Source organism: Melopsittacus undulatus, chromosome 2 (genome assembly GCF_012275295.1).
Source record: "Melopsittacus undulatus isolate bMelUnd1 chromosome 2, bMelUnd1.mat.Z, whole genome shotgun sequence".
Classification (NCBI taxonomy): domain Eukaryota; kingdom Metazoa; phylum Chordata; class Aves; order Psittaciformes; family Psittaculidae; genus Melopsittacus; species Melopsittacus undulatus.
This window is the reverse complement of record NC_047528.1, coordinates 16,627,437-16,771,615: the sequence shown is the minus strand read 5'-3', so window position 1 is coordinate 16,771,615 and position 144,179 is coordinate 16,627,437. Positions and strand designations below refer to the sequence as shown.

At 43.1% G+C, this 144,179-nt stretch overlaps 1 protein-coding gene across 1 annotated transcript; it reads left to right on the top strand.

Moving 5' to 3' along the window:
* Nucleotides 1-63,544: 63,544 nt before the first annotated feature.
* On the top strand, nucleotides 63,545-127,417 carry ARHGAP20 (Rho GTPase activating protein 20). The gene is given in 16 exon segments (XM_005149743.3): nucleotides 63,545-63,673; nucleotides 73,974-74,059; nucleotides 93,307-93,477; nucleotides 100,433-100,582; nucleotides 102,542-102,583; nucleotides 103,546-103,630; nucleotides 106,449-106,526; nucleotides 110,397-110,463; nucleotides 112,406-112,588; nucleotides 117,030-117,208; nucleotides 120,133-120,294; nucleotides 121,687-121,796; nucleotides 123,052-123,241; nucleotides 123,732-123,843; nucleotides 125,386-126,398; nucleotides 126,400-127,417. Coding segments are annotated over 16 exon segments (2,805 nt in total). The 5' UTR covers nucleotides 63,545-63,571; the 3' UTR covers nucleotides 126,475-127,417.
* Nucleotides 127,418-144,179: the final 16,762 nt, after the last annotated feature.

Here is a 144,179-nt window from a genome sequence, read left to right as displayed (position 1 = left end):
AGGGGCTGTGTCTGTGCTGGCACATGGGACATGCCCAGTGCTGGTGCTGAGGCAAGCACTGAAGCAACAGGATGCTTGAACTGAAATGAATTATTGGGAATGCCTCCCGACCTGTGTTCAGTGACTGGTTGGGATGGGCTCCAAAACAATGCTGGAACTACCAGTGTTACCAACTTAGCAAGGCACACAGCCTAAGGATGCTCCCTAGCACTCAGGTACAAACCAGGCTGTCTAACTAAGTGAAAGAGATGGCTGTGCAATGTTCTTCCTGAGAAATGGGACACCTGACCCCTCTGAATTTGTGTAGACGTCTGTGGGCTCTGTGTCTCTCAGAGCCCATCAGCTGCAGGTTTCCTAGTCTTGGCCATCCTAAAACCAAAGGTGTCTACAATGGAAGTAGGAACTGGCAAAAGAAGAGAGAACATTTTCCATCCGCAGCTCATTTCTACCTACAGACCTTGTTCTGCATAAGAAAGCGGTACTGGGATAGTGAAAGGAATCCTTTTCTTTGGAGAGTGTATGGATAGATAGATTAATGAATGGATAGAGAGCAGAAAGAAGACCAAGTGAGACAGAATACAGAATATTTAAAGGCTGTAAATACAAACATAAAATAATAGTAAAGATAAGGAAAAAAATGTCTTTCTAAGATCATCTTTTAATTTAGCCACTACCATGCATACAGCAACACCTGACTGTAGGGACCCTCACTCTAGTCTCAGCAGCCCTGGCCTGGCTCCTCTGAGGTCCCACAGAAAAATGCCCACTTCCAGAAGTTGCATTCAGAGCAAGCACTGCATAAGTGAGCACAGCAGAGAGAAACTGCTTTGTAGGAGCCTCTCCAACCAGGTTTTCTCTTCCCTTGTCAGGAGCATATTTGGTCTCGGTGCCTGTGTAAACCATGGCCTGCAAGCACCCAGCAGATGATCCTTTGGAGCAGTGTAATGCTCTTGGGCTATGTAAGCTGGTTGAAGCTTGTCATACACAGCCAGGAGTTTCCTCCCACTGCTCTGCAGCAGCCATTAGCACACCTGGTTTGCCCAGGCTGGCTTACAGATGGTATCTTCCTACCTGATAACCCTCTTCCAACCACAGACCCCAGGTACCTTCCAGCTATTGAACCAGTAAACCAGTATTAAATAGAGGCAAAAGTCCTTAAAGTCATGGGAGCCATTTTACATGCAACAGCAGTTATTTTAAACCTAAAATTTATCTTCCCTATGTTTATATACTCATAAATTTTGTTCTTTATAGATGCAGACACAGACAAGTACTGGTTTTATATAGGCTTCTTTAACACATACATAAAAAGAACTAAAATTAGGGGCATACTTTCACCCGCACATGTTTTGTAGGAAAGACTAACATAAAATGAAGTGAGTACTTTGCAAGGAGTACTGCACAGGTCAAACATAATGTGTTGTTACAAACTGATCTTGGCTAGACTACAGTTTTTTACATTTCAAACCTCAATGAACAAGAATTGCAAAGACAGCTGGAGAAATGTTAGCCTCTAATTTTCCCTTAAAGTCTCCCTGTTAGGAACTCAAAGTTCACATTTTTGCCCATGGACAGGGTGATGTATGTGGGAATTCATATGGCATGTGCTCTAGTTCATTAAAAGAGTAATAAAACCTAAATCTTTTTGCAGTCATAAAAAGCTGCTTCTCACTTGAATCACCACTATAGAAGGCTGTGAATGCTTTCAGCTGAATTATACTTGAAATATAAAATGTTATTAAATCTAATTAATTTTCAATCATGTTTGACATGTACACTAATATATCAGTCATGAATTTTATACCTATATTTATTTTACCTCTCTTCTCTTCTTATTTCTATTATTACTTATTAAAATCCACAAAATCTAACAAAGTAGAAACAAATGTTTTGATTTCTTGTGACATTTCATACTTACCTGCAGTTCTCCCACAGCAGGAGGAATATACACTCCTTGTCTTCTTTGTCTTGTGGTTTTCAGCTTTGAATTACCAGGTTGGGTTTACTTGTGGTTGCAAGGAACTGTGTCCCACCCTTCTCTCTGTATTAGCAGTTATGCAAGTAAATTAGTTGGTGGTACTAAGACTATTCCAACAAGTAAGTACTAGCCAGCACAACTTCTACATGATAATCAATGGAAAAATATCCTGTGCTCAGGAACTAGATTAAGCTGAACTCTCCACATGTAAGAAATTTTTCACTATCTGATAAAATCAATTCATGCCCTTATTTTCTAAATTTGAGTATTGGAATTACTGCTTCTGTGAAACTACTCCAAACTAATAAAATACATTTTAAAACACTTTTACTTGATAATTTAAACCTGAAGTGATTTATCCTTAGCTTCAAACTCTGCATACATTTCTTACTAGAAATCTTACCAGATAAATCTCTTTGAGTGTTTTTCTTTATTACTAACTTACAAATTTCAGAAACATATACAGTATCTAAATGTTAATATGACCCTAACAGTAGTCTCCCACCTAACATTAGAATAGTTATTTCAGTGGAGAAAAAAATATACAGAAACATAGGAAAGAGGAAAGAACCAATATAGAAAAGAACCTGCCAGTGCTTCATCAGATGGTCTGAAATGGGAGCACCTGAACCTGCCCAGCCCTTTGCAACAGGCTGTGTCCAGATCGCCACATGTCTGGACTGGGGAGATCTTGTGAGCAGGCACAACACTTCATAGCCTGGCTTTGAGGACCAGACAGTTTTACCTGTAACTGGCATTTTACTGAGAGACTGGGCAGAGTTTGCCACACTTCTGAGCTCTTCTACTGCCTGCCTCGGTGGCACTTGAAGGGACTTGCATGGTCTAGATCACAAGCGAGAAATGGTGAAGCTGAGTATCAGCTGGAAAAGTGGAGGGGAAGGGAAGCAACAGCAGCAAGGAGGATGGCCTGGCTGCGGTTCACAATCTGGGGAGAAGGTGGGAATGGTGGTAGCAGTAAAGACAAACTAAGATAACACTAAGGACACCTGGCTTTGGGCAGTGTTGCTTTGAGGCAGGACTTTTCCCTGGGACAGTGAGATTTTCCCTGGGACAGTGAGCTTTTCCCTGGGGGAGCAAGGATACAGCTCCTTCCTTGACAGAACTTTTGGCCAGAGAACACCTCCATATGATAGAGAAGGTGGCAGCTTCCATGCTGGCACTGGAGCTGGATGTGGTGGTGGGCAGGCAGGTGCCACTCCTGTGCCAGGCATACATTGCACAGCAGGAACACCTCAGGACAGAAATACGTCCAGATGGCTACAGGTCAAGATCAGAGCATCTGCTTGTTTATCTCAGACCCTGGATGGTTTTGCTCCTTCTTCTGGCATACATGACCAAATCCGCATCTTCCAGTGCATGAAAGCATGCTGCACTACCACTTTGTATATTGCTCTACAGAAATGTCAGGACAGGCATTGCTGATTGTATGTTAAGGGCAAAGCTTTTGTGCCTAAGTGTTGTGTAGTGAGGTGCTGTGATTGGAAAAGACTGGGGTGTGATTAAAAAGGCATTGGCTGAATCCTGCTAATATTCAAAGGATCATTCACAAGGCAGGCTGGCAAAATCCCATGAAGAGCTTATTGTCTAATAAAAAAGGCAATTACTCTACATCTGTCTATATGCACAAGGCACAGCAAGAAGACCCAAGATGCATTTTGTCCTACAAAAGATTAATATCTTACATTTTGTCTTTTGTACTTGTAGATGTTGCTCTTGTCTCTGTCTGGGTCTTGAAATGGGCTTAGCTGATGCTTTAAGGATCAGGCAGGTCCTCTTTCACCACAGGACTGCATCGCTGTTTTCACGCCTCTGCATTCTCTAATGAATTTCTTTGTTTTTATGAACACATTTCCAAGTGTCATCATGCTGGGTCTTAGCATGTGTCTGGGCATGCAGTGTAATAGCCACAGTGAAGCTGAACAAGCAGCTTGGCAGTGACACAGGATCTGTAGGTTTGTGTGCAACAAGCATCCCTGAAAGAATGCGAATGAACCTCATACTGGGTGAGTGGGAAAGTATTCAACTGCTGGGAAACTAGCTGAATGTAACAAATGAAAATCGCTCCTTCATTTGGATAGCACAGGCTGCCAGCTTTTCTCAGTATCTGCCTGACAATCAAGTCCTGCACCCAACATCTCACATTTCATGTGTTTTCCAGTTCTTGACTTTCACCCCAGCCTTTGGCTGTGCTTCTTGGAGCCATCACTGGTTTCTCTGGCTTCTGCCTGAGACTCGAGAGGTGGATGCTGTTTCCAAACCTACTGCCACAGAGAGCTAATGAAAGCTGAGGCTTTCTCACACAAGCATCCCTAATAGCTTCCTTTTCTCATAGCTGCTATAGTAGGAGGTAAGGGTCTTGTATCAACTGCAGCCTTCTCTGAAGTTGTCTGAGGTGTTTCAGCCCCCCTGAACTGTACTCAAGTACCTTGCATTTAAGAAGTTCAGGCAGAACAATGCTTTTAGAAATGTATGTCAGAGGCATAAATTAATGATTTTTCTTACATCTTTTCAATGCATTTTCCTTCAGTGTAGTGCTTCATCAATCTTTTCATACAATCTGTTGTAGATCACATTGGAAAGGAAGCTTATTTAGCATATTTTCCAAGACAGAAAAAAGCAACTTGCTTACATTGGTACTTGACATATCAGTGTGCATGTCAAAGAAAATATCAGTAGTTGGGACCAGCAATATCACCAAGGGAATGAAATTGAAGTGAGCAAATGTAATTGCAGCTAATTTCCATTCTCTGGAAAAAATGCTATTGAAGGTTGACGTGGGCGAAGAAATAGCTTCAATTGTGAATGTTAACAGGCAGCAAGATCATTGGGTATGTGTGTGTGGGTGTGTGACTGTCCAAAATTGAACTTCTGAACACTGAAGCAGAAACTTGCTCCTTGCTAGCTGTGAGTGGGATGGTCTGCTTGCAAAGTTTGATAATGCATGAGATGAATTAAAACAGCACAACCTCAATACTCCAGTTAATAAAGAACCATGAGACAGAGCCACCAGGGAGGAGGCCGCTCATGTGCTGGGCTTCTGCACATGGACCATTTAGGTTGGGAAAACCAGGGGCCTGGGGTTCTGGAGAGAAGATCTAGACCCAGAAAAGAAAGGTCCCTGCCAATAAGTGATTTTTGAAAAGCATTGGAAGGAAGATCCTGGAAGTGGGGGAAGATATTGGAGATCAGGGAGACACATGGTGATGTGGCTGCAGGTGCAATGGGACCTTGGCCATGATGCCTAAGGCTGGTAGTTGGGAATAGCAGCATAGGAGGACCTGACCCAGATTTCTGCCCATGCACCCAGGGGAACCATGGCTTGCTGGTAGGAGGGATGTGGAGGCCTGGGGAAAGCAGGAAGTGAGTATGGGAGACAGTGACAGAGGGCAAGAGTTTGGATCATGTCAGCTCTTAAATAAACACCAGTATCTAGATTCACTATGTGTTATTATTTACTATGTGTCACTCCTGACAAAGCTCTAATTACAGCTTGGTCAGGGCAGAGAGGACTCCATAGATGAGTAATGCAAGGAGGTTTTATTTAAGCAAGCATCTGTGGAACAGAAATGGGAGAATGTCTGACCGGACATTTTCTTTATAAATAAATTCTGTGTTCTTTTGAAATGGGAAACAGTTGGTCCAACAGCTGCCAGTTATTTGACTGCATAAGATTTGCAAAGTGGGATGAGCATATCTGGAATACATTTTTTTCTACACTATTAAAAATATGTTGGCAGGGGAAGAGACACTTAAAACTACTTTTTGAAAGTGTACAGATTTTGTTTTCTACATCTGAAAACATTCTGGTCCTGAAAGAGTCCTGCCTGAATCTGAAGCAAGTTGTATGGCAAGCAAATAAAGGCAAGGTAAAGAATGATAATTCTGTGTCAAAGAAAATGTAGGTGTGTGAAATGCGGTTTCCTTCTGACAGGCCACAGAAAACTAGCTGCTCCCACAAAATGAGGCCCTCTTTCTTTTTTTTTCTGAGCAGCTTTACAGTCGAAGTGTGTCTGGAGTTTGGAAAAGATTATTACTCATTATTTTTGCATTGAGAAGACTTGGGAAGACTAAGAAAGAAGATACATAAGCCATTTAAAAAGATATTCCATGCCTCAGAAAACTCACAAACGTGAAAAGGAGACAACAGGGGTTGCTAGCCACGGCACGTGAGAAGCAATGACATGATCATGATGAACTGTCCTTGTATCTCCCCAGTAAGCACATTTCTTAACTAAGCACTCCAGAATATCATTCCTGAGGTGGATTGATAGGGCCTAAAGTTGTACATACACCATGAAAAGGAAGAGGCCGGGGAAAAACACTGAGTGAACACTGGCCCATATTTAGTGCACACCCTGGCATGGAACTAACCTGTGACAATAGAGCTGTGCCCAGCAATGTTTCATATCTCCTGGTAAGCACCAGGGACATGGTCATCCTGTGCTCCCTGAGGAGCAGCTCAGAGACTGGGGAGATGGAGGGTTGTGCAAGTTTAAACCTCCATCAACATGAAGCAGAAACTCAGCAACCCACCCAGTGCACACACCAGCTCTGCTGCACGGGTCTGGCAGGAGACACCGGGAAAGGTTTCACTATGGTTCATAATAAATAAATATGAAGAGATTCTCCAAGCTTGTGCCAATATTTGTCTTGTGCTGGATTACAGCATCTGTGCATGTGAACTCCCTATGCCCCAGCAGCAGTGAGCACAGCATCACTGAATTTTGGAAAGTGCCTGCAGAAGGATGCATCTGTGCACTGCTGTGCCATGCCACCTATGCTTTTTGTCTGCACTGGAGGGTCTTAGAAGGAATTACTGGGGCACATGTGGAGGGAGGTTTGTACAGCCTGGGTCAAAGTCTGAGTAATGCAGATGCCTATTTATGGTGTCTGGTCCAAGACCTCCTTTTGCTATAGTTGAGAATACAGACAGTGAAATAGTTGCCTTAAAGTTATTATCACCCTTTAGCTATCTACTTGATGCTTTTTCTGTTTTCCTCTTTAAGCTACAGGGTTTGTGCTTGTAAGTGAGGAAAAGCGGAAAGCTCAGTTAAACTTTCCCAAGTTTTGAGATGGATCAAACTGATGTTTTATTAGTTTATTAGTGAGCCTAGAAATCTGTACTTTTCCATTTTTGCTGGTGATCAGAGGTGTTAGAAATAAGGGTTACCCAAAATAAAGATCTTGCTGTTGGCTTTATGTGTGACTTAGTCTTGTCATTCCTGATTTTCAGCTGGTTAAGTTCATCCATTCTCCAGGTGCTGGAAGTCCCAAGACACCCCTGGGAAGTTCCAGCTCAGCAGTGATGAGCACAGGAATCTTTCAATTTTGGTCAATAATTTCTCCTCTCTCCTCCCCCATCATTTCCCATGGCAAGGCTAATGCCAGACACAAACAGCACTGTTTCTCAACCTCATAGAAGGAGGTAAGTTGTCATTTATGTTTTATCTTGCTCAAATACCTCAAATTTTGGATGAGTAATTTACCCTGTGTCTGAAGAAGGACATGAAATATCAGGGCTATGCAAATAAGCAGACAGATTTTTACAAAGCCAAGCTTCAAACAGGACAGTTTTCACCATTTAATGTCCTACCCCCCTTCTCTCCCTCCCTACATCCAGTGTACCCAGAGTTTCTCTCCAGGCTGAAAAATGTTTTTGCACAGCTATGTACCAGAAAAAACCCCTGTGCATTGTTCTTCTTCTTATAACACTGTTTACATGCTATCAAACTGGTGCACAGGACCTGAACTGCCCCTCTGGTTTTCCCTGCCCCAGAGCAATGGAGCCCTACTGAGTCTGCCAAGTATATTCTCTTGGGGGCTTGGGAAATGCACATTGCTCACACTGAGGGATCTTGCAGCTCTCCTGCTATTCATAGATGCATTAATAAGCTGAATGAATGGCTGATTAAAGCCTTGCCCAGCCCTGCTGGAGGCAGGGTTTGTTACTCTGCTCTAGTGTTGTCTTGGCTGGAGGAGAGCCTCCTGCAGCTCCATGGGGAGCCCTGGTGCAATTCACCCTGTGAAGGTGTCGCATCCCAAAATGTCAGCAGGGAAATGAGCAGTGATTTTTCTGGCACTACAAAGATGGTTCTGCATGTACTGCCTTGATTCACAGCAGGACTGGGCAGATCATAGACAGGGCTGGTAGAAAAAGCTATTTTCTCCGAAGCTTACAAGGCCAGAGAAAGCTCATGTCACTCTAGCCAGCTACTGTCATTTTGCCAGCTCCTCAGATGAAAATCAGTTCCTTGATTGGGCTATGAATAGTCCTTAAAAAACATCACATGATATAATACTAAGGTGCTTTAGAGCTTTCAGTTGCTTGGAAATCTCTTGGAGCAGGGAATTTTCTCCTTCCCATAAGCTGTAAAGTCTCCGCAGGGGATAACATCTTCCTAGCAAGCAAATACCTGGAGTGTCTTGCAATCATTCCTTCTAACAAACCACACCGTATGTGTTCACAGACAGATTCAACATCAGTATCTGCCCTGAAGGTAAGATCTTGTTCCCCTTCATACTTTGAGCTCAAAAATTAGCTCCTTTCTTGATGCTGTCACTACAAAGGCTTTCTCTTTATGCAATTTTATGGTAGAGCAATTCTGTTGGATTCAGTGGTTACAACTGAATTTACTTCCACTTTTGTAAGAGAAAAGTTGGCCTTTCATTTTTGAAATGCAGCATCTGTTTCCTCATTTGGCACTGCATATCCTAATAACGTTGTCATTTTACTTATCCATACATCTAGGTGTGTATCTAGGTGTGCACAGACACGGACATGTCTGTATCCAAGTAAGGGTCATTTAATTCCGTGCTTTTACTCGCTTACTCATGTACCAGTAAAGCCATGTTAGATCCTTCCCTCCTTGCTGCTCCTCTCTCAGCACTTGGGAAAGGTTATGTCTCAGAGCCCTTGGCTGTACCATAGGGTGATCATGGGATCATAGAATAGTTGGGGTTAGAAGGAACCTTTAAAGGTCATCTAGTCCAACCCCTTGCAAAGAGCAGGGACATCTGCTAGACATTTCACCATCCTCATTGTAAAATATTTATTTCTTATAACTAGTCTAAATCTGCCCTCTTTTAGTTTAAAGCCATTACCCCTTTCCCTTTCACTACATGCCCTTGTAAAAAGTCCCTATCCAGCTCTCTCATAAATCCCTTTCTGGTATTGAAAGGCTGCTATAAGGTCTCCCCAGAGCCTTCTCCAGGCTGAACAGTACCAACTCTCTCAGCCTTTCCTCATTGGAGAAGTGTTCCAGCCCTCTGATCAGTTTTGTGACCCTCCTCTGAATCTGCTCCAACAGGTCCCTGTCTTTCCTGTGCTGAGGACTCCAGAGCTGGATGCAGGACTGCAAGTGGGGTCTCACCAGAACGGATAGAAGGGCAGAAACACCTCCCCTGACCTGTTGGTCACTCTCCTTTTGATACAGCCCAGGATACTTTCTGGGCTGTGAGCACACGCTGCCAGCTAATGTCCAGGTTTTCATCCACCAGTACAGCAGTCATTCTGCACAGGGCTGTTCTCAATCCTTTCATCTGCCAGCCTGTATTGATACCAGGGGTTGCTCCAGCCCAGGTACAGGACCTTGTGCTTGGCCTTGTTGAACATTGTGAGGTTCACATGTGTCCACTTTTGGTTCACTTTTGGAGCTTGTACATGTCCCTCTGAACAGCATTCTGTCCTTCAAGCATGTCAACAGCACTACTCAGCTTGGTGTAGTCTGTAAACTTGAAGGTGCACTCGACACAGTAGTGACACAGAGTTGGAAGAGCAGTGGGGGTAATCTCATTGTAACACTTCAGACCAGTTTCAACCAGGATCTAATTTTGCTTCAGCACTCAAAGGAATAAATTTAAAGGGGCTTAATATTGAAACAAAATATGGGTCATATTTACACATGCAGGTGCAGTTCTATTGAGGCTTAAAACCATGCTAAAATGGAAGAGAAAGTTGGTGCAGGAAGTGACATCCTATGTCAGTGTGAAAACTGTAATTACAAGGATTGCTGGAGGTTGACTCAGAATCTGAGCGTAGCCTACCTGATCCTTGAGAGTAACAACAGACACTCCTTCCCAGAAAGATCGCAGCTAAATACACAACAGCTGATTTTTTCTCTATGACATTTCTTCCATTGGCAAAGCAACATGAATTAGAACCAAAATCCCACCACAGTGGCCACGCTGCCCCTGTGCAGTGCAGTTGAGTATATTGTAGCAGATGTCTCTGATGTCCTCTAAGAGCATAAGGACATTATTATTTCCTTAATCAGAAAAAGGCAGCACAGTGCAGTGCCTGTGGGCTTCATGAGTGGGACAGAGCCAGAAACAGACTGCAAAAAGGAAAATGTCACTCCTATCCTCATGAGGGGCAAGGAGGAGGCTGCAGGGTACTGCAGGCTGGTCAGCTCCCAGGCAGATTATGGAGCAAATCCTCCTGGCAGCCACATCCAGGATGTTAAGGAGAAGAAGATGATGGGGATCCAGCACCATTGGGTGTATCAAGAGCTAATTGTGATTGACCAAAGCAATTGCTTTCTACAGTGAGATCCCTCAGATCAAGAGGGAGTTATTGCAGATTTCAGTGAGATCTCAACAACCTGGAGACATGGAGTGGCAGAGCCCTCATGAAAGTCTGGGCTTGGGAATCCTGTGATCAGAAAGTTGAACATGAGCCAGAGGTGTGCCCCTACACCAAAGAGACTCGAGAGGGACCTAACTTCATCATTAGCTATCTAATGGGGGTTACAAGAGAAGATAGAGCTGGACTTTTCTTGAAGGGGAACAGAGAAAGACAAGAGACAATGGAGGCAAGCTGCAACACGGATAATTTCTCCTGCATAAGTAGAAAGTCTGAGCCAGGATGAAGATGAGAACAGGGGCACAGAGAGGTAGTCATATCTCCATCCTCAGGGGTGTTTATAACTGATTTGGCTCACCTGCTGTAACTTTGATGTGGACCAGCGTTATGGTGAACCAGCATGAGAGTTCTTTCAGAAAAGGGGAAAAAAAGAGTCAAGATTTCACCAGGAAGACACTACAGAAAATTGTTCCTGTGAGCTGGAGAGCTAGTGATTTCACTGGCAATATTGTCTGTTTCCACCTTCTTAGTAATGCAGAAATTGTTAGGGGTTTGTTGTGATTCACCTGGCAAATGTTGCCAATGGAAAGCAAAGTATCATGCTGGCACTACATTGCATGGAGCTTTCTGGTTAGCAGTCAATCCTACTTTGTTTTTAAGGCAAGGTACATTTCTTGAAAAGCATATTCCTTTACCTACTTTCCTTTTGCCACCTGAATAAGGTGACACAGGCTCCTATAAATTTTTAAATGGTGTCTGTTGTCACTAATGGACAAAAATAACACAAAAGAAAGGACCATTTCTGCTTCAGATTAATCATAGCATCATAGAATAGTTAGGGTTGGAAAGGACCTCAAGATCATCTAGTTCCAATCCCCCTGCCATGGGCAGGGACACCTCACACTAAACCATATCACCCAAGGCTTCATCCAACCTGGCCTTGAGCACTGCCAGGGATGGAGCATTCACAACCTCCCTGAGCAACCCATTCCAGTACCTCACCACCATAACAGTAAAGAATTTCTTCCTTATATCCAATCTAAAGCTCTGCTGTTAAAGTTTCAACCCGTTACCCCTTGTCCTATCACTACAGTCCCTAATGAAGAGTCCCTCCCCAGCATCCCTGTAGGCCCCCTTCAGATACTGGAAGGCTGCTAAGAGGTCTCCACGCAGCCTTCTCTTCTCCAGGCTAAACAGCCCCAACTTTCTCAGCCTGTCTTCATATGGGAGGTGCTCCAGTCCCCTGATCATCCTCGTGGCCCTCCTCTGGACTTGTTCTAACAGTTCCATGTCCTTTTTATGTTGAGGACACCAGAAGTGCACACAATACTCCAAGTGAGGTCTCACGAGAGCAGAGTAGAGGGGCAGGATCACCTCCTTTGACCTGCTGGTCACACTTCTTTTGATGCAGCCCAGAATTAGATTGGCTTTCTGGGCTATAAGCACACACTTCCAGCTCATATTCATTTTCTCATCAACCAACACCGCCAAGTCCTCTGCAGGGCTGCACTGAATTTCCTTTTTGCCCAACCTGTAGCTGTGCCTGGGATTGCTCCGACCTAGATGTAGGACCTTGCACTTGTCATGGTTAAACTTCATGAGGTTGGCATCAGCCCACCTCACAAGTGTGTCAAGGTCCCTCTGAATGGCATTACTTCCCTCCAGTGTATCAACAGAACCACACAGCTATGTCATTGGCAAACTTGCTGAGGGTGCACTCAATCCCACTGTCCATGTCACTGACAAAGATGTTGAACAAGATTGGTCCCAACACCAATCCCTGAGGGACACCATTCGTTATTGGTCTCCAGCCGGACATTGAATTTCTTGTTTCCCCAGCAGTTAGGATAACTAACGTATGAAGGAAAGATATATGCACCCAGTCCCCTGACTTCACACACATCTGGCATGACCAGGTTGACAGATTGCCCTTGCATTCAGAGAACGACTTGGTGATGCTGGCTTTGAAAGAAGACTTTAAAAACATGGATCTAGCCCTGGTACAGCTCGAAAATTGTGATATCACAGGGACAGTCTGTACTGATGTCAAGTCTGCTCAGCATCAGCGCGGGGGTGTGAACGCAGCCAGGAAGCCTGTCATTGCACGTACCCAGAGCGTGACAGGGAGCTTGGGAGCAAACCTGCTTTGCTTCCCCTGCAGCAACACTTCTGCACTGCTAGTGCTTGCTGCTGGCATGCTGTCACCTCCCTGCTCCTGCCTTCACCTCCAAAATCAAATTGACAAATCACCACAACCAAACATGTGCAGCCTGACTTGCTTGCATGGAAATAATTTAGTGTCCAGATGAAGGAGTGTGTTAACTCTCTGATGACTCATCCTGCAGATGAGAATTGCCTGGGGACTTTTAGGCTGAGTGCAGTAGAGCTGGGCTCTAAACCATGGGGTTGAACAGGAGCTTGAGCAAGACTGGATAATGACCATCAGCTAACCCAGTACATCTTTACGTTCAAGTAATTGCTGAACACAGTTGCAATTTCTCATTGCACCCTGGCCAAAGCAGAAGGAACAATCAACTTTCAGGAAGGACCAATGTGGTGTAGAAAGGAGAAGAAAGAGAGAATAAACAAGGAAGGTTGGAAGTCGATCTACCTAATTTAGACAACTGACTGTAAGGAAATAACAGCAAAGATTCCCTTGGGAAACCCTTGAGTCAATCAGTTTCTCACTGCTGACTGGGAGAGACATTTAGGTGCCTTATTTATGAGGGTTTGTTCACTCACTCCAATCTAAGGTCCCAGCTGGGCACCAACTGGTTCTCACCACTGAAGAAACAGTAAGCAACTAAAAGGGGGGCCAGGTTGAATGGGGCTTTTGACAGTTTTATCTAGTGGAAGGTGTCCCTCCCCATGGCAAGGGTGTTAGAAGTAGACGCTCTTTAAGGTCCCTGCCAATCCAAACCATTCCTATGTTTATACAAGTGAAGATATAAACTGCAAGGAGAATGACAAGAAGGAGGATGCCTTCCTGAGGTCCCTTTCCGCCTTATTGGATCTGTCATTCAACAATTTTAAACTTAAAAACACTTTGGGAAGGACTTCAGTGTAGTCCTAGTCACCTGGAATACATGATGAATTACAATGCAGACAGGATGCACATGCTTAATAACCATTTCTGTGCTTCATTTTGATTATATTTAGCACTATGTAGTGATCTATCTGGACTTGTGCAAAGCATTCGACACTGTCCCACATGACATCCTTGTCTCTAAATTGGAGTGTCATCAATTTGATAGGTGGACCACTCGGTGGATAAATAACTGGCTGGATGGTCGCACTCAAAGAGTTGTGGTCAACGGTTCAATGTCTAGGCTGGAGACCAGTAACGAGTGGTGTCCCTCAGGGATCGGTGTTGGGACTTGGTCTTGTTTAATACCTTTGTCACTGACATGGACAATGGAATTGAGTGTGCCCTCAGCAAGTTTGCCTGATGACATCAAGCTGTGTGGTTCCTGTTGATACTGCTAGAGGGAAGGAATGCCATTCAGAGGGACCTTGACACACTTGTGAGGTGGGCTGATGCCAACCTCATGAAGTTTAACCATGACAAGTGCAAGGTCCTACACCTGGGTTGGAGCAATCCCAGGCACAGCTACAGGTTGGGCAAAAAGGAAATTCATTGTAGTCCTGAGGAGAAGGACTTGGGGGTGTTAATCAATGAGAAAATGAACAAGAGCCAGCAGGGTGCACTCACAGCCCAGAAAGCCAATCTAATTCTGGGCTGCATCAAAAGAAGTGTGACCAGCAGGTCAAAGGAGGTGATCCTGCCCCTCTACTCTGCTCTCGTGAGACCTCACTTGGAGTATTGTGTGCAGTTCTGGTGTCCTCAACATAAAAAGGACATGGAACTGTTAGAGCAAGTCCAGAAGGAGGGCCACGAGGATGATCAGGGGACTGGAGCACCTCCCATATGAAGACAGGCTGAGAAAGTTGGGGCTGTTTAGCCTGGAGAAGAGAAGGCTGCATGGAGACCTCTTAGCAGCCTTCCAGTATCTGAAGGGGGCCTACAGGGATGCTGGGGAGGGACTCTTCATTAGGGACTGTAGTGATAGGACAAGGGGTAACGGGTTGAAACTTTAACAGCAGAGCTTTAGACTGGATATAAGGAAGAAACTCTTTACTGTTATGGTGGTGAGGTACTGGAATGGGTTGCCCAGGGAGGTAGTGAATGTTCCATCCCTGGCAGTGCTCAAGGCCAGGTTGGATGAAGCCTTGGGTGATGTGGTTTAGTGTGAGGTGTCCCTGCCCATGGCAGGGGGGTTGGAACCTGATGATCTTGAGGTCCTTTCCAATCCTAACTATTCTATGATAAGCAGTTATTTTCTGTCCAACAGTAACTGAAAGGGATGTTAAACAGCAACTAGTAACTAATAAAAATCACTGATCTGTATAGCTTATATCTGAAAGATTGTCTGAGGTGCACTGGCACTGTGAGAGCAGATGCTATCCTTTAGTAATAATAATAAATCTTGGACACTAAGGCAGGTTCCAGCATATGGCCTGAAGGATGAAGCTGTAGCAGTGTTTAAAAGGGGGGGAATAAATCCAAAGTAAGACAAGTTTGCTAACACCACATACTCCTTGTACAAAGTGATGGAATACCTGCCTTGTCCTTGCTGTCTTCAAGTATGCAGTAAGGAATACAGAAACACCAGGGCAAATCACATAGACAAAATCATTTCTGTCCAACATCATTAACCGTCTTAGTCCACCAGGAGCTGTCCCCTTTCTTAGCAAAACAAGGGTGTAAGAAATGACTGCAGTTTTCTTTTCACCATCTGTAACGGATCCAAGGACATTCATGACTATCTCAATCCTTTTAAAGGATATCACTTCAAGAAAAGGCCATTACACAATATGACCTTAAAATAATCTTGATTTCACTTCTGTGTGTTAACATACATTATTCTGTGCAGGTAGTTACTGCCACGTTAACTAAAGCTCATTAGCTTTATTATATAGCTCATTAGTGCCACATTAGCTGAAGCTCAATATTCTAGGGAGTGTCCTTTCCTGGATACACCTTGTACTAACTTCTTTCTAAACACTTGTTGCTTTGGCTGTTTCTTAAATGCTTTTGCATACATGTGTGTTTTCCATGTGTTTGTATATTTGGATCCTATTCTGTAGTTTGCATCCATTTTTACAAAGTAAATCTATTGTTTAATCCAAACATTTCCATATTCTCAACAGAAACATTTTAATGGTGATTTGAACAATTTTCTCAAGATAAAGAAAGCACAGTGTTGAGGCTGTTTTATGTTAAAGCTTTCAAACACAGTTGTTTAACTTCTTCTAAGTGTCAGAAATTTGTTCTTTAAATAAAGGAGGGCTACAAAACCCTAATGGGGACTAGACAAGTACTTAAGTGTACTGTTTAAATGTCACCTGTTTCCATTACGCGTATTGCAAAGAATCCAGCCAGGGTCTCCAGTAGCTGTGGTTTATGTCTTGCTGTGCCACATACTGGTATGACACAGGCAAGAAGGCTCCAAATTGCAAAGGATTTACTGTGATGTTTTCTAGAGAGAAGGACAACAAGTCTTGTAAATGACATGTGCTTAAAATACTGAGACTGTGCATTTTAGATATCCTTAGCAGGCAGCCTTATATCAGTCTCCTAACAAAATACAAAGCAGAAAGTGCCTTTAAAGAAAACATGTTTTGGTCTGGCTGACCTCTGTGCAGAAGTGGCTGTCATTCCTTGCTCTGTGCTCTCTCTCCCAGGGCTGTAGAGGGATTCTGTAGCCTTCTCACGGGTTAGGGTAACTTGCTGCTGTTCAGCATTCTCCAGTTCGTAGTGGGCCTTCAGATGTTGCTTCATGAACTGGAGCAGGTAAGGCCACAGCTTATGATGGGTACAGAGTTTTTAGGACCTCACCTACACACTACTTAACATTACTTATCCTCAGGGCTGGTAGCGGTTCACAAAATCACTCTATGCACCATTCAGTCCTAAAAGCTGTGAGATGTGGGAATGCTCTGGGGAGGCAGAGATACAGAAGGACCTTCCTGAAAATCTGAAAAAGCAGTGTTCAGGAACATGCTGGTACACCACCAGGAATGGTTCTCATCCGCCCCACCAACAGCAAAGAGGGAATATATCTACAGAGGAAGTCTAAAATGATTAAACACCTAATTTCAGGTGTACTAATGAGTGTTTAAATGTAGTTGAGATGACTGAGCAAGAGTACCTTATAACAACACACGAGGAGTTATCTATATTTTGCTAGCAGACATAAAGAACATCTTGACAATAAACCTCACAGGAAGCAACACTTTCCTATACTGGAGTTGAAGGCCAGAGTAGTGAGCTTGCCTACGTGTAGATTTTTGCTGGTCAGGGCTCCCATTTGCAGACTGAAAGGCTCTTTCATAGTCTTGATGACCTCCAGATCATTTTGTTAACTTAAAAGCAGGTTCTTGTGTTTTCATTCTTGATGACATATGTCATCCTTCACTTGGAGCCCCATGGAGTTACCTGAAATTATATTTGTTGACATCAGCCTCAGTAGGTATCTTATTTCCCTGTGTGGAAACTGCAATGAAGTAAAAGAACATTTATATCTCCTGACTCTGTAAATACCCTTTCTGAGACATGCCCCAGCCTTAGAGGCTCCACAAGCTTCCAGGTTTGGGAAAAAGGTACTGATCCTGATTCCTATGTGCACCCTCTGGAGAACAGGCTGCCAGCCATGTGTTTGCCATACCTCCATTTGCCTGATAGACACCAAAGCCTTTTGACTTCTGCAGCACATTATAATCTTGGGCTTCCCACCCCTCCCCTTGGAAAGACAAGGAGATAATGAAAGACTCTGATTTTTTTCCCCCTGTTTTTCTTTCAATCTATCCAGTCTTGTCCATGATAGGTTATTTTAAAAACAGTTCTGGTAAACAGTAAATTTACCAGAAAATATGCCCCACGTCATCCTGTAATTAAGGATAAAGTTAAACTGAATTCATCAGAGGGTTTCATTTGGAAAAATATTTTTGTGGTTAGGACTTCTGTAACCAGAGGGCAACATGCCACCATGCCTCCTGCAACCCGGGGCTCGCTGTGTTCCTCCAAAATATGCTAAGTCTGTATTTAGTGATCCCCTGCAGCCTGAGATATTTGAACCTTGCCCAATTGCAGCTGTCTGCAAAGTGTAAGGTAGAGAGCCTTCAGGGGTGACCTGAGTCAATGTGTTAGCTCTTGGTGTGGAACCATACTTGACAAGTGTTGGGAGTTTGAAGAAGACCAAAACCTCGTCTCTCTGAGTGTCTTGCTCTGGCATCAGATCAAGCGTCCTCTGCTGTGGGTCCTTGTGAGGGGTGGGAGCTCTTTGCTTCAAGCCTTAGCTTCAGCTCCTGAGAGGAAGGCTGCCATGCTTGGCAAGGCATTTGTTTCCCTGAACACGTTATTTGCAGAGCTCTACCTTGCCTCTGCCAGACGGCTGCACAGTAGAGGGGTTTCGGAGTTACTTCACTGCAATCAGAGTGTTACTCTTGAGCATTCGCTCCTCAGCTCAGGCAGGAGAAAGTGCATCCCTAACCAGGAGGGAAGTGCTATACAAACATGAGCAATGAGGAGTGGAGGAGCAGCGCTGCTGGGCCTCAACCCCTCAGTGTGTGACAAGTGACGGACAGGCAGAATCTCACTATGGGGCTTGGCTTTCAAGAAGTTTTCTCCTTAAACAAGTGTCAGGGCTGCTTTATTTAATCCTGACAGCAGCTTGGGAGCAGGCAGCAGCTCTGGCTTGGGGTGGGCTCCTCAGGCAGCTTTTATGGGTCCTCCCGTACCTTACTTTTCTGCCCCTCATCACTGCCCTATGCAGCTGAGCTGCCTGAAAAAAGATGCACTGGGGGGCACAGGGCAGCCCCCTGCACAATGCTTGCCCACTGGGATGCATGGGAGAAGCTGTGAGAGCTGTGCTTCATTAGTGCCATTCTCAGAGAGGAACTCTCTATTCACCCAGCAATGTTTAATAGGAAAAGCAATGACACCTGTGTGAAAAATAGCCTCTAGGATTACAGCAAGGTAAGTGCGTCTGGCTGCAGTAAGGCACTTCTCACACCTGCAAGAACAGAGCACTGACTTTAATTGAGAGACTTCAGATTTATGGCTGTGCTGGTGGAACAAGAATCAGAGCTAGTATGTCTGTATTTCTTCCCTTTGATCTGCTCGGAGTGTAGTAAGGGCTAGCTACTGAAGTCAGTTCAGCAAAACCTATGGCTGAGATGCACCACAGCTCAGTGTTGGTGATGACTGGTAGTATCTTTCTATAGAAACTAATTTTACCCCCTCAGTTCCTTACTCTGTTCCAAAAATGCTCAACAAAATATAAAACCTAAGGTTCTGGAATGGCAGAAAAAGCTACAAGCCAAAAAAAAAAACCAACCCAAAACTACCAGGTCCCTCCAAGAACTCTGGCTCACACACAGCTCTCACCATCGAAAGAGAGGGCTTTAATTTAAACACCTTCGGCAAAACCTGCATGCAAGAATTGACTTAAGCAAGAGGCATAAGCCCCTCAGGAACTTGCCTAAAAGAAACAAGTTCTAGCTCTAAGAACCACATAAATTTTTCATAAGCAATTTAAAAAATGTTTCCTTTCCTTGTTTTGTGATGATGAGCTATAAAGCTGGCTGCTATAGTAATTACTGAAAGATGGCCTATTATGTTTTTGTCTGATATAAAATGACACACAGAAACAGGCTGGAGGTGATGAAGTCACCCACAGTTGTCCACAAACACATCCCCCGTTTTGAAGGAAGGAAGATTGGCTGGAATGAAGGGATCCAGCAGCCTGGAGTCCATGGGGACAGGTGGTTGCCAAAACATCAGACAGTGAAAGAGCTCATTTCACCCATGTTATAACATAAACAGGAGCACATGGTGCTCTAGGAGCACAGAAATTGTCCCAGAAAACACATTTTCTGCATGCTGGAAGACCCAGAAGCCACTTCAAGTGAAAACAAATATCAAGGTAGATGTGTTTTCATCAGAAAACAGCCAAGGAAGGAAGCACAGAGTGCCACAGAACAGCCCCATTTTGGATATGAGTTTTAGGTTTATTAAACCAAACAGGGTCCTACTACAGGTTTACTTTGTTTCCCCAGTGCTCTCATCATGTGCATGTCATTAAAACTTACCAAGCAAAGGTAAAGCCTGATGCTGAGGAGCCCTTTAAGCATGTGTTTCATGTAACCATATCCCTGGGAATGCCTTTCAGTTTAGATTGAAGTTCTGCCTTGACCTGTCGAGGTGACTAATGAGGGGCAGGAAAGTATTTTTAATTCTGTGGCTGGAGCTGTAGGTGCATCCCAGATGGGAGATGTGCAGTGGCAGTGGCACCAGTCTACAAAAGGGACAGCCAACACAGCCTGGCCTTGAGCTCGTGGGGCTGGGGGCAGTGAGCTGGCCCACCTCAGCAACCTCAGCCCTTTCCTCAGACAGGAACACTGCTGTGGGGAATGGGATGTTAATTTTCAGATGGGGTGTGGATGCAAGGCAAAGGTCATTTGGCACTGGGAGGTGACATACAATGTGTACCCTGGATGCAGTGGTGGCATAGGGTCCTGGCTCCACTGCTGGTGTGGAATCATCCACCCATGCAGCCCATAGCTAGCAGAGACCCACGGGAAAAACAGGTGAAAAACAGGGACCTTAAGCCAAACTTCCAATTCCATATTTCAACATCTGAATATGTGACCCAGAAAAGCTCCTTTGCAGCTACCAGTTACTCAGCATCCCAGAAAACCATATTTAAGAGCTGTTAGAATAAATTATGGAATTGGATAAATTGGAATTGGAATTATATTGGAATTGGAATTAAATTGGAATTGGAATTATAAAATAAATTGGAATTGAAACTCCAAGTTTTTTTATCTAATCCATTGTGGAGAATTCTCCTTTTCAGCCTTTGCCAACTTTCCTTCCAAATGTGGCTACATGTCATGTATTTCATTTTAATTTGTGAGACATTTTGAGGGAAGCTAAATGTTACTTGTTACTAATATGGAATACTAGGAGCACTTTTTAAACAAATATTAGGAATAGGAAAAGAGAAAAAGGGGAGTGTGGGAGGGAATGGAGACATGGCATCTTTAACAAAGCAAAAATGAAAACAGTAGAGGGTATGTAGTTTATACTGTACTTATTAATTGGACAAATCAAATGAAATGTGACCAGCTTTCCAAGGAGCCCACTGTGTGAGTCTTAAAAGTGCATGCATTTCTCACCCCCCGATACCCTGGAGATTTAGGGATAGGTTGATTTATAGCCACTGACTCAAGCTAATTCTCTTTTATGGGCTTTATTTCAGTAATATGGGTAGCACTAAATTCAGTCATGAATTCTGTGCTAGTAGTGCAGTTATAAGTGGCAATGCTCTGTCAGTGCTGCCTGTGCACACCCACACCTCCAGCCCTGGCTCCTTTTGAGCAGGAGCCCTCTCTCATACCTAGAAGCAAGGATCCTGGGGAGGGACCCCAGCCTGCAAGGACGACACTGCTGTGCTCACGACTGAGCCATGTCTTCATGGAGAAGTGTTTACCATATCATTCACACTTAGCATGATGAATAAAGTTCTTTAGATGGATGCAGTGTCCTGAGCAAGGTCCTCCAGCTACTCCTGCTAGAGCAGGAGGCAGCAGTTTTATTCCAAGGGATCTGGCTGCAGTGCACATTGTAAAAGGAGATTATTGTTTTGCCTACAGGAAAATCTGCAACACCTTCCTTACCATACAAACACCACTCATCTACCCCGAGCACAGTTCTTCCAGTGCTCTGTCAGAACAATCCCTGTCTAAAATAATGACAAAGCAAATGACTATGGCCAAAAGAGGGATCCCAGATAGACAGCATATCTAGGAGAGATGTCAAAGACTCCATGAGTTCTGTTCACTTTTCATACTTAATTTCACATGAAAGATGCTAAGCTGTGACAGCTATGAGGGACAGCGGGAAGCAGGGAAGCAGTGATGTATTCAAGCAGTTTTGCAGGGAACAGTGATGTAAAATGGGAATAAGCCACAGGGGCTCCTTCAGATGACATCTCATCTAGTGTTAGCCATCCAAAATTCACATCTTATGCCTCCTGCTCTGCTGTGGCCCATGTGGTGCTGCAGGTTTCTACACATCCCACCTGCCTGAGGCAGAGAGGAGTTGCTCACAGATGTCTCCCTCCCTCTGTCAATAGATACTTCGGTTGAAAACTTTAAATTAATTATCTTAAAATTAATTGTTTGTCTTAAAGTTACCTCTAAATTTAGTCTTAAAGTTACTTTTTGACTGTTCACATTAGATGAAACAAATCTCTCCCTTGCTTTGTTTAGCTCAGATAAGTATACTGCAAGCACTTGAGAGTTAATATGTACAGTAAGCTGAGAATGAGGGGTTCCAAGGCAAAAATCACTGCAGGAGTTTTAAGCACAGTCACACAAAGGAACTGAGCCATAAATAGAGTGGCAGACTTTCCCATTTGAGGTTGGTTTGGGCTAAAGAGATTTTAAGGGATAAGCTTTCTTTTTGTCTTAAAAAAAATAAAGAAGACCAACACACAACAAATTTCTCCTCTTTGATGAGATGTGAGATTACATTCCTTTTAACTTCAAATTTTATGATACGCTGTCACAGCAAAGAGGTGATGAATGTTCTGCGTACAAACTATTCCCAGCTGTTGATGAAACCATGATCACCAGCAGCTTGTCCTGGCGGAATGCTGTACACAGTCTCTGCAGCCAGATTTAGAGGAAAGGAGCTGCTGCTTTTTGTCTAACTCAGGAGGCTAGTTTTACTGATGGGCTTTGTTGGGGCACACAGAGAACTAACTGAATTTAACCTAATCCACCAGTTTTCTGGAGCTGAGTTGGGATTTTCCTAATTTTTAAGTCTTAATAGTTCACATATTTCTTTGACCATTCTTTCTTTGCTTTTTTCTTTGAATTCACGTGAATACAACCAAAATTGTGCTCTGCACCCCTTGCTCCTGATAGCTACTGTTTCCCAGGGTTACAGAGGAGATGGGGTTTGTAGCCTCTTGTTTGACACAAGTGGTGGAAAAGGAGGAGTAGTAGGACCATTTTCATTGCACTTCCCCGTTGTACAGGGCTTGGTGAAGGAGCTGTGATGGGTGTGACAGAGCAGTGACACCACTGGGGACAACGGGCAGTGCTGGGTGGCTGGCTCTCCAGGGGCTGGTGTGGAGAGAAACAGCATATTGGTGGCACCCTACCAAAACTTGCACATCTGTTTGCTCTCAAAAGGGGCAGTGCCAAGAAATGCCACGACCATTCTGTATGAAAGACGCTTCTCAGGCTGAAGGGGACAGGGCATCCAAAGGGGACGGGCAAGAAGTCTGGATGCCTTGAAAGACACTGGGGGAAGTTTGGGCTAGATGTGCAGGGTCAGTTTCTGATGGCACAGGCAGTGAGCAATGGAATAGGCTGCATTGTCTTGCCCATTGCTGGAAATTTAATTAAACAGGTTAGAGGAATATACTGGGAGCCGTGGTTGCTCTCCTAGGGCAGTGGGACTGACTAGCAGGGAGCAGAGCCCACAGATACCCAGAAAATATATCTCTATAAAATGCATTGCATGGTCCAGAAAACAATGTTTCTGGGATCACTAGTACACCTTTCTTCTCCACTGAGGCCATTGCAGCTGTGACTAATAAATATGTCCACCAAAGTAAATGAGTATGTTTGATTTTATTAAGAATTACAGAACTGGGAGGATGATGTGAGGCTGCAGTGCCTTCAATTTGACTCTTCCCCTAAATTGCACCAGAACACATTTATGCTGTTAATAAGGGAAAAAAAAGTGCCAAGCTATTTATTGCTCTTTAAGTCTCACTGCCAACAGTGACACCACGTTTCTTTTCCACCCTTTTGGAGTGACACACTCTTTACTTCTTGCTCTGAAGTTCTACCAGTCACAGCTATTTTTCCAGGCTGTGCAGGATTCATGGATATTTATATGCAGGTCACAGGCATTTCAATGACTCCAGGCTTGACTACCAAGGAATAACTCCTGGAGACATTTATTTTAAAGTAATAAAAGGCTGAAATTCTGCAAAATATATTAGAAGCTTGAGCAAGACCAAGACATAATACTGCCATAAACTGATTCTTCCCATCAGTGGGAAACCAAAGCAGGATGTTATGTTGAAATTTCTATTCTCTGTTTTTTTTACATTTTTGAACTTTTTAATATTTTTGAACAGCAAAACACCTTTTGCTTGCAGTTCATTAACAGAAACAAAAGTGTGTGTGCTGGGGGCTGGTTGTGTCCTAACCACCCTGCAGTGGAATTGACAGCTGGATGCTGGGGATCTTTCACTTCTTCATTTTGATAAATGCATTCTGACAGGGGAATTTAAGTCGGTGTGTCAGAAAAGCATCCCCTGGTGTCTTCCAAGGAACAGTGGCAGAGTGGGGAGTCTGAAGCACATCTAAGTGATTACTGCCTGCTGAAATGTGCTCAGAGCTCTCTGGTCTGGAAAACAGGTTCAGCATGTCATAAGAACAAGCTGTTCAGCTCTTACGAAGCATTTTGGCCAGGACAGTAATAATATAAAAACTCTTGTCATACTGTATATAACCTTATCTTGTCAACCTGCCAAGGCATGTGTGCTGTGCTTATCATCCTGGTCTTAGAGTGCTTCAGCTGAGAAAATAATTGTGGTGGTGTCACCGAGAGAGGCTCAGAGTGCAGGGCAGGATATATTGGAAGAAATAATATCTTTTATTAGACCAACAGACAGAGCTGATGAAAAGAAATGTGGAGAGAACACCCTTTCCTCAGAGCTGAAAAGCGGCTGTGGGTCTACCCATCTCTTCTCATGGTGATACCCTCTGCTCCCCTGGATACTTTTTTTCTGACTGTTTAAGAGATTAATATAGTCAGAATAAAGCCAGTTGTTCTGGACCTGCACTGGCTCCTTTTGCTGTGTCAGTCCTAAAAAAGGCTCTGGTTTCCCTAAGGCTTGTTTCCTGCAATTATGCCCATCTATGTAAAGATAGTATCTCCCTTCATTTGTCTCAGTGGGGAAAGCCACTTCAGATCAGAGAGCAAACAAGGACACAGAGAAATGGGAAAAAAACCTCACAATATACAGTATTTTATTCAATGGCTTGACCTGGTACACTGTGATTTGGTGCCCTGCCTCTATTTGCAGAGGTCTTCACCTTGCAGAGAGCAGCAGGCAGCTCTTCACAAGTGAAGAGCTCTTACAACCTCACCAGTGGATAAACTCGTGAGTGAGTACTCAATGCAGCTCACGCAGGGTCTCACTGGGTTCACCATGCACCTTCACACTGCCAGCTTGGGAGCATCCCCACGTGGGCTCTGGGACGTGCTGGTTCCTGCTGCCTTCCTGGAGGGACAAGAAGGCACAGATGTCCTGTCTGCCCTGCTTGTCCCTGGAGAATCTGGCTTCTGTCTGCAGGCAGCAGTGAGAGCTGAGTGTCCCCATGAGTCATCCCACCAAACACCCAGATCTGTGGGAGCTTACACTGTGGGTAATAGCTGGGTTTATTTCAGTAACCAGCTTGTGCAAGTAATTCTTCTAAGATTTCCTCTTTTTCTTGTAGTCTTTCAGGGTGTTTTTTATTATCTTTCCTTAGACTTTATCTGCACAGTTCTCCTTACTGATTCAGACATGGATGCCAGGACAAGCTATCAGGAGATCAGCAAGAGCTTTCATTTTGATATAGTTGTATTCAGGTGAACTTAAGAATAAAACACAGCAGTGTAGTGCAGTGTAGTGCAGTTACACTACTATGCAAAGTAGATGCTGCCTCATCCTTCAGCCACAGATAGTCTCTGCCAGCCCAGCTGTGTAAGAAAGTCTTACCCCAGACTGATGGAGCTGGGATAGTAATAACAATTCATACACATCCTGTGCAGGCAGTTTGGTGCTTTCAGAAGCACAGATTGTTTTATCTGAGCAGAACAGTTACCAAAGACAGGAGAGAGTCTAGACCTATGTGCTGTAGGTCTGGCACATATACTGCTAGCAATGCACTATCAGGGTACTTTCTATACTGGTGTGGCCAGAAAGCATTCCCGCTTTGAATGAATTTGCTCACAGCACTACACAGTTACAGTTCTTCCAGAAATACTGTCCTGAGCTCACATGCCCCAGGTGCAAGGCTGGAGAAATGCCCATGGGACCATGCTAGCACCCATCGCCTGGGGAGTAGGATCCAGCCCAAAGTGTTTGTGAAGCTCCTGCATAGCACAGACACCTCTGTGAGCATTAGAAGTTACTGGAAGGATTCTGTTGCCTGTGTAAATGCACATGAAATTTCATACATGTGTGTATTTGATGGCAATGCCTTTATTTACTACAGTGGGTATGGCTTGCATCGCTGGTTCTGTTAGAGGTCTAAGTTCTGTTCATCAGTGGTCTGGGCCAAAAAAAGGTTTGCTTTTCTATTTCTTTATCCAGTGTGCCTATCTCCTTAAGCATCTGTTTCCCAAATGTACCCCTCTCATTCTGCACTGGGAACTGGCTCAAAACTAGCTAGGAGGTTTGATAGATAGATTACATCCAGGACTCTAATTTCAGAAAAGAATTAAATAGAGGTTTGAAGGTGTGGGCTGCCTCTAATCAAAACAGTGTTTATTGGAGATGTGGCCAAATTCTGACAGTGCCTGTATCTGGAAGAAGAAGGATAGTTCTAGTGAAGCTGTGGGAGCTGTTCAAGATGGGTTCACTTCCCTCTTGCACATGGGTTTTATAATGTTAGCAGGATGCTTTGCCTCAGTTTCCCCATCTTTACATCAGGCAGTTGCAGGCTGGGTTTTAACATCACATACTCATTGCCTGGATACTGCCAGACATTGTTCTCCACTGCTGGCAAACCACTTGGAGTAGGAAGTGTTCCAGGCATGCATAGGCATATCTTGATTTCAGACAAAGTTTTGGGTAGGGAATGTAAACTGCACCACTCTTGGTACAACCCCTGGTGTACATTAAGTTCTCCTGCTTCCCCTTCCACATTGTTGCAGCCATGCATGCCAAGACTCAGTGCAATTCTTTATGAACTGCCAAAGAAACAAATTACTATGCACTACAAAATGAAACTGGCATCTTTAATCTGAAACACATGACATCAGTATTACAAGTGGAACCAGATACCATCAAATCAAATGCCACCTCATAAATATTCAGGCTGGTGGGGCAAATGAAATGAGTGGTGGATTGCTGGCCAACAATGCTCCCTGGGGTCTACTGTTTCATAAAACGCTTTTAGGCAATATCCACTTCGAATAACCCATGAGAAGCTGATTTTACAATGCTTGCAGGTTTGCTTGAGAGGCTGGAAGAGAACTTCTTGCATCAGAGCACTGGGGTGGGGGTGTGCATCCAGCATAAGGGCCATTGGAAGGGACAAAGGAGCCACTAGCAGGAATAAGACTAATAGGAAGAGCAAACTCATTTGGCTTGAAATCCTGCAGGAGTGCCTGGCTGTTCAGCATTACACCACTGACCTGCCGGTATATGTGGAAGAGTATTAAAGCACCTGTTTGCTACCCCTTCCCTAGAGCATCCTTCAGATCACAGAGGGGCTGCTCAGCTTGTCCCAGAAAGCAACACCTCTGGTATCTGCTGGGGGAGGATGGGGCTTCACATTTACCTCACGATGAACTCAGGGAACTCATTCATAAGTTGGAAGGTGTGGTTTGGTTTCCTGGAATCCGTGCCCCATACAACTCCCCTTCAGAGAAACTAACCTGAATAAGCTTAGCACTTGATTAAAATAAGGTTCACCTTTTTTTTTTTTTGTGGCTTTGGGAAAAACATTAATTTTCAGAGAAAGAACTTATCCAGAATCCAAAATAGCTTGGTACATTATCTCTGCACAACCTCTGCGAGAAACTCTATTTAAACTCCATTTACATAATTCTAAGAATAGACTATTCCACTCTTAGTATCCATCCATCCTTCATTTATTATAGGCTCACCAAATATTTGCCCTTTTTTCAGTGTGTGAAAAGGATCTGAAGTCAGACAAGTCTTACAGCATAGCTAGATGCTAAGTTTATGGAAGATTTGGAAAGCATATGTATTATAAGGCACTTAAAAAATGCTCCTAAGGGTGGTGAAGGGGGCTCTTGCAACATTTCTGTAATAACCTGCATGCTGGAAGCAATATGCTGTAGTAATAACTGTTTTCTAATTTTTATGCTTTACTTGTGAAGGACCATTCCCCAAACTCAGAGCTTTCCAATGAGCAGAGCTGCACAGCCTCTGCAGCCCAGCATCCTCACACCAGGCAGATTGTGTATCTCCACAGCTTGGGCATTGGTGAGTGGAGCTGGGCAAAGGTGTGGTTTGAGCTAAAATTTAATACCAGAAAATATGTTTGATTTGATCTTGAATGACCTGGCTGGCATTCTGCAGACACTTCCACTGTCTCTGTTTGTGGCTAGAAGATCAAGAGTAGTGGTACCTGATCCTCTAGTGCTGGGGAGGAGATTCCCATATGAAGCTAGGATCTGCTTGGATAGGTAGGACCTTTATGTGGGTTTGAGGGACATGCTTACCTGTAGAGCTCAATAAATAGTATATGCAGCTATACTGTGGGGCTGCGGGGGAAGCCAAGGTGGACACAATCCTCCTGGCATTGCCACATAGCAACTTCCCTAGGGGCTTATCACCAGAAAAGAGTGAAGCAGACAGAAGAAGATGCCTCAGTAGAAACACTGGTAGCACAAAGGGTGGCTATGGTGGCCCAGAGGACACTGCTTCTGATGCTGGGCTGGGATGAGCTGTATGTCAGCCATCTGCACAGCTGCAACCAGAAGAGAGGTTTCACCCATGGCAGGGGGGTTGGAACTAGATGATCTTGTGGTCCTTTCCAATCCTAACTATTCTATGATTCTATGATTTCACTTCTTGTAAACAGTTTTCCAACTGTAATCAAAAATGTGCCCCAGGAAGGGTCAAACACCAGAAGCAGGGGAACAAGAACCTGTTCTTCATAATTTCTATGATATTTAGGGCCAGCCCATGGTGTTTGGACAGCTGGGGCTGGGAGCAGGGTGTGGGGCAGTGCCCAGCCACCCCTGCCCCTGGCAGACTTCTGTCCCACTGCATTAGCCACCTCTCCACCTCCCTTTCTAAAAGTGCACATTAATTCATAATTAAAAACAATAAGGTGATTAAGGTGCACAGCAATGAATGACAGAAAAATCAAGCAATGAACTCACTATTAGAAATCATAGCCAGGCAAAAAATTAAGCTCGTTTCATCTACATTTTACCTTTCATTTTACGTTCAGTGATTACAGGCACAGGAAGGGTCTCTGTCTCCTTCCCACCTCCTGATACTACTTTTTACATGAAAATACTTTCCCCTCTGCTGCAACTGTACCACAAACCTCTGAGGGGGGAGAGTGGTCGTGGATACAAAGGGGAGATAGAAGGCTGCTGGGAGATAGAGGGCTGTGTGAACGTGCAAACGGAAAGGGGAAAAAAGGAAAAGCAAAGAATAACAGAGACTTTCACTCCTGACTTGCTTTGTTTATACTGAACTGGGGTTTATTTGTAGCATGGGACAGTAAGTCATTTCCAGGCAGAGATGCAGTAAGTTTTAAATTGAGAGTGCCATTGTGAGTACTCACTTGCATTTCTAATACACACATTTAGTACAAATCAAGAGAATGGAGGTGACTCTTTTATAAATATGGCTTTTTGCTGTTCCCACAGACCTCTGGCTTGCATCCTTTTCCCTACATAATGAAGGACAGTTAATGTTGTATTTTTCCCTCCCCACTGGTACAGCAGACAGAAACTGAAAATGAAATTTTACGTAAAGAAAAATGCTAAATGGAATGGAATGGAATAATAAACACTAAATTTCCATCACCTTTAACAAGCACAGAGAGGATTACAGAGGTTAATAAGGACATATTTTAGAGTGCCTGCTTATCATGAGCTCCATTTGCACTCAGTTAGCCAGTGCAAATGTTGATTAATTCTAGTGGGAAGAGCATGGCCTACTATGATTGCGCATGATGAAAAGCAAGAGAAGAAATGCAAGAACAATAAGATACATGCTGTGCCACAATGGTCCTGTTTGCTGTACTTTTTTATTACTCCCTCTGACCAGCACTTTTTCTTAGGCCACGTCTAAACTTGCTTAACTGCAATTTTGCCCAAGGCTTTCTTCTTTTCCCTGCCTGTGAGCACTTGGAGGCTGTTCTGATCAGATAGGCTGTAAGCAAATGATTTATAGGGGCTTCCCAAGTTACCATCTGCTTGCTCAGGTAGTGAAGCCAAACATTAAGCACATGACAGTTTGCCTACGGGGAAGGATGACATTTGGTGAGAGGGCCCACACCCCAGAGCTGTTCGTACAGGGTCAGCTTTGGGTGAGGCAACACCTGTGCCATGGCACATAGCTAGCTGGAGAAGGGGAACACATGTATGAGTGTGTGTGATATCCATAGGTGTCACTGTGCTGACAAGACTGTTGGCAACTCAGTCCTGAACCTGGCTAACCCTGCCCTCAGCCAGCCCAAAAGTGCAATGGGGGACAGGGACAATGTATTTCTGCTAGCAATAAGGGCAGTGAAGCTTGCACGACACTCAGGAAACATCTCTACATTGCTGATGGTGCTAAGTGAACATACAGCTGGAGGCTGATGCCTGCACACTGTCACTGGGGAAGCTGGTAATTCATTATCCTGAGTATAAACAACATTATTTTGTAAAGGAACACGATGGGGCTATCCCTCCCTACACACACACTCATGCACACAGTGTCTGTTCAGCAAAGCTGTTTATTTCCAGTGACTTCAGAAACTGTATCTTCTGTGAAAATCCAGGGGCAGGGTGAGGCTGCAACTTCATTCTATGGCTCAGATATAGTACCCTGAGGATGAGAGGGACAGCCTGGTCCTCTGTCCCCATCCCACCCTGTTCCTTGCTGCAGGAGAGGGGAATGAGGAGGAGAAGAGGAGGAAGGACTGTTGGGCTATTAACAGCTGCCAGGTTTTCTATTTAAACCTATGCACAGCTTGGTAACACAGCACAGTGGGTGCTGATAGAAACAAAGTCCAACTCTGTCTGTGGCAAATTTTACTGCAATACTTGTAATATCTCCATTTGGCAGTGGTGACATCATACACACCTAGTGTGGAAAATGTGCTTTTTTTCCTGAATGATTCCATTACTCACTGGCCCATGGGCTGCCTGACCAATTAATACCAGTGGGAAAAAACTGCAAGTTTCACTCAGAATGTCCTTGTTTTTTAAGCTGCTACTAGGTTCTTAATTAAAGAAACAGACAATTCTCTAGAAGACATTTGATGCTGAATTGTCACTGCTCCAACAGATCCACCTAACTCTATCAAAGGCTTACATTGCTCATATCTCCTTAAAAATTTGTTTTTAATCACAGAATCATAGAATGGTTTAGGTTGGAAGGGATCTTTAAAGGTATCTAGTCCAGCTCCCTTACAATAAGTAGGGGCATCTTCAACTAGATCAGGGTGCTCAGAGCCCTGTTCAACTGGACCATGAATGTTGCCAAGGATGGGGTATCTACCACCTCTCTATTCTGTTTTTCACATAAAGTTTTCTTGCAGAGGATGAGACACACACAGGGTGAGCCCTTCTCTGGACACCCTTGCCTGAAGTACAGGGGACATGCCTTTTCATTGTCAGATAGAACAAGTTAAATGTGTATTAGTTTGAGGAAAAGAATCCTAATTAGATCTTGATCCTGGGGATGGGTCGTGCCCATTAACCAGCTCCGGGAACTTGCCTCTCCTGTTCCTGGAGATTAATATACTGACAAGCACAATTCTCCTAAATAACGGAATGTTTATTTGCTGGGTCTACCTGTTTTGGTAAAAAGTTTACAAAGTACATGATAATGGTCTAGTGGTGCACTGTTGCTGACTCCAGCTGGGAAAATGGAGTACCTGGGGTTCGACAGCTTCAGCGAGTGTCTTCCAGGTGTAAAGTGTTCTCAGAAGTGATGATGCAAATTACCCGACTAACAAAATTTTCATTCTTTCTTCATGAAGTGACGTGGCTGCCTGTCACCTTCATGTCTCAGTGCACCATTAGGGTTAGGGTTAGGGTTAGGACACCATCACATTTTTTCATGGTAGAATCAGATGCTTCATACTGGGATGCAAACAAGACAAACCTCAAAATGAAATCTCGCAATGTGTGACTCATCCCAGAACATCTCGTCAGTGAAGTGAATGATGAGGAACTTCTGGTACAAAAGAGCTTTTTTAGTAGTGGCACATTGCCTAGAAAGAGTACAATTTCCTTGTGCTGGACCTTACAACTCCAGAATGCAGATGTTCCTCAGGGATGCTAAATTGGAGACCAGATATACTAAGCGATGAATGTTTTAATTCAGAACGGACTACTCAGGGAAAAGCTGTGATTTTGAAACCCTGTCATTTGGTTAATGCTGCAGTAAATTATGACCTAATATACTTTGTCAAAGACCAATTCGTAACCAAAAAAAGTTAATCAAAAAGAATTTAAACTTTTATGGTAATTTTCAAATCCCAGTTGGGTTGTACTATTCCAAAGTCAGTATGTAGCTTAGCTCCAGAGCAGGATGAAGACACGGGGAATGGCATGAGTTTTCTGAATCTGGCTGCACTGAGTGTTTTAAAACTTTCACACTCAATTCTCTGTAATTTTGGTATCCAAGAAGCAGTCACATTTCAAATTGTGATTATTTGTCTGAATTTGAAAGCACAACAAGCATCCTGATGTAACACATGAATTCTCCCAAATAATTACAATTTTCTCAGAAAAGCCTTAGGGGTGAGCATACCTGTTATTGAGCCACAATTCTCAGCTTCAGAAACGAGTTCAAAGCATCATTATTTAGTCCTGTTTTGGCTAAATTTTCATAGTGAAACTTTATACATTGTCAGCCCAATCATCCAGAGACTGGTGGCAGCTGAAGGAGTGGCAGTCCATGATAGATGGATTTCCCTCCTTGCAGCTTCCAAATTTGTGTCTAATATTGCTTCTGCAAATTGCATCCCCTCATACTTCTATTCATCCCATGTCTCATCCTGGCCTACCAAAAGGTTCCTCAGTGTCTGTGGCTTCTGTTTTCTTCAATAGCTTCTCAATGACCACATCAAGGTTCAAGATATAACTCTTCAAATTTCAAGATATAACTCTTCAAGGTTGCAGAAGAGGTCACCAAACATGCCCTGTGACTGCAGGAATGTATCTAATTGCTGATGAAAGACAGGTCTTGGGCCTGAGATCATATGAGGACAAATTAGACTGTTGGTTTCTGAGATTATTTTAACAAATCAATTCCCAGTATTTAAGTTACAACTACCAAAGTGTCAAAGTATGTACTTTATACATTTGCTGACATGCAAAGCCATCATTTCCTTTCAGAACCAGATCACCTCCAAAAACCTCAATGGGTATGTATGTTGGACCTACAATATTTTGAGAGGGAGTGACATACCTGGTCAATGGGCAGGGATATGATGGAGTAAAAAGATCCTGAGTACTAGCCAGAATCAACAATCTCTTCAGTAAACACATAGCCTTTTCCCTCTCAGTTGTGTTTGGTGACTGCTTTTGGGTATGTGGCACCCTTTCATGCCTGGCTGGCCAGTATGTTGGGTGAAGTGGGAAAGAGGGGGGCCCTCAAGGCCAGGATGGAGCCACTAAAAGAGAGACCTGTGGCTCTTTCTTGCTGAATTTTGTCTCTCCAAAGGTGTCTAGAGGCTGTCTTCACATTGGGCCAGTACAGTACTGCAGGGGCTGCTTAGGGCTGCACAGCCACAGTCATGCCAATGTAGATGTGGTTTTGTTATCTTGTTATTATACTGGTTTTGATCACTGGGTATTTGGGACTGCTGTGGAAGATAAGAGTTATGATCCACTTTTAATGCCAAGTGGTTTGCAATCTCTTTGCTTAACTTGTTGGCTGGCACAGTGTAAATCAGTTGGATATTCAGAGCAGAGTGGTCTCTGCTCAGGCCAGTGGTTGCTTTACCCATCCACAGTCAGAGGTCAGCTAAGTAAGATTATTTTTATTATATCCTATGACATTCTTATGTCCTATGACATCTGTGACATTTTCTTACATCACGTGACTCCTACTTCTTTGCTTCTGCATGAAGCTGCTTAGCCCTCTTGGTCTGCAGTCTGCATTTCCCTCTGGATTACATGCAAGTAGCCTGACTCAGAAATGACAGATCACTGCAAAGTTGATGGATACGAAATGTAAATCAGGCCAATTGATTTGATTTAGCCTGCTTATCACACTGGCTGCTACTTTGGGGCTGACTTTAGATGTGACTCATGTTGTACTAGTACTTGCAAAAAACCTGCCTTGAAAATATTTTGATAGGGTATCTCAAGTAACTGGCAGCGTTCCTGTTAACACTGTATGCTGTGAGTGCCAGCTAACCTTTGCAAACACAGTGCAGAGCAAGTGGAGAGGAAAAAGAGAATTCAAACCAATTTTGCTAAAGCTGAAATACATGACACGAGCGGACATAAAACCACTGCTCTGCCTGACCAGCTCCATGTTTTGCTTCCCCTTGTGAGGACACTGCACTACAGAAACAGTCTTTCGTAGGGTGGGCATTTTGGCAGGTAACAAATTGCTGATTGACATCAGCTACCTATGTAATTAATAATAAGCCTCAAATAAAATGACTGGGGAACTGATTCGGGTCAGAAGCTGTGAAGTTAAATGAAGGTTGCTGGGGTTATGAGCGCTGATCTGCAATGGAAATTATACAGCACCACAGTCTGGAAATCAGGTTGGTGTGTGAGCTCTCAGCCCAGCAGTTCTCCAGTCAGAGCAGCTTCCTGGCAATCATAACTGAAATTTCAAAATGTGATGATGAAGGTGATCTGCAAGCGGTCATCACTGCTGCCCAGTGAACTGAGTTGATGCACTGGTGTCCCTGGAGCAATGCTATTGCTGTTGCATCAAGATCTGATGCCCTGACCTTCAGTAAACTTCATCATCCTATTTTACAATCTGAGCTAGTGTTTTGCAGCTACTTGATCTAATGAAACAACTACAAGCTGTGAATGGCTAGCTGCAGCAGCTCACCTGAGAGGCACTGTGCATGCCATGAGGGTATAGCTGGCTAACTGACCACTTGCACTCTTCAAGGACAGGCTCATCTTTTGCTGGTGTCTGAATTTAATAAAGGAAAGCAGGAAAATCAAGTATCTGGTCTGACAGTTGATAATGCAGATGATTATGAGGAGTTGAAATAGTTCAATAAGCAAATTTTACCACAGTGTGTCCTCATGGTTGGAAAAGTACTTCTATTTTCCACAATAATTTCCCTCAAGTGTCCCCAGCCTTCCAACATCTCAGGTGTTTAGAAATCACAACATGTGAGTTGCTTGGGTAACCAAAATCTGCCTGACCCCCTACATCCAGCTACTTGGGAGACTCCATGCTCCAGAATGTGCATCAGCCCTGGAAAGAAACCTTGGGCAGATGCGACATGGCTTCCCTGCCACAGGCTCCAGCAGGGTGCTCACAGCGGGCTGAGAGCCCTGTATGATGCCTTGTGCTTAGGTTGATGGCTGGGGAGCACCACCCCTACACATAAGAATAAGCAGGAGCTGCCTGCCTCTCTGAAAAGCCTTCAGGGAAACAGTTGAGATGTGCATCCCATCAGCTCAATCCACTGCAATTTCCACAGGACGCTGGCTCTGGTCACGGTTTCTTTTTACTCATATTTTTAAATTCGTTCAAGTTTCTGCACCCATAAATGTGATTTTTAGTCTGGACTCTGGGATTTGTGCAAAGAACACATGCTCAAGGTTGAACACTGCAACACACACTGCTAGGAGGGACTGACACACAACTTGACAATATTTGGTATCATTTCACTGCTTAAAATTACATAGGTCTCTGCTATGAGCATTAGGAGACATGTCTGTCCTTGGAGACACTGAAGAGTAAACCAGCTACACCAACAAGCTGGGTGCTACAAAAGTAATCATCCTCTGGAAGGGAACAGGAGACAACCTAGCAGCTTTCCTCCCATGAGATCACTGCTCCCTCCTTCTGTAAGTTTCATTCCAGCTCACATGAGCCTGCAGGAAGAGACCCTCTCTGTGCTGCTGCCCAGCCCCTCTGCTTGTGTTGGTTTCAATGGATGTGGGGTTTTGTGCATCCTCTTTGAGAGCAATTCTGGACTCAGCCTGGACCTGCATGGTCCTGGCCTTCATTCCATCCTCCAAATACTTTACTGTTTTCAGTGAGAAATCACTAGCCTTGTTTGAGAGGTGGGAACACAGATCGTGTATCATTTGCACAAGGCACTGAAAAATCTACCATCAGGTAGGGAACTGAGTGCAGGGAAATACTCAAGTACACACACCTAAAGCACTGGACCCTTCTCTCAGCTTCTGGTCAGTGCTCAGAAATGATAATTCTGCAAACTCAGTGGGAAAAGGTATCAACCATTGGCTTCACTGAAGTTGCTAGGAGCTTTATATAAGATTTCTTTGGAACCATGGCCTTATCCAGCAAGATCAGTAATAACCAGTACCTCTGCATATAATAGATCCTAAAATGTAGTTAGATTTATCTTCTACAGTTATTGCACAATTTATTAATTTATGCTGGATTTTTAAAGCACAGATGGATTTATGAGAAGAAAATCCTACAGTCCCTATATAGGACAGTACAATGTGAGGCAGCACTGCTGACCCCATTTCGTGGTTTAAACCAAGTCCCCCAACTCCCGGAGAGTTAGGAAGGAAAATCCAAAGAATGTAGCCCCCACGGATTGAGATAAGAACGGTTTAATTGCTAAGGCATAACACAAATCACTACTGCCATTACCACTACAAATAATAATGATAAAGCCAATAACAAGCGAAAAGAATATAACACCTCACCAGCCACCGACCCATAACTCACTCCACCCTGCCCGGCCGAGCACCATGTGCTCCCTCCTCCATTTTCCTCCAGAGCCCCACCCCTCCAGCTCTCTCTCCCAGTATGCATCCTGGGCATCACGTGCTATGGTATGGAATACCTCATTGGCTAGCCTGGGTCAGGTGTCCTGTCTCTCCGTCCTCCCGGACTCCCCTCCTCCACCTGGCTGGAGCACGTGCTCAGAAAAGGCCTTGAACAAAAACACCCTCAAAACATGCTCACTATCAAGCAACTGTTCCCAGCCCAGAAGTCAAAACACAGCACTGCACCAGCTACAAGAAGGAGAAAAATGACTGCTATGGCTGAACCCATGACACCCCACAACACATCTATGTAACCTAGTTAACCTTATAATGCGTATCCCCAAATACATCACACACTGTGATAGACTCCTGTCCTATTATTCTGCCTCAAAATCATTGCTGTTTCATTACCAGTGAGTTGGATGTTCAGATAAATTTGGCAGATAGCAAATAGCTTTTTCTCCTGACAGAATCAAAACTAGTTGCACATGTCCTCTCCCCATAAAGTGTGGGCTGTCTTACAAATACAAAACCAAGTAGATGAGTTTTAACCCAACTCTGTAATCTTTCCTACCATGAATTACTAAACTATAAGGTACAACTAATAGGAAAAACAATTTTGGGAGCAAACGGCATGAGCTGCTCCCTTGGTGCTGGACTGGAGCTTTCTGGTACTTTTCAGGACCCCTTTCCTGGTTGTTCTTTCATGCATATTTCAGCTGTCAATTCTGATTTGATGATTGCATGATGGAATGTCTCAGCCTGACCCCTGAAGATAATGCACCAAAATCTTCTCTCTCTGATTTTCAGAACTGATGTTATCCTGGTCTCTCTTAATTAATCTGATTGCTTGTACTGTGGTACTGCTTCTACAGTTAGGCTTATAACCACTATTAGAAGTGTGATGAGTCATTTGTCTTTTCCTGGAAATGTATTCGAATCTTCTGTGGAATTGTCTCTAGTCCATCTTCTCCCTTCCTGTCCAAAAAATTGCATATGTCTCTGCTGTGCTACTTGATTGGAAAGTGTTACTGAGTTCAGGACTGAGCTGCTCGGAACATAAATTCTCAGAGCTGTTGTAACAAGATGTTCTTTTGAAAAATAGTAATTTCCCCCACTTTCACCAAAAAGACATACAGTGATAACAGGAAAACTGTGAGCTCCTTGCTCTGTGTGTTTGTCCTGCAGGAGCATTTCAGCAAGGCAGGCTGAGGGCCCATTGCAGCAGATATTGTATAAGCATGGGGCAGATGGTCCTGATCCAAAGTACTTACAAGTTAATTGCCATGTCTGTACTCCTTAGTGTGTGGGTGCTTTTCCCAGTCTGGGGTGCAGGGATGTATATATGCCTGGCCAGCTGATCCACCTAACCACACCAGCACCTCCTTGCTCTGCTTTCCTATCACAACCATGAGTGATGCTGGCCAAAAGCAGCCACCCTCCAGAGCTGTATTCACAGCTCCTCCATCGTTACAGGGTCACCTCCTGCACAGGGACCTGTGAACATCCATACAGAGCTGCTCCATCCCTGACTTCCACCATGATGCTCATCAAATAAGTCCTCCTTGGACTGAGGAGGCAGGTGGCCATAAAGATGGACTCTGCTGCACTTGTTCCTGTTATTAACAGCAAGAGACACTTGAGGACTTACTTACCTAACAGCATGCAGACTAGCCAGGGAGATGCTCTCTCCTTTTACTGACCCTAAAACCATACATGTTAGTGTAAGAAGTGGTAGCAGTAGATGATAGGTTAATATGTGTATACCTAGAAGACCAGTTCTTTGCCCATTTGAGAAGGAGAATTGTTTCCACTCAATTTCCCTCCCATGGCTTCCTTCTGCTATAAGGGCTGCCCTGTTTCTCTCTTGTTTTTTCATACTTCTAATTTACTTTCTCTAAAAAATATGTGTAAGTAGTTAAATGGTGCTAATATCTATCCACCAAGGGATGCTGTAAAGTTTTTAAGTGGTGATTGGGTGTTTGGCAGGCAGAAGGCGAATTGCTCTGTCTTTCCATGATCTCACACATCACATAAGGGTGAACAAGGGATTTTCTAAACTGCAAAGTCCCAGTGCTGCTGTCATTCGACAAATGCTGGAGCCATACATTGAACAGCTTCTATTTTTATTGGAAATATTTCACTACAGTAAAAGAGGGTTGAAAAGCAGAATACCATTCAGTTTCTCAGCCCTGGAGGTGGTATTCTCCATGTCATGGTTGAGAGGCTCTGGAGGATGCTACGGTTGAGGAAGTTTGCATTGCTGTGCACTACAGGATTTAGTTAGGTTATGATTAGTACCAAGGTCTATTTTCCCTTTTTACTCCCCTATGAATCATTTTCCCTTTTTACGGAGCTTCATTCCACCCTGCAGGCACAGAAGTTATCAATCTTCAGTGCCTTCATTCTGTTGGGTAAAACCCAACACATTAATAATATATAGGAGTAAATAACCTCTCTGTGTTGCACAGACCAGACAGATACAGCCCCACAGATTGTTGTATCCTTGCTGTCACCTGCGTTGTTGAGTATTGCATGCACTCAAGCATCCTCAAGACTAATAAGCAGAAAAATGTGATACATGGCAATCTTTCACATGCTTCATGGTTTGAGCTGTTTCCATACAAAGGGATTTCTCTTCCTTTTTAACCTGTACTAAAATATACTAGTAGGGAGTGTATTTCAGCCATTGTGGATGGAACAACTTTATGTTGATGCTGAGCATATGCTTATGTTAATGACACATAAGACTCATTCCCACAAGGAATCACACTCAAATTAGTCCCATGCATACAAAGCCAAGAAAATTACTCATCGTCCATGGGGTTAAACACACACGTATCTGGGCAGAAGCAGGGCCTTGGCTGGTAGACTGCAGGGTCAGCTGCAGTTACAGGCTGTGTGGTGGTGCTGAACCAGTTCATCCCATCCCACCCCTGTGTGGGCCACGCTGGAACTCCTCAAACATGGTTTTGCTGCACAGAGAGCAACCAGCTCCAAGAACCTTGGCATGGGTTTCACATCCAGTATCATGTGAGTGACAGCCCAGCCTGGCTGGTCTCCCACTGAAGGGGACTGCATCCCAGGGATTACAGCTCCCCCACCGCCAGGGCCAAAGGAGAGCTTTCTACTGATTCCAAAAAGCCCTCTCTTGGGAGCACTCAGTAGCCAATTTGCTACTCCTTTATTACCTGCGTGGAGTGACACCTGCTTTCCCAGTCTCTGAGCTGGAGCTGTGCAGAGCCTGGGCTAGGGTAGCTTGATGAGAAACCTTTTCTTGCTATAGTGGGGAGACAGTTTGAAGGGGGGATGTCAGATCAGGTGTTAATTCCTGAGGCTTACCTAGAAGTGATTTCTCCAGAAGGGAAAAAGAACTTGTTCTGTCTCTTCCTTTCCATTCTTTTTTTCTTTTTTTTTCTTTTAATGTAATCTGGTACATAATGTTCCAAGTTTCCAGCATCTCATACTGTGTGTTCATCCACTCTAAATATCATCTCTTTCTGCAGTCTGGCCTGACATATTCCTCTTAAATTGTCCCATTTTGCTGTGTACAAATTACAAAGGAACTATCATGAAAATTGGTTATTCAAGCCAGAGCAACCAGAAACTGGAGTTTTTCTTTAGTGTCTAAACACAAATTTCCCCATAAGTACCCTTGGTGATAGAACGCCAGTTTATTCAAGATAAATATTAAATGTGGGTCATGATTCATCAAAAGACATTCTCAACTTTCAGTATATGGCTGTTTCTATAGAGATCTATTGTATCATAGAATGGTTTGAGTTGGAAGGGACCTTAAAGGCCTTAGAGAGGGAAAGGACCATCTAGCTTCAGCTCCCATGCTGTGGACAGGGGCATCTTCCACTAGATCAGGTTGCTCCAAGCCCCATCCAACCTGACCTTGAACACTGTCAGGGATGGGGCAGCCACAGCTTCTCTGGGCAACCTGTGCCAGTGCCTCAGCACCCTCACAAGGAAGAATTTCTTCATAATATCTAAACTAAATCTACTCTCTTTCAGTTTAAAGCCATTCCCCCTTGTCCTGTCACTACATGCCCTTGTAACAAGTCCTTCTCCGGGTTTCTTGTAGGCCCCCTTTAAGCACTGGAAGCTGCGCTAGGGTCTCCCCAGAGCCTTCTCTTCTCCAAGCTGAACAACCCCAGCGCTCTCAGCCTGTCTTCGTAACAGAGGTGCTCCAGCCTCTGATCGTCTTCGTGGCCCTGCTCTGGACTTGCTCCAACAGCTCCGCATCACTCCCCCACCTCGTGTTGTGGGCCTCAGAGCTGAACACAGAACTGCATGTGGGGTTTCACAAGAGCAGAGTAGAGGGGCAGGATCACCTCCTTTGACCTGCTGGTCACGCTCCTTTTGATGTAACCCAGGATATGGTTGGTTTCTGGGCTGCAAGTACACACTGAAGCTGGCTCATGTTGAGCCTCTCATCATCCAGCACCCAAGTCCTTCTCCACAGGGCTGCTCTCAATCCATTCTCTGGCCAGCCAGTATCTGTGCTTGGGATCGCTCCAGCACAGATGTAGGACCCTGCAGCTGGCCCTGTTGAACTTCATGAGATTTGGGCTGGCTATGCATACATGGGGATGTGCTGAAACCCCACTGAAAACACACAGACTTTGGGGCTAAGTGCCTTCTGTGCCCTTGCTACTTGAGTTTAAAATAAAGTGAACACAGATCACAGTTTTTGCGTTTGAAAATTGATTGCTGCATAGACACCTTCAGCAGGCAGCCTTGAAACACTGGATGCACAGTTACAGTGCACAGCAGCTATAGTAGTCCCACACTGTACAATCTGTAGTATCACTAACACACTGCCAAACCCACACTGCAGTGTTTCCAAGGAGATACTGCATCATGGTAGTCTCTCGTAGGAATTTGAAACCTGTTCCATCTGACATGTTATTTAATATTTCCATTAACAGAGCTTTGTGAAAACACCGATTTCTGGTCAAACTTCTCTCAGGTCAGAGACTAATACATACCCTTGCACATGAATGGGAGTTCTGGTGGTTACATGTTAGAAGATGTCAAAAAAAACTGGGGAAAAGTGGAGAAGAGAAAAATGCTTTGAGGTTAGAGAGGCAACTTGTAGTGAGAGTCCTGAGAGAAAGAGGCCTTTGAGGGGCAGGAATGGGAGCAGAGATGGTCAGAAAAATCAGGGGAACAAACCTGTTCTCCAAGAATTCACATCCATAGACATGGAAATGTTTTGTGAAGGCAGCACTTTGTTCATCATCCATTTTGGAGGGGAAATTGATAAAATGTTGACTTTTGTTGTATGAAATTCACATTTTTTTTCTGTTTCAACAGTGCCATCATGTTGAATGTTGATGAACACAGAATACACAAGGGACATGACCAGGGCAGGTCAGAAAATTACAGTCCTCTCCTGAGCCTATGGGAGAGAAACAAGTGGAGCAGCAGTGCTCACCTTCATGCCCTGAGATGCTCATTTGTTTTCCCACTTGTTCTTATCCTCCAAAACACATGACCATGTCAACAACAGTTCTGCTAGTAATGAAATCCTTAATTTGGCCTCAATTTTGACCCCAAACCCCTATAAAATACCAATGAGTACTCAGAGTCCTCTTCTCCATTGTCACATTACCACCCTGGGGACCAGTGTGGCACACAAGAGGTAATCAGATGAATTTGCAGCCAGAGAATTTAATTCTAAAACTTTCTAATTATAAGGCTAATTAAAGATTTTTTAAAGACAAGGTCAGAGAGACTTGATTTGGGACAGTCTGGATGTCCTGCAGCCTGTCTCATCACAGGGTTTGGACTGTGAGATCTTCCAAGGTGCTTTCCAGCTCTGCTTTCACTCCTGGTTTGGTCAGATGGCTGCAGCCAGGCACAGTGCCCTACCACCAGCTGTGCTGTGTGAGGCTTTTTGTCATGAGGAAGATGGGACGCTCTGCAGGTGTGAGAATGCTAAAAGCAAACATAACCTCTCATTGTGAATCATAGAGCTGAACCTCTTCCCATCCATGCCAGAACCACTTATATACATCCCATTGACTTTAATTTTACTCTCACTTCATGCTGGAGAGCAGGACTGGGTCATAGATGTTGGCTGCAGAATTTGGCTGCCTTTAGTAAACCCCTTGGGTTGTATGCTTCTGCCTTCCAGCCTTGCAAGAGGCTCTCGTGAATGACAGTCTCCAACGAGTGATGTAGGTCATACCTGATATTTGCTTACTGGATTAGTGGACAAAAAGGAAAGAGTAGGCATGGTTCATCCAGCTGTCAATCCAGTGCATTTAATACCACACTGCATCACAGATTCATTTGCAAGATCAGAAAGCATGGCATAGAATGGGCGGAAAAATGCTGAAGGGGATTAAAAAATGGTTTAAGAGCAGAGAAAAGGCAATGGCATTAACAGGGGAAATTTTAAGTGAGCAATCTTTGTTATTGGACTTTTTTTTGCTGCCAGTGCACTTGAGGAACCTACTGGAAAAATAGTGATGGGAGAGAATGGGAGCAAAGGATGCAAGTGCAGAGCTGAGGTGCTTTCCAGCATGCTCCTCTCTGTCCTGAAGAAATGGGAATCACTTTCCAAACAATACAAACAGGTATTTGGCATACAAACTGGTATACACATAGGTACCAATTTGACTCAGAAAGCAGAAGTTGATGAGCAGAGGAGTCAGTCTGCTTCTGCAGGAACCTGGGGTCTTGCCTGTGCAAAAGGAGCAGCTGCTTGGGAAGACCCTGTAGAATGACCCTACACAGCTGCTGCTTCTCTGCTCTGTAAGAGTCTTTGAAAAATTGGTTATAGTGCACCACTTCAGAAATACCTGTGCTGTAGCCCTCTTTGAGGAGTTCTGAGGCCTTCTTGGCTTGAGAAAAAACACAGCCAAAAAGGTGAAAATGTAGGTTCCCCGCAGTGCCATCTCACCTTGTTATTACCTTTCCTGACACCAATTTCAGATCAACTTCTGCATGAAAGGATTAAGAGGCCAAATGTGGCTCAGGCAGCATTGCTTCTGGAAACTTAGAGTTTGGGGTGGTTTTTTTCTGTTTCTTCTTGCTTTTTAGATTTAACACATTTTCCTTTTTCAGCTATACACTAATTACCATCAAACTGTAACGAGAGAGGATAATTTAAAAAATAACTTAAACCAGCCAAGAGTTATAAAAATATCAAATCCTGTGGGTAGCATCCAAAAGACTTTCTATCATGCTGACTGGTTAGAAGGTTCATTTTATTGTCTGTATGCAAATTTTGTGTCACCAATTCCTGGCATTCAGAGATCTTGAGATTTTAAAATTATCAGGTTCACATCACTTTTATTTGCCTTTTGGCTGATTTTGGGACCTCTACCCTGCAGGCTCATTGTTTCCATATAAGGATTTTTTTTCCTGAAAATTTGAGGAAAAAAAGATTTTAAACTCTTAAAATCAAGCTGAGATTCACTGATGTTCACTGGGTTTCAAGAACTGTGGTCTTAAAATATTGCAAGTGTTGGTCGTGCCACAAAGTCTGTAAGGAACTGTAGGAGTCATTTATTTTTAAATTAAGGAAAATACACAGATTTCAGTTTCAAAACATCCCTTTTTCAGTATTAACACATTTCCACCAGAAATTGGACTGACTGACTACTGGGCTGACTGACTTCTGGCCAGCAGTGCAAAGTGGACAATAAGGTAAGACAAACAGGCCACACAACATGATTTTTAAGGGCTGCATCCTTGAGGATTAAAAATCTTGATTTCCCAGTCTCCTGAAATGACTGGAAAGGGTCTAATTTTCCTTGCCCATTTCAGATATGCCTGTCACTGCCTGTCACACACCCCCATTTCTTTACAATAGACTTTTAGGTACTGAAAAGGCATTGCCAACTTCATCCCTCCCCATGTCTCCTTCGAGCACTTCCTGCAAGCCTGCTGGACATTCCCAGCTGCTATCCAGATGGGACCAGGAGATGGGCCCTAGGGAGAGCTGGGATTGCTGGGGAAGATGATCAAAGACACATGGTGCCAGCAGAGCTACAGCATGGGGGCTGGACCATCCTGGCAGGGTTGGTTCCTGGGGCAGAAGACTCAAGTTCCATGTGACCGTTGCCTTTAGGGAAAGGGATTTCAGGAGCGTTGAAGCTACAGCATACATTTCTGGAGACGAAGTCTGTCCAGGTCCTACTAACTGCAACCGGTATCTTGAGTATCAAGCAGAACTGGGAGCTGACCGGTTTAATTCCCAGATATTTCCCTGTAGCTGAAGACATGTGCATTAGCCTGCAGTGAAGTGTGGTTTACAGAAACAGACTCAGTAGCAGTTAAATTGTCCATGGCCAAGCTTTCCTCAGAAGTTTATCATCGCCATTTCAGAGGATTTACTCACAACAGAGCTGGACCAGATAGGCAGTGTTTGAAGGCAAGAGGAACAAGAGCTGCGTTATCAGCCCTGGTAGAAAATGGCTGTGGCTGTAACTGAGTTTTGTGTGTATACTGGCATTGTTCAAAAACTGCTCTCAGGCCAGGCTCTCCTTGATTAAGAGCAGCCAGATGGACACCATAAAACAGCTGGAAAACTCTGGGCCAATCTCCATGCTTGGGCTGATACAAACAGCTCCATTTAATGTCATAAATGGGGTTTGTACAAACAGAGTCAGAGCAGAATTTGGCCTTTCATGTTTGTTTAGATTAAGAAATTTGGACAGTAAAAGCCCACTTATATTCTGGCTAGCAGGCTGGGTATTACAGCACTCAAATAGTGGGAAGCCCAGACAGATGGTTACATGAATCACAGCTAGGCAGGTCTGATTATCTTGATATTTTCCATGAGATAAAGTGGAGGGATGTGGTGCCATATGGTGGAATAATGCTCAGGGACCCTCTGCAGCTGGGCAGGATGCAAGCACTTTCCAAGGCAAGTGTCAGAGTCCAACACCCAGTTCTATGATGAGGGGGATAGATGAGGAAGGGGAGGCTTTCTGGGACAGCCAGAGATGCTGAGCCACTGGAGCAGCATCATCTGGATGGGAGGATGGGAGAATAAAATAGGACAGGCTGGTCAGGTCCCTCAGTGCAAAAGCACCACATGATGCAGGGAAACAGGGAGGGGGAAGGTAAATGTGTGAGGGTAATGAAAGGAGAATAGAACATTTGCGTGGAAGAGGAGGGAAGTCAGTAGCTACTGTGGGGCTGAGTGTCTACAGGGAGGGCAGAGGGCGCAGGACAGTGGCACTGCCAATAGGGAGCATGTCTGCTCTTTGTTTGCAAACACTGCTGTTGTTTTGCTGGACCTCACAGTTACTTCCAATAGGCTATCCTAGAATAGAAACATGGTTTGCCATCCATCATATCCTGAGAGCTGCAGAAAAGGGGAAATTGCATAAAAGGGTGGGTTTCCACAGACATCTAAGAGCTGTTTCAAAAACTGGGCCAGGGTTGCTAGCCTGAGGCTTTCCACTTTGCATGTAGCAAATCTATTTGCTGAATATCACACCTAAAAAAAAAAATCTACCTAAAAGCATGGAAATTTACTCTTCTAAGTTAATCAAAGGATGCACTCGGTTTGTTCTTTTGAACCCAAACAACAAGAACGCTCCAGCAGACAGTGACCAGGGACAGTGGTGCAGCAGGACAGCAGGTGCCAATCACATAGAGAGCATCAAAAAGATGCCATAGTGCCACAGGACCCAATAGAAATAGCTTTGCCCTCACATCCAGAGCACAGCACTGAAAACCAATTTGAGCAGTTAAAAAAGACTTTAGCAGCAATCACTTGGTTAGCCAAGGGAGCAAGGGGCTGGTCTCCAGGGCCTGGGCACCCAAGAGAGGTGGCAGGGGCATGCAGTGCAGAGGGATGTGCAGTGCTGTATCTCAGTGCCTGACAGAGAAGATGGCTTGTGGGTTTTTTTACAGGGACAGGCAGGCAAATCTCACATGCTCAAATTGGGGAAGTGGTGTAGATGTTGTTTGGGTCTGGTCAGGGATATGAGGAATGAGATTGTTTTGTTTGGGTTCTGCAGTTTGCTGGCTGAAGCCTATGGCTGGCCATATATTTAGCAGACCTCAAAAATAAGGTTCAATACATCAGTGAGCAAGTGGAAAAGTACTGGGTAGAAGGCTTGCGAGGGCTGTCTGGGACATACCACATGGACTGGCTAGACTGCAGAGCAGCTGCTCTGAACCTCATGCTCTGCTGTGCACATGGACCCCATGGGATGGAGCATGTGAGCCCTGGTGACACTGTATTCATGTCTCTCTACCTCCAGGCCCTGCAATGCTTGGAGCCAGCCTAGCCTGGCAGGATAAACTGGAAAGGCAGCATTGGAAACTACTTTAAAGCAAAAAGTATCTATAGCTTCTGCAGTAAGGAAACAGCACAGTAGATTACCCTAGTTGGAAGTAAATGAGGCCAACAGTTTCAAACCAGGTGCCTAACTTTACACACTTGTATAATCTGGCATGCAGGTATCTGCTCTGATTTATTATTATTAACTGATACCCTGCAGCACAATTCCAGAGTGAAACCGTAATTCCCACCTTTCATACAACTATAGGCATTTTTAAAGGCTGCTGGGACTACACATTTAGACAGTGCAATGACAACTTTTAGTATTTTCAGAGTGGAGTTTCACACTGCTGTTTCATTCTAAGAATAGGAGAGGACTGCACACTATTGCTGTAAAGTCCTTACCTCATAAAAGAACCGATTGCCTCCCACATGCTGAGGAAATAGCAAATGTCTGGGTTTTTTTTTGCTGTTAGAAGATCAAATGGACAGATTGCACAACAGAGGAACCAGGCCCTTTGCATGCGTGCAGTAAGTGATGGCCTTTTGAGTCAGCAGACAATTTCGTCAAGAAATATAGGGAACGTTTGCAAGGACATAAAAGTGCCAGCACTCGGCTAACCTCTTACCAGAGGCAGTTAGTAAGAGAGCCCCAATGGAATGGAAGTGGTGAGGATCAACCTTGTTAGGCTTCTGAGGTGCAGCTCATGTCACAGCACATGGTTTGCCAATGAGCACATGGGTTGCCAAAAAAGCAGGATTTCAGGTGAGAAAAGGGAACTGATATCAGATTTAGTGTCTGAGGCACTTCATTAAATGACTGGCAATTTCTTAGCTAGATCAACATATGATTTCTTATAGAGAAACTGTTCATCTTTGCTTGACACGCCAATGTGGGGATGGATGTTAGCGGAGACAAGAAAACAGGGCTGGTTTGCCTCATCTGGCTTCTTTTGCAAATGTCTGTACTTTCTGTAGTTTATAGCTTCCATCTCCTCCACATAATTCAGAAACATCTCCAGATAAACCCCAAATTCAGAGGCCAAGCCACAAAATCACATGCCAGCAATGACCTGGTATATGGCAGAGCTGGGAACTGGTGGCCATCACCAACAAAAGCACAGTGAGAGGTGGAGGTCTTCTCCCAGATCTGCGCTTAGGGACAGGCATTCAAGGGACTTCAACGCACTCCCAGCTGATGAGGTCTTCATGCAAACCAGCTGCCTGGAGGGACTGTGCAAAGCTGAGCTCTGGCCAGCGGGACCAAAATGTTTTTTTGGAAAGTGATGTGGACTTCCTGCTTCACTGGAGTTGCTGTGATTGCAGTACAACATCACACATGCTGTGAGCAAACACCAATTTCCTAGTTTGAAAGCAGAGGTCACTGTCATTACTGCCACGGATGCTTTCTGGCTACAAACAATGCAGTAAATAATAGCACCCATCTGTCCCGCGGATACAGTTTGAAATCTCCGCTTCTGAGGTCTGGCTATTAAGGTGCTCACTCTTACCACGGGATGGTAGTAGTCATTTCCTGACTGAGCTTCTCTCCTGCTCGTGCAAACTCATGTGCCGGACTCACCTTAAACCTGTGCAGAGAAAGTTGTGTGGGTTTATGAAGATCACACCATTTGGATTTTATGACTGCAGATATCTCCCCATCTCTACTCTCTTCCAGGCTGGAAGTGCAGACCACCTGTTTGGATCCTGCTGCAGCTGCCTGTGGTGGCGTGAGCAGGAAGAACATATGAGGATTTGCTGGGAAAGTGAGTAAGGAACTTGCATACCATGATTGTGCTGCCTTGCAGGCTGCCAGAGCCCTCAGCTGAAAACTGCAGGAGGAAGCCAGAGCAGGTGGTGGGCAGGGAAGTAATGAAACCGTCTGTGCACAGGAATGTGTGTACAAGTGAGGGGCTGAGGGAGGTGCAAAGACAGAAATCCATACAAGCAAATTCTCCAGAACACACAGAGAATAATTATAGTGCCTTTGATTTACCCTAAACGAGATTTTCCTGTTATGTCATGGCAAAACATGACTGTCTTATGGTGATCAAGACAAAAATTTGTTGATCTGCCACTGTAATGATTCAGAAAGCCTGAGCTGGTATAGCGTGATACTGACTTCTGAGACATGAAGAGAGGCAAGATGAGAAATGCATGAACACACCTTGCCGAGGAGCAGTCACAACTAGAAAGGACAAGGGAAGTGGTCCTAAAGGCGCACTCAATCCCACTGTCCATGCTGCCAACAAAGATGTTGAGCAAGATCGGTCTGAACACCACTCGTCACTGGTCTCCATGTGGACATTGAGCTGTTGACCTGTCCTTACCCACAGGACCACTTCATGGGTAGCTCGAGATTACTCAGGAAATGACAGTACTGGTTGGACACTCCCTGATTACCTAGAACACCCTTTTAGATCCAGATTTGCGTATGCCACTCGCCCTTGGTCATCGTGCTTGAAGTAAGCGTGGTTAAAGCCCTTCCCAAAATCTTCACTTGCAAAGCCAAGCCATCATCACCCACAGGACAACTGATGTCAAATACTAGGTTAGCATGGACCTGTCTGTAGTGAAAATCATACAATGAGGAAAAGAAATGAACTGTTCCTATCCCAGTGTTTGGTGTGATTATTGTTGCAGTGCTCTACAGCGTGGCTCATGCCTCTCCTTGTCAAGTGGATGCCACAAACTCTAAATCAACATTATCTTTGACATCTCGGCCTTTATAGTACTAGATCAAAAAATTTATATCTTGTTCAATGTAAAGCAGCTACAGCTTGTCTCTGCTAAGGAGGAAGTTACAGGTGGAATTTGATGTCATTAAAAAAATTTATTTCTCCTTAAATCAAACCCTCTTCATTATGGTGATTTAATTCAACCTATCTCCTGTCCTTACCACCAGCTGCTCAGAGATGCCTACTCAGCTTTCAGCTAGTAAAATTAATCTCTCTAGCAAGTCCCACCAGTGTTTTCATGCTATCAAGGCAAAAATAGAGACTCTATTTGAAGAAACTGAACTTCAGATGTATCAGAAATATGAGCCACCCCCTTCCAACAAACCAGTTAATTTTTACATTACACACTGAATGTATATCTCTAATTTCCTCAATCAAACATGTTTGCAAGATTTCCAAGGGCAAAACATGTATACATATATACACCCCCTCAGGCTCATAGAGACATGAAACTATAATGTATTTAGATGTCCCTGTCTGTTCTCTATTATGTATATATGAGTTTATTTCCAAACTTTCTCTCCTTTTAGTCACAGAATCACAGAATCACAGTAGTAAACTATGCAGAAGTAGCTGAGTACATCCAAAGTGATCAAAAATTCTGTAGAGGGAAAATTCTTGAGTGGAGATAATATATTGAAATCTCAGAAACTTCCATGCTTATACATCCATTCCTACACATTCTGCATTTTATATATATATTTTATATATATACCTAAAAAAAGGATCAGAGGGCTATAAAGGCTGAAGTTGAAAATACAATTGACAAATTTGGACTAGTCTTTTCCAATTTGCCAACATCCAAACATTTCCTGATTGCCACCTTTTTCCTCCTTGATGGGAATCTGGTAATAATTTAAAAAAATTGAAGTAAATAGAAAAGCTGAAAGAAACCAGTTCAGCAAGTCTCTCTAAAATCTTCCCCCCTTCCCAGGCACTGTGTTTTCAAATTGGCCAAGGTTTGGTTTCCTGATTAAAAGCTATGGCTCTCGGCTAAATTGTGGTAAGCCATGTTGTAGTGGTAAACCACAACTCTGCATATAGAAAGTTCTTGAAAACATTACTGCATTGGCATCACTCATGCATTTTATAAGTATTAGATCTGCGATGCAAGTTATGAGAGAAATCTTTTTTGGTTTGCAGAAGTAATAAACATCTGGGGGAACAGATGACATTCTCACTGAGAATTAATGATAAAACAAACAAACAGTCTAAGCCACATGGAAAGAGAGCAGTTTCTTTCCATATGTGCTCTGCATTATATAGGACATTTGTAAATGCACAAGAAATGATTAGTCAGGTATGAAACAAATGTGTGTCCCCCTTCCCTCCACATTAATATGACATTAAGATTGAAAATATAATAAGATATCAAGAGGGCAGTGGAATCATATGCAATAAGCCACATGTGTTTCTAAATAAAAGATCATGCCAGACAGTCTTGATTACATTTTATGATGGTGTTTTACCATTACTGGACAAAGGCAGTGACGTAAAGGAAATATTCTGGGATTTTTGTAAAACAAATGATAGGGTATGTCACACCAAAGAATAATAATCAAAACTGGCTTGGAAATGAACATTATCTCATGGATTGAAAACTGGCTGGAGAGCTACAAACTCAGTGCCATGAAGAGTAACAAAACATTTAGTAGAGAAGCCTCATGAGGGTGACCGGCCTTTGATTTATTCAGTAAAACTGGGTCTAACAGCCCAAACTGGGGGAGCCAGCCTGCAGATTGGGGCAATATACTGCCCAGAATCAAGTATCTGGCCTGAAGCCTCCTTTCTGATGCCAGCTATCCTCACAGACTTCCAGGCACAGGAAGGACATGAGCACAACTGAGAACGAATGACTAATGCTAGCAGCTACTCAGAAAGATGAAAAAACAATAAATTGGGGTGAAAGAAGGGAAAATACATTTTTTATATGCCTGGGAAAATATTCCTTCCTCTAGGTAACTGTATGAACAAAGAGGAAGAAGTGACTACATGGAAAGAAAAGTTTAACTTGGAAATTCAGGAAAAGCAAATTTCTTGGAGGCTTTTGGATACTGCCATCCTTGTCATCCCTCACACACAGCAGCTAAAGACACCAGTGACTTTATACTAGCCACAATGATTCTACTGAGGTGCTCTTCACTTTTCATTTTATATTTAACACCATCCTGAGAAATTTTCTAGAGCACTGTGAGAATATGAGCTTTTACTCCAATAACTCTATGGTACCACTCACAGATTAATATTGCAACTTTACTGGTCAGTATGAAAATGCACACTGTGGCTGATATAATGCTACAATCTGGAACCTGTAAACTTACAATGCAGAGAGCTGAGTGGCATTTAAGCCAAGAAAGCTCCTGGTTCGGATCATTCCCTCTTGACAACAGCAACAACTAGTAGGAAAAATTATGCCCACTCCACACCAATCAACATATAGGCCATGAAAATTAATGTTATAATGTAAATTGTTCCACAATGTCATTTAGGTATTAATTAAACATCAGGATACTATTATTCCCTAGCACAGTATTAATTTTACAGCCATACTTCGTAGTATTCAAAGCCCTAAGTAAAAGGAGCTTTCAGTAACCAGCCCGCTCTGACTGCTACGTTTCTGATGCAACTCTCTAGAAGGGTAAATCATTGTTTTACTCATTGCCATGTGCATGATTCATTAGCTAATACTCATATGCCTATTACCCATCAATCCACATAGATCAACTAAATAATAAAGCAACCAAAGCCACAGGCTGGCAAGTGAAGCTTACTTTAGTTCCTGCAGTCTCTTAAGACATGGAACTTAAAGGAATACCTTTTTGGGTTGGCTTAGGCAGCAGATAAAGGTATAGATGAAAATACTTGTTCCCCTTGCTGAGTGTTGTTTGGTCTATAGGTGAGCAGCCACTGCTCCAAAATGCAGGGTGGCCACTCAAAATTAGAAAAGGTGGACACAGGAGAGATGAGGTAGGCTGTGCTTGTATTATGGGATGACCAGGGTTGCTTGGAGGGGTAAGACCACCAGCAGCTGTTTTCAGAGGGCTTGAAAGAGGGGAGAGACAACAGGGGCTGCAACATTCTGGCTTATCTTTGATATTCAGCAGGTTAATGAGTCTGCAAGTGACCTTGGTCCACTAGATAGTGTGAGGAACTGGGGTGTAAGAGATGGGCTTTTATGTGACAACTTAAAGAGCTGACATTAATCCTTCATGTAAAGATTTAGGAGGCACAGAGGCAGCTCCTGCAAATCACCTAGCAAAGCACCATCAAATTTCCCTTCAAAGGCCTGCAAGGCTGCAGCACAGCTTTGCATCTGCACTTTGGCGTCCTCTCCACCCAACACTGGAAAGGGATCTTAAATGAAAGGCATCTTTCATGTGAAGTAAGGAGCCTTTCATGTTGCTGGAGTGGTCTAAATGACCTAGCAGCAGATGGGAAGCAGCACAGCTGCTGTGTTTTGGGACCCATGCAGTGGAGCAGCCAGGGCCCTGGAATTTGCAATGTAAACTATTCACAAGATGTGATGGGGGATTTTTATTATCCTGCCAATAGAAACTTTTGAACTAAAAAGAACAGGACAGCTCTTGCACTGATGTAATTCAGAGGGTTTCCACTGATAACACTGGAGGTGTGCAACCATACATCAATCTCCTTTCTGGCACCTTTCTGGTTCTGGCTTCTTTCTTGTCCTTTTCTTTCCTCCCTTCTGCTTCTTTATTGAACACGGTGCTACCCTAGAGTCTCCATTAACATCAGATTATAAATCCCTGCTAAAGAAATACAGCATCTGTCATATGAATGCAGAGGTGGAGGTTTCCTGGACCATTTTTGATGGGTTTGCATTCAGGTGGAGGAGAAGGAAAGTTAAGCTAGGACAAGCCTGGGCTGCTGACTATTTTGTGTATGAAATAACCTTTCTCTGACAGCTTTTTACTTTTCCCTATGGATCCAGTGAAGTAATTGTAAAATTATGGCATCCAAATAACACTGCAAATCATTAAATAAAGCACAAGGCCAGGATATGTTGTAGAATAAGTGGATAATGTAACAATAGTGTCAACTCAACCTTTTGAAACCAGCAGAATTGTTCTGAGGACATAAAAATATGTGCCATTATGTCATTACTGCAAAGCACCAAAAATCCTGCAAAAACTAGACTCTACATTTATACACATTTTCATTTCAGTTCTTTGAAATGCTTTTTTTTTGCTGCCTTGGTTACCAAGATTGGCCTGGTAAGCACATGACTTGGCCCAAACCCATAATTCACTCATTTTTCTTGACAGGCCTCTCCGGATCAACAGTTTCCACTGACCTGCAAGTCTTTGAGTCAACAGCAAATCTCTTCAGTGCAGAATTAAGCTGTGAACCTTGAACAGCAACAGAATCAACATGATAGTCCTGTGATTACTATTTCAGGTTTCATTTTAATAAATACCAGTGCTCTTCCTGACACTAATTTTAGCCTGGTTTTTGGGTTTTGGGGTGTTTTTTCTAGCTAAGTACATATCCCACAGCCAACAATGTTTTGACAACTGCAAATACATTAAATGTGAATGTGAAGCTGGTAGGGTTGGATGTTGTGCCGAGAAGATGGACCCAGGGCATCTAATAGTAATTATCCATGCTATATGTTTAATTTCGTTTCAGCCTGACATTAGCTTGTATCCCAATTACATTAAAATAATTGTAAGATGGTTTTGTATTCAAGATGTGTGCAAAGTACTGTAATGTGTGGTGATGTTATATTACTAATGCTACATGGTGGCCAGCTGTCTGGCCCCATGCTTGAGAGTCCTGCTAAGGGAAAGCCCCCGTGAAAACTATGTCATCTTAAGTGCAATATTTAAAAGCATCTGGGAAAAAAATGCCATGTTCCTTTAAGAAAGAATCATGACTTTCAATGAAGTCATTTGAACATGCCTCACATTAATTAGGATTTTTTTCCACACTCTACCTTGTAACAGTCATAATTAATGCATACATAATATTTATGTTGCTATATTTAGGCTGAGGGAACATCCATTTGTTCCTTTACCATGGTGATGCTGCTCCCTGCTCACTGGGGGAGTAGGCAAACCAGCACAGAGATGTCGTTTCCTCCCTGTCCAGGTCACCAACCCGTTGTGCAATATCTGTGATAGCAACCCGGCAAGCCCGTGATGCCCCTGCTGCCTCCATTCCCCTCTTGCTGCACATGGCACTCCCAAGTCAGCAGCACTGTGGCTGCCAACTCTGTGGTGTCAGCTCCATGCCTCCTCTGCTCCTGCAACTCCTTCCCACCCCTTCAGGTCCTCTTCTGCTGCCTCTCTGCCCAAAATCCTGTGCATTCACAGCAAAGAACTTTTTCACTCTTCCAGCATCCTGAATGAATTTTTTCTTTTTTTCCCAAAATATTATAACCTTTTTTTTTTTCAAATTATTTTTCTCCCTACTTTGTGATCTAAAAAAAAAGTTTATTTTTTAACAGAGTTTACGAAACAGTTTTTGTTTTGAAGGGTCTGGGAGTTTTGGCAGGGGTGCTGGAACTAGATGATCTTTAAGGTCCCTTGCCACCTAAACCATTCTATGATTTATGATTACAGCAACAAACCCTTTTTTTCTCAAGCTTGAATCCTAAAATAATTCAAGCCCACAATTATCCTACAGCTCAGGCTTCCATACAGATGCATGCACTTCAGTAGTGATCACCTTTCTGTTAATTTAAAAGCAATAACTATTTAGCTCTGCTTGATAACCAGGCCCATATCCTGCTGATTCAGGAGAAATGGTGGGTCACAGCTTTCATACTGAGAAATAAGCATGATAGAAATATCTGCTGGAATCTTACCTAAACTTAAACTATCCAAACAGCTTTATGTGTATTTTCTGGCTTCAACAGTCATAATGACACTTAGGGAATGCGAAACTAATATATCTCTCCTTGCTAAATGGCTTTCTGCATCACAGGAAAGAGCAAATGTTTTTTTAAAGTACTAAGGATGGAATGCCAACCTTCTTGTACCCCTCTCCATGGCTACACCTTTCTTCAGTTAACAAAAAAGCAGAGAAACATTTGGTTTGGAGATGGAGTGTGAACAGAAGAGAAACATGTGCATGTCGTCCTTACAAACAAAACATATCCTGCTTTGGAAATGATGATTTAGAAAGGAAATGTACCAAATGGAAAGAATTCAGAGAACAAGACTGGTTGGAGGACCAGGAATCATCAACTGCAAGGAAAAGCTAAAGGATTTGGTATTGTTTAGTCTAGAAAAGAGGACTGTGGGGACATAGTGTCCAAATATGTAGAAGGTAGCTTTAAGGCGGAAAGAATAAACTCTTTTCATATCCCTTGGGCTTAGGAGAAGTTGTCATAGGCTTAACTGAGGAGGAGGCAGTTTCAGTCAGGCATCAGGGCAAATAGTTCCCAGTTGTGGGGATGATGCAGAGGTAGGCTCACAAGGGAGGCCGCACATCCCAGTCATTTCTAAGTTACACAGGAGACCTTTAGGAAAGACCTAGGGTAAAGCTGTTTGATAAGAAGGTTAGATGATCTTCTGAGGTCCTTCCTAAACCTGCTTGTTGTGCTTACTGTGTTGGGGTCAGGAACAGTTTGGATACGTTCTGAAAACATTGCTTAATTAGGATGCTGGAAGTAGCACTTGAGAGGTCTCCTACAGGGGCCTCAGGTACTCCTCTGCCCCGCTCCTGCTGGACACCCCTTTCTGACACTTAAACCCTCTGCACTGCAGCACAAGCCAAACTCCATTTGGAGGTGGACAGTCCTCATTTTCCACATCCGCCAGAAGACCTAGGAATTTCAGCCCTTGTTGTACTGGGTTTGTGTGGCAAGGTTTTGATACTGGGGGGCTACAGGGGTGGCTTCTGTGAGAAGCTGCCAAAAGCTTCCCCTATGTCTGATAGCGCCAATACCAGCTGGCTCCAAGGAGGACTCACCACTGGTCAGCACTTAGCCCATCAGTGACAGCAGTAGCACCTCTGGATAACATAGGTAAGAAGGGGAAACAGTTACTACACAACAGCAGCTGGAGTGAGAAGTGAGAATATGTGGGAGCATCAGCTCTCCAGACATCAGGATCAGTGCAGAAGGATGGGAGGAGGTGTTCCAGGTGCCAGAGCAGAGATTCCCCTGCAGCCCATGGTGCAGCCCATGGTAAGACAGGCTGTGCCCCTGCAGCACATGGAGGTACACAGTGGAGGAAGGAGCGACAGAAACAATGGGTGATGAACTGACCTCAGCCGCCATTCTCCATCCCTCTGTTTTGCTGGGGGAAGCAGAGGGTGAGAGTTTGGGAGTAATGTTAAGCCCAGGAAGAAGGGAGGGGTGGGGGAAAGGTGTTTTAAGATTGGTTTTATTTCTCACTATCCTACGCTGATTTGTTTGGCAAATTTGATTTGAGAGCCTTGGGTGACATGATTTAGTGTGAGGTGTCCCTGCCCATGGCAGGGGGGCTGCAACTAGATGATCTTAAGCTCCTTTCCAACCCTAACTATTCTATAATTCTATTCTATGATTCTATGAAATCAAACTAACTTCCCCAAGTCAATTCTGTTTTGCCCATGATGGTAATTGCTGAGTAATCTCTCCCTATCCTTTTATCGATCCATGAACCTTTGGTCATATTTTCTCTCCCCTGTCCAGATGAGGAGGACAGTGACAGAGTGGCTTGGTGGGAACCTGGTGTCCAGCAAAGGTCAACCCACCTCACTCGTGTAACAGACCATTTAATCTGTAAGCCAGTAGTGGTGAGGGTGAGGTTAGAGGCTGAGACAGGCAGGAAAGGCAACTCCTTGCTATCTGGACTGCAGTGAAGTTTGGGCTCCGAGCCTCCTTGCCTTACAGAAGCTGAAGACGTGTACATCAGGTTATATCGTGTAATTCAACACTGTGTACAAGAAAAATAGGGCTGTTTCCTCTTGGATCCCCAGTCAGCAGGAGGATGTCTAGCTCAATTTTATTCATCTGAGTCAGTTTTGAAAGCATCCCAGTCTTGCAGTGAAAAATTTTGCAGCATGTTATGAAAGGACAACTAAAAGTCTTGCCCATCATTTTTTAAGTGTCTGCCATTCACAGCTTGTCAGTCCCACAAGCTATTAGGAAAATAGAGTTCTCTATGTTGAATGGAAAACAGTAAATCCAGGGAGGAATCAGAAGTACAGTACAATCCATCAGTATGTTAAAACCACAAACTGACAAAAAATACAACCCTCTGGGTTCTTAAACACACAGTAAAAACTGTCTAGGTTGTGAATCAGAGAGAGAAAGAGATGCCTGAAATTAATCCAGAGCGAGGATGATAATGTGGTAACTTTTATGGATGAGTGCATGTTACACTCGAAAGGGTCCCCTGTTCATGGGAGCTTCCTTTATGTTTCCTAAAGAGCCAATGTCAACAATTCACTTTCTGCTTGCAATAAATTTAAGTCCCATCAGCCATAAAACAAAGATGCTCTATTCTTACTGCAACCCAATAACTTCCCATTCTAGTTACTATAAACGTTCCTGCTATGAATGTATAATTCTCACTGGGCGCATATATGCCAACCTGACTCATGTTACCTAATTTATCACTCTGTGCCTCAACCCACTGAAATGGGAATTTGGCTGTCTACATGACCAATGCTTTTATGGAGCTCCAGGGAGTCTGTCAGCAACACCTGGCTATAATACAGAAAACAGTATAGGTTATTTATGACCTGTATGCTGATAACCATATGCTTCTCAACCCTGATTGTGGGTCAAGCATTTGAAAACTTCCCCTCATCAAATTTTAGGTGATAGGATGCATTTTCTCAAGAATATATTGATGAATAGAAACCAACCCCAGCAAAGAGCATCACTGTGAGTGCTGTGGACTGTGGGTGTTCCAAGAGTCATACAGTGTGGTGTGAACAGTGAGACTCAAAAAAGCTGAACCTTGTACTGAAAAGACATGTCCTGCATATAGCTGAACACTTACTAGATGCTTCTTAAAGTCAGCCTCCCTACTCCTAGCAGAACATGCATTTAGTATTCAGGATTACGCTGCAGATTCAGTTCTGTGTATTTCCATTACTACTAACCTAGCTGAAAGCAAAGTTAAATGGCTTCCAGGCACAAGTGCTCAGATTTAGTTCAGAAATGTTGCTCACAAAGGGGAAAAGATTAGGCCTTATCTTAAATGAAATGCTGTCCTTTCATGTATAATACTTAGCTGTTATGTGAGGTCCCTCATGGATGAATATCCAGTTACTGACTTTTAACTTTGCCTCACAATTTGAAATTGAAAGATTGATCTCTGGACAATGACTGTAAGAAAATCTTCAGTGCAGAGAAACCAAAAATAAACAGCCTTAGGAGCATATTAATGTGAACAAAAGAAATAATGCGTAAGAATCAGAAGTAAGATATAGGAAAAACAGGGAAAATGTGAATGGTCAGAAAATTTGAATGTCACTTGTGGGTGGTGTTGATAGCAGGCCATGTGCATGCTGAAGTTCTTATGCTAGCCATATTTGCTCACAAACATCATACTGGTTTAACTACAGTGATTATAAAATCAAGCTTAATTAAATCAAAGTGATGTTTGCATGCAGGAAGCATGCAGCCCTTCAAAGGCAAACTTCTCTTTGATGCGCTGGACTGAATTTCAAACGGCATATGTAATAAGGCTGAAAGAGATATTAAGAATTGGTAGGATCATTGGTAGGTTCCTATGTAAGGCTGGGTCATGAAAGTCTTCCCTCATATCTGGTCAGCAGGTGTGGCTGTGGGAGGATAGCTCTAGCTGGCCATAGCAGTAATACCATGTGGAGCACTCAATGATTAGACTCTCTGAGTAATGGCACTGTCCCCATTTCTACAGTAGAGTTGCCAGCTGCAGTCCCTCTTCAATGTGCACACTTGTCCCTGCTGCTGGGAATATGTCATGTGCTGCAGACTCAGACTCCACATTCGCATGGGGACACCCTGCATTTCTGGGATGGAGAGAGTGGGTAGACCTTTGTTTCTTTGACAAGCTTTGGCAGAACTACCCAAGTGAGGTGTTTCTGAGTACTTATGGAGTCTCTGAAGCAAAGCATGTGGCACAAAAGGCCCTGCAAACTTTAGAGTATGGGAAGCGACAGAAGGGGGGATATTTCCTGTTAATGTGAACCTATCTGCACAAAGCACAAATAATGCTACAGCCTGAAACCCAGAACATTTATGAATTCCAGCTACCAACTACTCACACAGTGTTTAACAATTTTATTAGCAAGCTGCTATCAAAAGGGCAGGGCTTGGTACCTGGGCTTTCTTCTGCCCAGAATCTCTGGGAGCATAGAGGATGCTCTCAGTTTACCACAACCTTTTTGGCAAGAAGCAGCAGCAAATATTGTGAAGATGAGCAATGAAGGATTCACACTGCAGGGTAAAACAACCTGCTGTTAGAGCTCCTGTGCAGAGTTCCAGCACCCATTCCATCCATCCTGTTCTCCTTGTCCAACCTTTCAGCTCAGCTTTTCTCCATTTGAGTAGCTCCAGTCTGTCCAGGATATTGCCCTATTTTTAGCTGCTAACAATACATGAGCAGCATGAGATTCTAGATTCTGTGTTATTAAACCAGAAAGTCATGCATCAGATCTCATTGAAATACACCTGCCTCTGGAGTTTCCAACTTGGATCTATTACATGGCTTTAACTGCATGAGGTACTTGTGAGGTTCATAAAATTAGTGTTCAGGCAAATGTACCCTTTTGGGGCAGATTTGGTAGAATCACATTTATTCAGTGCCAGTTAAGTACAGCTCACTCATTTCTAGCCTCACATAGTTCTCATATATGATGATTTTCTTGGAAGGGAATGTCTGCTAGTGTTAATGTGTTTGAAAATCTCATAAAAACTGAAAGTAGCTGCAGCCTGCATATCTAGCATTTGCTAACAGTTCACTTTGGGTTTCCCTAATGTGGCAGATTTACAGGGGTCACGTTTCCATCTGGATGGGTTTGACAATGAATAATTCTTCTGTCTTGTCCACAAAAGCAATTTTCCTACAACACCCATATATTTCTGTGTCCCTATCCCCACTCTGTCTCCCCAGTATTTTTCTTCACACAACACTGTGGCCAAGGCAACAGAAATAAAATCTTTTTATGAACATGGACGTTATTTTCTGAGCCTTGTACATCTTTTCTTAGGACAGAGCTTGTGCAGGATTTTAGATGGGGGTGATGATGGTGGAGTTTAAGGATGGTTTGGTGCAACTGTATTACCGTAGCTTTTCATTGTTCAGACCAATGTGGGTCAGAAGTACCAAGGCTGATATCAAAGACAGCATTGGTGTCATGAGAGGAAGCACACAGCAGGTATACTGTGGCTGGCTTTTGTCAGATGGGTGGCAGAGACCATGGTGGTTTGGGCAGCAGCAGCCCCATCCCTATGGCTGTCTCTTCACTAGCCCATGTGTGAGTTTCTGCATCCCTGGACTAGCAGTGAAGAAAAGCTGGTGGTTTTTCCATTGGGAATCTCTGCACAGCAGCAGGTAACAGTTGGGCAGAGGCAGCACAGGGAATACTGCACAGGCTACAATAGCATCCTGTCCCCAGCCTGCATCACACCACCAATTTTCAAAGGTCTCTCAAAATCCAAATTAAAGTCAGTAAACAAAGACCTGATTTGCCAGAAAGAAACTGTCAGTTAAGCCCTGAACAGTCCTTCAGGAAAACAAATGTTTCCCATTTCCCATTTTTGCCAGTTTTTTGTTAAGTGTGTTTATTTATTTTCACCCTTTGAGATTAACCACCGTGAGGCATGGGACCCGCTTGCTGACAGCACCACACCAGAGGTCTTTTTACAGGCAGGTTGCTCCAAACTGCCTCTGCACTGCTGCTGTACCCAACATGCTCCCTCCACAGCTCTGTCCATGCTGCAGTGAGGGGGTCGAGGCTTGCAAAGCCCTGCTGCCTTTGAGTCACTCCTGCCAAGTCACATTTCCAGTGTTAAACTTCCCATCCATGCTTCTGGCAGAGCAAGCAAAGGAAGGGCATGGGAAAGCACCAGAGAACTGCTGCAGCTACCAAAAATTTCATGGCTGTATGTGTTCTACTCAAAGGAGCCAGCTTCTCCAACCTTGCTCTGCAAATGCAAGATTTTAATCTATTTATCTCAGTGAGTAGGTGAAAGAGTCAGTATCCGGTGAAGAGTGTAGGAAATGTGCTCATGGTAGTAGATAAAAGAACACCTCTAAGCACGTGTGAGTGTTTTGGAACGCTTATGTAATGTTTCCTTTGCAAAACAAACATACACTTACAGCCCTGTTTCCAAAATGTCACCAGGAGTATCATCCCTTGCAAATGTTTCTGGGGAGGAGGTTACCATATATAGATATATATATTTTATATATATATGTGTGTATATATCTATCCTTGGCTATGAATAGACATTTTGTACTGTTTCTGCACTACCCTGATAGAACTTTTCTTAGCCCCCTCACAGAAGCTTGCAGACCTGCCTGGGGACAGCATCCCACCAGGCTGGGTGCTGTGCAGCAATCAGAGACATGCTTCCCTATCTTAATAGTTGTGGGCGTCATACCAGGGTAAGTTACAGCTCCGCTTTTGCTCCACATGCCACTAACCCCCTAGGGACCAGCACTATAGCGGAAGGAAGGGAAACAAGGACACAAGGGGATGGGAGCAGAGGGATGAGAGAACCTGCAAGAGCTTCGAGGACAAGGTCTGCATGGCACGCAGGGACGGTGCTCCCCAAGGCCCAGAGGCACAAAAATTAGCTGATAAAGAGGCTTCCAGAGACTCACACTTTAAAAGTTCAGAAGGCTTTTTTAAAAGGTGGTTTGCCTTACTCATGTATAGCCATCTGCCTATAAATCTAAATCATCATAGGGATGTAAAAACTCTTCCCACAGAAAGAAACTGGCAGATACAAAAAGCTGCATGAGAGATAGCTTTTTCTCCCTTTTCTGTGATCAACATGGGGAAAACGCACGTAGAGCCTGTGGCAGTTGGAAAAGCTGGACATAAAAATATGCCTCACAAAGTGTAGAAAAACAGGATTAGAATGAACCTCTTGGGTGATCAGGAGTAGCCCCTTGATGTCGCAGACACTGAATGAGGATATATGGTAACGCACAAACATGACAGTCATATCAAACCACCACCATTCATGGAGCTATGGCTGGTGGGGCTCTTCCAAAACATCCTCTTATTACGATCAGTACAATGCTCGGGACGTTTTCTTCCCTTCTCCAGCCAAGATTTATTTACAGCCTATTTACTCACATTTGCTCGAGCCAACACGATCCAGTAACTTGTGATTCTTCCTCCTCATTGTTCAAGGTTCTCTGGAGAACAGTGGCATCCCCTCAGCCTCTCTGCAACTGCCCAGCCAACTCAGACCATGTACTGCCATGGCTGCCGCTCTCTCATGCCAGGGACCCCTATACCTGCACTGGCACCCATCCCCCTGCTTGCCCCTCCCATGGGGACTATCACTTGGGAGGACTCTGGAGGGAATTACGTCTTCTGCTGGCCTGCCTGCTGCAGGGAGGAGGTGGGACAGGGTAACTCTGGGTACCGCAACACCCATTCCTGGGGCCATGCAGTAGTATCCAGCACCTGTACCCCCAGCACCTGTACCCTCAGCACCTGTACCCCCACCACCTGTACCCCCAGCACCGGGGCCCCCGCCACCCAGATCCTACCTCCCACACTTGTCACCGCCCGCCCGATGCCTACGCCAACCCCTGCAGCGCCCACAGGCGCGGGATCAGTTTACACGCCCCCACCCCAGCACAAGCGCACCCACCCCTCGCCCCTGCTAGGCTTCCACGCCCCGGCGCATGCGCATCAGGTCCTCCCTACCACACGGGTCTTCACGCAGCGCGGAGCGAACCTGCGGGGGGCGTGGTCTCAAGGGGGGGGCGTGGCCTCAAGGGGGCGTGTCCCGCGTGGGGCGTGTCGCGGCGCGCCCTGTCCATGGTGCGGGCTGTGGCGGCGGCGCGGGTGTCCCCGCGGCGGGAGCGCTGCGGCCCGGGGCTGCATGGACGTGATGTCCCCGCAACAGGAGCTCCTCGGCCCCAGCCGCTCGTCCTCCGTGAGCGGCGAGAGCAGGGGCTTCACCGCCGCCGCCGACAGCAAGAAGGTGAGGCCGCCCCCGAGAGACCGCCCGGGAAAGACCCCCCCCCCCCGGTCCCGAGCTCCGGTCCCAGAGCCCCCCACAGGTCACCCCTAGTCAGCGCGGCCTCATCGGCCCCGGTTCTGCGCCGCCGCTGTCGGGACAGGTGCGGCGGGAGCTGCCGCGGGAGCTGGGTGTCCGCGGGAAAGGCTTTCTGCGGAGGAGGGGATGCGGCGGTGCTCGGGGAGCTCAGAGGGCTCTGCCCGGTGGGTAGCCCCGGGGACCTGAGCGGGGTTGCTGTAAGGATGTCCCGGGAGCAAAGGGAAGCTGCTGCCTGGATGTCCGCGGTACGTGAGGAGCGCTGCTGCTCAGATGTCCCGGGGAGCTAGGGACGGGTGTGCTGGGTGGTGGTCAGTGAAGCCAAGGGTATGGATTTCCCGGTGAGCTGGAGGGGATTGCTACATGGATGTGCTGGGGAGATAGTAAGGACTTTGCTGCAGAGATGTCCAGGGGAGACATAAAGAGGAGCTTTGCTGTATGAATGCTTGGAGGTTTTGCTGGCTGGGTATAAGAGAGAGAGGGGTGGAGGTTTGCAGAATGCTTATCCAGAGGATCTAAGAGATATCTGCTGCATGTGCGTCTGGGGGGGAGTGAGGGAAGGGTTTGCTAGAGCTGAGGGGGTTTGTTGGCTGCTCTCGCACGTGCTTTGTGCAAAAGAAATGTAAGAGCAGCTTCCCAAAGAAGCGCCTTCTGCTCTAAGTGTATCAATTGATGGCAGAAGAGCGTCATCCCATCTTCAAAACTGGTTGTAAAATCTGGTGTCTCGAATTGCTTTTCAGCATCTGACACCATCAAATGCAAAGCGTTCATTTCAGTGTACATCCAAATGCTTGTTTTTGCCTTAAACTCAGCTGTAACAAGCTGTAACTCTGTAACGGGAATAATGTAATAACCACATTCTTCCTGTGTAAAACAGGAATGCTTCTTTTATCTTTGGTTTAGCAAGTGCCATAGTGTTTTTCTACACACAGTAGAGCTGATATCTTCTTGCCTTACGTATTTTGCCTCACAGTGTCATTTAAATCTATGCACTGCCTTGTCTTTAGAGGTGCACAATACTACTGACTGGAAAATAGGCTGGCAGGATTAGAATGACTGGCCAGGTTACAGTGTCCTTTACTAAATCTGTCCACCTGGTGACATGAATTTAGGATGTGTTGTAGGAGAGGCTGAGTTTGTGTCCAGTCCTGCTGCTGAGTGGTGTCTGGGGCTTTGCTGGCCATGGCACAGTGGTATGGAGAGGAGTCCAGGTCCCTCTCCTGCTGAAGTGTCTCTTTGGGCTGAAAGTGGTGCTGTGCATTTCCGTGGGCTATGTCCATGTGTGCCGTGTCCCACCAAGGCACGTAGCACTTCACCCTCACCACAGCCCTGGGGACCTCTTCCATTTCACATGCTGTGAAATGGTTGCCTGGAGAGTGTGCGGCCAAGACTTCTACCACACTTTGCTGCAGTTACTACCTTACCAGGTACTGAAAGGGAGTGTGATACACCTACACAAAGCAGTGGAGTACCTTCTGCTGCCTAGCTGGACAGAGTGATGGAATAGATACACTCTCCAAGAGCTGCAGTCTAATTTGAGATGTCCAAATGGGTGGCTTTGATTTTTCTTCTATCATTTCTTTCATTTTTGCCAAAGACAGACTACAATGTACCTTCCAACCTGGCAGAGCCCTGATGCCTGCCTGAAATGCAAAAGGATGCTAAATTATATGAAGATGATAATTTTTTTCTTACAAGTTCTACTTTAGGATTCAGCATTCTGAGGACAAATATTAATGGTAGCACTTGTGTTTCCTATTCCTTCTGCAAAGAGCCCACATTAGAAGACACAGAAGACCTTGATTTTGCCAGCAGTGACAAGGGCGTGGGGATATTGCTTTTTATGGATCTTGGCAGCCCTTTTGGAATTCCTCAGTGCGGAGGCACATTCAGTGGGGTACACATCCTCATGTAGAAAAGCAGCTTGAGACCCTGGCTGGGCCACACAGCATATGGCAGCTTTGCACACCATGCACAGCCAACACACACAGCCATCAACATTCAGCCAACTGCTCAGCTGCTTGTCCGTGGTTGTGGTGCTCCCTTGAGATTACTAGCATGCCATCTCTTTGTGCCTATGTGTGGAAGAAGATTCCTAGCTTTATCCATGTGCAGCAGTGGGTTTGTCCTAGTTTTGCCTGAGGCTGGATCTCAGTGACAGTTTGAGTATTTTTTTTACCACTTGGGTCCTATGGACTTTCTATATACCTTTGTTTTGTCTTCCACTTAGCGCCAGAGCATCATAGTTATTTACAATGCAGAAAGTCTTTCTTACTACTGAGGAGATTACACTGCTTGTATTAGTTACATATAGTTAAATGGAAGAATGTGTTGGCAAGGAACCAGTTTTGATACTGGTGACACAGCATGTCAAGTTGAACAACTGTGTTGCAAATACGTATTTAACATCAACTATTTTACTTTCCAGCAGAAATGCCCTCAAATACGGGATGCTAAGTAACCACTGACGCTTTCTTCCTTTTTATTATCATGGCTATGCCTTTCTCAAATTAGCTGAGAATTGCTGCACTGTCCTGTGGTTGTCTGAACTCCTACTTCATCTTCCTCTTGGCTGTCAAAACAAAGCTGAAGGGTCACATGCTTGATCCACATCATAGGACCAAGAGACAGAAAATGTCTAGGTCTTTTTTCATGTACTCTGTGTGACCATTTAAACTATTTTCCTGGAAACATTTCCCTTCCTTTTCTTGACAGGCAAAGTGGTTTGAACTGCTAACCTACCTTGCAGACACAGGAAAGATCTCTCTGTTACAGGGCATTCAACACATTGTTCAAAGTTGACACTGAAGTGCAGTGTTCTAGTTAATGCTTTTGGAAAATTCTGAACTAGATTACTGCTTTTACTGGGCTTACTGGAGTCACTGGACTAGGTGTGGTTAACCTACAGAGAAGTTGTGTACAGACTATTTAGTTTAGTAACCAATACTAGTAAATTGATGCAACTCTGAAGTGGATTGAAGTAACATGAGTAAGAGTGATTCTACAGATAGAGCTTATTTCTGCAGTTTTATCAAAACAAACTGTGCAAGAGAGATGCCTTTTATGCCAGTGTAACTGTGTCAGCAGCATCAGCTGTGGTCATTTGACCATATTTATAAGGTCCTGGTCTTACACTTGTCTCTTCTTAGAGGGGCTAGGTTCCAACCAACCCTGAGTATCTTACACAAAAGAATATTTTGTAACACAAGGAGTCACTCTTAGGATTTTGTTCTGTCTCCTCAAAGGTTTCAAGTAACTATTTATAATGTTTTGGAGGCCCAGCAATTTTTAATATTTACTCATACAACATGTGCAAAATATTAACCATTTTTCACACTAAACAAAGTAGTATTTATGGTTTGAGACTTGAAATATGGTATCCCATCTCTATAAAAATGTGTTCTTTGTGATTCTGATCACATATACAGCAACAGTTTACTGGCAGGGAAAGTTACAGTGTTCCCCAGAACTGTACTAAATGGGTAAAATTCAAGGAAAATAATGGCATTGGAAGAGTAAAGGTAGTCATACAAGATCTTCATCCCTTTACTTATTCTGCAGAGAAGAATGAAGTATGTGTTTGGCATTATATTTGATGGTACCTTGATCTCATGCCCTTAAATATATGGTTTTTAACAGAAGTCTGCTTAAGCAGACCTTTCTTTTTCCTGAAGTATCTGTTCTGTTTAATATGATCCTGGCTGAGGATCTAGTGGGTTGCTTCCAAAACCACAGCTGGTAGTGCTGGGAATCTTGGCTGTGGTTTAGTGTGAGGTGTCCCTGCCCATGGCAGGGGGGTTGGAATTAGATGATCTTAAGGCCCTTTCCAACCCTAACTATTCTATGATTCTATAATTTTTAGCACCATTTAGTGAAATTATAGGTAATTCCTGTCATAGAATCACAGAATAGTTAGGGTTGGAAAGGACCTTAAGATCACCAGGTGCAACCCCCCCTGCCATCCTGCAGACATATCCTGGATCAATTTTATTTCTGATGAGGACTGAAAAGGCCCTTATTTTAATGAAGTCATCTGCATAGTTGGTCTGTATGCTGAAGTCACCTTGGCAGGCTGTGCTGGCTTATGATAGCTAACTGTTGTGATATGCTTCCTGATGCTGCTTGAATTATAAGCTACCATTCCCCTGTCTATCCATGAGAGAAGCCGAAAATTATGCCTATACCAATGTGTTCTAGTTGTTGAGTTTCCCAGTCTTGGGGTTTCTTCTTGTCCCTCATGGTGGCAGTCAGAAAGAGAGGGATTTGGCAGGTTGTGTGGTATCTAAAAGCCAAGAACTGCATATTTCAAATTATTGCCTGTTTACTTAATGCTGCTTGAAGTATCCATGTGGAGTGGGGGAGGGAATCTGCTTTCTCTGTCACCTGAAAACTGCTTCTGAGACAGCCTAACTGTGCAGAAACTGGGGCAGAATTGTGTCCATTTGTTAACCTTCCTGCTTTGTGTTGAGCTTGAAAAGAAACTTAGAGTTTCATCAAAACCACCACAACCAAAGTCGCTAGTCTGAGCACTGTGAACACAATGAAGCTGGCAATAGGACCCAGGGGTGAAATATTCCATGCTTCCCTTCTCCATGTTTTTAGTAGTCTTCCACATCTCCATCTTCTGATGTAGATTAGTGGGATCTTTTGGACACATCTGTATCAGTAGTTCCAAAGATTCTTATCCTTTGGAAGGTAGGTGGTAGAATATCTCTTGCTCTTAGTTTCTTTCATTCTTTTTTCTTTCTACTCTGAGATAGCCTTTAGTCTCCATGTTTGTTCCATGATGTCCCTGCCCATGGCAGGGGGGTTGGAACTAGATGATCTTGAGGTCCTTTCCAATCCGAACTATTCTATGATTCTATGATTATGGGCTTTTGCTTCCACTGTGCTAATAGCTCTTCCCTCTTGTGCCCTTGCAATTGGTTTTTTCCCTGGTTATCCATCCAAAAATTTTTTTTTTTTTTTTTAGGAAAGTCCTTGTAAGTAAAAGTATTCTGCCAGCATAACCAAAAGCACGTTGTTTTGTTACTTGCTCTGTCTTTATGGTAAATAGGCTTTCCATGGGACCTAGATATCTCTGCTGCCTGAGCCAGCAGTTCAAATGCAGTCATCCTCTCACCCTGTTTGTAAGGATTCAAGAATGTTATAGGTCAATATAGGGCCGTTTCTTGCTCTACCAAAGTATAAGAGATTCTTGCTATTTCTGTTATTTTTAGACAACCCTAGACTGTAAGTCTAACACATACTGGATTATAGTATGTAGGAAGAAATGATTTAGTGCCTCTTGTAAGTGGCCTGGTGATACAGGGGAAAGAGTGATGCCCAATTGTCCTGTAAAATTAACTGCTAGGTGTTCGGGATTGCTTTGAATTTTGATTTCTAGGCAGTTAGTTGAACTTTGCCTTACAGGTTTTGGTAAAGATTTGTGTTTTGTGCTTTGGTTCATGTCTAGCTAAACCAGAAATGTGTGCCACAGGTATGTTCCGTTGCTCAGACAAAAAGAGCAGAGTTTGCATGGGTGAAATTTTCTCATGGTGTTAACTTAAAAAAGTAGGCTTTGTTAAAATCAGACTTAAAAAACAAATAAAGAGACTTAAAGCAGTGAGAGGGAGAGCTTAGCCACCTGAGTGCTGTCCTGAGCTCCAGCTATTGGCACATCTGAGGGTTGTCCCTGTCACCCAGTTAAATGACCCAGGCAGATGTCCCAGCCTTGACCCACTTCTGGCACGAGCCTGTAAATCAGGAGCCTCAAATCCTTTAATGTCTGGGGAAGCTTTTACAACAGTATCTGCACATTGCTGAGGAGGTGTTTCTGCTGTGTTTACCTGTTGGCAAGGAACTGACCACATTTTTCAACAATTTTGTATGTGACTCTTAGACACCAGGTAATATAGTTTTCTCACCCTAAGCTCAAACCACTCTCTGGGAAGGCAACTGTTCCTCATGTTACTGACTTCACAAATTTGTCTGTTCCCTCTTTTGCTCAGATAGTGAAGAGAGGATTGAGCTGATTAACTCAATTTTCTTGCTCACCTTAAGTTGTCTCCTGCAGTCAGCAGAGGAAAAGAGCACATCTAGGACAAGACAAACTGTGCGCTATGTGTGTCTGTTTCTGTTGGAGCACAGGGCAGAGAGTTCAGGTGCGCAAGTGAAAGGCTGGGTGAGAGGGATTCTCCTGCAGGTGTCTGACCATTGTGTCTGTCAGACAGCACAACCTGGCAGTATGAGCAGTGTGGTCTTGGGGAATCAGAGTTCCTGCTTTAGCCTGCCTGCTCCCACCTCTTGCACCTTTGCAAGAGCTGCAGCAGGGTATCTGCTTATTGCATTGATTTTCACTTCTCCAGATATTTGCAAAATATCACAAACACTGTGTATCTGTTATTTGTCATCACAAAAGAAATAGTAAGCACTGTGATTTTTTTTCAAGCATCCATTATTTAATTCATGCTCTGCCATTCTCTTTCTAAATGTGATGGTTAAGTGATAGAGTACAAGGGAGTGCTTTATCTTCAGATTCAGGTTTTTTTGAGGGCATAATGAGCATGCTGCTGTATGTTACCTTTTTCACATAATGGGAATTAACATAATAACTTGGCAATATATTAATTTACATAAATTCCATATAATACCACTTTTCACTTCAACTGCAAGACAAAATTATCATTGAATAGTGGCAGTCAGGAATAGATTTTTCCTCCAGCTGATGAGTTGTGAGATACTTGTGAAAGTTTTACGGTAATCCTGAGATCTCTAGGGGTTCTGATTCCTGAGGGGAGGCAACATATTTTCAGTGATGGTTTGCAAGATTACTGTCCTCAGTATGGTGGGCTGATCTGCTCATAAACCACCTACCATCACAGTTTACAAAACAGTGTTTGAGTGTAGGTTTGATCATTATCTGGTACAAATCCATTCTTTTGAAATCCATAGCCCAATGTCTGTTTGATGAGAAACTGGACAAATACTACCACCAGTCCAACAACTGGAAAAGCAAGACTTTTCTGTTAAAACCACCAGCAGAAATGCAGGAAGTATGAAGTTAAACCTGAATCGGGGGAAGGAGGGAAGTAACTCAAGCTTTTGAGTGAGAGAAAGGCAAAAATAACTTAGTTTGTTCTGACTGATACAAGATTATAATCTTTGCATCTGCCACACTGTAAACATTAATTATGGATACCGATTTTATGATACATTTCACATGGGTGTGACTCAGTCAGCAAATATGAGGTTTTCTCTCTGTTGACCTTTCTAATATTTACATGAAAAAATAGGAGGTTATGATGTAGGACACATGTTGAGAAATGCTTCTCTGTGTTTCATGCTTACATAATCGGTCATTGCATCTCCTTTTGCTCCCAAACATCTGCTGTCACTACAGCTGTCCAGGATGTATCTCCTCCACATTGCCAGCATGACATCCTTGCACATGTAAATGCAGTGAAACTGAGGAGAGCAACTGAGTCCAATGTAACCAAAAATGAAGTTTTCCTCTTCCTTCTCAAAGTAAATCAATCCAAGTTATCATGGCCGTCACTTACTTGATCTTCCTAAGCTCTGTACTTGGCAAAATACAATCAAGCCCCCTCTGTCTGTCTGTAGTCAGTGTCTGTATGTAGTGTTTTTATTTACATACAGCTGACCTGACTCTCTTTTGCTTCCTTTCCCAAATCTCGTCAGTGTGCTTGAATGGGTCTTACTCTTGGCAGGTCCAGGGAGGCTAGACCACAGACCTCTTGGGATCCCCTCTAATCTGAATTATTCAGTGACTCTCTGTCGGGTATTTGGGCTCTTAGTCAACTTACTGTAGTCCTAATCTTTACCTTGGTCCTCACATATTTGTCAAGACTAGAATCTCATTGCCACAGTCACTATTCATCATTATTAAGCCAAGCATGAAAAAAAAATTGCCATAATTGGCAGAGATTTTAAGATGCTGTATTTTTTTCAGTGGCTTCCTTTTCAGACCTGAGAAGTCAAAGGAATTAATAGGTCTTTGAACACATAACCAAACCTCCAATGCATCTGCAGGCCCTGAAATACTCTGGCTGAGATGCTCTACTTTTAACCACCCCCTGAAAGCCACCTGACCAATAACAAGACTTGCAGTAAATTTACAGTTGGGGAGTTGGTGCTCTATATAAACTGCTGAAATCTGCTGGGTGTGTGAAATCTGTGCCTTGTCTACTGTAGGATGTTAAACTGCATGGTGACACAGTTTTTTTTTTTTTGCCTTCATATTTGTAGATAGGCTACTTTTTAAACTGCTAAGAGCTTTTCAGATTTGCTACTGAGACAAACTGATTTTATTCACTAGAAAAATTTAGGCAAGTATATTTTTTACTTGCCTAATATTTTAACTAGCAAAAATGTGCATCTGTTTTGTTAGTCATCCATTATTATCCAGTCGTAGTCCAGTCGAAGACAGCTAACTGTTCCCAGGACTAATTTATCAGTCTTGAAGAGGTTAGTTTTTGATAAAAGAAAGAGGAAGAAGTGGATAATTTTCAAAGGTGGATAGAAATTACACCGCTGAATTTGGAACAATTGCTGCACAATAACTGGAACTGAGCATCTGACAAAACAAACAAACGTACTCCACATAAATAGAGGGGGAACCAAAAAAAATGACACTGTAATAAATGCACTGCAGTGAGTGAAAGAAATGCACTAGTCAAAAGCAAGTAAAACCTGTAGTACTGTAGAGTTTAATTTCTCTAAGGAGAGCACACTGTGCACCTGCCCAAACAAAACATGTGCCACATCCAGCACATACATTGGCAAAAGAATCCGTTGCTCCTTACCATATTTGTTCCTGGTAGTCAGTGTTTATTTTTAGTATGAAGGAAGAAAGTTATGCTTTGCCATTAACTGTGAACAGAGACTTCATGACTGTCAAAGGTTCACCTGTCTGGGAGCTCTCAGTGGTTATGGTCTGGTGCAAGGGGCCGCTCCACACAGGATAGTGTCCTGTCAGGAGGAGTTCAACCCTGCTCCTTTTGTCTGCCGTTTGTTCTGAAAAATGTTTGTGCTAAATAAGGTAACAACCACCCTTCTGGTGGAGGGTCAGTGAGAGGAGAGGTCGTGCACCTCAGCAGCAGGCTGCACAATCTGGTCTAGAGAGCAGCTCCACAGTTAGGGATGGCACTCCTTAGTTCTGCTTCCTGTTGCAGGGGAGATGATACAGCCGTGAATACATTTGTTTTGAGGAAAAGGTGGCTCTTTGTCTCCTGTGGTTACTTTTGAAAATTCCTGTCTTTGGGGGAAACAGGGCTGTTTATTTGCTCAGTATTTTTATTGTAGTATTCAACTTCACTGGCTGGGAATCCATGCTCCCTTGACAGCTGCTGATATTTTCATCTCTTCTCTGTGCTTTGTCTTTTTCCTGCTGCATTTTCTGTCTTTGAGTTTCTCCTTTTCTCCATTCTCTTCCTAGTTTGTTGCTAAGAATTGACCTATCTCTCACTTTCCTGTTTTTTCCCATACATAATCAGGAATGAAAAAACATCATTATAGAGTCATAGAATAGTTAGGGTTGGAAAGGACCTTAAGATCATCTAGTTCCAGCCCCCTTCCATGGACAGGGACACCTCACACTAAACCATGTCATACAAGGCTATGTCCAGCTTGGACCTGTGAATACTCCATCCCTGGTGGTGTTCAACTTCCTTGGGCAACCTATTCCAGCGTGTCAACATGAGAAACATGATCTAATACTCCAGCTAGATTAGTAGGGAAGGAAAGTGCCCTCCTCTCTAAAGAGCTGGAAGAAAATAGTAATGCAATGTAGCATGTAAGGTTAGTTGGGTAGAATCCAAACCTTAATTTATGGTAAATGTCAGACCTGATACAGAAATGTATGAAGCATTTGAAATTTCAGCCACCACTTTGATATTTGATAATTGTGAAATACAATAGATTACTAAGGGACACAAAAAGTGGCTGAGGACAAACTCTAAGTGCTTATTTCATGCGTGCAGTGTACCTCAGGCATCTGTGTCTAGACACTAATTATCAGCTTTTCTTTATCACTGGTTTTCTGGTTGTGCTTCTGTTTTTCTCTATATGTGATATTTTACAACTGTTTTCGCCCTCCTGAGTTGTGATGGCAGTAACTCAGCCTTTTCCCTTGGTCTGAAATTGGAGCCTGGCTGTGACAAACCTGTATGCACACAGTTACAGTCCCAAATCTCACCTGTGATTTCATTTTGTTTCTCTTTCCAATCAGAAAATGAAGAGTTTGGCCCAAAGACGCCAGTCTGCACCGTCTTTGATCTTTGTCAAAGCATTGAACAGATCTAGATCGGTCTCAAGGTGAGTCAGTGAATTTTGCTGGCAGTTTCTCAGCCCCAAACTGGAAACATTTTTGAGCTATTATCCACACCAGGTTGTGAAATGCAATTCAGGCTGCCTGGTGGCTGCCCATCTATAAAGTCTACTGAAAGATGTGATAGACAAGCTCAGATGCTGGCTGATCTCCTATAGGGGGTTTCCCCAGTGCTGCCACACTAAGCTGTTCATACCCAGCTGGGCAAGCAGAGCTGTTCCACAGTTCGCAACTGGGCACACAATGTTGGGGCTGCTCAGTTCTAATTAATCTGTGGCTGGCCATGATTGCCTGCTGGGAAGATGTCATCGGAAGAAGATGATGCATATTTCCTACCTTTTCCTTTGTACACTCACTCACACAGTGCCAGGCGTAACTCAGGAGTGGTTATTGTGGGATGGTACAGTTTATTTTGAGCTAAGATTTTGTCATGGACTGCTGCATGGTACAGGTTCTTTGGGGCTCTGGAAGCCCCTGCTGGTTTAGGACAATGTTTTGGGCTAGGATCTGATGGTCACAGCCTTCTCCCATCCAGCATTAGCACTTGAGGGGCTGAGTATGTTGGTGGTGTGCAGGTGTGAAGCATTCAGCATTTTTTGCCTTCATCTCCTGACAGGGCCAGCTTTTCCTTTTCCTTCCCTACCCCACATGAAGCTTTCATAGAAATGGGAGTTTCTATGGAGCTAGTCCCCTGTCCAGCCCCAGCCCTGACCTGCTGTTTGAACCATTCTGCATACGTAACTTTTGTCTTCCTGCACTACAGTTCATTAGACTCTAAACTTACAAAACATAAGTGTTTATGGAGAAGTGAACCATCTGGTAGGCTGTTAATGCTTCCAGCTGTGTAGAGCTCTTTATGGAGAAACAGTATTGACAAAAATTAAAGTATGGCTTTGTAAGCAGTATTTTTTCCTACTCTGTGGTATGTTAAGTAATCCAAGTGTGAGCTTTGGAAAGTTTTTTGTGTTTGATCTAATAATACCTGGTTTTGTATTTGTCATCATCCAGAATTCCACAGTATTTTAGAAAACTGTGAAAGTATTCTATGAAAACATTGGAGTTGAAAAATAGGAAAGGAAAACAATTTGAAACTACTTGTGGGTCTTTTTGCTGGCTAAGACATAAAAATGGAAACTTGGAAATGAATTCCTGAAGGTGTTTGTACAGTTTTGTGTAATGTAGTGGCCTGAGCCTAGGACTGAAAGCCAATAACATGTTCTGGTTCTGTCTGTAAAATGTCTTGTGGCCTCTCTTTGACTTTGTTTCCAGGTCTTTATAGATGAATGGGTATTTTATACCGCCTTCATGAGAATATTGAAATTGTTTAGATTGTCTGTACTGCAGTATTTATTTTTAATATGCTATTATTTCATTATAGCTATGTTCATAATTGTGATATCGCTTTTTGGATTTAGATGACACGTTCATAACAGGGGCTATGAAATTAGAGACAGGCTGTTATTACACAAAGTAGCAATAACTGGAGAGTGCAAGGGAGAAGAGAAAGGATCTTTCAGCTCTTGGACTTTAGGATTTCCTGTAGTTTATAAACCTATGTCTCTGATGTCTTCCCTTCAAGCTGCCTTAAGACTTGCTCCTTGATATTAAGAGAATGAACTATATTTGATATTTATATTTCAATCTTATGTAATTTTCCTGCTGGAATGTTCAGACATGAACATTTTTCTTCAATTATGTTTGTTTGTATGCTTGTTTTATTGCCTGCTCTGTATCAGAAATCAGACATAGCTGGAGAGACACTGAGATAATTTTACACTTTAAGTGTAAATAGATCTTGCTTGTATAGCACTGAATTGCTTGTATAGATCAGAATTATTTACAGATCTGTTGTGTGGAAGGATTATTTTTATAAGACCAGTTCATCAAGGCTTTGGATCAGAGAGGGCTGAAGGGGGCAAAAATGTTGCCTTGTTATGCAGTAAGGGCAATGCTTTGCCTACCCCGACGGACCATGCTGTTTTCACAGCTGATTGATGCTGTCTCAGTCATGTCTGTCCCCTGCCTGTGGCATGCAAGGATTTAGCTGCTCCTATTTTGAACTGAAGCCTGTGGACTTACCAAGAGGGGGTGAAGTCTGAGGACCCTGGCGCCAAAGCAGGTGATTTTGCAGGTTCAAAGTCTATCAGTTAGAGGGTAACACTCTGGACAGTGTTTATTATTGTTCACAGGAGCAGTAATTCTCACCTGTGCCTGACTTCCTTGTTTGGCTGTGCAAAACACATTCCTCTTCATCACCAACTGATAAATGAGTTTGAACTCTCCACTCTGTTGTGTAAATGCTTAACTCTTGTGAAGTGCTTTCTCTTCAAGTGAGCTGAGGAGCAACAAAATGACTTCTCATGTTTTCTAATCTCCTCCAAATGTTTTATCTCAGACCTGCCTCAGCTCTTAGTTTCCCTTGTAGACACAGCCAGCCTGCAAAATCCATTATTCTCCTCTGGCAGTGAGCCTTAATACTGGGACTCCGTAACACTAACTTGTTAATGGTTGATTAATGACTTGTAGATAATAAAGCTCCTATCTGAAGTTAGCAAACATGTGTGAGGGATTTATATGAATCCTCTCACCTCAGCAGCTGGCTCACCTCAATATTTGTTGAAAATAATGAGCAAGTGCAAAGTTTAAAAGGGCAGGAATTACTTAGCAGCACAAGTCAGTTTGTATTTTTATACCACTTTATGTATCAGGTGTCCTTGATTTATATACAGGGCACTTTCATAAAATGTGGTGGCACTCACCTTTGGACAGACTTACTTTGGGGCATTTTAAATTACTCAAAGAAACCACTGTGACATCTGTGACATCTATTTAGCATTCAGAGGATTAAGGTGTTTTAATGGAAGTTTTGTAGCTCTGATGGCATGAGGGTGTAAATAAGATGATGTGATCTAACTGGAAAAAGCAGATGCTTGTGTCGTCAACCTCTTCAGTCCTGAAAGAGAAGCAAATATGAAACTCTTATGTGCTTAAAAGCTTGTTGGTTTGGGTTTTTGTTTTTTTTTTTTTATCTCCAGTTATATCATTTCGTTTACTGAAAGTTAAGCCTTCCTAAAAAATCCTGCCTTGCCTTGCCATGCCAGCCATCTAAAAAGAGCTACAAGGTATTTGCCCTACAGAAGAATTCTGGGGTGGGTGATGCACAGTTGTGCAACCACGCTGTAATCCCTGCCTCGCTCGTCTGCAACAGCAGGCACCAGAGGAACATAATAAATAATACATATATTATAATGGAATTTGGGCCCTTACTTGGAGATGAAAATATGCAGACTATTCATTGCCTCCTGTTCTTGCTTCTTGTCCTTTCTTTTTTTTTTGATACAGTTTCTCTTTCATCACAAAATAATGATGAATAGGCATTTAGGAACTCTTTCACATCGTCAAATGTCCTCTTTGGAAACACTTTGAGCAAAGTTATTCTAGAAATTCATTGGAAAAGCAAGTTTTTTGTATTTTTCTTGGCTGGTACTCAGATGTAAAAAAATAAGTTTGATTGTTAACTCTGTTAATGTGTATGAAATCAGCAAAGGATTTAGGTTAGTTATATTTGGCCCTGGACCTGTTCCGCAGTTGTAATTTTCCTCTTACTTTTCCTTGGTGTCCTTTAATGAAAACTGCACAACTTAATGAGGTACACTTCAGTGTAACACAAATAAAGGGCTTGAAGCAGAAATGTCTGAGGCCTGTATTTAAGCATCAGGTCTTGTTATCTCAAAATAGTTTATATAGAATAACAAAGACTTGTTTCAAGCCAAATTTGTTCTGCTGTCCCTCAAAACAACTTCCATATGTGACAGAGCCCAAGCTACCAAGTTTCTGCTCTGCATTGGTGGGAGTATTGTGTCCAGTTCTGGGCCCCTCTTTTCAAGAAGGACAGGGAATTGCTTGAAAGAGTCCAGCACAGAGTCACAAAGATGATTAAGGGAGTGGAACACCTCCCTTATGAGGAGAGGATGAGGGAGCTGGGTCTCTTTAGCTTGGAGAAGAGGAGACTGAGGGGTGACCTCATCAGTGTTTACAAATATGTAAAGGGTGGGTGTCAGGATGATGGAGCTAGGCTTTTTTCAGTGATATCCAGTGATAGGACAAGGGGCAATGGGTGTAAACTGGAGCATAGGAGGTTCCATGTGAACATCAGGAAGAACTTCTTTACTGTAAGAGTGACAGAGCACTGGAACAGGTTGCCCAGGGGGGTTGTGGAGTCTCCTACGTTGGAGATATTCAAGGCCCGCCTGGACAAGTTCCTGTGTGATGTACTCTAGGTTACCCTGCTCTTGCAGGGGGGTTGGACTAGATGATATTTCGAGGTCCCTTCCAACCCTTGGGATTCTGTGATTCTGTGACTTCTGCTCACAGCTTGGGTATTTCACAAGGATGACCGAAATCTGTGCTGCACTTGCTGACAGCTTCCCTTTCCTAATGCACATCTCACCAGATCCTTATGTTTTTATGTTCTGATTAATATAGTTTCACAATTTCTGAGTCTACATGACCATTTATTGATCTGTGTCTCTACACACGAAAGGTGTTAAAATATCAGTGATGAAACTACTCTTGATTATAGCATGAAATGTGTTTATTATGTTATTTTGGTGTAATGTGGAAGCAGGTGCTGCTAAAAAAAAAAAGCATTTTAAAAGGTTTTATGAACAAATTTTAAAGAATCTGAAAATTACATACCTAAAGAGTCACCCCCACCCAGTTTTATTATGTGGCTTCTATGGTTGAAAAAGTTAAAGGCAAAAACTGAGAACTTCACAAGTTTCCAAGATGGTTTTTCCCCCTTCTGTACATGGAAGCAGTGTTATGCCATTCATGGAGGGGCTGCCCTTCCTTTTCCCAAAACACAGTAAGTGATTCTAGCATGTTGTCTTCCAGGGGTCTTGTGCCAAATGCTAAATATCCCAGATAACGAAGATCATATGTGTAGTCTAGTTAATACATTTCACTTGGCGCTCATCAAATACAGAGTGTTCCCAAAGTCTTGGACATTGTGTTTTCAGGGTTTTAGTCAGAAGATACGTGGATGATCCAAGCTATGTGACTAGATGAAGACAAAAATACAGACTTCTAATAAATGTAAATTGCCAGGAAGCTTTAACTGTCTCTTTTTCACAGGGAAGATGAGTATTCGGTGTTTCAGGCAAATCCGATTGCAAGGAGGAAGGGAATAAAAGTTCACTGCAAGTAACTAACTTGTTAAATAGGTATTTCTGTTGTCGTTTTGTTCATTCTTCACCTGTTTCCATGGCAGCAAATAATTTTGCCTAGCAAAATAATCTCTGTGAGGCGTGTTTGATTGGTGAAGTGCAGTACCTCGGCGTGGTACAGGGACATTGAGGGGATTGCCTGCCACCCCATTGTACCTCACAGCCACTGTAAGTACTGGCTGTCGCAGGACAAGGCCTATGTGGGCAGGTACACCCCAAGCAGCCACTGTCCCCTTGGCCATCATGGCAGAGGAGGGCACTGCTCTCACACAGCCTCCTGCGCACCATGACAGTGTTTGTTGAAGTGTGGAGCCACACAAATAGCATGGTCACAAGAGATGAGGGCTTTTAAATGCCTTCATTGACCCTTAAAAAGAGGCATGCTGTGGAAGGGAGCCCTTGCAAGGCAGTCTTTCTGAAGCTGCAGGGATCATGGGTTTTCAGGCTGTTGCTATTGCCAGAGTGGTTCCCAAAGGTGAAAATCCAAGTGGCAGCACACCAGACATAGCTCTGTGTCCTCCAGTCCTCATCTTAGTCCTTTGTCTGAGAGGCTCCTATACGCTCAAGAATACAGAAGAAGCATTTGATTAAAGAAAGGAAGAAAAAAGGCAAAATGCCACAAAGCAGAGTTTTCCAATTGAAGGGATTAAGTAGCAGCACTATGCATTTTATCCTGACCATTATATTTCAGAGCTTTTTTCATAAAGCTCCAGTTCCAGGAGCTGCGTGTTTATAAAGATTGCAGTTTCATTAGAAATCAAGATCCTAGTCAGCAAGATGGAGGGAAAATCCTGTTCCTAAAGGCTCAGTGAACAAAGCAAATGAAAAGTTCTTTTCTTCTGGCTTTTATTTTTAGATTTAATTCAGCTTTGAAACTTCTGATCAGTATTTTTTCTGAGATTTTCCACTTAATGAAAAGCTTCATGTTTTAACTTTTTTATAATTAATCTGAATGTGCAGAAATCTCTTCATGTGAACTTCCCTGGATTTCTCTCATCAATGTGTTGTGTTACCCTATGTAAGGTAAAAATACATGAATTTGTAGAAAAAGATGTGATCTTTTAAAAAAAAACCCCACACTATTTTGTATCAAATTGCTCTTTTTAAATGGAATTGCACATAATTAATATAACTTGTGATGATATTGTAGAAGTTGTCATTTTTATAGTATTTCTAATTCGTGCTTGGTTTAAGCTAATTATGACACTGGAGCATTGTTTCCTTAAAGCATGTGCTTGAACGCTAAAGTTATTTTAATGTAGTAATAGCCAGGGATAAAATTTTATTAACTGTTAACAAGGAACAGAGTGAACTTTCCAAGGCCTCAAATGGCCTTTTAACTCAGAGATTGGCATTCCTGTCCTCCTGCTGTGTTTTTTCTGTTTGGTTTTGTGTGTGTGTGAATATGTTTGTTTTTGATAAAACCCATCAGTTCTTCATTTATGACATACAAACCGGCTTATGGTGATGTTTGTACATCTGGAGATCGAAATGAGCTGTAGCTCTCGGAGATATGCTGCCTTTTTTATTAAAAGAAAAGGACTAGAGGTAACAAGAAGTAGGGTTTTGGAGGGATTGGAGCTTAAATGAAGGATTAATTTTACAATAAATAACTAATAGTTTAACACTAGTGCTTTAAGCCAATTCCCCGTTGGATAGAACTGTGACAGTTTTAAGACAAAGGCAGCGAGGGGCACTGCTCGTTGGGATGAGGGCAGGGCTCTGCTTGTCCACATGTGCTTTTGGCTGCAGCTCATTTTGAGGGCTTTTTGGATTAGGCCTTGACGCCTGGCAGAATGCAGCTGTTGCCCAGCCATTGTGTATCCCTTATTGTGTGCAATAAAGTCTCTGCCAAATGACAGTCTGGCCAAGCAGTTTGGGGAGGGGCATACCTGAGGTAATCGCAGACCAGCTCAATCAGACTGCTTTGCGATCATTTATCTTGTGTAAACAAGCAGAAATCCTCTAACGATGTGCTAGCTGATGTGCAGCCTCTGGTGCTCTCACCTCTGCAAGGGCCAGGATTAAATACACGTTGAACTCTCTTCGTGGCTGATGCTGCATTGCTTCCTCTGATGCAGTTGCTTCCTTGTGGTGCACAGAAGTACTGGTGAGGAGTTTCTAATCACAATATGGGAGTAACTGTCTGTCTCTTTTTCTGTGCCTGTGTTTTTAGCGTTCTAGTACCAGGAGCTAGATCCATTAAAGGATAATAAGCCTCAAGAGCAAGACATGTGAATAATTCTGGTACCTGAATCTAAAGCCATAACTTAAGAAACATCATCTCAGCGACTTGACCTCCCAAGTGCTTCTGTTCTTTAGGCAGTCTCCTACTGCCCAGAGAGCTGCCCTAACACCTAGAGTTGTGGTTTTGCACATCCCAGTACAGCATGACTGTTGGCAGCTTTGGATGGGTCTGTGTCAAAGAACTAAACGCTGCTGTGTGAGAGGCTCCTGAGAAGTTCCATCCACTGGTCCACATACCCTGTTTAGCCTTTCTGGGCAAGAGCCAGGCCCTCACAAAAACAGTTGTAGACACTGCTTTCCTTTAAACCTCTGGCCGAGGCTGTTTTTCTGGAGAGCTTTTTAATACTTGTTTAGATCAGTGGTTTCCAAACATGCAGTATCAGGGCTGAAGTGGGAAAGAACAGCTCATGAGGTATTTTGGCAGGAAGAGGCCATGGTCTGTGCTGAAGCCACCGTTTGTGCCATCTAACAAGCTCAGTATAAGCTATGGCAGGTGTTTCTGGCCTGTTCCTTAGCCAGGTCTCTGCAAACCACCACTGTGCTTTGCAAAACTGCTGGCCTCAAAATCAGGGTGTTTTCAGTGGAAATTAATCAGCCAGGTTCATCTCTCTGCCTCCTGAGGCAATTAATCTTCTGTTCCCAGAAGAGGGATGTAATTAGTACAGCAGAGGGTATGTGGAGTGAGTGGAGGCTTTGAAGTGAGGGGGCTTTCCCTTTTCATTCTGCTGCTGAAGCTGGGCCATTGTGCAGAAGGACATGCAATGCTCTGGGACCAAAACCCTTATGTTCACAGGAGCGAGCTTGGCTCTGTAGGTGAATGGTAAAAGCACTTACCTGGGAGGGGAAAAGCCTACATCTGTTCCCAGCATTGTTTTTGCATATCCCCCACTGACAACGCATCCAAGTTCAGCCTGTCCATTCCCCAAGCTGAAAGTGGTTCTAAGCACTGAGGTGAGTGTGCTATTTTGGATCCACTTGCACTTACAGGGACCCTGTGCACTGAATACTGGTTGCATTCAGTGAGAGCAGGTATCTAAGTACGTTTAGGTGCATCCTAGGTCTTCATGGCAGGATTATTCAGAAAATGAAGAAAAGAATGGTGAAGGTCTAAACCAGAATGAATAACCAGGGCTGATGGGTTTTAATCCATCTTCATTCCCTCTCCCAGCTGCATGATCTGGTAGTAAAACAGTGTCTAGTATTGTATCCATATTGCAAGGCATCTCATTTTATCGGAGCATCTCTGGTAACATACTTGGTTGCTCAGACAAAGCAGCCTCATGCGCATTTTCCTCAAGTCTGCTATTTCCCCTCAGCTTTGCTGTCCAAGAGCAGGACAGTTTTCCTAGTGGGTGGTGTGCCAAGTGTGTGCCAAGACATCTACAAGCAGATCACTAGTCAGACATGGGCAAGCTCTTCTGGTATATTAAAGACTTAAATAAACACAGGGAAAAACATCATGTGAAAGGCTGTCATGTTTCCCCCTCCTCCAGACTGGTGTTTTTACAGTTAACTGGCTTGTGCCTGCTTCTCCCTTATGTAATTACCATGAGGTGCAGGGATGTGGGCAAGTTAGAGGAGAGCAAACAGGTGCATGTGGCTGCAACTGATTTGTCTGCTGGATATCCATAGGAATCTGGGTCGTTGCACTTGCAATAGCTGGCAGCGGCAGGCAGATCAAGTAATCTCTTCTCTGTAATAGGATAATTCCTGTGCTCTACTACTAGTATCAAAATATGGCTTAAAGCCCTTGAGGCAAGCCAAAGCTAGATTTGTTCCTGTTGCAGCTAGGACAGGTGTAGTGAAGTGACAATCCTGTCTTCCATGTGGCACACCTATTGCAGGGAAGTGGTCCTTAAAAACTTAAGACAATACAAGGGCTGAACAGATCTGCCCTTTATGTCTGCAGTGAAGCTTTGTGGAGTTCACTCTACAGTACCGCACAGTAGTGGGGATACAGGCAAGGCTGGGCAGCAGCAGCTTCAATGAGAGCTTCAGCTTGCAGGAGGATAAAGCTTGGTGTAGGGGCTTATCTTTTAAAGGCAGTACTTGCAGCTTTTTATAGGTCACCTTGTATGTGATTGATTTGGTAATAATCAGCAAGTTTTCCGCTGAAAAGGGGCAATCAGAGAACAGCCTCTAATGGATTCCAGGTTAGTCCTACCTAGCCACATAGTTGAAGCCTTGCACTGTTCTGAATGCACTTGTTTTTCTTAAAACTCATTGTTGCCTAACTGCAGACTCTACCCAGGTGGGACAAGCCAAGGAGAGTAAGAGCCTAGCTGAATTATTTCTTGAAGAATGGGAAAATCAGAGACTAAAGGGGAATGACTGTTGAGCAGTGAGACTTTCAGAGACCATGAGCAGCCGCCTCTGGTATTACCTGATAAATAGGTGAGGTGACTGACAGGCGATAAAGCTAAGCAATCACCAAGAAAATGCTGTTTCCCTTTTAGAGGAAATGATCACACAAGTGCCTTATTTTTGCCCATCTATAGTCTGTGTAACAAGTAGCTCCAGATGACAGGGAAGGCAGATACACATAGGCTCACTAACAACCATACATGATGGTCTAGAAGGGATTTCTAAAGATGCCCACACTGATCTTTTAACCTTATATGCACCTCAGCTTGAAATGACATGTTTCTGCAGAGTCTGCAGCATGTCCTGGCTATTTTTGGTAGCCCAGAATTCCCAGCTACTACATGACTTGTGCTGAACTCTTGTAATATTCACTTGGAGTTTTGCATACAGTTCTGGTATCCTCAACATAAAAAGGACATGGGACTGGAACAAGTCCAGAGGAGGGCCACGAGGACGATCAGGGGACTGGAGCACCTCCCATATGAAGACAGGCTGAGAAAGTTGGGGCTGTTCAGCCTGGAGAAGAGAAGGCTGCGTGGAGACCTCATAGCAGCCTTCCAGTGTCTGAAGGTGTGCTGGGGAGGGACTATTCATTAAGGACTGTAGTGACAGGACAAGGGGTAATGGGTTAAAACTTCAACAGGGGAAATTTAGATTGGATATAAGGAAGAAATTCTTTACTGTAAGGGTTGTGAGGCATTGGAATGGGTTGCCCAGGGAAGTTGTGAGGCACTGCAATGGTTTGCCCAGGGAAGTTGTGAATGCTCCATCCCTGGTGGTGTTCAAGGCCAGTTTGGACAGAGCCTTGAGTGACATGGTTTAGTGTGAGGTGTCCCTGGCCATGGCAGGGGGATTGAATGGATGATCTTAAAGTCCTTTCCAACCCTAACTATTCTATGATTCCATTATTCTAATACAGTTTGCAAGAAGATATTTGAAATTCCCTTTTGAAGGAAAAGTTAGTTTTGTCCATGAGGTAACACAAAATCAATGGAGGTGAGCTAGGCTTTTAAATGTGCCAGTTGTGATTAAGCAGGATTAAATGACCCAACTGTGATTGCTGCTTCCCAAAAACATTTAACTGGAACAGAAACCTTATTCCTTCATGCTAATAAAATAATACTGGATTCTCATAGAGGGACATGGGTGAAACTGAGATGCCAGAAAGCTTCTCTGTACACCTTCTTGTAATGGGTAGGAAGGAGCTGGGATGGAAGTGGCAAAGGTATCTTGTGCCTCCAGACTTTTTGTAGGCCACGAGAAGCTCCAAAAAGGCCAGCCAACCATATTGAAGAACTGCAGTTCTGGGGTGTTAGGTTCTGGCCTTTTCTTTGCCCTCTGTTAATCCTACATTTTCCCTTTTATCTATTTATCTGTATATCTATCTATGCAATTATTTATTTCCAAAGGTCACTTTTTTCCATCTGAATGATGAAATCTTTCTTAAGCTAGATAATGCTTGGAATGGCATTTCCCTGGTGCAACTGGCATGGGAGAGTAACTCAAGGTGGTACTGCTATGGCAGTCAGTGAAAATGAGTGGGAGCTGCAGTGGGGAACAGAGGATCAATTCTTCCAAAGGCCAAAAAAGGTTATATTGACTTCCACAGGTGAATATGTCCTTGCTCAGATGTCTGCGCAGGGGGACTTCGACCAAACTGGCTTGAACTTTCTGGTTGCTGACAGAGCTGTATAGCAGGACTGCAGGACACCCATGCTGCAAGAGTTTTTCAATAGGATTTAAATAACTTGCACTAAATTCTTTTCTGGTGGCAATAGGTAAAACATGACCAAAATGTGTGGTGCTAATTTATACCCATAGAGAATTTTGCTCTTGTTCTAAATTTTCAGAGTAAACACCTTGCAGCTGCTTGTTAAAATAAAACAAAAAAAACCTTGGAAGAAAACCAAACCACAAGCATGTTTCTTGTCTCCAGCCACCACACTGTAGTACCTATTTGCTCTGCAGAGAATACTGTTCTTTTGGCTATGTAGAAATTACTTAAGTACAGCTTGTTTTCAGTTAAGTTGCCAAGCTTCCAGACTGAAATGTGTGAGGATTTTTTTTTAATGGTGCATTTTACCCTGCAGCTATGTAGTATTTAACTGCAAGTCTTAATGGTTTACTGATTTTTGGAAGACTACAGAAAAATAATAGAGTTAACATGCCTCAACACCTGGAACATTTGGTGTAAACCACGTTATTCTTCGTAATAATTTTTATTACTTTTAGTAAGATTTTGACATCGTGCAAAGATTATTTTAGATACTAACAAAACAATTCTTAAAATCCTAGAATCATGTAAGTTGGAATGTTTTCTCTAGATATTCTGAAACTTCAATTTCAGAAGCAGAGGAGTGGTACCTGATTTCCTAAATAAAAGCAGTGACACTGATTTTTGCCCTAAAATGTAAATTTATCTATTTACTTGAGCAAATCTTGCTCCCAATCACTGTTAATATTCATCTTCCTTCTGCCCAGGCTTGTGCTTGCGCTGCCTGTGCTGGAGTGCAGGTTGCAGTATGTTTTGATGCAAAGGCTCAGGGACCCTGTTGGGACTCACTGCTTTATCTTGGGTGCAATGTTTTCTGCTGCAGCTTGCTGAGGTCCAACCACATGAATGGTAGGGTGAGGACAGCCCTGTGCTAGTGGCTGTGAACTGGGAGCAACGTGTGCACCAGGGCTGAGGCTTTCTGTGAGATCCACAGGCACAGCCCATGAGGGAAAATGCAGGGGTGAAGAGGTGACTGCCTCAGATTTGTTCATATATATTACCTGTAAAAAACAAGTTGCAACCAGTAAAGCACACTTATGAAGTAGGAACAGGCATTTTAATATTCGGTAACTAATGCTCTTTGAAAAACTGAGTAGATTTCACTTGTTTCGGTGTACAAAAGCTACCATACATGATGGTAATGGACGATGGGACTTCAGTGAAGTGCTGCAGAAAATAGACTTGCTATTTCTGGAATGCTGCACTGTTTTCACAAAGTGCTGCTTCAACTGTATAAGATTTAACATAGATAACAGCAAGCAAACATGCCCAGCATCCTCAGTAAGAAGCTCCCTTAGCATAGCAGGGATCAAGTTGACAGCAGATTTTCAGAAATGGTTTGGCAGCCCATGTGATTAAGAGAGTTTTATGGTTGTCTATCCAAGTCCCTTCTATAAATAGTCAGTGTAAAATTACAACAGCATACTAACTTTGTGTTGGCCCATATCTTACCTACCACCTTCCTGGAAAACACTCCCACTCTCCAGGCTGATACTTTCTGTGCTTACTTTCACCCTCCAAGAATAACTATTATTTATTAAAGTGCAGTATAAACTTAAATGCATATTCCAGATCATGAGGAGTTGAAGTGGGAAGATCCTGAGCATGTGGGCGACTAGCTGAGGGCACTGGTCATGGCTGGAAGGCAGTCACAGTAGGGAGTAGTTAGCACCTTTGAAAATGCAGAGGATTATATATATACATGTATACACACACACACATACACACACACATAATCTGTCTGTCCAAGTGTGGCTCTGAGCCGCAGATTTTTACCCGTGGGTGCGCTTTGTCTGCATGGAGCCTTGTTTATGGCAAAAAAACCCAGAGCTTTGAGTGCTTGTCCCTGAAGCCAGCAAGTCTTTGTGTGGCCATGCAGGTAGAGGGGACAGGGCAGGCTGGGCTTAGCAAGTCATGGGAACTGGGCATCGCTGTTTGTTAACATGCCTGTTTTCAGCTCCTTACTCTGCTATAAAAGGTTTTTGAGTTTGTGCCAAGCCAGAAGCTATGTCACAAGGATGTCCCTTGTTAAATTTTGGAAGTAGATCTATGCGTAAAGCGTTTGTAGCCTTCTTGCTCTCCCCAGCCTTTCTAGCATTGGAGTCAAGCTATCTGCTGTGATGAGCTGTCAGCATGATAGAGGTTAAATTCATCAGGAACATGAATGGCAGCATCTTGATTGTCTTGTGTTCAGTCCAAAGCATGAACATTTGGTTCCAGTGTACAAGAAAAGCTCTTCTTTCACTTCATTTTTCACTCTTCTTTTTTTGCATACAGAACGTGATGCTCTGTTATCATGATTTTGTCAAGTTGGCAAGGATACAGTACAAATCATGTCCAAAATATCATTTCTTATGAAATTAGATATATGTTGAAGCCCTGAAATATTAATATTGCACTTGAATGCACTATATACATGCCTGCAAGGCAGATCAGTACTCATTGCTGCTTTACAGTTGGGTTTTTTTCCATATTATCTCAGGGAAGACAAGGAGCTCTTGCACACCAAATTGGAGCTTTTTCTTTTGGTTGGTTAGAGAATTGTTCTCAATACCTTATTAAGTTAATTATCTTGAATGCAAAATACCCTCTAGCTACACAATATGGATAATATGTCATACATGTTAAAGGATTTCCAGTAGTAAACCAACTTGGCTTACAAGCTTCAGTTAGCACAGCCTGCCTCATTGGCAAAAATACAAAAGAAGCATCTCTTAAGCTGCTACTGAAGTTCCTTCTCACAGGAATTTTTAGGAGCTTAAGGGTCTGAGTAGGAGGCACAGAATAAAAGTGCAAATATTGTAACCTGGTTTCCAAAATAAGCTCTATTAAGAAAATCAAGACCTGGCTTCTAGACTTGCTTTTGGAAGTGTCTCTGCTGGTCACAAATCACATGTTGTCCCTGACTGATAAATCCATTTCAGCAAAAATCCATAATGTGGGCTGGGCTGTAGACATTTCTTACTGTGCAGATAACTGCTATTTTCACTAGCCTTCAAAGGATGTAAATAGCTCCTGCTTCTCACAGCGGGTTTCTCTAGTCCAGTGCTTTGACCCAGTGATGGTAAAATAAATGCTTCACTGAGAGGCACTGAAGTTGAAAATTCATTTGCCTTATTTTTCCTAAAAGATGTATTGCTGATTCCTAAGAGCCCTCAAAAATTGGCCCTTGAGGTATAAAAAAAAGTCTGTTGTCTGAGAACACCACTGGGAGAGTTGGCCAGCACTCTGCTTGGTGACCTCTCTAGCCTGCAGCCAAAACAAGGTTAGGTTTACCCTGCAAGCTACACACTCTACATATGTAGGCACAAAACTGAAAGGAGCTCCTGGTCCTTACCTGGGCTTCAGTGCTGGCACAAGCATGCAATATTTTTGTGTATGGTACCTATGTATGAAATGAGTACAAGCTAAGTTGTTTCTGTGAGAGGAATTTGGAAAGGTGTTACCTATGTGTGTTTGACACACCAAGTGCAGCCTGTCATGTAGCTGGGATAATTCAGATTTTGGCCTTTTGAATAACTGCCATTTTATTTCTTTGGTAATGAAAAGGTTTATTTCTCACCTACCTCTTGTGAGGGACTTCAGAGGTTAAAGAGCACAGCAGTATTTTATTTCAGTAGGTATCAGTCATATTGAAAGCATTGGTGCTGCATCTAAAGAGGAAATAAATTTCAGCAGCTGCAGAGATATTGTCAAGTAGAGAGAAGTTCTGGCAGAGAACAATAATCAAAACAGAGGAGTGAGATTTAGGATGGAGCATGTGCAGTCTGTGAGAAGTATGTCATATAGCTGAGATACCTGCAATAGCTCATTCCAGCTTAGGTACCTTGGAAAGGATTCTTCCTCTGAGACATCTTATAGCTTAATCTAAATCATAGGTAGGCTGAAATCATCATCAACTGAAATCAAAGGAAAACTTCATACTGGTATGAATGATATTTGGATCATGGATTTAGTAATCACTTTACATGGGCTGTTAAACTCTCCCTTCAAAAGTATAATTTCTTTCATTATTTTTCCTACAAATAGTGAAGAAAGCTGATGTCTCCATTACACCAAGAATAAACATCACGCCATTCAGGTATCAGTTTTACTGAGAAACCCTAAGGAACCTCTACAGGGGGGGAGCAGAAGAATTTTCTGTGCTTTTGTGGTTTCTCGTAAATATATGATTGATTAAGGGAGCAGTGATGTGTTTGCTTTCACGCTAAATGCGTTGGGGATGTTTTTTTCAGTGTTTGGCTCACTACTTTGGATTTCAACTTCATATATTACACCTACAGAATTGAAGATTTCTTTTCAGTCGTTGTGTCTTTTGAATAGGTGCAAAATGCCTATTTTGATTAATTTGAAAAATAATAGCTATAAAAATTTAGGTTCTGGAAATGTCAGGAGAAAAATCTGCAATCATCTTTCTACAAATGTCAGCCAGTACAGTGATTCTGGTATTTTTTCTGAGTAACTCAAGAGTATCGCTGTAGATATCCTCAAATTACAGAATTTATTCCTTGGTTAAAACCACACATGGAAATTTCAGGTCCCAAAAATAGTACTCTTAGGAAGAAATGCCAATGGGAGACTGGAACATTACAATGGCAATGGCTTCTAAACATCAGTATTAACCTTGCTTCTACATGAAGTGGATTTTGGCTGGTTGCTGACTCTGCAGGGTATCCTAATCTTTCAGGAATCAGTTCACATTTCCTTCTAGACAAACCTGGATGATGGCTTTTTTTTATTTGCCAAACTGGAAAGATAGTACTCTGTGGGGTTTTTACACGTGTTTAGCATAAAACGACTTTTAGGGAAACACAGAGAAGGCCCTATTTCACTGATTTTTACTTTTTAAATTATATCAAAACTCACATTGACTTAAGTACTGAGTTTCGCATAATTTTATTAAAAAGGAATTTTCAGCAAATAAGTATTCGAGTGCTTAGCACTTTTTCAATGTTAGACCTATTTAATGGCCAGAAAAATCACTAAGCCATTAAACACTGAACTCCAAAAATACCTGTCTTATATAAATCCCTGCGCCTGAGGGTATCGCTGATCTGCATTTTCTTCAGTGTAACAAAACTTGGGTTTCATTCATGTCTTGTAACAATGGCACATTAATTGAGAGGATCTGAAGCATGCTTTCCGAAAGACACGTTTTGTCACTGCTGGTGAATTTCCTCCATGTTCCTTCATCCTGGGGCTTTAGAAGATGAAGGGTGAATTAGTGGCTTTAATTTTTTCCACTTAGTTTCAAAGGAAGAAAATATTTTCACATTTTTTATAAGGCTTATCAGGTAAACTCTATTAGAGTGCTTGTTAGAATTCTGATGGCAGATATGCTTGAAAGGCACTTGGTCAAAAGGCAGATTTCATTAAAATAAGTGATTCATGTTACTGCATTTTCTTGTTCTAAAACCAAGTTAAATTTTCTTGACCCTGCTGGCATAAATTCACCTTAATTCACCTACCTATGTGACATAGATTTAGCTTAGTTTAATTTGGGAGGTTTATGGGCTTACAAATCAGGATGTAGAAAATGTATGGATAAGAATAATCAAATAGAGTTGCCTATATGGAGACATAAGGGCCTGACTGACACTAAAGGAGCGTCAGTAGGAGCAGGCACTTCAGTATGATTTTATGAATGTTTCTGCTGATTTTGTTACAGCAGTGGTGTAACGTGAAAGGGGTTTTTCTAAGTATTGTTGTTACAGGGTTCAAATAGAAGTATTTCCCTGACTTAGCCTTTGAATTAAAGGCCATGCATGGTTTTCTTGTAGGTGGACCCATTATTATTCTTGATTTGTGCTTAAGTTTCTGTGCCAAAAGCTGATAGGAAGTTTATGGAATTGAGTCCCAATAGCCTATCAGTCACTGATGAAGTGGTGAACTGGTGTCCCAGACCCATGAACTGGCAGAGTATGAGAGATACTTCCTGTTCCTGAGTCCTGTTGTTGGCCACACAGCATCTGTCACTATCGAATTGGACCAAAACTCCTCTCTCTGCTTTAATCCCCACACTCCTTAACACCCCTTCTGCTTGGGGGTGATCAAACAACTTAGGTGTGTAGTAGAACTTAGTAAAAACTAGGGTGGGTAGTAGAATACAAGACAAAGACACGATTTAAGGCAATTTAAGTTGAGAAATTAATTCAAAAACTCAAGCTGTCAGGCAGAAAGGGAAATCCAGGGCAACACAATGGAGGTGGAGATCCTCACCAGCTCCTTGTAATTCAGTGAAAGTGCATCCTGCTAATGCAGGCCAATCTCAGAGCTTATCCTTTCTCTCCCAGCTGTCAGGATTTCCTAAATAATTTCCTGGGTAATCCAGCCCCAGGCATCAAGGAGAGGAGAGTCAAGAATATCCCAGGCTCTCAGAAAGGTACAGGAAAGTTTATGCCCTTCTTTGAATTTTTTCTGCTCACTCTTGTTTTCTTTCATATTTCTCCCATTTGTTTTGTGGCTTTCAATGTATAAGATCCATTTCTTCTCCCACCAAAGTTGTTAGGTGTTTATCATCCAGTAGGACCAGGAATAAACTATAATTGCGAAGCTGCCAAGCTGATCCTGCCAAGTTAGCTTCATTTTTATTTTTTAATTTTTCTTTTAACTAAAAAAAAAAGGCAAATACATGTGAATAAAACTTTAACTTATTCACTAAGGCAAAGGGTTCATTTGAAGGCACCTCTAGGGAAAGCACTTGAATACTTGAAAAGTTGCATTTAAAAATTGTGAGTAAAGATGCAGATGTATCTCTGGATTAAAACCAGGACCTATTATTTCAGGTATACCAGGCTGTGGAGGACCTAGGTTCAGTTTTTTCACCTGTCTGGGAGAATTTGAAGCCATATTTATGGCTTTCCAAGGGAGAGCTTGACCTGCAACCAGCTTCTGGAATGTTCTAGATGTCCTCTCCTCAGACCCTCACATTGATTCAGTTCGGCTCTGTATAAATAGACATCTGTTAGGGCAAGGTTCAGAAATTAGGGATATCCTCCTGTCTGAGTGAGTGAACTGATCATCGTGCTAGAGGAATTCTAATCTCGGCTTCAATAACTATTCGACTACTTTATGTGTAACACTTAGATTAGGGGTTGAGGGAATCATGTCTCCACCACCAGTAGTAACCTTGGACTAGTAGGTACCAATGCAATGTACTTGATACCTCCTTAGAAAAGATCAGCGTTTTCCAGGAAGGAAGACAAGACTTGAATACAAGTCTTCTTCTGACCAAGATGCGTGTGCAGTTACCCATTCATCATGCATGTATCTCCTCTCTTTTTATGAAGAGCCTACAGAGATGCAGTATTTTTTCTAAGACAGCAATACAAAGGGAGACAAATACATATGGACAATATGGAGAGGCTATATTTCAATTATTGTCCTTTGTGAAATGCTGTCCATGTGCTCAGGCTGTAAAAGAATCAGTGAGGACAGTCCCTAACAGATTTTGTGTCAGAATCAGACTGCTGAATTGTAGTAATTGTCCCCTCGTACCTTTCACTGGAATGTGATCAAATAAACTGCTTTTTAGCAGTGGGTATGAGAAATTGCTGCCTGGTTCTCACTCGCAGGCAATCGGCTGATTTGCTTTCTTTATTCCCTTTATTTCCTTTTGCAGGGAAGGCTGCTTCTCCCCCATCAGCCCAGAGGCATGTCCCCTTGTGCAGTCTTTCATGTGCCACAACCGATCATTCATCCTGGACGGCCATGTGCAGCTGAAGACAGGTCTGCAAACCCAGGAACGACACCTTTTCCTCTTCACAGACCTTCTGGTTGTTGCCAAGTCTAAGTGAGTATGGTACCTCAGGCACTGCTCCTACAGAGCAGCCCTTTTTCTTGGTGGAGCATAACATGGATTTCCATAATATGTTTTTAGTAGCAAATCTTCTCTAAATCATAAGGAATTTTTTTATTTGGTCAGTGGAATTTAGGCCACCATTGAAAACCCCATAGCTGTAGAGGAATTCCAGAGTGCTACGTTTTAAAGAAATATCAGATATTTTGAATATATTGCTTCCTTTGTATCATCTTCCCTACTTTGGGAGTGCAGTGTCATAGAAAAGACTCACTGGTGCTTAACTCTCCATTGTGCTGCCTTCAACTGCCTGTTGTGTTTGAGACGGGTCATCTTCAGTCCAGTGTTTGTATCACAGAGATGTTAGAGGTCTGAATGCTTACCTGGGAGCTGCTTTGATACACACCAGTGATCAGCTATATAAAAACAGAGATTGCACGTGGTATTGCAGTGTCTGTCTCTAGGCTGTGCCGTGCCAGGAGGGGAAGGGGAAAAGAAGTGATGCTGAGCAGTTCATGTGTAATCAGGCTTGCTGCTGAGCTCTGATTATTCACTCTACCATTCACAATTAAATCAGATTTACAAGCTGTGTCTAGCATGCCAGCTTCATGCAGCGTTTGTGGTTTAAGGCAATTTTAGAGGGTGCTTTCACTTGTTGTCATGGGTTATGGGGAAATAATAATAAAAATTCCTGATGCAGCTTCATTCTCTGTTAGGCACTGTGTTTGTGGTGTCACAGAGTGGGTAATCGTGATGTGAATCCTGGGCTTTTGCAATGTGTCTTTTCCCTTAAGCAATTATTTCAGAGGCTTCTGGGAAAAGCCAGAATAAATCTGTGTTTTCTGTAGAAATCTGAGCTGTGTCCATTTGAATCACACATGGTAAACGTAACCCCCCGCAGCTGAACACCCTCACTTGATCTGATGTGACAACACGGGATATTTTACCCAAAACATGTTCCACTATGGGTGGGTGGTGAACGTAGGATATTTAGGGGAAATCTTGCTGTTCTACCAGCACTACTAGTAATAGCATTGTTACTGTATTTGTTTATGTTTGTGTTTTGTTTAGGGTGGGATTCAACTCACCTAATTTAAGCTTTAAAATGTTAAATATTTGAAACATACCTAAGCTTGTAGGCTCCTCTTACAGTCACTGGGGGAAAACCAGCGCCTTCCTGCAGTGAACTCGCCTGATCCTGAAAGACTGTCAGTGGTGGGTGAGGGGAGTCGTGCTTCTGGCGGTCTCTCACTCTGTCCACTGGCTATTCAATGGGCATAGTCCAGTAGCTTAGCTCCAAAACTGTAGAAGACTAAAATCAGGAGGGATGAAACCCTCCCTCCCTCTTGAATGTGCTGAGCAGAAGCAATGTTACAACTGCAGGCTGAGCTGCACATTACTGTAGGTTTGTTTGGGTCTTCAATGGGACGGTTTGCATAGGAAAGCACTGCTGATGTAACCACTCCAAAATCTGGTCCCAGGGAGTAACAGCAGTTCTTCCAGCATTTAATTTAATATGGTGTATGATCTGCAATATTTGAAGAAGGAAGAGAACAAACTGTGCTTCTGCATGTGAAGGGTGGGGGGGAAGGTAAGTCTTAGCTAGAAATGGTAAAAATAGTATTTTGAATGATATTACTTCGTATATTTTAAAGAACTAATTGGGATGTTCTCTCTACAGCTGCTCTGCCAGCAATTAAAGCATCAGAGCTGTCACTAATGAATGCTACTTAAAAATCAGCATTTTTAAAGCTATCTCACACTAAAATATGATCATAGAATCATAGAATTCTCAAGGTGAGACTAATTGCCCTATAGTTCCCTGGGTCTTCCTTTTTCTCCCTTTAAAAAAACAGGGGCTATGTTTCCCCTTTCCCAGTCAATGGAGACTTCACCGAACTGCCATGACTTCTCAAATATGACAGTAGTGCTTAGCTACTTCATCTACCTGTTCACTCAGGACCTGTGTATGCAGGCCTATAACCAAAGGTGCTCTTCCCCTTCTCTAACCCCATCAGCCCCTATTAGACCAGGTTTCTCAAACTGAGTTCCATGGTCTAAGTAGCTAAAGCCCTGGCTGTGGCACCAGTGCCTAAACCTTTGATTTTACAGATCTGACTGACCCTTTCCAACCCCTTCCCTTTGACTGTGAGGAATGATGCAAAAATCACACTCCAGAGTCCCTTGTCAATGCTCCCAGGGCTCTGTAATTCTTGATACTCCTCAGACTGCTCCTGGCTGTATTACTGGTGCCCATGTGAAACAGAAGCAGTGGATAACAGTCACTATACGAAGTTTTGTACTCTCTTGGTGACATCCCTTATATGAGGTCTTAGTAAGCAGCACATCTCTGTACGGAGTGTGTCAGGTCAGCAAATGGGTGCTTCCATACCTCTCAGAAGAGAGTCACCTGCTGCTGTCACCCGTCACCTTCCCTCAGCTGCACTGGTTGTAATGTGGGCAGCAGATTGGGCTGCCCTGCTCAGCTCTAGCAATTCTCCTGATGGGATGAGTCTTTCCTCTTCATTCTGTGGAATGGTAAAGCAGTTCTGCAGGGGCAGCTCAGGCTCTGGGGAAGGTCTCTTCTTCCTGCAGGTTCTTGCCATTGCAAGCTTGCATTCTTCTGCACCCCTCCTCTCCTGTGTGTGCCCTTGGAGGAGTTTCTGGCTGTTTGGCTGTGGGCTGTGTCACTGCAGACTACACTTGGAACCAACTATCTAACTCCTCAGCCTTCCTGGTGTTATGCAGCCTTCTCATACCATTGCTGATTCCTAGAGGGAAAACCTGAGTTGCTATTGATTTGTTACTGACTTTTTAATAGCAGATGCAGGGTCAAGACAGCAGGTCACCAGAACAGAATTAATGATGTAGTTGAATCTGACTTAACTTCAGAATTATTCCTTGTGATACTCTTCGTAAAATTTGTAATACTCTTGTGTTAAGTAGTTTCACCTTGGGGCACGTGCACATCTAAGATATCTTAGGTAGAGCTCTGCACTGTGCTGGTGTCAGTTCAGCTGCAGGTATCGAGCCACTGTACAAAGGGAACTTGTGTAATTAAACTTCATATAATCAGCAAACAGGTACAAGTTTTTCCTAAAGAGAACAAGTATCCTGTGTCCTCTGAGCTGCTGAATAAATTCCTGCACAGCACTGAGCTCCTCCTTAAAGGCAGTGAATTAGCATTGGTCCCATGGAAATTTGGGAGAAGCAGGTCCTCTCCACAACCAGACTTTGGGCAAGGTGCCTGTAAATTCATTTTCTGGTACTTTCTATTCATGATTGAAATGTAGACTCTCTATCTTTTCAGATAATGCATTAGCCCAGCTTATAAAAAAAAGAATAATACATGCTGTGCTTCTCTCTCTGCTGCCATGTGTTTTACTGCCTTTGTGTGAGGATTAAGTCATAAATTAATTGACTGAAAGAGGTTTTTCTCACTAAATCAATATTAAGCATGTAATATGTTATACTGTTTTCTATATATTGATTAGATTTCTTACAGAGAACGTGTGCTTTTATTTGTCAGAGTAAATATTTCAACAACCTGTCAGTTCAATAATCAAGTTTTCTCACATAAGATTTTGTGGGGAGGCATAGACAAATGCCTTCTTATTTCTCCTTTGCAATATGTGCATGCATATATATATATATAACACATGCATTTTTAGGTTACTTTCCCAGTGTGGCTGGACAGAAATTATTGGTTGAGTGCACACATGGCATTACGGTACTAATTTCACAGTAGATCCATTAATGCTTTTGTCAGAGGGTCCTGTTAAAGAAGATTAGCAACTCTAGTGAGAAGTTAATCTTCCATCTGTTATCGGCCACAAGATATCTAATTGCCACTTACAGAACACAAAAGAACTGAGTTTACTCTACAGAGGTGGCATAATTTGAGGTGCATCAATACCCTCACCATTGATGTTCATGACTTTTCTGTTGATTTTAGTGGACTCTGGATCTGGCTGATATTTATAGTGTAACATTTGCAAGGGGACTTATTTCCTTAAGAAAAGATAAATCCTCATTAGATTGTTACTCTTAGCATTTTTCAGATGTTCAGTCATGCTGCTTCCTTAGTGATGATATATTCATTTCTAGAGGTAGAGCATTTGCAAATGCTGAGAACCCATGGACTGCATAAAGAACATGGCAGACAGAGATAAAATTATACTTCAGGCTCTTTAGATGCTAATGGAAGCTCCTGTTTCAGCACGTCTGGAAACCAGGCCACCTGAATACTGATAATAGCTGAGAGCTGTGACTAGACGTGGCAAACAGGGTAAGAATATACATCAAGCGTGATTGGAGAACATCTTCACGCTTCTGCCAGTACCCTGCTGACACCCGCTACTGGCACTGTAGGGGTCTGGCTTTATGAACTGTAAATGTTAAAAATGTGAAACAACATGTACAGAGTTCACTGTACTGGGTAATGGGAAAAAGAAATTGAGGAGAAAGGAAGGATCAACACATGGATTCGGTGCAGTAAGACCAGGCATCCATTTATTAACATCTACATTAGCATTCACAGCTGTATTTTTTTCTGTTTAATTTACATATTCACAGTTCATTCTATGGTCAGTTACGGTTATTTCTGTATTCTTGATAGGTCTTACTGGTATCACAAACTGATTTGTTGACAAGCATGTTGAAATGTTCTCCTGTATTTTAAATTTCTCTTGTAGGCCCCCTTTAGGTATTGGAAGGCCACTCCAAGGTCTCCCTGCAACTTTCTCTTCTCCAGGCTGAACAAGCCCAACTCTCTCTGCTTGACAGAGGTGTTCCAGCCCTCTCATCATCTTAGTGGCCTCCTCTGGACTCGCTCAAGCAGGTCCACAACCTTCTTGTGTTGATGTCCCAGAGCTGAACAAAGAACTGCAGGTGGTGTCTCTCTAGAGCAGAATAGAGAGGGAGAATCCCCTCCCTTGACCTGCTGGTCACCCAGCATATGATTGGTTGCTGGACTGCAACCTCACACTGAAGCTGACTATGTTGGGCTTCTTGTCACCAAACATCCCCAAATCCTTCTCCTCAGGGCTGCTCTCAATCCATTCTCTGCCCAGCCAGTATCTGTGCTCGTGGATGCACTGACCCAGGTGCAGGACATTGCACTTGGCCCTGTTGAACTTCATGAGGTTCGCACTGGCCCACCTCTCAAGTGTGTCAAGGTCCCTCTGCAGTTTAGAGATAAGGATGTCACGCAGGACTGTGTCAATGACATCAGACACTCTTCTCTTATTCACCAGTGCTGCAACCCCATCGTAGAAGGCCACCAAATTTGTCAGGCACAATTTGCTTAGTGAAGCCATGTTGGCTGTCACCAATCACCATCCTATTTTCCAAGTACCATAGCATAGCTTCTAGGACGATCTGCGCCTTGGTACCCATTACTGAGTACCAAGGTGAGACTGACCAGCCTGTAGTTCCTGAGTTTTCCTTTTTTCCTTTTTCTAAAAAGAGAGATTATTTCCCCTTTTCCAGTCAGTGGGAACTGACTCAGTTTAGCTGACCATGGTGTTTAGCTTTTAGTTTGAAAAACACATGAACTTGAGATGGTATTATACAGCAATCTAATTGAAGTGCACCTTTTTGCCAGGTGTGGTATACACTTATGGTCTTTTCTTGCCCACCACTGTAAATGCTGCTGGGTTATTAGTGGTGTACTGCCCCATTACAGCTGTTAGCACAATGTCAGCTGGAAACCTCCCACCAGTCATGGTACTTAAAGTTCATGTATGTCCTCTATAAAACTGCAAGGTTCAAATGCTTTCATGTTTCAGACTGTGTCAGTTCAGTCTGTCCTAAATCAAATACCTTGTAAATGAGACTAATCTCAGAGAAGGTAGTCCATGTGTATCAGAGCTCTAAGAAACTGCTTACCTGGCATATTTATTTATAGAGTAGTAATCACCATGCCTGGCACTGTCCCTGTCCATATTTGCAACACAGTGATGAGCTGCCATGCTCTGGCTTGCAGTTCTTGTATTAGAAGGGCAGTATGTTTTCAGGGAGGGGACTGGTTTCCCCCAGGCTTTCCCTGCTGTCCCAGGAGAACCATAGCTCAGGTAATTCATGCTACAAGGCTTGAAGTGAGCGGCTGTTGCATTGCTACAGAGCTGTACTGGCTTTGTGAGATTTTACTGGATTCACACATAGCACTGATGCGCAGCAATCCTGCAAAGGAAGCAGACTTATTGTAAGAAAGTGAGTGCAAGAAAATAGTTGAAATTAAAATTGGAAATTCTATAAATTTGACCTTTACTGTACTCTTAGTAGGATAAAATACAAGAACAAGGGAATTTTGAAAAATTGGGGAAATTATGTATTTTCTTTGTAGGTTAATGGATATTTTGAGAATGCATGAAGTCCTGGCTCATTCTCCAATTGATATGGGCCTAAAGCTACCGTGGCTAGTGTGTGGAGGCTCTATGTGGCCTGTGCTGTAGTTAATGGCACAAATGACAGTTTTCTGTTTTCTTCAGGATTGCTTTATTTGCTCTGGCCTAGTTGCCACTACTTAAACTCACCATAGCTGTTGACTTTGGTTCTAAGCAATCCAGCTATACTGTTAGCTACACAATGGCATTAAACTCACTGAGAGATGAACACAAGTGGCATTCTTTGCCTCCTAGTGAGATTTGGAGGGGAGCTCTAGATGTGGTCAGAAGTTTTCGCCCAAGAAGGAGGACTGTCCAGAGGTGCCATAAGCAACCTGCGTATCCCACATATAAGATATCTGTTGATACCATTTAGATGAAAAAGTAACACATTTTTATATGCATCCAAATAAAGCATTGTTTTCTTAAACTAAAGCAGAAATATTTCTTCCATTGGCTCCAGTACAAGCTTCACATGTGCCTGAAGGAAGAAACTCTGAGTTGTTTAACCTGCCTTGCTGTGTTTTCATGTGTGTAACGTACCTGTGAATTTCTGCTGGCAGGTCGCACTCTCATTTCAAACTGAAGTGCCAAGCACGTCTCTGTGAGGTGTGGACAGCATTTTGTACAGATGAAGTCTGTGAAGGCAGCACAGACCCAGATAGGTCCTTTGTTTTGGGCTGGCCCACCACAAACTGTGTGGCAAATTTCAGGTAAGAATTGAGTTGTTTTGTTTACCAAGTTACTTACATGTTTTTAGGCTGACAGGTAACAAGACTATCACAGATTCAATTTTTGCACCAGTTAACATAGAAAACAGGACCTTACTGATTCTTAAACCAATTTCTTCTACTATTGTGAGCAAGTCACTTACCCTCCATGCCTCATCTTCTGTCTCTCTGCAAATGTAGCAGGGATATCGTAGAATCATAGAATAGTTAGGGTTGGAAAGGACCTTAAGATCAGCTAGTTCCAACCCCCCTGCTATGGGCAGGGACTTATCACTTACAAATTTGAGAAAGTACATGATCTGGAAAAGCACTGTCTGTGCTGCAAACTTGCTCAGTGGAAATTCTCTTTTTTTGGGGGGGATAACTTTACAAATACCTTGGCTAATTAATAAGATGAACTACAAATAGTAAACAGCCAAGCTAGTGAAAGGATCGGAGACTCTCATAGGACACACTTAAATGGAAGAGTTTGCATTGGAAGTAGCATGAGACATACAGTGAAATAGTGACTTCATCCTATATTTCTCTTTTTAATTTAATTGTGCCAGAGAAAATGTCACAATTGCTCTTAAAGCAGAATCTCTGAAGAGAGAAAGATTTTTGGTCTGTCTTTCCACCATTGACTGTAGGACACATAAGGGCTCTAGAGGTAATTTCAGTGATTAGGCTAATTTTAGTCTCAGCAGGAGGGCTGTGTCACTTTGGATAAGGGAGGGCACCATCCCCCTGAAATCCCAGCTGCTTAGCACAGTAATTTGGCTGGGTCTTGGAAAATGCATTTTCCTCTTTACCAACAGAGAGCAAAAACTGATGTATGCAGCTTAATTTGTGTGTCACATTGTCTATATCCAAAGAGAATGCTGCGCATAAGCTGCTCACTATTGAGCTGGTTTTGCTGTTTATGTCTTTTTTACCTAAGAGTCCCGAAACAAAGCTGAAATTTTCTATTGATTTTCAATTGAACTCTCACTAATAAACATGAGCTTTAATCTAGAAACAGCATGTAATCTTTTATAACTATCAGAAAGCAGCTGAACACGATAGCCATAGCTTCAATAAAACAGAGACAGAGATGTTATAGAAGTGAAATTAATTTTGTCTGGGGGTACACATGAAAATCTGAAGTAACACGCATGAGTCCGTGGATGCATAACCTCCAGAATTGAAGCAGCCAAAGCACAATCACTTTTTTACTGTTTAGACTGAATTCCCCACACAGCATCATTCAATAGGTGTGTAGTTCCCTAAATGCCTGCTCTGAAAATCTGAAGAACTTGATTTGCAGAAGCAGCAGTGGGAATAGCAGTTACCTCATCTGGGTCAGGATTGAAATCAAGAAAGTTGAAGCAAAATTAGGTTAGATTCTTTACACTATCCTATTATTAGCTACATTTAACTGGACAGCTTTGTATCATTGAAAGTATAAAAATGAGATAAAGATAAATGAGATAAGCCTTAAAACATCCAAGGTTAAATCTTGCTAAGTACAATGGGACCTTTTTCATTATGGCTTATGTGTACTTTGTGATGTGGTGATAAACCAAATAACAACTAAGAAGAGAATTACACTAGTGAAAGTGGAAAGAAGTTTATATGACTGAGGAAATACCTTTACGCGTTTGAACGAAGCTCTTATTTTAAAGTGCTCTTCTTTTCTATTTGAACATTAAGAAGTCAACCTGTTTACTACTGAATTTACTGGTAAAGCTTTAATTTCTGTGATAAAAACTGGTAGCTGGGGCTTTTGATCTCTGTGGTGGGTTTTTCAGTTGATTTTGCAGCCAAACAGATATATTTAAATCTGGAAAAACCTATTAGTTTTTGTAGCTATTTATGGAAATTGCAACCAAGAAGCAATTCACTTCACCATGGTTTATGAAAGGGCTAGTTTGGTATTAGAATGATGTCTGATTTGTCCCTGTTTCTCTATAATTCTTGCAGGTCTGCAGAACAGAAGGAAACATGGCTATCTTTTTTGCAAAGGTACTTTAATTATATAGTCTTTGAAGACACTGGAAATAGTCCCAGTCATCTAGACAAGTGATTCCCAAGCTGTGATGCCTATGCCATCATGATAGATGACAGACTCTTTTAAAGTGATGTTAAGAAAAAAGCTATCTCATGCCTTCCCCTGCATAAGATACTATATGCCATTCATGCAACGATCACTGTGCAAGGAGGGGAATGCTTCCCTGTGCCCGAGCATGGCTCAGCACAAAACTGGAGTGATTCCTGTCCCACATGGTTTCTTCCCTAGGCAGCTGTAGGAGCCTCTGCCACCATTGCTCTAGTTGAGCCTGGGGCTTTTTCCATGGTGATGGCATCTAAGCAATCGCAGCTCAGGAAACCCTGCTCTGACATACCTGCTGCTCACGGCTGGCTGGATTTTGGTCTTACAAAATGTACCCCAAGCTGGGGAGTATCATGGGAGGGTTTCCATGAATAGACCTGTCTTATTTCACTCAGTGTTTGGACAGAAAATTACTGGTGGTGGTTTTGTTTTGTGTTCTGATCACATAGTTCTGCTGGTTGAGGTTTGTGTTCCTGGGGTTAAGCCATCCTTGCTAAGGATGATTTTTAATTCTGTCTTCTGCTGTTCATTCCTTTGAACAATGGAATGTAACTGAGTCCTGTAGGAGCCTGTAGTGCAGACTGAAGCATCACAATGATGGGTAGTTTCAGCTTGATTTTTTAAATCTAGTTTCTCTGCTGCTTACTCTGATTTCTACAATGAACTTTAATACAACAGGGCATTACTGGAAGCCAACAGTCAGCATCCCTTATAGGTACTGCTGGATGGTTTCCTGTCCTCAGATGTCTTTCTAGTGCAGTACATCTGCAGTCTGCTCCTTATCCAGTTACTGCTTGATTGCTATTTAAGTCTCTGTCTTGCTATTTATGTTTACAGTATTAAAAATTTACTTGGTTTTTACTTGTTTTATCAGTCGAATAAGAGAAGAAAAGGAAAAAGACTATCCTAAAAGCATTCCTCTGAAGATAATTGCAAAGGACATGGGAACTTATGCATATGTAAGTGCTCTTCAGCTGAACAGGGGTCTAAACCCACATCCTGTATGAGTGCTAGTCACCTATAAATCCTTTAGATTTTGGGAGAGTTCCTTTGGTTTGCAGACTCTTTTAAAGATTCTGATCCTTAAAAGACTTGGCATATGTAGCCCTGGAATGTTCGTTTCCTCTGTTTAATACATGAGTTCCGTTTTAAAGATAGTGTGCTTGGTAAGGAATACTGTTTCTGGCACACAAACTAAAGACTGTACAGTGTGAAGTCCCAAGAAACATCTCTAGCGGAACTTATGCATCAGCATCTTTAGAAATGCCACTACAATGTACCCTTTTTTTTTGCTTGGAAAACTGATCTAAACCCACAGCTGCCTTCATTCAATTCTCCAAAGTAGCAGTGTGTTGTATTGTTTATAATGATTGTGAGTCAGTAAAGCTGCATATATGAAAACTCTGAAATTGCCTGAAGCAATCCACCACATCACAAAGTAGTTTTTTATCTACTAACTGGTACTGGTAAATGTATAGGCACCGAGTAAATTGTTAAAGAGAGGTCATCCACAGGGTGATTTGCACCTTATTTACTAAGTCATTTTAACCAATTTAAACTCATTTCTTGTAGGTAACCAGTTCCCTAGGGATACCCTAGCATTCAGTGATAATCCATCCATTCTTCCTCTGCTTTTTCTTTTCAACTGTGTTTGTAAGATCTGTATTTCATGCTCAGAAGCCTAAAGAACATTTGCAAGGACACCAGAAACTTTCATGGAAGTTAGGCTTTGTTGGAAGTCTTTGCTGCACAGTGAGTCTCCTCTTAGGATTCTGTATTTGCATAGACCTAAGGATATAAGAGTCTGCCTTTTCTTTCCCAGAAAATTGTTATTAAGTTAAACAATAATAGTTAGAATTGCCAGGTTGCCAAGAAATGTTAAGCAACAATAATTGTGATTGATAGTTCAAGTGCAGGACTGAAGTGCAAGGTGTTTTCAGATGTACATGTCTATAAATCATATATGCACCCAGGTGTTGCACTCTTGTACCAGATTTTGAGTTTTTTTAAATGTCTTTTCTCCTTAGCTAGAATTAGCTCATGTACCAAATATAGTTTCCTGATCCCAACAGTCCTAGAAATGACACACTGTAGTCTAGATACCAGTAATAAAACAGGAGGAGCAGATGGAACCTTCATAATGCAAATAGTTCTTATGGCACCATGGACTTATAGTCCCTGTGCTACAGCATCTGGAGATGCCCAAGAATTATTTCATTTTTGGAGGGTAGGGAAGACTGCAAAAAGGCACAAACCATTTTATAATATTCTAGCCAAGAGCAGAACTTATGCAAATGTGCTGACCTACTCCGGAGAGCCAGATGTCATTGCTTCAGATGAATGTTGAATATTTTATGGTCTGAACCTTCATATATGTCCTGAAGCAAAATATACAGCATTTGTCTTACTTTCCTTTGATTGCCATGGCAGCTTGTTACCATCAGGGACTTACACAAATGTACAGCTCAGATATCTTCTAAATGCAAAATGTCATGGGGTTGTTTCACCTGAGCATCTTATGGCCAGTATGCAACTGATATCCTGCATAGGGTAGCAGGGTACAGCAAACTGTCTTGGTACTGGCAGCGAATGCTGACATCTCGGTTCTGTCACCTTCCCATCTTTGGGCCATTGGATCTGTGTTGGTGTTTTGTTGCAGCAGGCATGCATTTGTGCTGCCAGGGCTTTAGGCTGGCCAAAGGCTGGCCAAAAACCATCTGCAGTTCACAAGCTGCAGAGTCTTGTTAGTGTAGCCAAACCAGCATGCCTCTATAGAGGGTTTAGTAACTTATGCTTGATGTGTGGGAGCTGCCTGTCTGCTTGGAAGTGAGGCCAGCATGAGTGTGATAGTGCAAGCAAAAACCTCTCTAGACACGCTCTCCACACTTGTTTTTGCTTCTGCAGGGTGATGGTAGTGGTGCTGCCACATCCTAGCAGGGCTGAGGATGATGTCATTAATCTTGGTGTGTTTGAAACATGTTGCCCTACATAAGAGCAACCCATGGTGCCTAGGTACAGAGCATTCCCCAGCTGTATGGGAGTTATACTGATGCCAGGCAGCAGGTGCTGAAATCTCAGTTTGGAAAGACTGCCTTGTGGAAAGTGGCACTTTCTCCAACACAAAGCTTGGCACTCTAGCTATTTAGAATGTTTCTGCTGATCCATGCTTTTCCATACTGCCCATGAGCAGATTCTGGAGGATGCTGGAGAGGTAGTGTTTTAACTAGAAGACTACAGAGAGGAAGTGCTTCTAGTCCTAAGCCAAATCTAGGTTTGAGAAATCTATATAGAATGTGGCAATGGATATAAAGATGAACAGCCTGTGTACACTATTTTCTTACCAAGGAGATCTTTAGAAGAAAAGGACAGAAATTATTAATAAATTATGTGAAAGCCTCTTATTTCACTGAAAAAAAATCACTGAAATGTTTCGCTTTTTGAAAGGAAACTTAAATTTATCAAATCATTATATGTCCCTTATGTAGTGTCTGAAGTGCAGTTAGTGGCTGTTTCTTTTTACATATTTTAATGTGGAAGTCTTGTCCCCAGTAATCATGGCATTCTCCCTTCTGATGAAGCTGCAGGGGAAGCAGGGAGTAAATACAGAAAGTATGTGTCAAAGAGGAATCAAACCTCAGTCTCAGATACCTGGATCTTTATGTAACTTATTTATCAAGTTCAATTTTTCCAACAATGAATTGTGCATAAACTTCAGATACTCTTTGCAAATCCAAATTTTTAATGCCACTTTCCTCTTCTCCTTTTTTCTGTTCACAGTCAAAAACCCTGAGTGTAACCAATGTTGATACAGCAAATGATGTAATTCTGATGGCCCTGCAGCAGCTGGGAATTTACGTAAGTCCTTGCATGAGTTTTAATGAGTCTTTTTGTAGTCACTTTTAATAATAAAATCTTCTCTTGAACTCTTTCAAAGTTTTGGGATATGAATATTAATTAAATCCTTTATCATAGCAATTCAGGGTTGTTGAAATGAAGCAAAAGTACCTTGTTAATATATAGACCTCCAGAGATCATGAAGTGACTTAAAAGTTTTGAATAAGTTGCTCATCTCTGTAAGGGATCTGTCATGTTTGAAGTTGCTTTTAAATCCATTTTGCTGATGCCTAAGAAGAGATACTGTGACAAAAGACGTGAGAGTTTGATACAGCTCCTTTTACATACTTCAGTGTGAAGAGGAAACCTACTGACCTGCTTGTTAGCTGGTTTCAAAATGTGCAAATATGCATGATCAGCTGTGTTCCCAGATGACAAGTACAAGTATTGCTTTCAAGTGTCCAAATCAGACACTCTAAATATCCATGGACTGTTAGTGTTATGTGAGATGTGAATGTAACTGAGTGATTGCATCGAATCTGAATGCACCCAATGTAAGCAATGTCCTGAAACTGTTTTGGAAAAAAGCTTTTCCAGGACTTAGGATAGTGCAGGGCAGTGCACCAAGCAGATGTGACAGTTCGTAGTAGATATAGTACTGCCTCAACTGGCTCCTTTTGCTCTAAATCGGACAAGGTAGTGCCTCAGGTGTAGTAATGAATCAGTGCCAGGAACAAGAATTCTGGTTCCCTTATGTGTCTCCAACCAACACCAGTGGTCACAGAAGCTCGTGGATGACAACTTTTTAACTGACCTGTCAGTCTACCGTAACAAGATTTTTCTGATTGTCTTATTCTTGATGCATGTGTTGATCCTGTTGCATGTAATCTGACAAGTATTTCCTTACCACAGCCCTCTATGTGAAGAGTCAAATAAGACCAAAATGCCACTGTTGTGGATCCCCCCAGCAACAGTTGGAGCAATCACAGAATATGCCTTCCTTAGCATTCGTTATCCCTAATTTATACAGGCTTTTAATGGATACAGGGACCTTTTGCTAGCTTGTTATTTCCCAGGCACGGCAATTTCTGTGTAGCCATCTTATTCAGACATGCCTTTTTCACCAGTGCTAGGGCTCTAGCCTGAGCTCAGGATACAGCACTGTCCACTTAAGGTAACTCTGGAGTTGATGGAGAGACTGCAAGGTGAAAAGGATGTGATTTGAAATTAGGATTTTAATTGCAGATTGTCTCCCTGAAAAAATTAAAAGAGACTATGCCATATTACAACTGCAAGCCTTTGTTATGATGTGCTTCATTTTTATCCATTTCGTGGGTGTCATTCACACTTCCTCATTTTGTGTTCAGCAAAACAAGAAAATGGTAGTATTGGAAGAGAATATTTTGCTTGAGATGAGCAGGAGGAGGAGCTGGTTAGCCTTCAACTTTGTGTTCTTTGTGTATATCACAATCAACCCTTTCCTTCTTTTTACATTTTTATTTTGAGTGAAAAAAGAATGAAAGCCATCCAAAATATCTAAAATCTTGCTTGTAGAATTATTTACCCAAGTAATATACTACATTTTTGCACTGCATCCTTATAGCATAAAGTCTTTTTCATTAGATGCATATCATAAGATTAGCAGTAAAATCAAACAAGCTAAATAAATTAAGCTGTAGCCTCTGTATCAGTCAAGCACTCAGCCCCCTCGGAGGATCGTTCTGGCTGCAAGGAAGCTTTTCCTTATGTGCTGTCTCAAGGATTTTTATTTATGTTCAGAGAGAACCACTTGAAAGGAGCTTTATGACTTTTCAATGGCAATTATAAAAACTACATTTCACATATTGTGAGATTAATGGGGCTATTACTTTGGCTGAGTTCACTCTGGTTTAACACAACAGGGGTTTTCCCTCTGTGGTTTCTCTGGTAAAATGACAACTAGTTTGTGCAAAATGGCATTGATCATCTGTTCCAAATTATCAAGTGGGGCAGAAAGAAGGGCCTTGGGTTTCTCAGCTCTGTAAGTGCCCTTGCTGATTTTTCTGGGGCAGTCATATTTATACTGACAAATGGTCTCATAAAGCCCATAAAGGACAACATTTGCAGTCGAGACATGAGCAGTCTGCCTCCTGAAACTGTGCTTACTAGTGCTTCCCCTTTCCCTGCTTCCCCTTCACAGCAGTGAACCCTTTCATATATGTATTTTAAAGGGAAAGTAAATACCCTTTCTTGTGCTCCTCAGCTGTATTTATTTGCTCCTGGCTGCTTGCCCTGAGGCATCAGAGATGTCTCCAAAGCCTATTTATTTTCCTTCTGCCCCCTGCTAGCTAACTTAACAGCAGTGCTAATATGGGCCAGCAAGCTCTGTCAGTCAGAGAGTAAACTGCAAAGGCTTTATTGGGTGTATCAGCATTACACCAGGTGTGTGCAGCAAGCTGATAGAGTCTCAAGAGCTTTGGGACACTGGGTGAAGGTCCAGACAATACAGGATAGTAGGCATATCTGTTTAATAGGAGGTAGGATTTAATTTTAGAGCTAAATAAATACTATCATGAGGTATTTATCACCTTTTGTAGCCAAAAAACTTTAAAGATTTTAATTATCCTGATTTAGCAGTGTCACTGAAAAGGTATTTAGGTGTAATAGATCACTTTTCATACAGTGTATTTATCCATCTGCTATCACCTTTTGTCCTGAGAGTGGTTTATATTAAATGTCATTCTTTTATTTCTATTATCTCAGCTTCATGTCTGAAATAATGCACTATCCTCCTTTTTCAATTAAACTGCAACACTGACTTGTATATTTATGTTAAGGGCAATATTCAGAATTTGCTTTCAGATTTCCGATTTTACACAACTTTTCCCAAATATGTTCACATTCTCCAGTCCTCTGGAAATTGTCTCCTTTGATGTGAGTTTATCATCTCCATTGTAATTTAAGAGGGCTCAGCAGTCTTAGAGCACTATCCAAGCCCTTCCACACAAAGGAGCTGCCCAAAAGGGCCAACAGCAGCCCTGTGAGACAATCTGGGGGCAGCATCGAGTGCCAGGAGACCCTTGTGTATCACCCTTGCCTTGGCATCATCAGTGTGGGCTCAGGTCTCTGGTGAGGGTGCTCCTGCCCTTCTCTGCAGAGCAGGGCATGGGATGCTGCTGGCTGGTTAGCCTGAGCTCCTTCTGCTTGCAGGAGATGTAGAGGAGCTGAAGAGATGGTGGAGCAGAGGTGTCAAGTGTGGAGCATGTCCCAGAGGATGTGATTACCCTAGTTCTCAGGACAGAGCTGAGGGGTCACCTTAGCTCACATGAACTGCCTGCTATTTGCACTTCATGCTGCTTATCTCTAATCCCTTCAAGGGGATCAGACCTGTCTCTCCTTGGGGCTGGGTGCTGCTCAGTCCAGTGGGGAGAAGTGGGGCACAGACATGCTGGGGCTAGGAGCAGCACCAAGGTTCAAGTTCCCCACCATGGGGGCTGCCTCATTTCCATCCTTCTGGGAGTGGGGAGACATGCAGGCTGGGAACTGACTGAGCCACTGGGCTAGCATCTTGGTCTGGCCTCAAAAGCCATCCTGAGTCCCAGCAGGCTGTGAGCTCCATCCCTCTGCTTCCAGGAGCAGTGAAAGGACTGAGGTGAATCTCCCCCTTTTCCTTCAGAAATGGTGGGCTCCAGCCCTTCTCATTGCTCAGAGCTGGACCCTGGTCACATAAACCACATTACACATGACAGACACAGTTCAGAAGCTTTGCTGATGGCAAATTTGGGCGCTGCAAAAGTAAAGGAGATTCCATTGACCAGACTGGCAAGGTGCTGATTATCCTACATGGAGAGAAACCTAACACAAACCTGTTCTTAATGGCTGGCAAACTTATTCTTAAATTTGGTTTTAAAGGGTTCTGAAAAAGACTACAAGCTGTGGGTGATTTCAGGAAGAGAAGATGCTCCTTACCCTCTTATTGGTAAGTTCTTGACGTGGTTTTGTTTTTCAGCATTCACTTGGTTTTCAGTGCTGAAGGAAGCAAGAAATAGAAGACTGAAATGCAGTTTCCTCTTTTGTTTTGTTTTTCCCGTTTTTTCTCTTACTTCCTTGTCACGCTAGTTTGCTTATTTAGGGAGGTAGTCAGATGCTGATCCTCTGTTTTGAAAAGCAATTGTCTGCTTGTGTCACTAAGCAGTTTAAAAGTTCATTTATTTCCACCTCAGTTTTGCTGCATGAGCCTCAGCCTTTCTACAGAGCCAGCCTCTCCATTCACTCACCCCCTCTCCTGGTGCCAGTCCAGCTTTACCATATTTCTTCCTGCACTTCCATAGCATTGCTTAACTCCCCTCCTCAGCAAAACTCAGCAGAGCTTTGAAAAATGTTCTGTTCTTCCACAACTCAAGTTAACTGATTGAAGAGGTCCTTTCCAATCCTATATTTCTCTTACTGGCTGACAGCTCCCCTCTGATTAGGAGCAAATTATTGCTTATTCACTTTCCAAAATGCTTTTTGAAACATTTCCTCTCCCCAGGAATCAACCCAAAGCTCAGGAGTGATTGGATGGAGTGATTTAATTTTGGCCCATGATTCACTGAGAACAAATCCCTTCCCGATATTAAAAACCTTCCCTTGTAGAAGCCCAGCATTACTTATGCTGTATGAGTGCACAGATGATTAGAACAAGAAACATCTGAGAACTTTCTGTTTTCGTCCTGCACATCTAACCCAGTAAATCTTAGCATTCCTTCTTAAAGCAGCCTTCATTGCAAATGCTTTGCCAGAGTCAGACAACATTAATATTTCTAAAATATCTAACCTGTGCACCTTATAGGCAATGCAAACTGTTTTGTAGTGGAAACACACCAGCCTTTGTCTTTCTGACTATTATGTGTAGTTTCTTCAGATAAAATCACAGCCATAGTTTTAAACAAAGAACCAGAGCATCTAGAAATGGGAAAAACCTTTCTAACTGACTGACTCTCTTACTGCAAATTTAACTTAAAATACTTGGAAAAGAAGAATCTTATACAAAACTGATGCTGTTGTTGATATTTATGTAAAGACTTATTAGATAAGCCCAGCTTTTATCATGGCTAAACATCAGAAGCAGAGTCTGACTGCGCTTCAGCTTCATACTACCTATAATCTCAGATAATGTCTCTTTCCACTATCAGTATTCAAGTCTAAGTATAAGCTAACTAAAATGACTTAATACTGCATCCATTGCATTTAATATATTTCAACTGCCAGGTCTTTGAAAAAAATATCTGCCTAGTGGCATTTTTGAAAGCTACTCCAGAAAAGAATTGCCTCTGTGTAGTCCCCAAAGATGCTGGTTAGTGCTGAGCAGGCTCATTTGCATTAGCCCTGTGATTAACGTTTCCTTCCTGTTTCAGCCTCAGACAGGAACCATAATTGTGTCTCATTTGACTGAGTTGATGGCTGTTGCACTTAACCATGGAGAGGGAGGGAAGATCACTTACACACTGGATTTTTTGATTTTGCATGCTCAGCAGAAATTTGACAGATGACTGCTCCCAAAATCTCATTTCTTGCCAGAACCATATGAGAAACGAGTACCTAAATTTTCAGTGTCACAAGTAAAGCAGTAGAAAGAATAAACACTGAATTCAGAAATAGTCACTTGCATTTTTCCTAATGGGCTTTTACGTGATACAGCTGTAATAGGTCTCTGATTTTACTTTTACATCTGTTTAACTACACCAAACACAGCAATTCCATTTCTGCCAGTATATGATTTATGCCTGTGTAAATATGCAGAAAAGCATCAATTCTGAGATTACTTGAGAGAGAATGTGCTGCAGGCCAGAATGCAAAGTCTGCTTTTCCTCCAAGACAGATGGAGTTCTGCAAGTCTTCAGTCAATCCAACACAGATTATTATGATTTCTCTTTGAACAGGACACGAATATCCCTTTGGAATTAAAATGAGCCACATTCGCGATGCCATGCCCCATGGATCAAAGCACTGTGCCTGCCCCAGGCAGCTCCAGGGGTCCTTCTTAACGGAGCAGCTGCCCCAGGAGCTGCAGTGCCAGTTTGTGCTGAAGCCAAGCCGCCTGGCTGTGTCCCAGCAGCTCAACGGTACGTTGTTCTGCTTGCCCAGCATTATTCACCCACAGACCAGCTCTGCTCCAGGAAGCAAATGTGGTGGGATGGTGGGAGGATGGAGGGGGAAAAGGGGCATTTGGAAAGCAAACAGGAGCATGCAGCTGTACCTTCCAGCTGCACAGGGGATTTTACAGTGTTGTTCTCCCTGATTTGAGTGTGCTGTTGTATATGCGTCATCTTTGTAAGTTACATTTTGACAAGCTGCCTGTCAAATGCTTGTTCTAAAACCAGCAAGACAAGATCCCTCCGCTACAATTTTTTGTAAGTCTGTTAGCTGAGCTTCTCTGTGCAGCCCTTGCTGTCTCTGTAGCAAGGCAGAGTGGTTTTATGGTTCAGGAGTCAAGGCTTGACTTTGGCACAGAATTGCCATGCAGTGTCTGGCAGCATCCTTTATCTCAACAAGGTACTTGCCTCACTGGAACCCTCACATGGCAAAGCATAGGCATGTACTTGAGTACCTAGATGAAGTGAGCAAATACAGCTTATTTATTTTGGTTCTCTTCAAGTAAAACAAAGACAGTAATATTTTCTTCTGCCTTTGGCCTTGATGCTGAGAAAATACAAGCACCTGCTCTCTGTTTTGCACTTCTGTTGTCAGTGACACAATGACTGCCCACTGCTCATGAATAAAACAAATGAGGAGATCTTTACAGAACTGGGGAATTAGACTGAAAACTGTAGGAGAAGGATGCGTTGCATGGTGTGTTTTTATTATGCTTAACACACTGGCATACTCAGCTCAATTAGGAACTCTGCCCTACTTCACCATTAATGACGTCCGCACTGTTATCCTGTGTGTTCCCCATTACCTATGATCTCTCATAATATATGAGTAGACTACATTTGTAGTATTTTTAGAAATTGAATATAGCGAGGCTATACCAGTCTCTTTTACAAATTATTCTGGAAATTGATTGCATTTTGTATAAATTAATTTCCTTTCCACATGCCTTCATCCCCTCCTTCCCAGTAATTTGTATCATATATTACTTCATGGCATATTTTAAGAATGAGGCAATCTAGCAAAGGGGTGTAATTAGGTTTACAGGCCTCGCTTGGCAGCTGACATTGACTGGCAAGAGAAAACAGAAATGCAAATCAGGCCTGTAAAGTTCTAATGCAGATGTGTTGTCAGCAGTGCTGTGTGAGCTGCAGGAGGGGAGGCGAGGCTGGCTGTGGGGCAGCAGAAGGCTGGGGCAGCCTCCAAGTCATGCACAGGGACTGTACTAAGTGGGAGAAAGAGGCTTTTAGTCCATTCACCTTTCCTAGTTTCATCCTTTCCTAGTTTCAAAATCTTTTAAAGTGATACATAGGTCTGGCTGCTTGCAAACCACATTATCTTGCATACTGCTTTTTGTTATCCTCTTTCTAACTCCTTCTCACCTATTTCAGTTTTTGAAAATAGCAAAAAGGTACCTGCATGCAAGACAAGGCTGTGATCTGGCTTTGGGCTCATCTTCAGACCAGCAAGCTGAAATCTGTGTTGTTGTTAGGTAACCACTAGGGACGGCACTGCAGACAGGGCAAATTGACAGAGAATGGCCTCTGCAGCCTCGCATTTAACTGCCACACATGCTGTGCTGTCCTCCTTCGCATCACGTCCGTGCGCCAATACCACTGTGCTGGATATGTTGCCCATGTCAGCAGCAATGAGTAGGTGCCCAGTTGTACCAACATGCACTGTGGTTAGGCGGCGTTGTAGGTGTTGACAAGTAGACATGACTTATAACTGGCTGTCATGTCAAGTAAGTAACTGTGTGGACACCAACAGTGGTGGTGTAGAGGCATCAGCTGTCCTGGCAAGATGGTTAAAAAAGTACAAAAGAATTTACTCTGTGGAAGAACTGGAGTGTCTCTGTTGCCTCTCCTGCAGCCTTTCAGCACCTAACAGAAATGGTCACCTACAGTTAAACAAAGCCATTAAGTGATGCTCATGAACACATGTCTAAAAGGCATTGCAAATACTGATTTGCTTGAAGTTTAACTTGAAAGAATCAACTGCTGGCAGTGGCTAGTCTGTAATCCAAATTACTACTTAGTTGTCTGTTAAGAGAAAACAACATTTCAGCAAGCTGGTCTCAATACAGAAAAGAAGGTCTTTGAAAATTGTTTGACAGTTAGAGTTTGATCAGAAAAGATGGTATGTTGTGAAATAGATCTGAGATTTTATTTATAAGTTTCTAATTAGTTTACAAGAAGAGGAAATGCCACTTGTGTGGCTGGGACACTATAAGAATCAGAAATAGAAATAGTAAGAATAGAAATTCCCTGCATGTAAAATATGAGCAGAATAGATGGCTGCTGTGAGCTCTGAGTAAGATCTGCAACCAAAAAAAGTATTGCTTTTTTTCTGATTCTGGCCTAGAATAATCCACCAGAGCAAGGGCCTGAAGTTTTTGTATGGTAGTACTTCTGCAGAGCAATAATTGCCGTCACTCTTGGCTGAGAGGAGGTTGTACTTCTAGTGCTGTAGCTTTACATAGGCCCAAGAAAAGAATGTGTACATCCTCCCCTTCTCATCTGCTCTTTACCTTAATACTTCTCAAACCCCTTAGAAAAGAGGGCAGGAAAAGGATGACTTTTCCTATTGTTCAGTGAACTTTAGTTTTGCAGGTGATGATTCCACTGCCATACATTAGTTGTTGGTTTCTGCCCCATGATGCTGAAGAACACTGATTAAGATTTCCTTCCTTGTGTCAGGAAAGAGCTGCAGTTAATCACAATTACCCTTTTCTCACATTATCAGTTTGAGCCATGGCTTTTTAGAGTGGAACAAACAGTGAAAGATTCAGAAAAATTGCTAATTTTAAGACCTTACCCCCACTTCTCCTATTCCTTGTTCCCCAGCATAGCCTTTCTTCCTAATTTTTACTTCCACTGAGATCTACATGGTTGCCAGAAAAAAATCATCAATATGTATTTGTCATAATTCTAATAGAACTCCAAGTGAAGCAAACTATATTCATGTGCTCATAACCAGCTCATCTGAAAGAAAAAAATCATTTTGAAAGTTATAGGTTAGTTATGTTCTCCCAAAACATGGTATGTCAAGTAAAGCCTTAGACAGTGTCAAGCTTATACTTCATGAAGCTTCAGACTGCTTAAAATGTATATCCTCCTTATTAATTTTTATGAAAAGAATTTTTCATCAGGTTTTTACATTCAGATGTTCACATTTTGAGTTCAGCTGTAACTTTTCATCCTGTAAGCCTCTAATGAAAAGACTTCCACCCATTCCCAGAGGGAGCATGATCTCCTGGAATGGAATGACGTATAAGGAAAATCACTATTGGGTCTAAAAAACAAGGGTAGTAAAGTATAGGGGAGAAAAATCTTGTATTATACCACAATCCTTACTTCTGCAAGCCTTGCTTCCACACTGCCCTCCACAACAGCATGAAAGCAAAATGCTTGACCAGGTGGAAGAGCCAGCTAATGGAAAGGTGCAGAGGGTAGGCAAGCAACTAAATCAAAGCTGACTGGCTTTGAAAACATCTAGAAAAAGAAAAATATGTCAGAATATAAGTCTTTCTAAGCTAGCACTTTCATCTTAAACAGTCTCAACCCACCCTTAGCAGTAGTCTGTGCTGTTAAGAAGACTTTACACTGGCTGATGTTGAGAAAGGTCCTATGAAACAAAAAAACTTTTTGTATCCCAGTACCAGTACTTCCTTTACTATACACTACAGATAAGAGCTTCAATTAGTGGTACTCTGTAGATACGTCATGAAACACATTAAAATAAATACAGAGACATGGAACCTACCAGAGTGTTGGCAGCATGCTGAAATGCCATCTGGAAGGCATTGATTAAAGGGCAGGCGTCATCACATGGCGATGGTCAGTAAACGCTTGGGGCGAGGACAGTAAATGATACACTTGCATTGTGGAGAAGAGAGCAAAGTTGGCCATGTTTCCTGGTCTGAAAATGTCTCACCCCAGTAGTTGACTCTCTCGTGTTACTTACAGGGAGAGAAGGTGCTCTCCCGCATTGCCAGGGGAATTAGAATGCGTCCAGAGAGCAAGCCAGGCTGAGGGCAGTGGTGTTTACATATTGGGTTTTTCCAAAGTTCTGTGGTTTTGCACCTGTAGGTGGAAAGTGAGTTGGTTAGCACAGTTGAGCTATGCATGAAGTCAGGCTGGGGTTTGCCACCCTGCACTTAGTGGTAGGTGCTGACTCTGTGGTCCAGCAGTGCAGCATGGATCCAGGTGATCCTCTTAACAGCATGGGTAAGGCAGAACATTCTCCACACACACACACATACACAGGTACGTGCACAGTGGATTAGGCTTAGCTGGATGCCAAGGAGTTGGTTGGTTTTTTCCTTTGAAGCCGTAGCAACCACAGCGAAACAAATACTGGAATTAGAATTGAAACACATTTGTTCTAATAAACACCTTTCTCTTTTTCCAGACTTAAGCCAAAAGTCATTTAAAAGGAAAAGGTCTATCATAAACTGGGCTTTCTGGCGTGGCCCAGGCACTCACTTGGACAATGCACCCCTCTCCTCAACATCTGCTGCTCCTGGGAAGCTTTTTGGCCTCTTGCTAACAGCCATCTGTGAGGATGACAACCTGCCCAAACCCCTCTTGGTGAGTCCCAAGCTCAGGGCTGGCTCTTACCATGGTGGAATTTCTCTGTGTTGGTGAATGAGAACATGGAGACACTCTGTGAATTACCCAAGCAGAGAAGCCAGAAGGAAACCTTATTTGTGGTTCTCAGCAAGAACTTTAGTTTCTAACAGACGCTGTGGTCAGGCCTGGTTAACAGCAAACAGCTTGAAAAATGCATGTGATCGGTCTGCTGCTCTGGGCTATTTCTTCTTTATAGCCCACGTTATAAGGCTGGTTCCCTAATCCTCACTTATGCAGTGTAAATAAGTGCCACATTCACACACACTTTTTACATCACTCCCAAGATCTCTGCAAAATCCCCAACTTCATAAATATGGCATCTGCTGTTCCATATAGACAGCCCACGTGTGCATATAAATGCTGCCTGCCCTTAAGTAGACAGTTTCAGAGCCTTTCTTGAAGGCAGCCTAGGGCAAGCAAGTACTCTGGGTCCTCGGTTTAGTTCTGACAGCAAAAATGGTGGGAAAGTGGATGCTGCAGAAGCATCCTGTCTTGAGGGAGCACTAGTGCTGTGGGTGCTCTCAAAACCAGCACAGGAACATGAAAAGGGTTATCCTAGAGCCCATTCCTGGGCATAACTAAGACATTTTTGTTTAGGACTGGTGGCTCTCATGTTGTCAGTGCAGCAATTGAAACATTTATGGGATTGGGAGTGAGCCCCACAGGATTGGGCCCCTCATCCTAACAGCCTGACTTTTGGCTGGAACAACTTGCCAGAATACCACTGAAATCAGTGGGGTTACACCAGTAGATAGGGAGAGATGTTTTGTCTCCTAAGCTTCTGCTTGATGTGCTGCTTTATCATTGCCTGAATAGTGAATCATACCAGGACTTTTCAGGTTGTTTAATAATGTGGGTTTGTTATTTTCTGAGGGAGAAGTGTGCAGTTTATAATTTATTTAAATAAGCCCTCCAGAGATGGACTCTGTAAGAACCTGATCCCTCATTCTCTCTGTTTGAGAGATGACCCAATGCTGCATTTTGGAAATTTCTCTAAACCAGAAATATTAGTAAATTTTTATCTGAAAAAAAAATCCACGGAGTTACTAAGCATAGAATCACAGTTTGATAGATTTTGTGCTTTGACTCTTAAACACTGTTTATGTCACAAAATATAACTTACTTTTGATTTCATGCAACATCTCTGAAGAATGGAATATTGCATGAGAGGGACTGTGTGGGATTTACCTGCAAGAGAAAGAAAATATCAGGGATGAATGCTTCAGGCATGTTTGATATCTCTGCTTCAGATCTTCGAACTTGCTTTAACAGCTGAAGGGCTCTCTTTTAGCCATTGCTACATTGAATTGTCTTACACCATTAGCTTCATTCGTGTGCTGTTGTCTGGTTTTACTACTGTAAGAGGGGCTTCCCAGTTTTATCTTGTGGGGATTTTATTAAGAACATACTTTCAAAGTGTTTGTTCATGTGCTAAGAGTCTATGCTCAAGGGCTCAGCCTGTTTTGACTGCAGAGCTCTAAATCTCTGTAAATAAAATGGAAATGCTGACATAAGTCCTGCTGCCATGAAGGTGCCCCTCCACAGTTTCTGCACTTACTTCTAACTAATGCAGGAGTGAGAAAAAAAGTGTCAGAGAAAAAAAGTGTCAAAGAAAAAAAGTAAAAATAATAGTTTTTGTTCAACTTACTTGCCCTGCTGCATGTTGGGAAGAGCTACCTTACAGCCCAGACTAGGAAAGCCTTCAAACTCCACTGCTTAGCCGTTATGGTTACAGTAACTCCATTTAATGATTACAGACTCTCCCTCAGTGTCCCTTTTCTTGCCATCTCTTTTGGTAACTTGGTCCTCAGACCACTGTTTGCATGCACATAATCCCAGAGGCTGTGTTTCCCTGTTGGAAGAGGCAAACATGACAAAACCTACATGGCTTGAAGCAGGCCTGTGGAGAGATGACAAGCCTGTCTGAGATATGACCCACAGGAGATCACATAGAATTAAGCAGCTGGAAAATATCATGTACATGTTACCTCAGGAGAGGTCTCTGATTTCAGCATTTCCTTTTCTGCTCATTTTCATCTCTTATTTAGTAGAAGAAACCAGGCCCTCCTGTTGTTTTAAAAGCTTGACAGGAATCTGCTTGATTTCCTTTTACTTTTAAATATCTCATTTGGTGTGCTGCCTACCTGTCTACTCCTTTGCAGCCGCATTGGCTTCAGCGGAGCTGTAAGCCAAGCCTTATCGCCCTTTGGGTAACCTCATAGGCGGAAGCACCTTGCCCCAGAGGTGGTCCTGCTAATAGTTCTTAGCTGCTTGCAGTGTACAACACCACTCACAAGATGCAAAGAGGTATAAATCTGACTCTGATCTACTATAGAAGTGCAGACAGATACTGAAAAAAAAAAGCAAAACACCTTCCACCCTAGATAAAAACTTTTTCAGACATCAGGCATGGAATAGAAGTCTTCATCTCTGGTCAGTGATAGTATTGAGCACAGTGATGAGAAGTGAGGATCTTGGATCTTCCTCCAAAGCAGTGTCTTGCTGGGGCCAGTGTCACATGGAGAGCTTTGGATTAGGTAGACCACTCTCCTTTTCCCAAGCCAGTGTTTATATATTTAAATCAACCTAGGACATTTGGCTAAAACTTGCACAGATCCTGGAAGATCATGTAGGAAGTTAGTGCTAGACAGTGGAAGCACAGTATTTCTGAGGGGCTGTTTTCCAAAATCAGTGCCCCCAACCAAAGCTTTGCTGTGTAGTTTGTCATGGCTTGGAGGGTGAGCCTTGACTTGTGTTTGATTTGTGAGCTTTTTTGGGGACTGAAAGGCTTTACCTGTAGCAAAAGTGGCAAAACTACAATTTAATGGCTGAAAATAAAATATATTTCTGAGTAATCCTCTTTGCCTTTTAATTTTGTTTAGGACATGCTTTCCCTTCTTTACCAAGAAGGCCCTTCCACTGAAGGTATTTTCAGACGCTCTGGAAGTGCAAAAACCTGCAAAGAGCTCAAGGAGAAGCTTGATTCAGGTGCTGAAGTGGACCTAGCCTGTGAATCCATATTTGTGACAGCATCTTTGTTTAAGGTATGTGAAGAATATTCTTTTTCCCCTATTTTGGTGAGTGCAGTGCAGATGCTGGGCACAGACAGAGACAGGCCCAAGGAGGACTTGGGCTAAATTAAGAAGAATGGGCTGGCACATTGATGTTGTGAGGATCTCCAAAGGAGACTACCACTGAACGAGGATAGAGAAGAGGACTAGCCAGCTTGTTTTGGTGCCAGCTTTCCTGAGGTCCCGGCTAATAACCTGGTCCTGTTACTCTCTCTATCTCTGCTTAAAGTAAATACTATAAAGGCAGGTTTGCAGATCTGTTTCCTTACTTGTCAGTTAATATCCTACACTACAGACCCTAACGAGTGTGACCTAAAATAACCCAAAATATTTGGTTTCATTTTCCCATGTGTTATCTTTAGTTAGAGTTGCAGGTTGAAAACAATGTTCCCTGTGCAAAACGCATCCCAAGCGTTCAGTAAAATTTTGCCTACAAAGAAGATCAGCATATTTCTTTGCGCATTTCAGTATAATGCATCTGGTTTTGCATATTTTTTGCTTGAAAGAAATAGTAATATCCGTTCTCAAGCAAGCACTGATTGGGTGGAATATTTTTATGACAGAAAGCCATTCCTCTTACTATAGCGGGAGAGGTTTTCATGGGAGAGACATGCACAATTACTTTCCTACTGGTGGATTTAGAACATACATTTAGGACAGGACAGCTACATCATGCAGTACTCATCCCATGGTAACAGTTTCACTGAGGGGCAATTGCTTAGCTTTTATAACAGTGAAGAGTTAACATGTAAGGGCAAATGTGTTATTCATGTGCATCATAACTTCCCTTACCCTAGTATGTTTGAGAAGCTAGGATTTGGGCTTCTTCACAAGTTGCAGCAGTTTGCCCTCCAATGGTTGAGGTATTAGGAAACAGGAACTTCAAGACTATCCATGTATAGTGTAAGTAGTCCATTACCAAAAGGGATTGATTAAGGGCAAGAAGGAAGGAGTGCCTTTGGAGTGCTTATGGTCTGGTAGTATTGGAGCTTGTCAGCTAAGGAGAAGAAATGGGGAGTATAGATGAAATTAAGTGATAAATAAAGACAGACATTATGTGGCATCAAAAATCAGGTCCCACTGAAGATTTTTTAGCTCGGTGATAGCAGATGAAGGATGTGAATACCTCTATTATGACAGGAAAGGGTGAGGAAAGGGCAGGAAAATATTCACGTTAAGCATAATCCAAAGTACTGCTTTATCTCAGATGATTCTCTGCTGGTTTTGGTTGCTGTGGGTAACAGAATGCTTGTCAGCTAGTGCTGTCCCACTAATACATCTTCTTGTATCTGCATATCTTAACTCCCGCTCCCTCCCGTGCTCCAGAACAGCTGTTCACATGTTTTGTTCTTTTCTCTTGATAAGGATTTTCTTCGCAATATCCCAGGCAGCATTTTGTCATCCCAGCTCTGTGATAAGTGGGTCTCTGTGATGGATCAAGGAAATAACGAAGAGAAGATAAAAAGCATTCAAAGGTAGAGTTACTTATACTCTCTGTATTCTTGACCTATAAATTTATATACCAGAATGCAGAATCCCAAATGTTCAACTTTACAACTTAAAATTAAGTATTTTATAAAATAGATGCTAAAATGTCTTTGTATATGACAGAGCATTCAAACTCACGTATATACTTGAATGTTTGCCTGTATGGGAAATTTTCTGACTATCTTTTGCCCTGCTTTTCTGCTTTTTGTGGATACCAGTAAATAAATGAAATAAATATCCTTTAATAAAAAAAATGCATAGCATTTATAAATACACTGTCCAAGACCTATATTTCTGTCTCATACTAAATCCAAACTCATCCACAGGGAATTTTGGGGTCCTGGGTGAAAGGATTGGTGAAATCAGTTCCTCATATATTCCATCTCATTCATCTCAAATTTTAGTGACCATTTTGAAACCAAGATGGAATTGTGAATGAAATATTGCAGCATAGTGACAAGGAAGCCTCCACCCTTGCAGAGGAAACAGAAAGTGGGCAAAGTTTATGTCATGAGAAACAGAGCTTTGTACACTAGCTGACCACATGTATACTTACATAAGTACTTAAGGCAACTAAATGGCATGGAGAGACAACTGAAGTGTTTGATTAAGTAAACAGTGAATTATCAGGCATCTCATCTTAGATGAAATACAGTTTCAGGTCATACACTGTACTTGGTTCATTAGTTTGACAGCATGTAATTTTGTGTTAGAATATTTTCTGTCCTCCCATAAAACTGTTCATAGATGTGTCACAGTGAGGGAAAGCAGCTGAGCAAGAATACCTACCTCTTTGACACATTCCTGGGGTAATGAGTGGACAAGAATGCTGGAGAGGGACTTTTCATCAGGAGCTGTAGCACTAGGACAAGGGGCAATGACTTCAAACTTAAACAGGGGAAGTTCAGGTTAGATATAAGAAAGAAGCTCTTTACTGTGAGGGTGGTGAGGCACAAGAAAGGTTGCCCAAAGAAGTGGTAAATGCTCCATCTCTGGCACTATTCAGGGCCAGGCTGGACAGAGCGTTGAGTGACTTCTAGAGTGAGATGTCCCTGCACATGGTAGAGGGGTTGAAACTGGATGGTCTTTCAGGTCCTTTCCAACCCTGACCATTTTATGATTCTATGATTGTGTTCCCCTGTTTCTGTTTTCTTCATTGTCTTGACTTGTGTGTATCTATGGAAAATTGTTTTATTTTGCTGGGCCACTAATTTGAAGAATTACACTTGTAAATGTTTTCAGGTTAATAGAGCAGCTCCCGAGAGCTAATGTTGTTCTCTTGCGTTACATCTTTGGAGTACTGCATGGTATAGAAATGCGATCGGAAGAAAACCAGATGAATGCATTTAATCTGGCTATCTGCATTGCACCTAGCCTGCTCTGGCCTCCTGTTTCCTCCACCCCAGATATAGAAAGTGAATTTACAAAAAAGGTAAGAGACACTGCAGCATAGTAAAAAAAAAAAAACCCAACAAAAAAAAAGCCCACCTTCATTCTGTTCAGTCTTTCTGTGAAAGCAGTCAGTACCTGTTCAGATCAGGACTTGTCCCTTTATCAGGGCTTTAGAAACAGTCATAGATCCATTCTCATAATCTGCCTGGAAGAAGAGGAGGAAGATCATAAAACAATACCCAGTGTATTAGCAAAGTGCTTCTCTCATGAAAAAGATCTCTGGTTGTGGTGACCTTTAAACATACAGCATGGGTTTGGAAAAGATGTATACCAGAATGTATACTGGGACATTCTAGCTGGGCCTAGCTGTTTTCTGCAGGCCCAGAAGATCAGATGAGGAGTTCCTGGCTGTCAGGGGGCACATTGTGGATGGGCAGTTTGCTCCCATTCTTCATCTATATGCTGAGCTTGCCCTGAGTGGAATAATGGAATATTTGATAAAATGTCTCTTTCCCATTGCTTTGTTGCAGATTTCTAGTCTGGTACAGTTCCTCACTGAGAATTGCTGCAGGATATTTGGAGAGGAAATTACCTCCCTGTTTGGAGAAATATTGATGACGTGCAAGAGAGAGAACAGTTCAGGTAATACAGATGATGTTTTGATCCTGTTAGATAGCTAAATTCAGCCAGGCAGAAGATCAGTATGTTCTGTGGAAGAACGCAATTCCCCATTCATGTGGTGCTCACACATACTGCTGTTCTCTTTCCTCTGCCCAAAGTATTGGTGATAATCACTGACTCACCTTATCACAGACCTGGGCCATATCACAAAATGCTCTCCCAAGAATACCTTCTCCTATTCTGGCCATCTGAGCCACCATGTTAAAAAAGGGGGAAAGGGGAAATAAAAAGACAAAAATTTGGAAAAGGTTTAATCTCAAGTCTAGATTTTTTGCCCAAGCATATGTTTTCTCAGCATATGGGGTAGTCAGTGATGAACAGCGGTTATAATATAGCTGTCACACTGTTATCTTAGGGTTAAAAGTGTCTATTCTTCATCATCAAAAGAGAGAGGTCTCCTGAGTTGCAGTGGGACATCCAGATTTTGCTACTAGCACAGACAAATCATGGAACTGGTGACTGAAAATGTCTGACTGACTAGCTGGCAGAGCATTCCGGAATATCATTGATGTTCTTTTTCTCTCCAGCTCTGTGATAGTATCAATTTTGACTGGAGGTTTGGGTGTCTCCTTAAAATTTCCTGAAGCAGCATTTTTGTAAAACAGATTTTGGCACGGGCTGCCTATACTGAAAGTGCATTTGCTCCAGCATGCCAGGCTGACTCAGTGTGGTGGTCCCATACTGCTCATGCTCTGCCTCTGGTAAAATTTCACAAAATCCAGTGAGATTTGGCCTGCCTCCTCCCCAGCAGTGGAAGCACATGGGATCTGCTGTTCTGGGATGTGGCGGGACTGGGAGCTCAGCCCCATGACAGGTTAAGGCACCTGAGCAAGTTTACAAGCACGCACTGAGGCATGACGACTGCCCATGCATGAACTCTGTCTGCTGCAAATGTGAGATAAGTCAGATTAGCATAGCCCAGTCAAAAGAGATCAATGTAATTCCAATTATCACAATACGGAACAGGGACCAGGTGTGCACTGCTCAGTGGAAATGAGGTGATTGTGTTGAAACTGAGACTAGAATTTTCTTCATAGTGTTACAGAGATTTTTATTTTAAGATAAAAATGTATTTTCTTGAAGACCAAAAAATCACAAAGTATGTTGTTTTCTTCATTCATCTGAAAGAAGAAACGTTAGATGTTGCTTTCAATATTTAATAATGAAAAAGAAAATTCAATAAATTGCTGATTTAATATACTGCATGTAAATTGTTACAAATGGGTTACCTACTACTGAAGTTTGCCACTTAAACCAACAAAACCCCCAACGCTCATTTGTGCCGTTATCCTGTTTCGTGATGAGCTGTGACTTAGCACTCATTTCAAAACTAGACATTATTTTTTTTCTGCAATTATTGGCATTTCTGCTTGAAAGAAGCTTTAAAGGGCAAATGTTCCTAAAAGCAGAGGATTTTTGCCAAAAAGAACAGCAAAGAATGCAGCTGCTTGTCAGCAGGGTGGCTCAGTCACTGATGTGTTAACACTTGGTTTGTCCTTGCAGATGCTGCTTCTCTCCATCTGAATGACTCTTCCTATGACAGCCTGGAAAATGAGGCAAATGATGAAGCTGACTCTTCTTCAAGCGACTGGATTAAGAACCGAGATCAGGACAACAGGAGCAGGGAGTCTGTCTTCACTCTGAGCGATGGTGATTCGGAGCAGACGGAGGTGGATGAAATCCAAAGTAAAACCAAATCGAAGCAGTTGACCATTTCTGTTGATGTACACCATAAGTTTTCATCACAAGAGAACTCAGAGAATGAATCTCTCTGCTCCCATGCACTGGGCTTCTCTTCAGCAGCTACCTCAGGTACTCTCAAAACCTTGAGGAGACACAGGCGCTCCTCAGAGCCAACAATTGGCCTCCCTGCCCCCAGCTTCACCCGCACTGGAGTTGGTCATGAGAAGGCAACACGAAAAGCCAGCTGTGATGTTGTCCTGTCTCATGAAGATGAAGACTATCTCCATCAGCTTCAGTCACTGCAGATGGAAGGACAAAAGCTTATCAATCAGAGCTTGATTATAGGGATTAATGTTGGTAAACGTGACAACACAAACCAAAATGTTGAAAAGAAAGACTTGTCCCATTGCCTCCTGCCTCCAACGCCAGAGGGATTAAATATTTGCTCAGGATTTAGCTCTTCTAGCCTGTCTTCTCCTGGAACATCTCCATCAGTGTCATCAATGAGCTCTCTGGACAGTGCTTTCTCTCAGTTTTCAGACCAGTCTGTGTTTACCCCAACTGAAGCTTCCTCCCCTTTTGATAGCACTTTTCAGTCTCTAAAGAAACACAAAGATGCTGCCACTGAAGCAGCTGATGACTGTTTGGTTACACCCACCAAGGTGCTACCATCTCCACAACCTACCAACGCTTTGGCTGAAGGATGTTTGGTGGAACCCCACAAGAGGCCAGCACCCTTGAAACCTGCCGATGGAGGTGACAGCTATTTGATTAAACCTGACATTCAGCCGTTACCTCTGAAAGCCATGGGAAGAGACAGACTTTATGATCCAAGATCAAAAAGGAGGTCTAGAAGAGCATTACAGCAATCCAAAGTTTAAAGAGACTGACCAAAGCTTTTTTTGCTGAGGAATCTTAACACTTAAAATAAACACCATATAGAAAATGCCTTTGGTGTTAATGTGTGTTCATTTTAAGTTAAATATCTAGGTTGTTCAAATTTAATTGAGCAGTCCCCAGATTCACAGGTTTTCTTTTTTTAGGAAACTGAGCAATGTTCCCACATAAAGCTTTGTAAGAACACTGTAAGAATAATGAAAACTGCTAAAAAGCAAGCAGAAACCTCCTGAAAATCTGGAATGGTCACAGGAGGTAACTACGTGCAGTGCCCTGTTCTGTGAGCCTGCCAGGGCAGTGGGGTGCCTGATGGGCCTCTCCCCTTGACCACTTGTGTGTTGAGCCTTGCGGATGTGAGTCCCAGTTCTTTGTGGTTTTGATGTAGCGTGCAGTCAGCATAGATTCCATACTTGTGGTATTATACTACTGTTCTGAAACTGATAGGTATTACCTTCATTGTCCTCCAAGGAACAAGTGTATTGTTTTCTGTATGTTTAGAAGGTATATTTGATAGGTGTAGTTATTTCTTTCACACTGCAAAAGAAAGAAAAAAATAAGCTCAAAAACATGTAAAGAGAAACGCTGAAGCTTGTAACTAACACCTCACAACTGTGTGTTTCATTTATTGTGCTTCATTGGCTGTTCAGTTCGTGTTTAAGTTGTGAATAGTTTCTTAACATTGCTGTAAATTGCATTATGTATTGTTGCAAGCAGAACCCAAGCATCTAAAATGTTGTATAATGTATTAAAAGTAATGCATTACCTAAATGCTTTGAGTTTGTATAATATATCCTGATAAATTTTGCTATTATATATGTTCTGAAGAAAATGTGTATTTTTGTACTTGCAAAAAAACTGCTGCTAATTTTACGAGTTCTGTTTTGTTGTTACAGCACTGGTATTGATGTGTATGCATTCAATGCTATATATTAAATATTATTTGTTATGTCATAAATTCAATTTATATTGTGTAATTTTTTTTAGGTGTCAGTTCTACAAGCTATTGCTAAAGCAGAAGCCCCAGTGATAACACTGCAAGTCTTGCTTGAGGAAGGACTTGCAGCAGTTTTCTTACACTTAGGGTAGCATCGCTCATACTGTATGTCATTATCCCATTGACTTTGTAAATTCTAGCAGTATTCATTCAGACAAGAATTCGTACCCTTTTGCTCATTTCCCCCTCTAGAGAGATGAGGGTGTTTTCAGCTAATGGGATGCAGTTACCAATATGGAGCTGCAGAGAGATCATTTCAGATAACAGATACCAGGGTTGGGAGTAAGGAAAGGAGGGGAGCAAGACACTGCGTGAGAGCAAAAGTTTTTTAATATTAGCAGGGTTATAGAGAAAGCAAGAAGGAGCAGCAGGGCTAAACTAAACACACCCGGGTGTGTGCGCATGCATATGGTGCTTCTGAAATTGCATTGATTCAGTCATTAGCTTTCCATTTTCAAAAGCCTCCCCCAGTGCAGTTAATACTGGCCAGTACTGGAGCTTCAGATCCAGATTCTGCTTAACTGTGTTCTCCTAAAGGTGCTTGTGCTCCTTAAGTGATAGAAAACTATAAACACTGCCTAGTGCACTGAGATGTTTCCAGGTATTATCAGCATAAAAGGTTTTTAGCCCTGTATCAGATAGAGTGGGTACTCTCCAGCAGGTTTGGAGGGGAGGAGGTCTGTTAAGAAAGTTAGAAATATTCTTACTTGAACATACAGAATCAGAGGGCTATTATTTTAGGCTCAAATCCTGCAAATGTTCTATCCGTAGGCAGAGCTGTGTTTGGGGAGACCCATATAATGCAGTAAACCAATATGCACGTAGAATACCAGCATGTATAATTATGTGTGGGCTCAAGGGCTTCACTGCAATTTGTTCTTTTTCATCTTTTTCATATTCAGCTGTTTTAGTAAAAATGGTAATATGCAGAATCTGATCTGTAATAGTCACCTTCCAAAGGTGACTGCACTGGTATGTATTTTGAGACCTGTACTCCAATAGCCCTGCATATGCACCTCCTTTAAAAACAAACAAGAAAAAGATACTATTTTGAAATAAAACAGCTCTTCCGCAGTTCTTTTCAGAATGGTAAAAGGCATATTGCTGTGCTGCCAAGATTACATCAAGTAGCAAATGCTGATTCATTGCAACAATAATAAAGCTTTAGAAAAAAAACTCTAGTCTCTGCAATATAAATGTTCTGTCCTACGAATGATATCTTCCAGCAAGTCATTTATCTCTGCTAGTCTGAAGTAAAAGTATATCCAAGAGTGCTTCGATGTGAAACAAATTATGTGCCTGCTCTTGAGCTGTAGCTAATGCTAGAGTGCTTTAGCTTTAAACATATGGTGAACAAGCTGGATGTAGATCCTGTGCAATTTGAAATGCACTTCTGTCTTACAGGGTGTACGCCCTGCTGCTGCGCAGGGCATGTTCTGTGGCAGTCACGAAAAAGAGCTCTAATGGGGGAGATCACTGTCTGCAGCTCCTCACTGAAGGAATTAAATGCTGTTAAGACCCAAAATGGATTATACTGAACCTTTTCAGAGTGTCAGATGCAACTCTGAAGACTGCAGTAAGCAGCAACTTTAGGTATGTTATTGTTGGGAAGCCCACATTCAATATAGAATAGAATCATAGAATAGTTAGGATTGGAAAGGACCTGAAAATCATCTAGTTCCAACCCCCCTGACATGGGCAGGGACACCTCACACTAAACCATATCACCCAAGGCTTCATCCAACCTGGTCTTCAACACTGCCAGGGATGGAGCATTCACAACATCCCTGGGCAACCCATTCCAGTACCTCACCACCCTCACAGTAAAGAATTTCTTCCTTATATCCAGTCTAAACCTCTGCTGTTTAAGTTTCAACCCGTTACCCCTTGTCCTATCACTACAGTCCCTAATGAATAGTCCCTCCCCAGCATCCCTGTAGGCCCCCTTCAGATACTGGAAGGCTGCTATGAGGTCTCCACGCAGCCTTCTCTTCTCCAGGCTGAACAGCCCCAACTTTCTCAGCCTGTCTTCATATGGGAGGTGCTCCAGTCCCCTGATCATCCTCGTGGCCCTCTTCTGGACTTGTTCCAACAGTTCCATGTCCTTTTTATGTTGAGGACACCAGAACTGCACACAATACTCCAAGTGAGATCTCACGAGAGCAGAGTAGAGGGGCAGGATCACCTCCTTCGACCTGCTGGTCATGCTCCTCTTGATGCAGCCCAGGATACAGTTGGCTTTCTGGGCTGTGAGTGCACACTGCTGGCTCATATATATACATATATATACATATATACATATATATACATATATACAGGAGTCCCTTCTGCTCATGGCACAATGTTGGGCTGGGATGGGATCTTTTATATCAAGAGCAGAGACTATGATATGTGTTTTCCCTCAGTATTTAATATCTCCCCATACTGTGGGTCCAAAACACTAAACATACATAAGGAGGTAGCCTTGGCGGCACCTCTGGACAATCCCATGTACTCACAGCGGTCTGGGGCATCATCTAGAGGAGAACCCAAGGCATCAGCCACACTGGGTGCTGATGGGTGAAGAGGCTGAGTAAGAGCTTCACTGAGCGTCGTCTTGGCACTTGTGCAAGGCCACCTCCCTTCCGAAGAGCCCTTAGCTCCTTCCCAGTGCAAGAGGTGGTGGAGCAGGATGTCTGTTGGGCAGGCAGAGCCCTAAGTCCACATCACGGGAAGCAAGCCAGCTCTCCCATTCACAGATGTGCTTGCATAATTCCACTTACTCCCAGGATCAGTCACCAACGTCTTTGTATTCAGGCCACTGTCAATCTGAACTAATTGACCTGCTAGTGTCCAAAGGAGAAGACTCTTTGGTTAAAGGTGTTGAATATTTCTGCTGGGCATGGCTGCCACACAGGGCCTAAAGGTTTTGGACATCACTTGTGTTCTATAAATATGCACAAATGCACTCTGTAATGATTTTTGCTTGATGCTAGGTTTGCTCCAGGACTTATTTTGTCAGTTTTGTAGTGGCTGGACTGCAAATGTCAGCAGCTCCTCAAGGACAAGTACTCCAGTAGCTGCTGCCAGTTGCATTAAGTTAAATATTTCAGAGTTTAGCCATTCTGTGACCTACATGGGAGAGGTGTCTTCAGTGCAGAAATTATTTCTCTGTGCTTGATTCTCTTGTCACAAACTATTTCCATCAACTATTTCTACAATTCTGCTCTCAGATGCAGTTGTAGTTCTGATGTGATCATGGAAGGCAAGGATCTCCTTCTCCTCTTCTCCTCCTCTCTCTTCTCCTCATCCTGGGTATGGGGTAAGCTTCTGCAGGGGTTACTGTTGCCCTGGGGGCTGGGATGGGCAGTGGGTGGAGGGTGATCTGCCAGACAGGGAGGGAAGGGACAGGACCACATTGCCAATGTGCACAGCTGAAGCTACAGGATCCCAGAGGAGGGTTTGGACAGTGATCCCCTGCTGTAAGGGCTGATGAAGCAAGAGTGAGCTGTGAAGGGCACCTGCTTGGTTAAAGCTTGGACTCAAGAGAACTCCATAGAGATCAGAGGGCAATGCTGGGTGCAGGACCTCTGTCACCCCACCTACACCAGGAGACCCCCGGTCAGAGGAGACTGGTCACCTCATGGTTCATGGGTGAACCACCTTGTCCTAAGGCTGATAGGATCAATGTCTGCAGGGGCCTGGGATTCACAGGAGCTTTGGGGAAAAGCATTTGGAGATGTTGCACAACTTCTCATGAGGTATTTAAGGGGTTTGTGGGAATGTGCAAGACTTGTTATTGAATGTTTAGGGGAAGGATCAAATGCAGGGAAAGGGAGGGATCAAGGTGGACTGGAGAGGAACCAACAGAGGGGTAAAGGGGGAAAAGGGGCTGCTCTGGGTAACAGCTGCCTGGTCAGTATGCTTGTCTGACCCAGCCTTGCATCTATCTGATCACCACAGCCTGCCCTTCAGTCTTACTAAATATCCATATATAATGATGTAATTAGTTATCTACTGCTAATAGCAATCACTCTTACATTCTTTCCATCTGTTTCCTGTGTGGGAACACCCTCTGTTCTGATCCTACATGAGACTCCATCAGCAACCTTCAAGCTGAACCAGTGCGCAGCCGAGTGAGAGCCAAGTGTGGGAAGTGGAGCAGGACCACAAACCTCAGAGGCTGGAGAGTGCCAGTGCCAGCACCAGGGAAACCAGGCCTTGGGCAGGCCCTGAGGCAGATGAGTAGCTGATGCCAGCTACCAGAGGGACCCATTTTCCACATGTGGGTACATATTTCACTAGTGGAAGTTAGTCCTGACTAGTCAGCGAAGAACAGCACCTGCTGCCCACACTGTTTACATACGTGCACACAGAGTGAGTGAGTGGCTGCCTTACACCACTATCACCAAATAGTTTTGAACAAGAAGGGGTTTTTAAATGTGCCCCGTGGACAACTTGCATAAGACGTAGTGTAAAATGGTTTGAAAGGACTGAGGGAAGGAGAGATGATCCCCCCAGATCCAGCTGGAGCCACCAAGGGGTCAGTTGCCATTTGCTACAGAGAGAAGCTCATTAGCTCCTCACAGCAGGCTTTGTTAACACAAGCAGCCTACTTGGAATGTTTCATTTGAACAAACTGGTTTTATCTGAAACACCATGGAAAAGCCTCATTGAACAGAGCTGGGGCTGGCTTGGGGGCTTTAGGAAGGAGTCAGGACTGTGCTCAGGTGCTTTATTGGCACATCTGCTTGGGAAAAGGGTGTCTGACACCATGTCCACAAGTGTCTTTGGCTCAAGGAGCCTGAGGTGACCACACAGACAAGAAAGCTCATGACCTGAAGTCACTTTTTCAAAGCAGGACCTGGTCTCCATGGATGGTTGGCATTGAAAGATGCTCTTGGTTGCTCAGGCCCGTCTGAACATTTCCATGGCACTGCTATCTCTCTGCTACATATCCAAACACTTGCAGAAATGTGCAGCATCTAAAGGATGTCATACTGCCCATGCAGAGGTAGCATGAGGAGGAGTCTGGAAGGTCAACTTTGGCAGAGTGCTTGGGCTTGGCCTCAGCTTAAATGTGTAAATAGTCCCAGAAAAGTCCAATCAGATTGTTTATGAGCTTAAATTCTTCATTGGGCTGCAGCCCGTTTGCTTATTTTCTAAATATATTAGAAACCATACCAGATGTTACCGCATTGCTGGAAAAATGCGTTCCTATGAAGTTTCCATTTACAGTTTTAATTTCCATTTCAGAGACCCATCTATTATTTCATAAAGAGCCATTGAAAATACTCTTTCATTATGTAAGAGCTAAGAAAAGGTGTTCAGCTCTTACACATCCTGTCTAGATTTAAAGAAAAGAATTTGTCCTATAAACTGTTTGGCAAAGCTGAAGTCTGAACTTTTTGCATGTCTTTACCTTGGGATATGAGTTCAGAGAGCACTTGTCTGAGGTGTGTGAATTCAGCAGCAGGGTAACTGGTTTATTACACAGAAACTGGAGGCTCCAGCTTTGCCAAGAACTTTTACTACGTAAATCGTTCACTTTTCTCACCTTCAGAAAGGCCATAAAAGCCACAGCTCTGCAACCTTTTTTGCTCACAGCTCTGTGAGCAAAATCCCAGCCTGGCCCTGTGGTCAGGAGTCCCATACAATATGGGTGCAGAGCAGGTCCCAGTGCATTAATCCAGGCCCATCACTCTAAGGTATTTATAGCCTTAGTGCAGTCCCCATATTTAGCTTTCTGTTAGGAACTTGTAAGGTCTCATCTCATAAAAGGATGTATGCTCCCAAATCTGATTTTATTCTGTGGCTGATGCAGAATCAGGCCCTGAAACCTATGTGTTTTAAAATCAGTTTATCTGGGGAGAGGGGGGTTACTGCAGTGAAAGGGAGAAGGTAGGATCAGCTGCTGAGCTCCCAGTGGCAGGTGACAACACATCACTTCAGGTCTGTGTCCCCAGCTGGGCTGTGAATTGCCTCCTGAGGGACAGAGGAAGGACAGCCCTTCAGAGCAGGACAGGGACAGAGGTGGCCAGGGACGCCTGGAGCCCACACCCAGATCCAGAAGGAGCGCTGATCTGCTTCTCTCTCCTTGAAGCATCCCAGGGACCGTTCACTGCTTGTTTGCAAGAGCAACAAAAACCATCAATAGTGTCTTCTTCTGAATTGCTTTCAGAAGAAGTAGGATATAATCTCACCACAGGAAACAGTCTGTCCATCCCAGACCCTCACACCAGGCACAGGGTGGGAACACTTGTCTGACCTTGCTGCGAGATCTTGGTGCTCAGCCCCCTTCTCTGGGGCTGCTTCCTGGATGTCCTTTAAATATTCATGGGGGATGTAAGAGGCAACTGGTCTACCTTACCATTTTTCCTCAGTCTTCACTGGCAACCTCTCTTGCCACACCTCTTGAATACATGGACCATGAGACAGGGGCTGGAGGAGCAAAGTCCTTCCCACTGCAAAAGAAGAACAGGTTTATGACCACAGCAATGTATGTTCAAGTTCCTCAGGTGACACTGGAATAACTCAACTCTACAACATTGCTGTGTATGCAAGACCTAGCAGGTCAGGGTTTGGTTCCAGCAAGAAATTCCATGGGGGAAAGCACAGCCACATTACCATGAATTTCCGTACATTTGCAAGTCAAAATGAAAATGAAATGGGCACATTTAGGGGTCTTGTTCCTAGGATGAAGAAACCTGGTTCCTGACATCTCCTGAGCATCACATCCCTGCTGGACCCCAGTCTGAGTGCTTCCCTCACTCAGTGCTTGGAGGGTGTTTGGGCAAACATGCGATGAACTCAAGATAATGCATTAGGTTTGAGGCAGGAGGCTGGATTACTTTGATTAATTTTCCTCTCAGCAAATGTGATTACAAAATAGGTCAGCCAAACTGTTATGGATTTGGCCTGTTCCCTTGCTGATGTTCGATTTCAGCTTTTTTCATGTGGGAGTTACTGATTACAAAGAACTGACAGAAACATGCACCTAAGATTTCTTTTTCTGTCAGCTTAACTATTTCCAAAGGGGAAAAAAAATGCATAGAATGATCTTTGTAAACACAAAAACAAGCCCTTCTTACAAGGGTGACCTTATTCTTTGAAAGAAATAAACAGACAAATCAACAAGAAACAGCAAGCAAAAGTTTTATGCTAAGAACTTGGGAATTCGTGATTTTCAGTGATGCATTAATTTACCATGAGACTCGAACTAGAGATTTAGTGACACGTTGTCATGTGTCCAGTGTTTCAGCTGTTGGCTTGGCAATATCCATGTCCGGTCCAGCTCTAGCATCCCCATATGGAGCCATCCTTGAGAGGCTCCCCGGGGACCACCAAGTCTGGGTTGCTCATTGCTCATGAACACACAGAAACACACAAAATGCTGATGAAATAGATGCTTTTGACAAAATTACCCAGACCAGCAACTCTCCAAAGAGGTGGGAAGGTGAGGACAGGACTGTCCTGTGCACCCACTCAGTGGTGGGACCATTCATATGGGAAGAGCCTCCCTGCAGCACTGGGGCTGGAGACAGTGCTGGCTTGTGCCTCCCTTCTCCCTCCTCAGGGACATCTTTGCCTCCTTGCACAGGTGACACCTGCACATTTACATGTATGTGAATGAGGTAGAAAATCTTTTGGTTCCGTATCAGCTTTTGGCATTTCAAACCTGTGGTAGTCGGGAGTTGACCACAGAGCTCTGCCCACATGGAAAAGGCATTCTGGGTCCTGCCACTCACAACAAAGCGCTGGCTAAACCTGCAACCAAAGTGGCCCCAGGCCCAGAGCACCCTAAAATCTCTGAGATCCAGATGTGGACAGATCTGAACCTATCTTCTTCAGGACTTTGTCATTCTCAAGAGGCTGAGTTGTAATACAGCCTGCTGCTTCTCCTGAAGCAATGGGGTTCATGCTCACTTAGAGTAATGAAATCTCCCTGCTTTTCAATATACAGATTTTTACTGGTTGAGGGTGTGGGGGAGAGGGTTTTGTTTACCTGAATATCAGGAAGTGGATGTGTTTTGTAAGTAACATTGAACCTTATATCAAAATCAGTCCAGAAGGATACACTCTCAATCTCTTATTTGTAGACTTGCCATTGGTCTTAACCTAAGTGTGGGCACTCCATGAACACCAGCATGTGTGTGAAAACCTCCATATACATATGCATATGTGTGTATTCATCTGCGTGCCCAGATGAGGCACTTATAAGCATTGCTTATTGCTTTCTCCCCCATTCAGGGTTCTCTCAGACCATCAGCAAGGCCTGGAGGTTTTCGCCCCCCACCCGCCACCCCTGACACATGCACACACACTGCCACAATTAGCAAACAGCACAATGAGCTGTGGGTCGGGTGCCCAAATCGCTGCAGAGATGCTGCTGGCTGCGGAAAATGGCATGAAAGAAAGCAGGCTGGGCTTGAAAAACAGCAAAAACCTGGACTGTATTCTTCAGATAATTTATTTGCAATGAATAATTCAGCTAGCATTTGCTGTGAAGCTCAATTAAACACAAAGCATGAAGCACACTGAGACCCCCAAATAAGGGGCACTATTCACTGCTACACAAAGGAATATTATTTACTATCACTAATTAACTTCCACACAAAGCCACAGACGTTTCTTTAGGTGCTGAGTAGGAGGCGAACACGAACATGGAGCTGCCGTAATTCCCTTTTGGTTGTCTTTCTATGCAAGCACACGCTGGCTGCAGCCTGGGCTTGGCTCACTGCAACAGTTCTGGCAGCATCATCCCTGTGCTCCTTGTGTCAGGGGGATATACCACTGAACCCACCCCACCTTGCCCCTCGCTGCTGGGCTGTGCTGGGGGTCCTGCCCCTCACCATTGCAGCACCAGGCTTGGACAGTGATGACCACGGGGCAGCCTCAGCACTCCCAGTATTGATGCAGAAAGCTGGTAGATGGAATAAATGGCATTCCCTGAGCATACACAGCTTAAAGGATTCAGATTGCTCTGACTGGAGCCTAAGGAGGCAGAGATGGGTTTGCCTTTGGGAAATGGGTTAGTGGCCTGGATGCTCTATCTAGCTAGTGAGAGCATTTTTTAGGATTTAATGAGCCTGTGTGCTAATCAGTTCTCTGAAGTCTCTCATTTGAAATACCAAGCTTTAGGATAACCAGAAATGCATATTCTTGGCAATATTGGCAATTATTATTACTGCTGCTGTAGTGATAGCAGCCCTTTGCAAGGAAAAAGGGGTATGCCTCTTGTGTTGGGTGGTTATGCAGCTTGTTTTCAGCAGTTACATTGTGCTCTTTTCAGGTGATATTGTAGTTGGGTAGACATTTTCAACCAAAATATTTTTCTGTTGGAAGAGAAGGTTTAAGTTATATTGAAACCTTTCTTAAATGCACATCAGTTTTGCTTAATTGTTCTCTTTTAAGAAGAGCTGAAGCCCTGTTTCCTTTATCCATGGAAGCCCCCATTTTCTTCTCACATTTTAGATGAAAAAAGGCAAAATGAAATTCTGCATCAGATCTTCCTTCAAGCAGAAGAAGCAGGAGGGGGTTTATGCACTGCACATGCCAGAGGCTGCCTAAAGCCAGAGGCGCCTTTGGCAGCAGCACTGCAGCCCACCACCGGCAGCAGCGGCCACCACCAACCACATAAACCGTGCTTTGACCTACTGAGGTGGCTACCATGTACAGGTGCCCTTTGAACCCCCCAAAAGACCTTCTCTTGCTCTTGTAGAGATAAGAGCAAGGTGTGGTGGGTGGGGGGAATTTTACAGGAAGAAACCTGGCACAAAGCAAGGGTCAGGCTTTCACATGTTCATCCTTTCTGGCTGCACACAAGAGCTCCCCCATCCCACTGAGCTTCTGAGACAGGGAACAGGCTGTGATTTTTAAGAGTAATTCCCTGCAGGAGATATTAATCCCATTTTTATCCTTCCCTGTAACAAAAGTTTTCTAATAACGTCCTTACTGTTCATCAACCTTACCCACTAAATACTTTTAAATAACACAATTACTGTACTACCCTTCTTACTCCCTGCTTGCTGCTTTATATTTGGCACAATAAATAAATGCCACATTCTATCTCCCACTCTATCGTATTTGTATGCTCTCAGATCACCTTCCAAAGATCATTCACAAGAGAGCAAGAGTCTCTGTTGCTGTTGGAAGGGGGCCTACAGGGATGCTGGGGAGGGACTATTCCTTTGGGACTGTAGTGATAGGACAAGGGGGAATGGGTTGAAACTTAAACAGCAGAGGTTTAGACTTGATATAAGGAAGAAATTCTTTACTGTTAGGGTGGTGAGGTACTGGAATGGGTTGCCCAGGGAGGTAGTGAATGCTCCATTACTGGCAGTGTTGAAGACCAGGTTGGATGAAGCCTTGGGTGATATGGTTTAGTGTGAGGTGTCCCTGCCCATGTCAGGGGGGTTGGAACTAGATGATCTTCAGGTCCTTTCCAACCCTAACTATTCTATGATACTAAAAAATCATAGAAACCAGAAAGTAGCACACACTCACCTCACAAATCAACTGGAAACACACACTGTACAAAACAAGAGATTATGGGTCACTTCGGGTGGGGCTTCAAATTCCACCTGAACAACAAAGATGAAGCAGAGAGGGTGTATTAAGGCACCTGGTTATGCAGTCCCTGATAAAGCTGGGACTAGTAAATATTTTGAGCATAGAGAGCCATCCAATAGAAGACGTAAACTCACTCTAGTACCCTCACCCACCCCCAGGCACAGCAAACCCCAGGGAGCAGAAAGATCTATCATGAAATACCAGGCTGGCCCTAAGCTGGCCATCACCCTCAAAAAAGACAAAAAGGAGATGCTGCCACCAGAGATTATAGGGAAAGAAAAGAGCCATAAAGGCTCCTCAGATCATCCCCATCCTGCATTGCTGTTACTGACTTTGTCAAACAGAAGGTATTGGAGGACCTAACTGCAGTGGGGTTTGTACCCTCTGAGGCCCAGAAAAGAAGTTCCTTGCCCATGGTGAAGATGAATCATGGAAAAAAAATCCTTGGATGCAGAGCCAGGGGTGATTAAAGATGTCTCTGATCCTCCCACTCCAATTTCCTTAATTTCCTAAGACAAATGATAGTATCTGAGTATTTACATACTTCAGGCAGACTGACAGGAAAACAGAAAGACCCATCTTCCCACCCAGGATCATAAGTTTTCTCCTCCTCCTGGGTATATCCTGAAAAACATTGGATAATTAAAACCTGGTTGGAAGATCATACCTTGAAATAACTTTTCTTTACCCACAACCTCTCTCCAGGCAAGTCCCACCCATTCCAATCTCATCACCAGAGGCAAGATACGTTTTGTCCAACAGACACCAAATGGAGACTGATCTTGCCAAAGCACATATAAAACAGACTGATACAGCTCTACAACGTGTCTTCACAATAGAAACACCAAAAGCTGTGGGTGATTGTCATGCTCAGCTAAAATGCTTGTGTGGAAATTATTCGGGTGAAAGCTAAATGGCCATTAGCCACCAAAAGTGAGACTGGGAAAGCTGACAAAGACCCAGGAGTAAGCAGTTACTAGCAAGAGAAGTACATTCACAGCATTCCATTTCTGGCTCCCAGCTTCTGATTCTCAAGGGATAAAACCACCTTCAAAAGGTAGAACTTGGAAGAGAAACTCATAATTACTTCAGACACTAAATATCACAAACTCCATGAACACAGCTACATCTGAGCAGCTCCCTGACTATTTTTATTTCTCCTGCTCAGCCTTGATCTCTGAAGAGCTTTTTCAGACATTTCTCTTTCACTAAGACAACAGTTTTGCCTCCTAAACATATCCCCATGGTGGCCACTCATGTCAGGGTAGGTCACATTGGGTTCAAATACATCACTTCAGAAGCTCTACATGAAGAATAACACTTGAACTAACCCTTCAATTGAATCCTTGTTTCAGGAAATTCTTATAGAAACCAGCAACAAAACCACTTTCATAGCCTGAGATCCCCCAAGTCAAGCAAAAAGCTGAGGAAAAAATTACTGACTGCAGTTTAGGGTAAACTTTAGATTTATTGGCACTTTGACTCTTGATGAACAAACACCCCTGGAAAGCAGCAATCTGATCCACTCTCAGTTGCCACTTGACTTTTTCTCCACAAATTGCCTGAATGCCAACTGACTTCTGCTGGTAGACTTCAGACCAACAGCTCCTTTCTTTAAACCTGTTCTCATTGTTTTCACTTCTGATACTTTTGCCTCTTAACATCTCAAGCCATCTTTATGCAGCCCCTTTCAGCCTGCAGGCAGCAACAAGTCCCTGTGGTGGCTCAAGCTCTCAAGGGCAGTGGAGACACCATCTCACATATTGTTAAAGGTCTCTGTAACCCTACAATAGGAGTTGTCTAGTGGCCATCTGCCATAAACTCAGGATCACTCTGCCTTGGATATCCAGCCCTAACAAACACTTGGCCAGGAAGATGGGATCCACACCTCAAGTTCTTTTTGCTTTACCTGTTACAGCTCTTAGTTTTTTAATGGAAAAAAAAGGCGAACATCACATTCTGCTGGTATCATACTCAATTAAAAAATAAAGTTAATGTTGACTGTTTTATAATGTACCAGAAATTATTGAACAGATTAAACCAATGAAGTCTGTGAGAACACACCAGATCCCAAAGCAATCAATTTCCTCAAAAAAATCCAAACAAGTTCTGCAACAAACTTATCAGACACACTACAAATTTTATACACTAAATTCATCAGATGCACAAAGTTTATGCAGCTGCCTCATCAAGTATGGGAGGTCATCTCTGAAGGTCCCTTCCAACTCTTCTGTGGTTGTGTCACTCCCCAGTGAAATATCCTGGTTTATAGCCCAGTGCTTATTATTTTGTCTATAAAATAATGGACCGTTAGAAGAGATCTTTCAGAGTCTGTGCTATGGGGAGACTTAAGGACAATTTCAGTAATTATCAAACTTGTGAAACCTTATGCATAAGCTTACCAGAATTAAATGGTACAATGTGCAAGCCAACAGAATTGGCTTTCTGCACATGCCTTTTAAATTAACAGCTTTCACTATATGAAGAGCAATGAAAAAAAACCCCAAATTTCACACTTTTTAAAGGGAAAAAAATTGTTTTACTCTGCAGTTTATTTCATATTTACCATGAGAAAAATAAAAGTGGTAATTGTCAAAAGACTGTAGCCTGAAATTCAGTTTGGAAGTCAAAAAGCTCCTAGCCAGGACCTTGGGTAGCCATCAGCAATGGGCATTTTTCTTTCACACCCGCTAATATCAGGGCTGTGAAACTGGAAGAAGAGCATATTGCATTACAGATGGTGCCAGAGCTGTGGATAACGGGGGAGAAAACAGAGGAGCAGGCTCGAGATTTCTGCTGCTACATCTTCAGACAGAATTATGATATTTCATCATTTTTAAGGGGACTATCGGAGTTAGTAGGAATAGAAGCAGACTCCGTGCCTGGCAGAGACTGCACAGGAAGGACGCAGTGCCAGATGAAGCTGTTCAGACATGAGGTCTCCAGGTAGTGACTGCTAAACTGCCTCTTGCTGTACTCTCAGCTGCCCAACCCCTCTTCTGCACTTTGCAGGAGGTGCTGTGGTAAAAGCCACACAGCAGAAATTGAGGTTTTCTGATGTTGAATAGTTCTGAGGATGTGTGCGTCCACAAATTCACTTTGGCTGCTCTGCAGCATTGATGTGTATCTCAGCTTTACCCTGAGCAACCCCTGCAACTCACGTGGATGGAAGAGGGGCCAAAGCCGGTACTGAAACACAAGAATGTGGCACTGGAACCAGGAGCTGCTTCTGTGCCTGTTCCCTGTTTCCTCTGCCAGCTCCAGAGTGTGCTTTTTTTTCTACCAGCAATTTGCCCCTCTGGGATTGCAGGTATCCTGGTTTCTTGGGAAGAGAGAGAGAGATGAAGAATTTCATGATTATTGAAATGAGCAAAGTTTGCTTTTAATGAAAATACTGACCCATGTAGTAGAAAGGAAATTTTGTAAGGTACCTGACATCTCTGACAAAGAAACACAATGAAAAGGACAGAAACTGAGCAGAAAAACCAAACCAAACAGATGTACCCAAGGAGCAAGTGGAAGTCATGAAGAGATGCAGGCAACAGAGCAGGAAAGAAGCAATTGATAAATCAGGGTCACTCTGGCAGGAGCAGCATTAGAAAATGAAAGAGGAGAGGGTTGGGAGCTCAGTGCATGCATGAGCTCAGTGCATGCGCTGTCAGGGCCTGGTAGGGTGGTTTATTGTTATACCTCAGTATGCAGCATGGTCTGGAAGGAATATTACTGGTTTTACTTCTGAAATAGTGCTGCAACTTGTACCAAATGGAGCTTGTTTCAATGTTTTTGCTCAACCAAAACATACCGGTCTGTTTATTTTGGATAGGTGGGAGCAAGTGTCATGGATCAGCTAAAGGGTCTTTTTCTTCCCTCCTTGGATTTGGGTAAAGTGTTTACAAACACAAATCTGCTGCCAGGAATGAACTTAAATAACACAGGTCTCCCTCCAGATTTAAAATGACCATGAGTTTTCAGCAAGAGAACCCTCTTGTGTATTTCTGAAAGCACTCCAGCTTTGAAGCAGCAAAAAATACCCTTGTAAAAAACATTGCATTGCAGAAACCATGAGCTGCCAACTATGCCTGCACTGCACAATACAAGTTCTGGGCAGTGGTACCTGCACTGATTATACTGCAGCTCAAGTTCACCTCGGAGCTGGGATTCATTTTTCACTCGTTAGCAAAAAGATCTGGGGGAAGTATTTTGCCAAAGAGTAAGAATTTCTGGCACCTGATGCTCAGAGGAAGGTTAATGTTGTGAAATCCCTGGGATCTAGAGCCATTACAGAGGCTCTTCAGTTGGAAGGAAGCAGAAATGGATTAAATGTATTATTTATGGTGGAGGCAGTGCTTTATGGTAAGCCAGGAGTTGACAGCACTGATTAACCAGTTATATACGCACTGAAATACTGTAACAATTACCCTGAGGTTACTCTGTACTTTTATTCTAAGAATTAACTCCTGTTCCCTGGTAATTGTTTCCAATCCTTTCTTTCTATGTGCTGCTGGTAAAGGTCACTGGTGTCTTTTGCCTCCTTTAGGCATTTTTACCTCTGAAAATAAGTACTCTCACAGGCAAATCAGAGCCCAAACCTTTCCATCCTTCTTATCCAGAGACAAATGCTTAATAAAATGCAAAAGTGGTAGAGAATAGACCTGCAATGAGGGCTTTAATTAAGGTAATTTTTAATGTGAAGCTTGCACTCAGTGCTCGCACATGGGCTGTTTGGGTTGTATTTCCAACATTTTCTGTGTACATCACTCAGTGGAGGGAGATCCCAACCAGGAGACTAGTTACCCTTGGGGCAGCTCTGCTCTGCTTCCCCAGGCCTCTGCCCCAGAGGCTCCTTGTGCTGCCCTTCTCCTTGAAGGACAGCCCCAGAAGCGCAGGAAACTTCAAGGCAAAGGACATTGATTGTTTTTATTTCTCCATGCCAGGACAGAGTGTGTTTTTCCTAATTTTCTGATTAAAATCCACTGGCTGTGATGATCATAACAACTCAATTAGGCTGGAAGGAACAAGAAGTAGAAGTGCTGAAATCTGAAACAAAGCCTCTCCTGCTCTGGCCATCACCTGCTGAGCTCCCTCCTGAAGTCATCACTTCCCTGGAACTGAACCACAGTCTGCATGAGCCTCCCCGACACTCTGAGCTACCACATGCCTTGTCTCTGTGACACCATTTGTTTTCTTTTGTAGCTATTTTCATCTGTTGTTAAACATTCCTCTGAGATGAGACCTACCTTTATCCTTAGCCAAAACCCATCGCTGGCTCCCTGGGTGGTATGTGTCTGCCTCTGCCCTGGATCCAAGAGGCTGCAGCTGTGTAACTGTGATCTTGCTCAGCTCTACCTCTCTGTCTCTTTCTCCCCTCCAGTCAGAGATTTCTAGGAAGACAATGACCTTCCTCTTCCAAACCATTACCAGTGAAGCCTGTGAGCGCTCACCACATCAACAGCTAGTGCTGGTTTACCTCTGCAGAGCCAGGGCTGCTACTTGAGGGGGAAATGAAAATGATCTGTGCTGAACCTTCTCACGTGCACTTGGATGGAGAAAAACATCCCACTTAGATGGATGCTTGTTTGATCCAAAACTGCATCCTTAAGGAGAGGCATTTTTGATCCAGTACAGCATGAAGGAGAAACTATGCTATGCTATGGCTTGGCATTTCCTTCAGTGAGATGGGACTAACTTCTCCAAACCCAGAGATCTGCCAGCAGCAGTCTGCTGCCAGCAGGTAGAAAACCAGCCCAGCCATAGCTGCAACCTGCATACAGCTGCCACAGGCACCAACAGACTTCTCGGGAGTATCTGCAAATGGTTACTTAGCACCAGTGTCCAGTGCTTTTATCACTTCTCATGTGTTCTCCTCTGTTGCTTGCTGCAGCACTGTAGAAACCAGAAGCACAAATGTCCCATCCTGCCATTGGTGGGTTATGTGATTGCTCATCCCTGTGAACATGAAGGAGCAGAGGCATCATGACAGGCAGGGAACCCCAGTAGCCACACCAGAGCTGGCTGAGTCCCTCATAGGGCTGCTCCCAGGGCTGTCACACAGGTCAATGGCAGAGGCTCCCTATAGCTCACAGACAGAGGGGGTCGCTGCCTGCAGGGACTGGCACCCCATTTCTGTCTGCATGGGTCAGCAAGGGCCAGTTCAGGACTTTCTGTGTGTCTG